Source organism: Cydia pomonella, unplaced genomic scaffold (genome assembly GCF_033807575.1).
Source record: "Cydia pomonella isolate Wapato2018A unplaced genomic scaffold, ilCydPomo1 PGA_scaffold_163, whole genome shotgun sequence".
In the NCBI taxonomy this organism is placed as follows: Eukaryota; Metazoa; Arthropoda; class Insecta; order Lepidoptera; family Tortricidae; genus Cydia; species Cydia pomonella.
In genome coordinates, this window is record NW_026907805.1 from 909 (window position 1) to 106282 (window position 105374).

General features: G+C 38.7%; 5 protein-coding genes across 8 annotated transcripts; 2 read left to right on the top strand and 3 right to left on the bottom strand.

Moving 5' to 3' along the window:
* Positions 1 to 1288: 1288 nt before the first annotated feature.
* LOC133533425 (zinc finger CCCH domain-containing protein 18-like) lies at positions 1289 to 66551 on the bottom strand. 3 transcript variants are annotated; one of them, XM_061872405.1, is made up of 8 exons: positions 66260 to 66551; positions 47899 to 47993; positions 13334 to 13522; positions 12614 to 12722; positions 10684 to 11140; positions 8513 to 8629; positions 6571 to 6642; positions 1289 to 1387 (listed from the first exon to the last, which is right to left on the bottom strand). In XM_061872405.1, the coding sequence occupies exons 2-5, from the start codon at positions 47963 to 47965 to the stop codon at positions 10687 to 10689; spliced, it is 819 nt and encodes a 272-aa protein (XP_061728389.1). In that variant the 5' UTR covers positions 47966 to 47993; positions 66260 to 66551; the 3' UTR covers positions 1289 to 1387; positions 6571 to 6642; positions 8513 to 8629; positions 10684 to 10686. The 3 variants fall into 3 exon arrangements, with proteins under 3 accessions (XP_061728389.1, XP_061728387.1, XP_061728388.1); XM_061872403.1 differs by lacking the exons at positions 47899 to 47993; positions 66260 to 66551 and adding an exon at positions 19524 to 19732; XM_061872404.1 differs by lacking the exons at positions 6571 to 6642; positions 47899 to 47993; positions 66260 to 66551 and adding an exon at positions 19524 to 19732.
* A 3029-nt stretch (positions 66552 to 69580) lies between these two features.
* LOC133533417 (uncharacterized) lies at positions 69581 to 75857 on the bottom strand. Of its 2 annotated transcripts, none has more exons than XM_061872394.1 (2): positions 75389 to 75787; positions 69581 to 74886 (listed from the first exon to the last, which is right to left on the bottom strand). In XM_061872394.1, the coding sequence occupies exon 2, from the start codon at positions 73936 to 73938 to the stop codon at positions 69796 to 69798; it is 4143 nt and encodes a 1380-aa protein (XP_061728378.1). In that variant the 5' UTR covers positions 73939 to 74886; positions 75389 to 75787; the 3' UTR covers positions 69581 to 69795. The 2 variants fall into 2 exon arrangements, with proteins under 2 accessions (XP_061728378.1, XP_061728379.1); XM_061872395.1 differs by having other exon boundaries at positions 72278 to 74886; positions 75389 to 75857.
* Positions 75858 to 82701: 6844 nt separating this feature from the next.
* Positions 82702 to 83919, bottom strand: LOC133533419 (uncharacterized protein K02A2.6-like). Its single transcript, XM_061872397.1, has one exon. The coding sequence runs from the start codon at positions 83917 to 83919 to the stop codon at positions 82702 to 82704; it is 1218 nt and encodes a 405-aa protein (XP_061728381.1).
* A 1143-nt stretch (positions 83920 to 85062) lies between these two features.
* On the top strand, positions 85063 to 93813 carry LOC133533420 (uncharacterized). Its single transcript, XM_061872398.1, is given in 4 exon segments — positions 85063 to 87360; positions 87488 to 87553; positions 89829 to 90075; positions 93544 to 93813. Coding segments are annotated over 4 exon segments (2697 nt in total). The 3' UTR covers positions 93630 to 93813.
* A 451-nt stretch (positions 93814 to 94264) lies between these two features.
* LOC133533422 (uncharacterized) lies at positions 94265 to 97061 on the top strand. Its single transcript, XM_061872399.1, has 2 exons — positions 94265 to 95809; positions 96912 to 97061. Exons 1-2 carry the CDS (start codon positions 94265 to 94267, stop codon positions 97059 to 97061), a joined length of 1695 nt encoding a protein of 564 aa, XP_061728383.1.
* Positions 97062 to 105374: the final 8313 nt, after the last annotated feature.

The window sequence follows — 105374 nt, forward strand, 5'->3', positions numbered from 1 at the left end:
TGAAAGCACCAATCATTTCTCTATCTATTCTATCACTTCAACGTATCAATCAATCGACATGAATTAGTAATGGGCTGGTAATGGGTAGTAATTTGTCCAAAAACTAAATATTTGATTTGCCTGTTGCGGTCAGCGACTAAATTCAGACGACCTTGAATGCTATCAGCAATCGATATTGTGTCACACATAATGGGGAAAAAAAGTGTTTTTATTTTATAACTCACTACCTAAATTATAAGATATTGTTCACTGCTTTTGTTTGAATAAAAGACCCAGTAAAATTATCCCTGGAACCCGGTCAAAAGAAACCTTAATATGTACATACGCTCACCTAACATAACAATTGAGTCTCATTCTCATCACCGATGTAGTTTAGTGTAGAAGTAACAGAATACGATTTACTTTTATTTGATGAAATACATAATTAGCAAGTAACAGACAGTCTGATAGAAAGCGGTCAACATATGCGTTAATACGCAACAACTTATGCGTTGCCAGTTTAAAATTCAGAAATGTATTCTGCAAATAGGCCTAAAGGGCTTCTTTGTCAGGACAGTAACATCGTATGGTAACATGAAAACTCATGACGACCTTTGAAAACTCAGAATATATACCTACGCTTTTTGAAGAACCACATAACATAGCGCAAAGGCCAGATGACTTGAGGTACAATAGATGGATACTTGGTTCAGAGTCTACAATGTGTAGCTTTTCAACGTCTAGCCTTGCTAAAGTTCTGGTTCTCATAGTATATCAGGACGTCCAGAATCTAAATTTCTTAGCGTGTAACAAAAAGCGCGTGGTCAGCGATTTGACGGTGGTACACACACAAGTAACACAACCTTCCGATTCACTCTGGTTTAAATTTTGTCGTCGCATTAAAGCATACGCTCAATACTACCTTGACTTGATTAAAACGACCTCATTAGCTCTTTATTTTGCTGGAACTCTCTCTCAACTGCAAAAAATAATAAGTCTCTAACTTATTTAGAAATACGTTACCTATATCTATGGATACAGGTAACATCTATCTGGACTAACTAACTGAAGTGGATCTATGGATCCACTCCAGTTTGAGCTTGTTCTGCGGCGGCGGGGCGACCTTGGCGGGATCGAACCGGTCGAGCTCCGAAGATCCGTACAGCACCACGTGTCTCCCGCGCAGGTACATGCGCATGGAGCCATCTGCCTCGTTGTACTGGCAGGTGTGAGCAGATCTCACCTGTATCCGTAGATCCACTCCAGCTTGAGCTTGTTCTGCGGTGGCGGGGCGACCTTGGCAGGGTCGAAACCGTCCAGGTCTGAGGGTCCGTACAGCACCACGGGTCTCCCGCGAAGGTACATGCGCATGGAGCCATCTTCCTCATTGTACTGGCAGGTGTGCGTGCTGGAATTATAATATTATGGTAAAAGGGAACTCTAAATTGGGACCCACGGGCCGGGACTCGGGGGGCTGACAATTCAGCATACGAAAAGGAAGTTACGCAACAGCCTGGCCGTGGCCATAAAGTAAAAAAAAAAAGATTACAAGTTACGTAGTCAACTTTATTGTGAAGGCATCAGACATGAGCTTCAAAGACTACATTCAAAACCTTGTCTTGGACATTAAAACCCATCATTTTAGCATTTATAAGGTAGCTTTGTGAGGAGGACTTGAAACCCGATTAGTATGTGAATGATATGAATATTTTTTGTCAGGTTTTTGCTCATACCTCCCGCCTACATATATGAACGGTTATATTTTTGATTTGCAACAGGGTCACAAAGTTCGCAAAAAACCTGTGCCTACACTAAATTGCAATTAGGTAACCGACCTCGGAAAATGTGTAAAGTGATAAGGTGAATTCAGGTAATTTCGTATGAGAAAAACACCCAAAATTCCATCATAATATGAGCCCCTTTTCAGAATTATCCGACGGTTTTCGACATTCGGAATCATCCGGATACACCATACGTAGTTTTATTAAGTAGTGATAATATGACGGTAGAAAACAAATTGAATAATAGACCGCTGACATGCGGGCCAGTACATAAAGTACCTACTAAAACAATGACTCATTTATATGTATTTACATGCAAATTAGCAGTTCATTATCATAATGAGAGTATTATCTTCAATAGAGCGCAAATTTGGTTTGCTTTTCATCAGGAATACCATTCTTCTCTTCTTATCAGTTTAGAAATATGCAATGACTCATGCCGTTTATATATACTAAATATTAAGGTAAGTAGCATAAACTGAGTACGGAAAAAAATGTCATTAGTACATCAAGGTAATGCCTGGCGCATTATAGTATTACATCATCCGTAAGTATGCTTGGCGACGGCATTATGCATGAGGCCAGCCGTTTTTAGTGTTTTTACCTGGATTTGATACCTACTAAATTACAGCAGATTAACCGAAGCACAGACAGAGATCGCCAGAAAAATACTCACCTGTCATTTGACATGTTAATATGTGCCATAAAAATCAGAGAAAAATAAAAAAACGCAGTGTTTTTTAAACTACCCTCAAATATTAAAGCGCTTATTTAAAATATCTGTTAACAACAATATTTGATATATTCACAGCAGTTAATGGCAGTTAGTAAAGAAAATAAATAAAAAAAACGTTAAAATAATGTTAGTAAAAACACATGAAGTTATTTGCTAAGAAATCATGCTGATTAGTGACAACTGCATACGTCCATGCCTTTTAAATCCAGTTTTAAACTTCGACAAAACACCAAAAAACCCAAGCAACTTACATCGGGGTGAACGACATCTCGCCTTAAAATGGAGTTAACAATGCACTGAGATCCCAAAAAAGTACCGCTCGCTACCGAGTCCTTACCAACTTAAAGCACCGAACTAAAATGAAAATAAAGTATCGTGTTACAAAGCTTTTATATGTAATAGCAGGCCATAATAGATCATTACAACGGAACTATTATCTATATCAGATAAGAGGAAACAATACGCAGGTAATAGTAATAAAATAACAGTCGAAAAATAACATTAAAACTAGGCAAATTACCTTTCATCCATGGCGCACACAAATTATTATTTTTTAATCCGAAAACGCGCGGATGACACGGCAAACTTTTTTATTGCAAAACGAGTTGCGGCCCAGATTGTGGTCAAACAGCCGGCGTCCGAGAAAAACGGCAACAGACTGACGTGTAATCGCGGAAAGGCGCTCCTCTTACATAAATAGCGTACAAATTAAACCCTACCTCATACATTGCCGCTTTTGTTGGATCTTTCATTGTATGCTCACAATTGAAGCATTAATGTATGTGCTACAAACGGAGTAATCACTTACAAATTGCTTTGGTTGCTGAGGTATTTGAGAATAGCCTGACTTCATGCACATCTTGTATTTATGTCGATATGACTTAATAAGCCGGCGTTTATTCGCGGCAACTTCGCGTTGAGATGACCGTGAACTGTAAAGTAGGTCGTGTATTCAAAAATAAGGTGGTCTTCACATTGCATGCCGATCCGCACGCCGCTCCGGTGTGCGAGCGGGACATCGCTATATATGTGTGTGTCGTAGTCTTGCTCACGCACCGAGGGAGCGTGCGGTCCGCATCGGTGTGATATACGCGTAATAACAATTTATTGCCTTTAGTTCTTGTTCAAACAATGAGATTTGTAATAAATTCGTGGAATCGGATATTACTTTTATGCTGGCTCGTCTGAGCGGTTAATTGGCCTGCTGGCGCGGAACGTTTAAAAAACCAGGGGGCCTAGCCCCGATGTTATGAAACGTCACGTGACCATTTGCTTCACCATCAGAAAATTCATTAATGTTTCGATTGAAGTTTTCTTCTGACAACTGCAGTTGAAATGAGACTTCTTTCTATTACAGGTTATAGGACTTATAGGTACCTATTAATTTTAATAAAACTTATGATTAAGTACTTATTGTTACAGTAAACTAATTAGAGTCCCTTTGGGCTAACTTTGCACCGATATAAATATAACAAATTACTCGTCTGGCTGAATGAGCCAGGAGCGCGAAGCCATTAATTTAAAAAAAAATCAAAGTGAGGGAGTGTGTGTTGGAAATCGATTAGTTCAATGAGAGGGAGAGAAATGTCATATGTATTTTATGCAATGGTATGGAATAACAGCCTGCACGCGCAAATGTTAAGGCTTCTACAGACGTCGCAACAAATCGCATGCGATTTTACCTAGACAATTGAATTCAATCAACCATCTAAATGCCGCAATGTATTGCAAATCGCTTGCGATTATCAGTGACGTTTGGTGAGGCCATTACTTCGAGCAGCAGAACCAGGCTGTAGGGTAATTTCCACTTGACTTCTCATTCAGTACGAAGTGAGTCAAGAGTAATTCCCTTGTTATTGTCGGCGTGATATCATTCTGCATTCACCTATTTGTTGAGGTCATATGACGTTGGCCACAATGTCTACTCGGTTTATACCTATTCAAGTCTAGTATTCATTCACAAAATTGTCACTGTGTAACGACACCGATGTTTGACAGCGGAAGGTCAAACGACAGATGCCGGAATTTTCATGGCATTTTTGACTTCTCATTTATCGACTTCCGATATACATATATCGATACAATATAGAACACATATTAAAGAAGATTAAAAGTAGAGGCGGTCTTATCGTTAAAGAGCGATCTCCTTCATATAACTTCTGAATAGATGAAAATGTGAAATAGAGATGTGCAATGAAAGCAGTAAAATGTTAATATAATTTCATAATCAGTTAAGTTCAGTGTCTTTTCAATTTCATGTTCAAAGTCTGTTTTAGTGCTAACAAGTGTTCTAGTAGGGAGGTTTTCTATAAAAGATATCTGTTTTTAAATTACTTCTTGGACAGTTCAATATTCATTTTCATGTCAAAACATAACGCTTTCCCTCGGCGTATATATATATATCGATATAAATTCGGTGAAGTCGATAAATGAGAAGTCACTATGAAAATTCAAAAATGCCACGAAAATGTCGGCCTCTGCTAATGAGACAGGAAGAAAGCGCACTTTACTTACCCTAAACGAGATTTATAAATTTTATAATGTATAATTATGTTATGTACCATCAGAAAAAAATAATACGACTATAAATTGAGACTCGCTTACGATTATTCTTGGCGATTGTCTAGTTTGTAGACTCCAATTTAAATAATAGAGTTAGACCACGCTAAGTTGGCAGCGATTTTGCTAGCCCAAAATGTGCAAGTGTTATTTAAAACGTCAAACTTCTATGAAATGATGACCGTTTAAATAACACTTGCACAGTGTGGGCTATCCAAATCGCTGCCAACTTAGCTTGGTCTAACTGTAGTAGTTTTAGTAAATGAGGCAGGTACATGACTGGAAACTTCCAGTTTTCTTCATGACTAGATTTAGTAATTATCACTATCAGTACGTTAAAGGACATACAACCAAAAAAGGAAAACTGGGACAGTATGAGATACTTGTCGCATATTACGTGACAAGCGTTTTAATAACGCGTTTCGCATTTGGCGTACGCGCGGGTACGTGAAATATGAAGAATTGTGCAATTTTAAACGGAATGTACTTTTCGAACGAGCGAGCGAAGCGTTCATACATTCAACTTGGAACACACGGTTGGCTAGGGGCGCGTCCCGGTATTTCGATGTTTTTAACTGAGCTATCAAAAGATTGTGACGCAATAACTTTAGTATTTTTTTTTTTCCACACATACAATTATCATTACAGGCTGAACCCAATGCGATAATGTAGCAACAAATTAAATATACAAACAAACAACTAAATTTTTAACCTACATACTAACTATTCAATATAACAAAGAGTTAATACAGCTACTTTTGTGAATTCACTCATCGTACATGAAAATTTGTTCTTATTTAAACTGGGTAAACGTATTTTTGATGGCAGTATATTTAATTCATTAAATTATGAGCAGGCTCGATCAAGGGGTTGTGAAGCTACAAGGCCAAAAAGCTATTTGTGAGAGGTCTTGCCATTCTGGTCATGTTGTTTGCGAGAAAGTATTATGGTCGAGTTGGTATCAAATGAAAGGGCTCGCGGTTTACACATTTATAATATTGTTTTTAAATATACCCTTTTGAAATAATTATCAAGATAAAAATGAAATAAACATAATATAGGTATTTGGAACTTGACAAGAAAGATTACGATTAGGTGACTTAAATCTAAGATCAGTTACGGGCTCTACACAGCTTGCAATAAATCGCACGCGGCGCGGCGTTTTGATCTATCTTTTAAGCGAACCGAGAGTTCTCAGTTCGGGCAAACTACTAGTTATATATATTTTTTGTTAAAATGCATGTCTGATACTAGCAGTGAAATAAACGCAAAAATATTTTCCGTTGCTAATTGGGATGGGATTATTTTTTGGGATAAAAACTATCCTATTTTCTTCCCCGGGGCTCCAACTATCTCAATTCCATATTTCATCTAAACCAAAGCCATCATGAATCCAAACACCAATATAAACCCAACACCTTAAAAGCTGTTACATGGTAAACGCTTGAAAACACCGCCACCAATAAACCCTTGCACATCCAACACCCAGTCCAAGTAGATCTGGTGCAAACTTACCCGTGTTTGAGAATCGGCCCGTTCTGCGGCGACTTAGAATACAAGTTTAACAAAGACTTTGTGGTTGTAAATCTAGAGGGAACGAACAGAACATTAGAACATGGACAACACTAAACAAAACAAAAAAAGATTAGCTACTCGTATAGCCAAACAAACTAAGTCTTTCTATAGCTACATACAGAATATACAGCGAGTATTTTTAACCTCATAATAAACGACGAATGACGACTTTTGTTTTTCCTTCAAAAATAATTTAGCACGCAACGTATCATAACTTTGTTTTCCTTCAAAACTCGCACTTACTGACGCACAAGTGAAGACTATAAACAAAATACATTGCTGCTTGAAGAAAAACAATGTTGCATTCTGTTAGTTCAAAAAATATTTTAAAATCGTTTCACATCACTGAAATATTTGTCTCATTCCTGTTTGCAGTTGTATTAAAAATACCGCTGTATACCCTTTAGTGCCTTCCTTAAATGCATTACATGCACTACTAATACTAGCTTTGATAAAGATTCAAGTCTCTGGATTGCTCACTTTTATTTATTTAATTCAGGCATCAAGAACCACATTACTTTTAAGACTCGATTCAAAGTGAGTCAACAATTTGAAGCTTAATTTTTCTTCAATTATAAGACTTAAGTTTTTACCAACTTCCATTTTATCTATGATACAATTTTCTGTTACATTGCACCGAGAAAAAATATCGATTAATCGTTCATCGACTAATTGGTAAAATCGATCAACGACCGATCGATTGGTGACTCCTAAACTCTTCTTGACTACTTTTAGCATAGCCAACGACTTCAAACAGTAAAGAAACACGCCACTCATCAGAGGCAGAATTTAAATCAACTAAATTTGTTCAACAATATTTAATATCAGAACTATGACACTACAAATCCGTTTTCAAATAATGAATAGAATTAGGAATTACTATGCGGAAATCCATATTAATTAAAACAAAAAGTAAGAAGTATTACTTTGCTAATTCACGAAAACATAACGTGCTAGTCAATCAGTGCTAGCCAGTTGTACTCACTTGCGTATTTTTACATGCTTTCGGTGGTGGGTTAATATATTTATTTTTGCGGTGGGAGGGTGGGAACATTACTTGCATGTAAAAATACGCAAGTAAGTATACCGGGTTAGCACTGATTTGCTAGCACGTTATCTGTTCGCGGATTAGCAAAGTAATATTTTTTGTTTTAACTACAAATCCGACCCAAAAGTTAATCATGATTTTTGTCAAGTTTACTTAGATGAACGGCGTGATTTCTACATTACTAACTAATTTACAAATGTATCAAATGAACTTGGAACTTGCTTTGCAAACTGTGTACGATTGACAAGTCATGCATGGATGCGACAAACCATAAAAAACATGTGGTATCTATATTTAAAACATCATCATAACATGACAGCAAAAAAAGTAATACTCATCATAATGGTGCATCAAATTTACACTTTTGTCCAGTTTACCATGTCCACACAGCTGCAAGTTTTGAGGCTCGCTATACCCAGCTACATCACACCTGCCTTTCCATCATACCAATCATCGAGATCAGTCGATCTTGGACCAATTATGGATATAACTAGAATATCTACTGTCGATTAACAACCAAAACTTATAGCCACAAGTAATTATACTCTGGCAAACCCACTTTGTCAGTAGATAAAGGCGTGAAATTTAAATTTTCTATGGGAGGACAACCCTCGCACCTAAATTTTTTTGGCGCCTTTTTCTACTTACGGAATTCGGCATGCCAAACTATATAACGTAGTTACTGCCAGAACACATACAAATATTTGTTAATAAATTTTGGTTGCTGATTGGGTTCGCAAGACCCACCTGATGGTACATACATGTATGTCCCTGTCACCATTGCCTCTCAGGGTTGCCATAGAGTTTAGGTTGCCGATTGGCGTCTAGACCCACCTGATGTTGGGAATGAGTCCCTGCGCGTTGAAGTCTCCGGTGGAGCTCCAGCGCTTGGTGAGATTGTTCCCTCCGGGGCTCTGGCTCTGATTGCTGGACGTGGAGTTGTTGCGTGATCTAGAGTGGAACATCTACGTTTATAGCGATAGCGTTTAGGTACGTATACAATGCGGTAAATGCGGGAGAAATCAACCCAATACTTTAATTTTGCACAAACGGAGGAAGCTAGAGTCCTAACCTAACCTTGCAAAGACTTGGACAGAATAAAATGGGGGCGTGTCATTATAAACGCCATAGAAATTTTACTTTAATGATGACATTGCCACATTTTGTCATTGCAAATGCCATGCAGTTAGTTTGGTTCTCTATCTCGGCTGTCTTTTTTATATAAAAAACGTTCATATTTGTCAATTGCAAATACATGCTACATATGTCGTATTCAAATAAAGAGAAGTACAAGAATCGTCGCAGATTCTTAGATTGGTAGAAGTATTAAGAAAGGTGAATTAGGCTGATTTCTCAAATATTATAAGAAAACGAGCATCAAAAAGAAATGTAGAATAGCGTAAAGCTTAGCTTAGATTGAACATAAATAGGTCTAAGAAAAAAATGATAACAAAAGTAAGTAACGTATAGAAGTAACACTAAACAGAAGACACAAATAAGAAAGATCAAAAGCGAAATAGAAACATTAATTCTTATAAGTTGTGTACAATCTGAAGGAACAAACCTTTACCGAACAAGATAGGAAACAGCATCAGGAGACCATACATTATGGACGCTGAAAATCAACTAACAATCGAGAAAAAGTAAACATTTAACACTTACCTAATACACTTCAAAAATATAGTGTCGTAGGATTTAATTTTTCCAAGTTGCAACAGAAACAAGTGAAATAATCACTATTAAGAATTGTGTCTTTGCAGTATATTAATTTGTTTCAATCTAAAATTTAAATTCACATTATATTTTTATAATATGTATGCTAGCTTTAAGGTATTTATCTATAGGCCACTATGTGCCTGAAAAAAAAGGATTTTTCATTTTATTAAATTATGAGTAAGCCCGTCTTAAGAATTCCTGGATATATAAAATAAATATGTTTAAATAATATTTTTATTTTTCAGCATCTGTCGAGAAACTAATTGTTTGTACCGCGAACTACGTTAATGTTTGTACCTACATATATAATATGTATACCTATGACTCAACCGGTCTTTGCGATGATGTTACGTACAGGCGAAAACAAAACTGACACAATGATTGTTGTTTTAGATAAGTTCCAAAACAATGCAATGACTGCACTGTATTTACGTGTGATAACCATCTGGGGCGAATTGAGTATTACCACATGAATAATTCTAAGATTTCACATTCTTCTCCGAAACTGTATGATATATTCATGGGAGAGTTTATATACCAAACGGTTTTCGGAGCACTCAACAACGGCGAAGCCCGTTACAACACATTGTGTGCCATATGATTATGTACTAAAGCGAACGGAACGAACTCAAGTCGCAAGGTAATGCGTCGTTTACAGCAGGCCTTACTGTAAATGTCATCATTAAAAAAAAAATAGAAAACAAATAGCCTTTTATAAATATATCTAAAGTAAATGAACTAAAAATAGGCCTAAAGTTTCCTACGTTACTAAGAAAACTATTACATAGAAATGAAAATTACGCAATTATAAATTACCGGTTTAGTTGTGTGCTACATGCAAGTAAGGTAAGAAAACATACAAAACTATGAAAAATATGACTGGAACCAAATTGATCAATTTCTAGAAAACAAATTTTGCCGAACTTTGTTCTTGAACACGGGCAAACTATGAGCAGGATATTACCCCTAAAACACTTATAAAATAGATTGAGAGTTCTACGAGCCTACAAGGGCCCGTGTCCGAGTTGTATAGACGTCGTCGGGGGGCGGAGGATCAAGCGTTTCTGATCCCCCCTCCATTGCGAGGGTGCCCTGGCGATAAGCCGGGGCTGCCGGAGGACGCCGTGGTGGAATGTCATCGATACCAGTGCGCCCTCACGAACGGGAAAGAGGGTGAAACGCCGGAATGGGTTTAGTGGGTAAGACCAAATTTTCAAAAAAAAGTAAGGCAAGCCCGTGATGCGAGGGCGCTAGTGTGGGGGTGTATACCATGAGCCATGTACACATACAGGCTAGCCTGCGACCTGTGCGGCGCGGGGGTGGCGCGCGGCGAGGGCGATGGCGCCGGCGACAGCGAGGACGAAGAGGCCGGCGAGTCCGACTGCAGCGAGCCTGTGGACTGGTGCTGGGGCCGCTAGTGTGGGGGTGTATAACATGAGACATGTACACATACAGGCTAGCCTGCGACCTGTGCGGCGCGGGGGTGGCGCGCGGCGAGGGCGATGGCGCCGGCGACAGCGACGACGAAGAGGCCGGCGAGTCCGACTGCAGCGAGCCTGTGGACTGGTGCTGGGGCCGCTAGTGTGGGGGTGTATAACATGAGACAAGTACACATACAGGCTAGCCTGCGACCTGTGCGGCGCGGGGGTGGCGCGCGGCGAGGGCGATGGCGCCGGCGACAGCGACGACGAAGAGGCCGGCGAGTCCGACTGCAGCGAGCCTGTGGACTGGTGCTGAGGGCCGCGTCTGAAAAATAAAAATCTACAGTTAATTGGGAAGGCTAATGTCAAAATATTTTATCACATATTTGTATTTATATAGAAATGCCAAATGCCTTGCATCTGAGGTCTCCAAATTCTTGACGTTAAAGCCACGACTGGGCAGCTCCTTTTCGTGCGCCAAATTCGGCCCGTAAGACGTAGTGTGGAGAACCCTGTCTTAGTCTTCCATAAAAAGGAACCATCTACGAAAATGCCATCTACAATTAGCTTTGACTGCCTTTCAATAACTAATTCAAGACGACACTCTTAAGAATTCCCTACATGACGTATTCTCATTTTGGAGCAATTTGGAACGAAACATTAAAGCACTTTAGCAGAGTTAGAATAAGACTATTTCCCATCAGACTAATGCAAAATAGCTTGTAGGAAGAAAATTTTAAAATGCAATTTTGCAGTCATTCCCTATTACGCCACACTGAAAATGCAGCTCAATCGATGTTCAGTGTCACTTATTTACTCTGAGAGATTTCCGAATATGCAATATTACTTACGTAACTAAGGAGAATCCTGGGTGGCCCGAAGTGTCCGAACGTCTTTACTGGACGTGATTTATTACTACTAACCATTAAGTCCATGATAGTCCATCAACCACTTCATTAACGTTGCCAAACTATAGCAGCACCCTCAATTGACCACTGGTAGACCTTAATGTCTTAGCCATAAGGTTTACGAATTGTCAGTTAACGAGTTAGTGTGGACGATATAATGAAGAAATCAGTGATTGATTTAACTTGCCGTGAAACAAATTAATGAACCGACTTGAAACTTACGGAGAAAGACATATTTGTATTCAAATGTAACTGCTATTAAGACTTTTTGATTATGGGAGTGTTGTAAAGTAGCTAATGGATAGGAACGTCGAGTAATGGATATTTTCGAGCACGATTTGTAAGAGCTGTTAATGATCGTAGATTTCGATTACTTTGAACAAGGTGGATATATGCAAGAAATGTTTGAAGTAACCAACCACCATATAGGTTTCTTTAAACAGGTTAGCGTTAAGAATGTGCTTACGTGCTTGTTAATTATGTGTTAATGTGTAAATTTGAGTTCGTGTAAGATAACTCTGAGGATACTTTGCAGCGACGTAGTGAGGAAGTGTGAATATAAACGACACATTTTCATTCAAATATTCATAACAGGCAATGTGTCATAATATTTTTTAATTGAAAAAACGGTCCATACGTCTAACGCTTATAGGTACGAGGTACGACACATACGACTTAAATTTGTACGACCATTTAGCAGTCTCTCTGTAGCTGGGTTGCCGTAGCCTTAGTTCTCTCGTTGGAGTGCCTGATGACGGATGCTTATGCTCACCTTTGTGGGAGTGAGGAGGCTGTGGAATCGTAGCTGGACGTCCATTTAGCAGTCTCTCTGTAGCTGGGTTGCCGTAGCCTTAGCTCTCTAGTTAGAGTGACTGATGACGGATGCTCACCTTTGTGGGAGTGAGGAGGCGGTAGAGCCATAGCTGGACGTTCGTTTGGCAGTCTCTCTATAGCTGGGTTGCCGTAACCTTAACTCTCTCGTAGGAGTACCTGATGACCCTGAAATTAAAAAAAAGTTGTTCATCACTTGATAAGGTTTTGTAAAAAGGTACAGTTTCTGAACGAGATGTACTATAAATTGCATGTGATATGCAATGAAAATAACTTAGGCACATTATACAGTTTCCCAAGCATAGTTCAGTTAGAGAAACTAATATGTAGGACATTGTCTAACGAACCAGACTATCGTATAAGACTGTTTCTTATTAAACGACGATACTGGCGCTCATCCATCCAACGTGTTGTATTTTTGGAAAGTACAAGCTAAAGAAGACAGGACTTACAATTTCTCAAAGGTGTTGACACGCTGGTATTATTTCTTGCGTTGAGTCTCCGTAAAGCATCAGCTGGGGTTAACGGAAGATAGCAGTACAGCATGCTGTCTTTACAACGACATAAGACTAATTCTTACCTGTGTACCTCCCATTTCTCTGTGGGATTGTTTTTCCTTCTAAAGCGTTTTGTGTCCGTAAATCAACCGCTAGTGTAGACCGAAGATATAGTAATTCCTCAGCCTCGGGCGCAGCGGACGTCCAAATCAGTTACACGAAGACATCAGCTCCTGGCCTTTTATCATTAATCTAGAAGATGTTTCTAAACCCGATTCTCACCTGTGTAACCCCCATTTCTCTGAGGAGTCGAAGATGCTGGCGCTCTTCCTTCTAAAGCGTTGAGCCTTCGTAGGGCATCAGCTAGGGTGGACCGAAGACATAGTAGTTCTTCAGCTTGCCGGGCGCAGCGGACTTCCAGCTCTGCCACGCGAGCTGCCAGCCCGGCGCCCTCGCCTTCTAGCATTTCATCTGAAATAGACAAAGAGCTCGCGTTAAAAATGGTAAAATCGAGCGTCTTGGTTCCTGAATATCATAAGACATAATGTTTTGAGTCCGTCTAAGCTAACTTGGCAAACAACAGACTGCGGAATAGCGAAAATAAGCGAAAAATCTCTATGAAAATATGACGTTTTAAGTAGCCGCACACTATTTAGCTGCCATACCGGTGCGAGTCAGATTAGACGGAATCTAGTTGACAAAATTAGCTGTATTTTTGCATTGATATTGACTTATTTTTTTAGAAGAACAGACGCAGGTAGTGATTACCGATATATACTTATCAGTTATTACTACCAACACCTATACCAACAGATGTTTCACGAGAATGTAATAATCTCAACTAAAATAATACAAGCCAGCAGTAGTAAGGCTTTAACGACAAAAGATGTGCCGAAAAGAAGTCCTTTATGGCTCAAAAACATTTAAAATCACAATAAAAATAAAAGACAATTAAAATCTATAACCCCAGTAAACCTGCCAAGTATTTAAAGACTGCATCCCAATTAAGCACGCGACCACCTTGCGAGCCCCATATAGGGATGCGATGTTTTGCTCAAAGGCCGACCGACCGGTTCCACGACCTTTTCCAGATCTGCATCGCCATCAGAAACGAGCATTCGCTTCAAAACCATTGTAAATGGTCTGCAGATCCGTAGCAAACATACGAATATCAAAAACTCCTCGGGATGATCGTTCTGCAAGTGATAGTACCCACACAATCAAAACGTAATGATTGCGAAATCGCTTTCAGGTCAACAGTGCTCAGTTGTTGACCAAGTGACTATTGTTGTCGGAACAATAGTGGAATTGGCGACATGTGCAAAACGGCGGTATAGTTATAGACAATGGCTACGTAACGAGGGCGGAATGCAACAAGGCCGGTGCAGTTGCTAAACTGAAACCTGTATAAAACGAGATGTCGATGTCATTGGGAAGAATTAGTCATAGACCTATACAAGTACCTACACAGACACACGCTATGCAGGATCTTTGAACTTTGAACAAAATTAGATACATAAGAATGCATATGTATTGACGATACAAGTGCAGAAAATAGGAAAATCGCAACGAGTGGTGATAATTTAAAATACGACCGAAGTTGCGAATTACCTATTCGCACGTGTATCGTACAACGTTTTACATTTTACACTATATAAGGCTCTTTAAAGTTTCTTAATATGCATGGAAAGTGCTCATTCCCGCACGCGTGCGGAAAGGAGCACCATATGGACTGTAAAATAAATTATCTCTAATAAAATATTGCTTCAATAAACATTTAAAAGATGTCATATTTGGACAAAATCGCTATTTTAGAACTTGTCAAAATTAACTTGATAACTACTAAGTAATCAATCTTGCCAGCAGAATGTCTTCGATAATGTCAACTTTGAACATTTAAGTAACATTAACGATATAAATGACATATCATGGAAACATCATCATTCAAGTTGTCAAGGCTAATTAACAAAAGAAACATAATTAACATTTTCTATCTGTCGGAAAGTGCAAGTGACTGCATTTTAACAGGGAAGTAGTTTACATCCGCGTCCGTCCGCGAAGGCTGCATTCTGTACAAAAAGTGCAACAATGTTGAGAATCAACACTATGTTGATAAATACTGAACTCAAATCACATTGCTATAAACCCTTGAAAATATTATAAATCGCGGGACACTTCTGGATGAGACTAGCCCAGGACCGGGATAAGTGGCGTACAAGAAGAGAGACCTATGCTCAGCAGTGGGCGACTGGAGGCTAAAAATGATGATGATGATGATGAAAATATTATAAGGAAAAAATTACCATGTTTTGTATTTTTTCTTTAGCCTGAGTTTTTATAGGACTATAAGGTGGCAATGAGGCTTAAGTTGAGGATTTCTTATAAAATGGACCGTTAAAGGTAGGGTCTGGATTCCGGATATATCAAATTAAAGATCCGGATCCAACGTCTTATAGGATCCGGATATTTCGAATCTCACGGATGCGTGAAATATGGTCATGGACCTATAGCACAAACAAGTTTCGAATGAAATTGATGAATGGTTTCGTACATTATGTCAACCAAAAATGTATGTAGGTCCATTTTATTTATTCAAATACAACTTTTTATTTCTTTATGGTTATAATGCCGGAATGGACTGAATGAGCTAGATACTTTTTCTAAGCAATTCCCTTACCTCAATCTAAGGACTATTATTTAAAGGTACATAAAGTAAGCTTTTTAATTAGTGTAATTTTATCAAACCGGTATATAAAAAATAAACATGTTTTTCAAATTTGTCGTCTAAGAATTAAATATAGCTTTTAAGGCGCGGTGTATAGTAAAATGCGCTATTTTTAAATCGATATTTACAGGCTTGTACAAGGATTTCATCGATTATTTTCTAGTATGTATAACTTCAGTCTTTGAACTAGCCGTATGCTTGTCAGAAACACGATGGCTCATCTTTTTCTCGATAAATTTTTGCTTTGAAAATATGCTTAAAACTGTATTTATTTCGATATTTTAGAAGTACTATGATGAATATCAATATGAAATTTACTTCATTCAATAGCTTTTAAGTAACTCTAACATTTTGCTTGTCAGTTTATCGATGCGTTAATTTTTTCATTCATAATTATGAATTCAACATTTTGTCTACTAAACGTTACCCTGCGCGGCAATACCGTCAGTACGCCAGTACGCCCGTGACCACTGTCAGCGTCGGACCTGTGCTAGTTTAGCGGACGTTACATAAACTGGATAATCACACTATAAATACACAAATATGTTATACACACAATGTTTTCATCACTCTTACGAAGAAAAAACTAATTTTTAAGCTAATTGATTCTTAAATACGGTGACATTTCAGACATCCATCCGTCATATTATCTTTTTTGACAAGTTTTACACACGCACCTGGCATACAGCCACGATTAACCAAATGATGAAATGGTGCCTTGCACCCGAGTTAAACACTCTACTTTTCATTTTTAATACGAGGAAGGTAAAATACATGTACATTTTAAAAAACACTGCTAAGTATAAAATTCAGTAGTACTTATTTCGTGAGGGGTACCTACTTTTAATTATCAATTTAGGTAAAATAATATTTTAAATGGCTATTACAGTAATAATCAAATTGAATACCTATTTTTAAACGTAAACAAATAAAATTAATCCGCTTGTTTAATTTATATAAGTCATTATATTGGAACAGCTTCATTTTTAACACATACAGGATGCAGGAGATATACTGGATTTAAATAGTGCTTAGTGAAAGGTACCATTTCACGTTTTTGTGGAAGTGCTCAAATGGCTGTAATAGTTTATGTTATAAGTGTTGAATTTGTTTGGTATTTCTGGTTTATTAACTTTCATATGGTATACACTTAAGACTTTATTTACAACATTTATCAACTATTTTATTTTGTAAGGTGAGCAGGAGTGATATTTACCCTTCAAATTCCATTCAAAATTTTGCAAGTACTCGGTTCGGAAGTTCGTATATATTTGTACCTCTCGCCAATATTAAATAATAAGCACTAAATACGCTATTCGATTAGAACAATTAAATTATTGTCTTCTTCTTCTTGGTCCCTCAATGCTGAGGATCGTGACATCATGTCCTTCTGTTGAAGTTGTCCTTGTTGTTGTTAAATTATTGTAATGTTTATGCATTTCGCCACATGCACCTAACTAATCAAACCTAGCAACAGTGACAGTTTTCCAGTTTCCTTATTAAAAATGACTACCACCACAAAACAAAGTTATGATCGGAGGTAATTGTTAATTAATTTTCTACGTAGGGCTTAAAATTCAAAGGATAAGTCATAAAAAGTGCCCGTGAGGAAACGGAATTTTTTTAACCACGTATTCCTGAGGTCATAAGTCATAAGAAGAATTTCATGTACAAGTTTAAGTCAATTCCGCAATACAAAAAAATGTTTTTTTTTTTTTTTTTACTTTTTGTATGTTTTTAAACATATTAAGATCATGTTCTTGGAAAATTTATGGATTAATATAAATTGGTACATTTTTTTTCGTAAAAATTAGTCTATTCAAATGGTACCTTGTGACTTTGATATCTGTCAAGAAGGTAGTCTAGACTAAGTCCCAAAGTGGCGATTGGCGACATAGCCATCAAAAAGGCGTTATGCACTAAAACACAACGAAAAATATTTTTTTAAATTGGTATTAACTCTGAAACTAGGCGAATTAAAAAAGTTTATATGACATTTTTGCCTCTAAATACGATCCGGAATATACTGTTAAAATCTTTCCGTTTCCTCGAGGGTACCGTGTATTTACAAAATAACCTCTTTAAAAATCAAGACAGAACTCGACCTAGGCGTTCGATCCCGGATGAACGGTCCTTAACAACCAAGCGTTAACAAGCGTGTGTATGTATGTTTTCCTTGTCTAACTTGCTAGCTACTTTTGGGCGCTAGAAGAGCGTAAATATACTTCAAAGCCTTTAATTTTGCCACTAAATATGGCAACACCTCACTAACCACCCTCTGTTGGCCGACAGCTTTCTGGCTATCGCATCGACCCGTGAGTGGTGGGCCACCACTTGAAGGGATAAATAACATAGTTGACGTTAAAATAATTTTGTTCATCGGAAAGTTTTGTATGTTAATTAACTTTACGGAACAGGTCTTAACTGTACTTCTTTCCAAAGGAAAATAATACTCATTGAGACAATTCTAACAACCTCAAACGCAATTTGGTTGCGATATTTTGACACAGAGTTCCTATGGCCACCTCCTCTCTCATGCATCAGATCAGCTCGATGGTACCATAATATTTCATTGTCACCCTACTTACATATGTATGCAGATTTTCAACTTCATCTGAAACCTCAGTGGGTCAAATATACTTGTAATATTTGATTACAGACAGAGTAGACAGACAACAGACTGATTCTTTATTAGACATTAATTAAAGTCAGTCAAATATACTCATTACTATATAACTTCGAAGTAGTAGTAGTAGTAGTATAAGTGCATTTTTGCCATTATAAACTTTAAATAATAAATAATAATAGCAGTTTTGTCGACTTTTGCATTTAAAATTTATAATCGTCTTCATTGTCGTCAATTCAAAAAATAATATAGAAATAGTCGTTACAGTTAGAGTCATGGTTCTTTTTAGAGAAGATAGCATAATTTATTTACTTTTTACTTATGCTTATGTTTTCAGTTATCTCAATACCAGCAAAAACATGCTACCTTTTTACGTTCACTTCCACAAATTACTTAGCTTTGCTAGTATTCTTCCTTTTTTCACTACTTGCCCGAAATTGACTTCTATTGCATTTTTAAGGTCAACTAAGTTTTGAATAGGTATCTATATATGATTTAAAGCAGACAGTTGTAACTTTTGTCTGAATTAGTAAGTAATATTATTTCGACACAAAACGATTTGGTATCATTTTACTAGGTTCTCAATTTGCCGCGGTATACTCTAGTATTATATATAATTATCAAATTTTTAATTTCATTAAGTTTAAATCATAATCAATATAAATTTCCGGAAAAGATCCCAGAACTAACAAACCAGAATACGGATGGCGTCAGAATAAGGACGTAGACTTGCTGCGAGCGCGGCGCGCGGGGCGCCCGCCTGCCTGCTTTACCACTTCGTCTGCTTCACCCCCTCAAAAACCTAAAATCTGTCTATAAGAGCGCCTTAACACCATCATCATATCAGTTTGTCAGTTTAATTTACTTTTTTTTTGCTAAAAATAGACCTACATAAGTCATCGCATCCGTATGAAACGTAACCTTTTTTTATACAGATCTGTATTATCCGAATTATCCCGATATCCGGATCCGTCAAATTGTAATATCCGAAATATCAGGATCTGATAAATTTGGGAATCTTGGAAACCCTAGTAACAGGATTATTTTTGGTAAGAAGACTACTGGTTACTGGGAATAGCCACTTTAGGCCATAAAGGAAGGGAAAATGTAGCGTAACTTACGCCAGGCGGCATATACGTCGTTCATGGTGTCTCCGGGAGAGTCGCTCGCCCTCGAGCTCCTGGACTCCCTGTCTCCATGGCTCTCCATCTTGGCTCACTTTTCTCATGTATGAACGTTACTCAAAGTAGACATAGTGCTAACACAGTTCTGTTAGTTGAATCAAGTTGAGTTGATAAATTCACTTCGATCGCGCACATCTAAATAAAACACTTCGTGGTTTAAAATTCTGAACGGCCACTTAATTAAGATTGCAGTGATGTTAAATCTTCACAAATAATTATCAGATAAGATAAAGCTATAATATAATAAGTTTATGGGTAAAATATAAATTTGGCTCCACGTTTCTATCATTTTAGGTATCATATCTTCGTTGGCGACGACCGATGTGTATCACGAGTCTTGGCTTTCGGCGCATGCTCGCCCATCTTCCTAAAGATGATACGACTCGGTGATATGTGCATATTATACGTTACAATGATACAAATGTGGTGTGAAATTGTAAGATGGTTGTGACGTCATAGAGTAACTTCCTAAGGACCTAAACAATAAAAATCGCAGTTTTCCTTAAAACATGTGCATCATACATTTTATATAAAACTACATTTTCTGAACTTTTCCACATTGATTCTTCTTAAAACATTGTCACCGTTGGTTATTGGAATGCATTCTCGCGTGATACTTTCCCGCATCGCAAGGTATTCCGGCTTACGGTACCTCCCATTTACATACAAACCTGATCTAACCCTAACTGGCTAACTGTACTTCACACGGCGACTGGATACCCACAAGACAGTCTCACTGTTTGCTCAAATTGTTAGTATCCGAATCAAATTAATTGTAGTACCTACAATCAGCTGCAAAGATATCTAACTCATTTTCCCCGAAAACAGGGAATACGAGTACACGAAGATACAAGGCTGACAATTCCTATTTCGGTCTAATTTTCTGTCTCATAAAAACGCGCAAAAGAAAATAATGCTCCGCGCAGCTCTACGTCACTTTGCAGGCCTAGACTGGCAATGTTGCATGAACCCCTTTGCCGGCCACAGCTTCCAAAATATAAATTTCTAGTACGAAGTAGGACCTACGGCATTTTTTCCGATTTTAATTGAGCTCGTAGCTTAGGTATCTTTGACTCAATTCTTTGACTGAGCAGAACTTTTGTAGTAAAAGTAGAGTAACATAGTGATCATGGTTCCATTTTTATCACTTGTCACTATACCCGTCACTTTCGCACTTACATACTTGTTAGAACGTGACAGGCATGGTGACAAATGATGAAGAGCCGACCATCTTAGCCCTACAGGATAGATTTGTTTTTGTATAAGGTACTTGCGCCTAAAATGACCCATCATCGTTTTGAACCCATTCACAATTATAAAATCAACAATTATGAAAGTAGGCAAGCTTAAAAATCGGCGCATCTTAGGCGCAAGTACCTATCTTACTTTGAAACCTACTTAAAACTTATAAAGCCAACTGACAAAAATAAAAGTCGTCTTTTCAATTTGACCCGGACATTTGTATTAACAATATTATTTTCGACAGTTTTGAGCAAAGAGGTAACCTCAATTACCAGATTAGTGCCTTACATAAACATATTAAAAGTGAATACATTTCATAATGCGCCAAACATCGATGTTTACCGACAATTACAGAGAGAGGTTAAGCGTTTCTTAAACGATACCGTTAAAGCTGTTATTACATCAGGATCTTGCGTGTTCCCAATGTTTAAGTTGATGATTAACTTATTTTCATCATAAAAGATTGGAACGCTGGGTAACGAAGACACACATTAACAAAATACCTACTTATTCTACAATTAAGTATGTTCTATTTATACCGTAAGATAATTTTGTTTTGATTATAAGAACGCATTTATCATGATTTCGGAATGTAAAATTTTCAGGAGACCATTCCTCAATGCGCTGTATAACAACAACAACAAAAAATCTTCTGATTAAATTTCTGACCTTTGACTCGAGTCAGCCAAGTGGCGACGTAAATATACAACGTGTCACTGTAATAAAGCAAAAACAAATACTTCAAAATTTTTCGTAATCGAGACAAGAACGAGTAAATTTATGAGGGGTTAATTAATTAAAATTCCTTGTATTTACTTTTCATGACAGCAGCAAAGTTTGGGGTATTGTATCATATGTGGATTTATATCTGCGATCTTGTAGAACTGCTAATTAGTGGCACTGCCAGTGAAAGGTGCCAAGTTTGGAGCACGGATTAGCACGAGCCAAATAATTAGTCTAACTAAATTACGCACACGTGAAATTGTTTCAGTTGCATTAACATAGTTGAAATTGCGAAAGCAAGTGAAAACTTGCCCGTTAGCATTTTTTAAATATTTAAAAGTTGATTAAGTAGTATTATAGGTACAGATTATTCTATGGTATATCATCTTATTACTGCTCAATCTTATCAACTGTCTCAGTTACGCGGCATATCTATAGTAGTATAGTATATTTCAAATCTTTCACATTATTATAGCTATAGCGTCGCGTCGAATGATAGTCCCTACACTGACATATATGTACAGTCATGTCTGAAAATATTGATACGAAAAATGTGCCAAAAATATGTATACACTACCTTAATATATGGGCATTAAAGTCGTCCTCAACGAAGTGCAAGTCTCTTTTGGTTGGGCTTAATGATTTTTTTTAGATAATACGTTTTTACCGCATTCATATTACTTAAATCTCACATTTCCAAATAAATTAATGTGCTAAAACAATGTCTACATACATTTTACGGGACAGCAGACCATCATTCGACGCGAGGGCTATACCTATTGTATAGCTTAGGTTATGTGACCTGTGCAAACTGCTTTAAAATAATTATTTTCTAGACTCCCGAGTATGACTTATGTACAATATGACTTTCAAAGCTTCGAAAACGAGAATCGTGATATTCTTGATCTTGACTCTCCGTTATAAAAGCGGTTTTCTAGACAAGCTAACGAGCTCTGTCTGAAGGCCTGAATCTACACGAGTTTTACTGGTAAAGTAAGGAACTTAAGCACGAAGAATTTGGTTCAATGACCCGGCATTTCCTATTGCTCTCGCACGCGCATATTGCTGTCTCGCCGACGATGCCGGCGATCAATGCCACCGTGCGAGCGGGACTGCAATAAAAATACGCTCGTGTGATACGAAATTTATTATGCTTCTTCTTCTTCTTTGTCTATCCCTGCTCCCGTTATCTGGGGTCGGGGCTCCTCACACTTCAGCGCCAGGCCTGTCGGTCCCGGATTGTCGGTTTTGGCAATTGGACTTTCTTAAGGTCTCTCTCGATGTTGGACCTCCAGGTTAATGGCGGCCGCTACCTCTCTCGTGTTCTGGTAAGTATAGATCGATTTTATCGATCATTACATGGTTATACCATCAAATTCTTCATGCTTAACATCATTAATTTTAAAAATGTGTATTACTATGGCTTATTATTTACATAGTTCATGTGGCAGTTATCTAACCAGAGTTCAGAGATAAAGGTTATCAGATGGCGCGGCACGCTAGTTTCGTTGCCAGTAATAACGTACGCGAGAGGAGCGAAACGTCGAACGGAACAGGGTTCCGTCAATGTAATCTATTATCTTAATGTAGATACCTAACTCGTTCTATCATATCCGGTAGTTAGATGTTATCTGATTATGTAGTTCCGTCGCAGACGCCACTTCGCATCGACTTTGCAATGAGATAAGTTTATGGAAAAAAGAAAACATTTTTGGTAGGTTTTATCGCAGACTGTACTTTTCTTTCCACAAGCAACTAATATTCATCGAGACAAATCTAACGACTCCAACCACAATTAGTTTGTGTATTGTTTTATCACAGAGATCCCATGGCCACCTGCTGTCTCCATTGTCAGATCAGCTCCATGTAATCATAATATTGAATTGACATCTGATTTACATATTCATCCGATTTGCAAAATTTCTGCTCAATCGGAAATCCTGAAGCGGGCCCAATTTAGCTTCCAACTTCCAAAATTTGACCCACACTAACTAACAGGGCAAGTTAAATAAAAGCTTGTAACAAATTGAGGGAATGTCATTATAAATGTCATAGAATTTTTACGCTAATGATGACATTGTCACACTTTGACCGACTCTAATCATTATTCTGTGTCATTATCATTAATGAAGAGCATGACGAGAAAAAAAACCCAGGGCAAAGTCCCGTCAAAAAGGTATTCTTGGTAACCTAGCCACTACGCCACAACTAGATTAAAGGTCCGATTGTACTGCCGTACGAACCGATAACTTGTGCCGATTTGTCACAAGTAGTGCAGCTAAAACATTTGACATCTCGACATTTCAAAATATTTTTTTTTATCAATAAGTTAAGAATTAATGAAAAACTGAATACACAGAATTTATCGAAATCTAACAAAGACACCATGTATTGGACAGGGGTCGTCAAATCATGGCTCGCGACATTTACAAAAACTTTAACACGGAGGTTGGCGGCAGACTTTTTTTTTGTAATTAACTAGTTACAAATAGTTACAATACAATACAAATACTCTTTCTTGCACATCTCAATACAGAAACAATACAAATAATACAATAAAAGTTATCTCTTTTTTTGAGAAGGGAACAGTTACATTACAACCCAAAAACAATAGCCAATCAAAAGGAGGAGGAACCCTAAAATCTCATGTTTATCATATACACATTCCCACGAGCGAGAAAGTCAGGTCGTGAGAAAACGCTTAGAAAAAGACAATTACTGTAATCGGTTACACGCCATTCTGAACCTCAACGCTACGTAATAAGACTAACGAGAGGGTGACATTAAGGTGTCGGCTATATGCCATAGATTACAAGTACTTACGTAAAATGAGATGTTACAGTTCGAATGTCGCGTGTGAGAATTGCGTAAGCGCAAATTCGATGGTTTTATGTAATGTTTGTCATATTACCACTTTTACAAGGTTTAAATAATCCTGTGTTGGTTTAAATTATTGTACGTTAAACTTAATAAAATATGTAGAATGCCTGAATGGGGTAAGCGTATAAAAAAGCGGCCAAGTACGAGTCGGACTCGCGCATGAAGGGTTCCGTACCATTTAAGACGTATTAAAAAAAATCTACTTACTAGATCTCGTTCAACATTTTACCACTTTGGACACACATTTTACCACTTTGGAAGTGTCTCTCGCGCAAACTATTCAGTTTAGAAAAAAATGATATTAGAAACCTCAATATCATTTTTGAAGACCTATCCGTAGATACCCCACACGTATGGGTTTGATGAAAAAAGATTTTTTGAGTTTCAGTTCTAAGTATGGGGAACCCCCGAAATTTATTGCTTTTTTTCTATTTTTGTGTAAAAATCCTAATGCGGTTCATAGAATACATCTACTTACCAAGTTTGAACAGTATAGCCCTTATAGTTTCGGAAAAAGTGGCGGTGACATAATCGGACAGACAGACGGACATGACGAATCTATAAGGGTTCCGTTTTTTGCCATTTGGCTACGGAACCCTAAAAAGGGTTAAATTAATGTTTAAACAATAAGATATGTACTTGAAATGTCTGTGATATCAAAGGTTCAAATTTCATCGAAACAGGTAGATAGAATATACATTTTAATGGATAGCTCATGATTTATGAGATCTCATTGATGTCATAATGGAAACCTGTATACTCAGTATAGTATTGTCGCTGCGGCAATTAGTGTAACTAAGGATACTTTGCATGGGGTCTTTCGACCCCTTATCGCAGTGAACGTGTTAATTGGTTACAACTGTAATGGGCAAAAAACGTTGATCTAATAACTGTTCCAAAAGTTTTGTCTTAAATTGTAATTAAAATGACGAAAAATAGAAAAAAATGTCCGTTTGCAGTCGCACAGTAGGCTCTCTGAACCTGCTAACTGTACCGCAAGATAACATCAGAGAGCGTCTCACGAAACATGTTGTTTGCAGAACCTCGTTCGTGGGAGAAGTGAGAAATTGTTGGAAAATCAACCTGTTTGACCAATGTTAGGTTTTATGTCATTGCAAACGGTCGTCGGTCGGCTAAAGTCGGACCAAGCCGTAATGTCATCTTTCAAATAAGTGGTTTCTTGTTCTCTACCTACCCTTAATTTGACAGAAATTATGAAATGTCGTCAGTGCAAACGTCCTCGGTGCTCAATATAGAGTTGCCACCCATGCTATAATATATATACATACATGCTGCTGTGTATCATACTATATTTTCGTCAATTGTACTATATTTTATTCATAAACAATATAGTACGAAAAATACTACATTTCATCACTAAAAAGGGGGTATACAATATCCATGTCCACGATATCCATCGTACGCTTCTTGGATTTTTGAACGCCGCAATTCGCCTCAAATCGGTGTTCAAATTTTTTCAATTAGTAAATACTTTTTTTTACAATAATACTATTTTTCTGTACAAAAAAAGGTGGCAACCCTAGCCTAATAGTACCTAGCAATAATTCTGGTTACGAAAAAATTCCAAAAATAGGGTCACAGGTTATGGCCAGTATTTTAGACGTTGCCAAATTAAGGGTTAAACTTGTAAGTTACAATAATAAAAATAAATGTTTATTTTACTTTCACAATAATCATCTTAAAGTTAGTGATTGCAACCTCCTTTTAAGCTTTAATATACCCGGTGCCAGGAGGAGGATGCCAAATATTACTTAAGTACAGCCAGGAATAAGGAGAATATACTCGGTATCAACGGACATAAACGCACAGGCAAAGCACACAGTCAGTATACACTATTGAGACGTTTTCAAAGGAGCTCGACCAATTTTATGATGCGTTGCCATTTTACGGTTATTTCAAGTCAAAATCTATACATAATGCAAACATTAATAGTCAATTGAAACATGACACATTTGAAAGTATTTTCGATGTTAACTGTCAATACTGTCTATTTTGGTAGATACATACAGTAGAGATTTAACACAAGCGAAATTGACATTTAGGCGGGCCAGGGCAGATTCGTATTGAGACAGTTTCGTTTTTGGGCCCGAATCTGAGTAAGCCCGACTCTGTAGAGGCCAGATTCGCCATAGGTATCTTTCTGAACAAAACAATATCGACATACGACTTATGATATAGAAGTCACTTTCTTTTTAAAACAATTTCTGAGTAGGTCAGATTCGTATATGGTCCCGTGACATGACAGTAATACGTCTGATTGGTAATAAGTTGGGATCGGATTTATGCAGTTTCTTATCTCATCCGATTAGCAACGATTCGATTAAAATATTAAGCAGATTCTTTTAATGATGAATTCTGGAAATAACGCTTTCTTATTAGGACAGATTTTATGTATATTTAATTTCGAAAAGGCCAGGTACAATCAGCAGATATCTGAGATACTGGCCACTTTAAGATTAAATATGATAAAGTAATTAATAGATAGTTCTTAATGACAATGTCACAATGGTTATGTGATTTTCTGACCTACTCAGAATCCGGCATTATGAGAATCTGAAGAGCTAGGAATTTGAGATCTTAATAACCTGACATCTTAGGAACTTGGATAACTAATAAAATGCTCTATACATTATCGAACTTACTCAGAATCAGAATTAAATAGAAACTGGCAACATTAGAGTCATACTTACTCAGATTTTGGCCTAAAACTCAACTGGTTTAATACGAACCCGTCTTGCCCCGCCTAAAGGGAAATTGACAGTAACTCTATCCAGTTACCTGTATCGTGTTTCTCAAAAGGCAGCGGCGATATCTCATGTCAGATCGAGGATGTGACGTCACAGCGCCATTTTAATGTTATACGTCAGATTCATTGTGATCCTGCGCGCGCGCAGCCCGTTGACGAATAAATTATGGGGAATGGTTACGATTATAAGACACTAATCCGTCAATGTTCAAGACAGTAGGATTTTAAATTATTATGAAGAACTGTCGGATTTTTTATGATAATTTGTATGTAGATAACTCGATCGGAAATAGTTAATTGTAGGGGCAAAAAAAATTATGTGATATCAAATTATACATTTTTAGCTTTACCACACTTTCTCATTTCACCAGTTTAGGCGTGAAAGTAAAATAATTATTTATTTTCACGTGTTTTTCTTATCAATTATGCCATTTTTTTACAACATAATAATTTAGTAACCAAGTGTTGTGAGTATTCTAATATACATATGTGAATAAAATAAATAAAGCCGGTTTTAAACTTTAATTTAAACCTGAGCTGGCCTTATGATTAATCTTGTACAAGATATACAACTAATTTACAACAAGTTTATTATCATAGTAAACAGATCTGTACCCCTAGTGTAAATTTGATCGACATCATAACGTGACGAACGCGTTTGCGTTAAGTCTCATTTTGTATAGGATTTTGAGTTTTCAAAACGTCCCGCTTGGCGCGCTCTTTCTAAATCCAATACAAAATGAGACTAAACGCAAACGCGTATGTCACGTTTCGAATTCGAATTTATTTACACTAGGGGTACAGATAACATAAGTAATATATTTGTTTACAGTGCGTGACGTCAAGTTGACTTGCTACGTCGCTGCCTATCTATTTATAATTTATGTTTTAATTTTGAACAACGTATGAGACTCTTCTAAGTAGTGAAGTACCTATATCAACTGTTATAATTTTATGCATTGTATCGTTGATTTTTTCATTGTGATTGACATCTGTATATCAAATTTAATAAATGGCATATAAAAGTACACATGTGTTAAAAATTATAGTAGGTTTTGTACTGTATCTACTCACCTAATAATAAATACTACAAACTATATACAAGTTACTCTACTTTAAATCTGTAACCAAGTAAGTTACTCTATTTCATATTTAAGTACTTATTAAAAATATAAATGTAGAAGAGTCGGTCCTGAGAAATATAATCTGAACCTGACCTCAAGCGAGATAACTGTTCGTTTGAAATATATTCGATAACCAGCTCTTTAAAATAAATTACACCAACGAGTAATATCTACATAATTTTACAATAAATGTTAATCATTATTATCCGCTATCAGCATTCTGATAGATCTCATCTAATCCTACCAGTTTTATGACGAATACTTATTTTAATTTATACGCATATTTTACAACTTATTCATAAAACTATGTTTTTATCAACAACCGCTTGGCCCAGTCTTAAATAATGCTTCTAACTGAGTGAGTGAACAAAGAAAATACTTATTCGACAATCGTAATGCCACAAAAGTCGTATACATTGCGTAATTTTTTGCTTTTTTACTATAATTAGTGGGAAAATAACTTTGAAAAATTTTGGTATTTCTAAATTAATAAACCACCTTTCAGTCAGTGGTGTTTGCTGCTCAACAGAAGTAACTAAGCGGACGAGTTGTCCAAATTAATCTGCACACGCTTTACTTATTCAGATCATTTTGAATGCCTTTACACCTTTGTAATTCTGTTCTGCTGCTTACTGTGCTAACATTCATAGCAAATCCTTGACAAGTTTAACAAAAGCATGTTTTTAAAAACCTTCGCCATTTCTAAGTTTTGAGTGGCTTTGAGACTAGTAAAACTCATTAACCTTGGCAAAACTGCCAAAACGTGAGACCATGGAGGTAATCTCGCCATCACACGAATTGGTCTACCATGTTACATACTGATACATTGTCAACCTTATTGCGAACATATAAGGTCCAACCATGTACAGTTGTTACTATTACTACGTAAACAACTCTACCTCTATTTGTGCCGATTTTAGGCAAACGGTAATTTGTAACGTCGGTCGACGGTAAGGATTTAATTCCGTTACAAAGGAATCACAAATCGCCCTATTAAGGTTCCTTTTAAGGGTTCCGTAGCCAAAATGGCCAAAACGGAACCCCTATATCCATCCGTGTGTCCGGTGTGTCTGTCGGTATGTCACAGCCATTTTACTCGGAAACTATAAGATATTTTTTGATGGAATTTTATATAAATATCGCGAAGATAAGCCTTTTTGCTTGTATAGCTTTTTATAATAACCCTCTATTATGCGTGGTCCAACGTCCAACACGCATATTGGCCGGTTTTTAGGGTTCCGTACCCAAAGAGTCAAACGGGACCCTATTACTGAGACTCCGCTGTCCGTCCGTCCGTCTGTCACCAGGCTGCATCTCATGAACCGTGATAGTTAGCCAGTTGAAATTTCTACAGATTATGTATTTCTGTTGCCGCTATAACAACAAATACTAAAAACAGAATAAAATAAATATTTCTTTCCAATCTCTAAGTTAAGCAACGTCGGGCGGGGTCAGTACTTGGATGGGTGACCGTTTTTATAGATAATGGTACGGAACCCTTCCTGTGCGAGTCCGACTCGCACTTGGCCGGTTTTTTTCTGTAAATCTTACATTTGTTAGGTACTTGGTCAAGTGTGATGGTTGGTTTTCGATGAATGTCAGTCTTAATTTTTGTTCATTACTCATTACCTACTGTCATTAGTCGAGTAATTAAAGTACGTAATTGCCTGTCGCTAACTGCGCGAGGACAGCTACCGTTTCGCCTGTCATTTTATCCGAGTCTTAAGAAGGAAGGTCATTTCATTTGTTGAAATTAATTTTGCAGAAACAAGAACAGATCTGAGTTCGCTGAAATCCTACATTTCATCCAATATGTGACATTATCATTGGGCTGGACATATTTCTACGCAGAGTGATGGCAAGTGGACCAAACAGTTGACAGATTGGTGGCCGCTTTCTGATGAAAGAAGTGCCTGGCGTCCTTTGGCTTGTTGGGTGGATGACATTCGAAAAATCGCGGGACACTTCTGGATGAGACTAGTCCAGGCGGTCCTGGGATAAGTGGCGTACACGAAGACAAACCTATGCTCAGCAGTGGGCGACTGGAGGCTAAAATGATGATGATGATGTGAAATTACTTTTTATCTTGGATTTTTAATGACGCCTCCACACTATGCATTTATGAATGTGATGAGTGTCATTTTATAAGTGGATTTAAAATATTACCCGACCGTAGATCAGAAATAGGTAAATATCCATAGAAAGTCATAATTATTAATGCATATCAATACCGCGTAATTAATTGAAGCGCAATATGACACTGCATTGCGTGTTGCTCTGAAATATTGCAGAAACTATACTTAATGTTGCTATTACACGATTACTTACATCTCCTGTCCACTATATTACAATAAGTAAGTAAGTAAGTAAGTAAATATTCTTTATTGCACCAACAATTATACATTTTACATACATCTAAAACTACAAATGAATTCGAAATAAGAGGTAGTTTTTGCCATTAGAAAAACTACTGGACTCCACTTTTTATTCCATTATTGTATTTAAAGCTTACGGTACATTCATTTACGCAGATTTGTATGTAAATGAAGATGTTAATAAGATAATAACAATTCGTCAGTGTTCGATTTATACTCCATTTTTAGGGTTCCGTAGTCAACTAGGAACAGTAGGAACCCTTATAGTTTCGCCATGTCCGTCTGTCTGTCTGTCTGTCTGTCTGTCCGAGGCTTTGCTCCGTGGTCGTTAGTGCTAGAAAGCTGAAATTCGGCATGAACATATAAATCAACAAAGTCGACAAAGTCGTACAAAAAAAATCTAAAAAAATAATTTTTTGGAGGGTACCTCCCCTACACGTAAAGTGGGGGTGATTTTATTTTTTGCTTCAACCCTTCAGTGTGGGGTATCGTTGGAAAGGTCTTTCAAAACTAATAGGGGTCTTCAACAAACATTTTTTGATAAGTGAATATATTCGGAGATAATCGCTCCGAAAGTAAAAAAAAATCTGTCCCCCCCCCCTCTAACTTTTGAACCATAGGTCCAAAAATTATGAAAAAAATCGTGGAAGTAGAGCTTAAGAAAGACATTAAATGAAAACTATAGCGGACATGATCAGTTTAGCTGTTTTTGAGTTATCGCAAAAAGTTCCCCCTTCATAGTAAAAAGACTTACTTTACCTAATTAGGTGCTGATTATGCAAATTTGCCTATTTGTTTAACTCGCGTGAAAGTTACCGTTTCATCCCTAGGTTAACAATTTACTATACTTTAAGCTCTAGTTTAGCTTATTGTGACGGAAGAGTAACTACGGAACCCTACACTGAGCGTGGCCCGACATGCTCTTGGCCGGTTTTTTTTCTTATTGGTTAGTTTCCAAATAAGTATCCACTTTTCTATACATCAAGTATGGTGACGTGAGTACGTAAGTTGGGGCACGTACTGTACATATGATTATAGTGTAAGTAACTATATTCGAACCCAATCGATTCAGTTCCAAAGCTAATAAAGATATTGAGTAACCCTTTCACTTAGCACCCCTATTTATGTTGATGTCCGACGCGCCTACAAATTAGATTAGCACCGTCCTAATACATGCACTATGACATCACTGTACCAGTACGAAGAATAGCATCTAATGAAGAAGATTTTACACCATTGCGTTAAAAACAATCACTGCAAAATCAAAACATTGCAAAAATGGACGCAACATAACCTATAAATATAGCTTATTTCACTTTAACCTCACTTTTACACTGATCTGTTCTTATTACGATCGCAGCCACTCGTGTTTTTACTACAGATAAATATAATAAGGATTTTATTATAATTAATATTTTTAGACCCAGACAGCCGGTAGTCTGAGCTGCACTAACTAAATTATCAATTGGGGCCACACAGCTGATTATACACGATACCGACAAGGTTCTATTTAAAAAGGAGACGTAGAAATGAACTTTAATATTGATAAGGGAGAGTAGAAAGTGGAGAAATGGTTGTAAGTTAGAACCGTGTCGAAGTCAGGAGCGAAGGCTACTACGCATGCGTGAGGCGACACAATAGGTTCAAAATAGGAAGACAGAAAGCAAAAGATACTTTATTCCAGTAATAATAAAGTTTATAGTCGAGGAAGATGTGTATAACGCTTGCGTTGTGAGTCGTAGTAAATATTTCCAAATTATTTCAAGATTTACAAACAGTAACCAAGGAAATACGGACACTTGAGTACATATAATGTGTGTTTGATGACGGGTTAGAAGAAACTAAACATTCCACGCATATTTTATGTTGTATAAACGATGTATAATGACATCTGGTGTTGGGTAAAACCCACTGGTTTTCCCCATAAAAGTGGTGAATTATTAACTTTCACGGTAAAAGACCAAATTCATTTGTTACGTATTATTTACAATTTAACGTTGATATTTTAACAACCATTGACATCGCACATCTTTCGCCAGGTCATAAAACATACTTTACTATAACTTTCTCTGATAAGTAATGAATTTTGAGCAGGAAAATCAATGCTGACACTGTCATCCGTCATAAGCTCCAGTGCCAGAGTTTCGTACTTTGAACAAAATCGGACGGAAAAAATCCGCACTTTGATTCTAAGGGGTCCAGTGGATTATTCCCTTTCCAATAAAGAAAATAACTAGGTATGTTACCGCAATGTAATTTAAAAATACTCTCATATATGTATCGTCTACCAAAAAGAAGCCGTTGACAAAGTCGATAAAATTTGTCTCCTAATTTTACGCGTTGAACGTATACGTTCTCGATTCTCCACGCTAAATATTTTTAACTAATAACCACACCTGTGTGTGTATTGACTATCGATGTCCAGTTCGTCCAGGTAAACAGCGATGATGTCATGTTGACATCACTCTGGTATCGGTGACCTTCGTGCCATCTCGCCGATACTTATCTGATAATGTTTGCTCACTTTATTTACTGATAGTCAATGTCAGTTGCATAACTGTTGCGAATGATACTGTTTCTGTTTCGTAGATAAAAACATTTGGCAATCGACTCTTGACTGATGTAGCATCCATGTAACTCAATCCCCAACAGCTTGCCATATTTTCAGAGAGTTGAGCAATTCATGAAGAAAAGGAAAGCTTAATTAGCCTGAGAATATTTATTCAATTCAATTCTTTATTACAGATAACAAATGATCCATATTACAATAAAATTATGAAAATAACGTAAATTAAAAATGATTAAAATAATAAAATTAAATTTAAATCCTATACAAATAAAAAGGTACATTTCAGAGATCGATTATTATGATCGATCGATCGATTTATGACACCTCGTAACTGATGCCAGATGATATGACAATAATCTAACGAAACAATACCAAACCATTAGGCTTGAGAGCATATACACTCGATCAAACCTCCAACAAGCTTCTGTAGCCAATTTCTACTGCCAAAAGTGCGAAAGTTTGCCTAAATATATTAAGAAGATGTAAACCGCATGTAATAGACACAAGAGCCATGATAACACACTACAACAGATACATAAATAATAAGTTTTATATATTCTCATCAGGAAAAGTACTAAAATGAATATTATATTACAGCGTATTAATGTTTATGTTGCAGGATATTGCTCATTGTATTTGCAAATGCAGTCATATTTTTTCAAACCTATACGAATGCATGTTTACGTGAATAAGTGCATATGGAAGCGTTTTAATGGCTAGCCAATGCATCCTCATTGCAAATTGCAATAAACCTTATGACATATAGCTTGTACATTATGTATAGCAACACTCTTAAGTGATCATCGGTGGATCTTATGTCTTTGCGATAGAGTTCACCAATTGTCAATTAACTGTGTGGATGATAGTATATTCATTTGTTCCTTACGACATCTCTAATTGCCTGTTGTACAGTCAGCATCAAAAGTAACGGATCAAATAACGCTTCATAAGTATCTACCATTCTGTAACAGCTTAACAAAAAGTGATGTCTTATATATAGATCAACAAAGACTGTAAAAGATATACTTTTGAACGTGAATTTTAGAAATTTATGTATATTTGGAAAAGTTATCTGGGATGTCAGATACTTTTGGCGCGTTGTTTCATCAGCTACTATTGATGCTGACTGTATTACGGAGACAATTCGCTTCGTGGTTTCTCATTGAGCGCTAGTTGTATCTCTTTCCTCAATATGTCAAATAACAGTAGTATTATGGCCATATTATATTACAGCACAGCCCTACCAATTAACTCCGTCGGTTGGTGAGGTAGGTTCCTAGTGTTTTCTAGTATGACTGAATGACAGACTGAATTTTGTTTACAGTGCACATATAATGCAAATCCACATTAGCTTCGCATTTCAGCGGTAGACCATTACCCAATAGGTATAGTCATCATCAGATGTATCGGATCGGAATAGGTACAGTCATCATCATTCGTAGGTTTATTAGTGGTAATAAGGTAATCGTTACTCCGGGAAGGCCTATCGATGTAGTCTGGGAATACTCAAAGAGTTAAATAGTTGAATAATACTTTGTTATATGTTTTTGACGACTGTAATGTTTTTCGACGTTACATCAGTAACGACGTTACGAGAACAATTGTTTATTCGAATCTAGAAAATTCAACCATTCTGTCCGAATAGTCCTTTGTCTCAGATCTCATTGTAGTATGTTGGCATCGTGTGTGACAAGTGTGTACACAAGTGAGCCCGAGCAGCGTGTCAGATGTGTAGTGTTTAGTTGTATCCGGCTCGTGGGATCATTACGTACCGATGTTTTTAATGGCAAGAAAAACTTTACTAGAACTTTACTGTTTTTATGTTAAAATTTGCTAGTGTAACAATTACATACCTAGTTATTCACACGATTTTGACAAATGGCTTAGTTTGTCTGCCAACGTTCGGTAGCCCGGGCAAATGTAATGTAATGAAAGACTACACTTTATAGTCTATTCAATTCAATTCAATTGAATTGATTAGGGCTTAATCAATGCCTGGATCTCTAAAAATTAAGCCTTCAGCCCCATTTAGACGATTCAAGAACTTGCATGCGATTTTCGGTACATGCGGTATTTGGTCGATCAACTAAATTCATTATATACTCTGTATAGTTAGCTATGTATGGATGGAATATTGCATGCAAGTTCTTGAACCGTCTGAATGCGGCTTAAAAGTTTCTTTGTGGACGAAGTTGCGAGTGGAGGGTAGTTAATTCAACAAATGATTGATGTCGCACGAGCACAGTAACTCGAGCTACTTCATGACACACGGACCACAATAGTCTATACTTAACTAGACAACGCTGAATGATTTAAAACATAGCAAATATAATAACACCGATAACGCGCCAAGGCCTTTAACATATTCCTTAGTTAATGATAAGATAAGATAAGTTTATCTGCGACAATGAACTTTATTGCGTTATGTAGGCAACTAGGACGTGTTTCATTGTTTATATTTTGATTTAGTTTAGCGTGCCTTATAAAACCCTGTAAGTATGTAGGTACATATTACTTATGGCTGGTTTAACCACGAATTTCTTTAGGGTCGCTGTATGTACATTGTATAAAACTACTTTCGAAATTGATATGATTACATTATACAATATAAAAAAGTGACATAATCATTCGTCCATTGACATGTTTTATTAGGTAGGTACAAAATGTCCTCAATAGCCGGATGACAGTCATGTATTTTTTTTCTTACTTACATTTTTTTAAAGATCCATTAGAACTATTAGAAGGGATAGTTTTTAATTGGGCCTATCCCATTGTTTTTTTTTGTCATTACAAAAGAGACTTTGCAATATAAAATTAAGACACGACTGGAAAAAGCAAGTTTCTCCGCTTACACAGGTTACATTTCACAATGTCTAATCCATCATCAAGGTCGCAATTAAATGTTTTTCAATTACCAACTTGTGTTTCAACACAAGAGCCAGTAGCACTAGTTAGCGAAAACATCGATACGCCTATGTTATTGCCAATTATTGCGAAAATATCCAAGATGTAACGTGTTGAGCAGACGTTCAAGCGTGCTTGACAAGCATGTGGGCTTGACAATCGTGATTGATCGTTTATAACTTAGCTTGAAGCGATTTTCGACACAAAAAAAAAAGATTAAGAGTAACACGAAACTAGCGCCGCCATATAATCGAAGTTACGCTCTCATTTTAAAACGACTTTCTGAAGTAACATGACAGTTGACATGAATATTCAAGTATGTTACATATATACAGATATACGTTAGCTACTTGAATATAACTAGCAAGCTAGAAATATAGCTAGCAATTCCTAGCAATAAATCTAGTACCAGACATAGGTGTAGTACTAAGGTTTCTTGCTAGAAATTGTAATATAAATACTTAAATTAGAGCGAGGTAGAACTTTAACTTTACTTTTACATACAAAACTTCTACTCGCTGTATTTTCTTAATGCCATTCGATCGATACACACAAAGCCAAACCGACTGAAGCCAAAATATTAACAAAGGCTTTTCAACACCGAAGTTCGCAAATTGCGGGCATCTTTCTGTCACTGAAATTTACGCCTTATTGGAGTAAAGGAGAAAGATATTTATGAACGAATCCTATTCATAATGTTTCCGTACAGTTTTGCAACTTGCCGTACATGTGCTTGTCAAGCATGCTTGATAGTCTGCACACCACTTAAGTAAAGAGAAGTATTTCACCTTGAACCTTTGCAGTTTATCTTACTCGCCACGCCCGCTTATGCTATGGGTCGGTAGTTTCGTAGGTGGACTCATATGGCACTAAATTTCAAATAACCTTTAAAAAACCGTCGACTACTCAATTTAAAATGTCATTATTTTAGAGAGAAAACGCGCGAGTTCTCGATTTCCCGTGGAAACTAGTCAAAATAGTTAGGGTTATTTTTAAAGTATCGCGTCCCGTATTTTTACCTGTCCCGGTTTTGTCTCGTATATCAATACCGCCGTAGAATACTACATAAATGGTCTCAATTTTCCCTATGAAACCAGTTTGTACAACGTGATAATTATAGCAGTGAAGCTTTGCAAAGTGAATATAGTACTAACCCAATTTTCAACTACCCCATTGTTCCATATCAGATACGAATAATTATGGCAACCATACCTATCTTACATCTATCTTAATTATTAAATTGATTTTGAGTTGCGTCACATCAGTTTGACAGTGTATACCCCTCATATGTATATCCCGAATGTATTTTGATCGAACCACATACCAAAAACCGCAGATTTTAAGCAGCATTTATCTATGTCCTACTCGTAGCATCTTAAGTACAGTCAAATAATTTAATTTCCGTTCCATTTCGTACCTTGTCACTGTGACAATCAATATGAAAGTCGCTAGGGACCTCATACTATTGGACATTGACACTACTGTGACAAAGGTGTCGCGAACGTATTGCGAACCGGCTAATATTTGCCAACGTCAGGGAGTAGATGGCGCTAGTAGTCACGTTTAAGTTAAACAACCGCTTCTAGGTTATTGGGACTTTTTGGCTGAAGTTGAGAGGGTAGATGAGAACGACAGGAGGAAAAAGGAGGTTGTGTGCGAACAAGTCTACGGCGGAGTGATATTTGCTTTTTAGATCAAGTCAAGGACGTTCTTATTGTGTTATTAGAATAATGATGTGTCTCTTGTAGATTGTGACCAACGCTATCAGTACTCAGAGTGAACAGTGATCCAGTGAGGCTAATATGAACTTAAGGTAATAAAGTCGGACACCAGCACAACTCATATCGTCATCTCACTAACGTCCAGGCCTCGTATAGGTATGTAGTATGTTTACATATCGCTTTCCAGTATCCGTAAAAGCATTAGCTCATTCGATAGGTTAATAAGTATGGTGAGCTTGACGACAAAAGGTACGAAATGGTTGTTACTTGTTACTGACATTAATACCTCGACCGTACCTGAGATAAAAGTACCTAATACCTATAAATACGTGATCTTATGAACGGTGTTATATGATCCCCGTGTGGCCTTGCCGTGCATTGTACTTATACAATATAGTTCACTATACGTATTATTACGTATTAGGTATGTCAATAGCGAGAATGGTGAATCGTGCGCGGTCCATCACGATGAAATGCGTGCTGTTTGGCGAATTGATTTCTTCAGATCACTTAGTCATGCAATCACGACTTTTTCTAATGCAGACAAAGTGCAGAGCATGTCTATATTTAACAAGTTTTTAAAGAATGGACAAATGATGATTAAATACAGACAAACCCGCGTTAAGAAGATTCTGAAGTAATCAGTCCTAGGGGTACGCCGTATGCCACTGCAAACACTTAGAATTGGGTTGGATAATATATTACCGCTCCTAGGGTAGATAAGGCTAAACATCTGGGTTTCCTTTTTGGTTTAAAGTGGAATCCATCCTTCCCAAGAAGGATTCAATTGAATAAAAAAAAATCGGACAAGTGCGACTCGGAATTGCCCACCGAGGGTTCCGAATGAGAACGAGGTTTTTACAAATTTATCGTTTTGAGATAGATTTTTTCCTGTACTTGTAGCGTAAGACGATATTTGCCAATTTTTTTTAGTTTTAGGTCAACAGGAAGCAACCTATAAATTGTGATTCCCTTGAGAGTGTCGAAATATACGTTTTTTGCGGCATAAGCGGCCGTGACTTTTTTTCACAGTTTCAAGGGACTCAATCTATATATATGGTTTTAATTTCAATTCGATACTTTCACGTGTTCCCGAGATAAAAGGTCTTGACAGACAGACAGACGGACGGACAACAAAGTGATCCTATAAGAGTTTCGCTTTTCCCTTTTGAGGTACGGAACCCCAAAAATCATTGCGTGCAGTCATGAAACCGGAGATAAGCCTACGACTATATCGTTGCCAGTGGACCGGCACATGACAGCAATACCGCCATTGCCGGCCGATTACGGGGATTAAGCAATTATGACAGTTGCGTGTCTACAGTGTTTAAACACGGTTTTAACGATTTACATTCCGTACGAGTAGTAGCCTAATTTGTAGTCTTATAACTTATGAAAATAATCAATTAATCATACTTGCAATTAAGTATATGTATTTAGTGCCAAAATACGAATACGGTACGAATGCCAATTATGCTACTTATACTAGTAACATACGAGTATGTATACTTATACTACTAATAATAATAATGCTTAATTCTATCGCGTAATAACTGAAAATTAAAATCATTAATTTTCAATTTACGTGTATTACAATATTTACAATGCACTTAACATGAATGTCAAAAACTACCAATGGTTCTATTCTACCATATCTAACTTGCACAACGGAGCCGAGAAGATACCGGCGCAAGAAACGGCGGGTCTTCTTTTTCAATATAGTAATGATTAACAATAATTACATTACTTGCTATTGGGTTAATGGCTTTATGCATATGCACAGTAAGTACTATTATATATAGGTAGACTACCTACTTATAAAGGACGTAATTATTGTAAAACATCCCTATCCAGATTAGTGAGTAAAAAAAACATAAGCAGCTGGGGTCATCCGTCGGCGCGGCGCGGGCGCACCTGCCTTCCGGCCGCGCTTCCTGCGCGTTGTGTGACGTCACGCTCCGCTGCCCGCTCACTGACGCATGCGAGGGCTGCCGGTGCTATGCATATAGCAGCAGGTTTCGATGGGGAATAAAATAAAGGTAAACAGAGTAAGCCCTATCGAATTTTAATTCTGGGGCTTGCTTTAGACTGTAACGTGCAATATCTGCCCTGACGAAAAGGCTGAGCTCTGCAGCGTATGCAGTAAGAAGAGTCAGGCAATTCGCTGACGTGGAGACAGCTCGCCTAGTTTACTACGGTTACATTCACAGTACTATGTCTTATGGCATAGTGGCCTGGGGCAAAGCAGCAGACATAGAGACTATCTTCGTGCTTTAGAAGAGAGCAATCAGGTCCATTTATAACATGGCGTCTCGTGACTCACTGAGAGAACGCTTCAAGGAAATAGATTTTCTAACAGTAGCTTCACAATACATACTAGATGTGATAATATATACGCATAAGACTATAAATAAAGTCCTCTAAAAAACAACTGTCTGATATCCATTTATAGGTAAAATACGAAACATAAGTTAGTAGTTTCCAAGGTTCGTTCACAGAAAAAAAAATGTTGTGTAAAAAAATAGTTCTAAATAATTGTCATCATAAATAATGACATCTAACTGATGTCATTGATATCAGAATGACATCGAACTGAGTGTCTTTCAGTTATTGTGCGTCTGTAGTCTGTCTAGCCAACGTAAGTACCAATCGTTTACGCTCCGTAGCGAACGAAACGCTACTGTCTCTGTCGCACTCATATGGAAGAATGATAGAGAGAGATGACAATGCTACGCTACGGAGCGTAAACGATTGGCACATTGGCTAGACACCCATGTATTGGCGCGGGCGAGACGCCCGATAGCGAAATAACAAGATTCAAATATAATTCTGATGTCAGTGTACATTCGAATTGGCCTGTAAGTCTCTAAAACCGATCGACAGTCCACAACATGATCACGTGGGCGCCATGTTGGCACGGCAGGGTCGCATGTAATTGTCATTGCACATGTAATTGCTTCCATTGTTAGCCAACGGCAGCCGTAACTTTATGTACAGTCAAGAGCAAAAATATGTATCGAATAAATCGTCTCATAAATATGGTACTACGCTCTTATTACACTGGAATACGATGCTATTGGACATATTTTTGAGTAAGATGTGTACACCCATATTTTTACACTTGGCTGTACTAGGTACACAAAATGGCCTACACACTAAAAGTAGTATTTATTCTCTTGAGTACGTAAAATTGTGTTCAGTTATTATAACATTACCTGTTTATTTCTACTGCCGCTTATTATTATACTTCGTATCCAAATCCAAGACAACAAATATAATTTACTAGCAGCAGTACACGTTATCGTGCAGTCCAAGTCACACATTTTAGAGATTATAGTATTTAAAAAACAAGTTCGCGCTGTCCCTCTCACTCGCTACGCTGCGTTCCTGCTTCGACATCGCTCCTCCAGTACTCATTACATGTTTTTGTGTTAGTCCGAGTCACACGTATTGTCGCCAAAATAGTGTTCCTCTAAATATGTGTACCTAATTGTGTTTCGATTAATGTTTATTGTGCGCTGAATAAGAAGTATAGAATCAAAACATTATTTGAACTGCCGACCGCCGTACCCTCGAACGAAAATTGATGTTTATTCAGCTCGGCAAGTCTAGTCTCGTTTGCCATACTTACATGGCAGTTAAACTTTCAATTTGAAATTGTAGGTATATTCGTTTAGCGTAATAAACTTATTACCTAAGAAATCAAGTAAGTAATTTTTACGTTCATAGGAAATCACTTACTACAACTACCTTCTTTTTTGAATAAATAAATTACGGAAAAAATAAGTATGGGGCTACAAATAGATTACAATTTGAACTTTAAATAATTGTAATACGTACTATTATAGTATTATTTACTAATATAATATTATTTAGATTTCATTTTATGATTGCATAAAATGCAATGTTCACTCACAATTTTTTTTTACGAGATGCTTTCGCGTACAGATTTAAATATACAAACCATATCTGAATAAAGTTAATATATACTAGGTAATCGTTTCACGAAAGCGGCTTTTACCATGTCCGATCTACCCTACCATACAATAAAACAGATAACAATGGTAATCCTTGCAGATTGGTAATAAGTGCCTATGAATGATAACAAAACGCGTCTTTATGCAAATGTACATACACAGTACCAACAAGTTTAATGAGCGTCTTATGAGGATACCTATAGGTATAAATATACAGGAGTAATGTCAATCAATACACAATCTATAAGACATTGGAAGACTATTTAGTCTGACTGACAGTTTAAAGTGTTTAATGCCATTAATCGACGTATACAAACGGGACGTGCTATGCGTGCTCCGATACCGTGCGGCCCATGCCCCATATGAGGGCCATAGTGAATCTATCGTATGGATCATGACGGATTAGGTAGTAGGCTTTAATCGGACATCTCGGTATCGTCGAGTCTTGGGTCCAATCGATGTGGTCGCCTACTAAATTTGATCATCAGTTAGTTACCCGCTTTGTTATTATTAGACAGCTTTGATTAACATAATATAATATATATATATATACTTGATTTGTGTAATATTGTGGACTCCGTCTAATAATAATTCTCCTTTCCGTGAGTACTTAGAAGCTTAGGTTTACTGTGCAACAAGATATTCATCAAACAGAAAATCGGTATTAACTGTGTTGATTAAAGTTTTAATGTAATTTTATAATGCACATTAATTAATAGTTCAAAATTAAAACACATATTAAATAAATATTTTCTTATAAATGAGATGTCGACATGGTACTATATTTGCCCCACTTTAATAGTGAAGAGGCTATCAATACTCCACAATCATTGTGTCGAGGGCTCCGCTTTCACAGCGTCGAGGTTATATTTGCCCCACTTTAATAGTGAAGAGGCTATCATTACTCCACAACCATTGTGTCGAGGGCTCCGCTTTCACAGCGTCGAAGCTATATTTGCCCCACTTTAATAGTGATGAGGCTATCATTACTCCACAACCATTGTGTCGAGGGCTCCGCTTTAACAGCGTCGAAGCTATATTTGCCCCACTTTAATAGTGAAGAGGCTATCATTTCTCCACAATCATTGTGTCGAGGGCTCCGCTTTAACAGCGTCGAAGCTATATTTGCCCCACTTTAATAGTGATGAGGCTATCATTTCTCCACAATCATTGTGTCGAGGGCTCCGCTTTAACAGCGTTGAAGCTATATTTGCCCCACTTTAATAGTGATGAGGCTATCATTACTCCACAACCATTGTGTCGAGTGCTCCGCTTTAACAGCGTTGAAGCTATATTTGCCCCACTTTAATAGTGATGAGGCTATCATTACTCCACAACCATTGTGTCGAGTGCTCCGCTTTAACAGCGTTGAAGCTATATTTGCCCCACTTTAATAGTGATGAGGCTATCATTACTCCACAACCATTGTGTCGAGGGCTCCGCTTTAACAGCGTCGAAGCTATATTTGCCCCACTTTAATAGTGATGAGGCTATCATTACTCCACAATCACTGTGTCGAGGGCTCCGCTTTAACAGCGTTGAAGCTATATTTGCCCCACTTTAATAGTGATGAGGCTATCATTACTCCACAACCATTGTGTCGAGTGCTCCGCTTTCACAGCGTCGAAGCTATATTTGCCCCACTTTAATAGTGAAGAGGCTATCATTACTCCACAGTCATTGTGTCGAGGGCTCCGCTTTCACAGCGTTGAAGCCATATTTGCCCCACTTTAATAGTGAAGAGGCTATCATTACTCCACAATATTGTGTCGAGGGCTCCGCTTTCACAGCGTCGAGGCTATATGTACCCCACTTTAATAGTGAGGAGGCTATCATTACTCCACAATCATTGTGTCGAGGGCTCTGCTGTCGTAGTGTTTAGGCTAAGTTTGCCCCACGTCATAGTGAGGATGCTATCATTACTCCACAATAATTGTGTCAAGGGGTCCGCTGTCGCAGCTGTCGCAGTGACGAAGATATATGCCGCACTTTAAGTTATATGTACTATACAATTCCACAATAATCGTATCGAGGCCTCCATTTCCGCAGCGTCGAGGCTATATGTGCTTCATTTTAAGTGTCGAGGTTATAATGCTTCGGTCATTTGGTTCTTCGGTTGCTTTGCTCCTTTTGGTCGCTTCGCTCTTCGGTCGCTTCGCACTTCGGTCGCTACGCTCTTCGGTCACTTCGCTCTTCGGTCTACAGTCGGTCATTATACATATCTCAAAATGATATCGTCAAAGATATATAACGTTGCTCTACTATAACAGTGTTGATGCCAATGTAATGATTGAAGACTTTAATAGTATTGGAAGTAGCTTTACGCATGTAAATATAAGGGACTAAAGAGCAAAAATATTTAAGGTTGAGCTAAAGTTTACAGGACTTGTAAAAATAATGAAATATAAAGGAGGTTCTTGTTACGCTGAGGTAATTTAATAGGTGTTAATGCGGCCTAAAATACCTTAAACAAAATGTACGCAATGTCATTGCCCTTACAGACAAAGAAATGCTGTATGTAAACAACATATAGGAAAAAATATATCTGTAAACCCTTTAACCCAAATTTATGATTCGTACTCATATCACGCTGTTATATACTCCTAATAACTTCAAACGTCAGCTTTGATATGCTGTCAAGAATATACCATATCAACGAGCCTAATGTAATAAATCCGGTACAATTTACTTACGGATTCTCAGCTCCAAACTTCAGGGGAACATCGCCGCATCAAACAAGAGGTGAACCGCCGTTGATGCACTATCCCGCGACGCGAAATAAGTGCTGTAAATTGTGAAACCATGCAACTAGAGTTATGCTGCCACGTGTTGCAGTCGCTTGCGCTAAGTAGCTAGATTAATAATCGCAATAAAGGGTTGAAATCCTTTAACAATAACATTATTATTGTCTGAAATGTAAATGCTCGGGTTGTCATATTGTCTTGCTGTAAAAGAAAGCTTAAATAGTTTTAATTTTTCGTCGCAATGCACACTGTACAGTTTTATTGTAGGTAATGTTAAAAAATGTTACTCCTTAAAATGAAGTACAAGTTACAAGTCATGCCAGATATTTTGTTCACAAATATATCATAACTCAACACATAATCTACCTAAGTTCCTTGCCACTTGTTAGCGTAGTAGCCATCATCGTTCAGATACGCATAAGCAGATTAGATTAAATTAAATTAAATTAAATTATCATTTATTTCAGATCTTTACAATCCATAGATTTTGTTAGTTTATCTAAGCTACGTACCTAATAACTAGTGTTAGTATTTACTAATTACAACTAAACTAAACTAAAAAGTAACAAAACAACGTACAGGTCGCCCAGTCACAACTACCAGAAAAAAGATTAGCTATTTAGTTATAAATAATATCATATTACTATTTCTTGATCTGTGGTAATAACTAAAATTAGTCCATCTATATTTTCAAAGTGATAAGTTTCAAATACTTAATACCTACAGGATACTCTACTAGTAATTGTCCAGACTTAGTTTTAAAGTACTTACGTATAGCCTTGATATTTATGGTAGCTTTACAATGAAGAAAATTCTCCTTTATCTACCTCACTCAAAGGCTATTTACCGAGGAAAGTATTGATTGCTGTATTCAAAATTAACTTTAAAGTGTCGTAACATAAAATTAGATTATATTTTAGGGTCAGTAACGCGCATGTAATATACCTCTGCAGTTGCGGGCATTCATAGGCTACGGTGATTGTTTACCATCAGGCAGGCCGTATGCTTGTTTCTCCGTTGTAATTACATCCAGAGAATGGTTGGTAAATTCTAAATTATACAAAATGGTTTGTTTATATGGTTACAGACAGAAAATGCCCATCTAAAACTTATTTAGAGCCAACTAAAGCTTGAAAATACATTTACACTTAATGGCGTCCTGGCTTGTAAATGACATAAAAATAGTTGTACCTTGTGAATATTAAGATATATACAACTTTATCAATATACTACAGTGAAATCAAAGAAAGTTTTATACTTTTTTAATATTAACGAAATGAAATACCAAGAGCAATTTCACTCCTTAATTTTATTATGCTATACATACATTTTACATTTATACTATGTGGATACATAAATAATTATTTAAATTGGATATAAATTAATAACTTCTAGGTGGTACGTTGTTCTCTTTAGTCAAAATCAATAATATCAGTATGTTCGTAACATACTGATTTGATATCGATATTTTATTTTATTTTCGCATTCAGGATTTGAATTTAAATACAAAGCTCTGAACATCTGCTAGTAAATTATATTTGTTGTCTTGGATTTGGATACGAAGTATAATTAATAATCAAACGAACTTACCTGTGAAGTTTGATTACAATTATGCGAGTATCCAAATCCAAGACAACAAAGACCCGCCCCCCATCCCCAAAAATGAAAATAAAATAGTCTCTGTTAATAACACAAAAATAACTCTGAAATAATGAGTACTGGAGGAGCGATGTCGAAGCAGGAACGCAGCGTAGCGAGTGAGAGGGACAGCGCGAACTTGTTTTTTAAATACTATAATCTCTAAAATGTGTGACTTGGACTGCACGATAACGTGTACTGCTGCTAGTAAATTATATTTGTTGTCTTGGATTTGGATACTCGCATAATTGTAATCAAACTTCACAGGTAAGTTCGTTTGATTATTAATTATATTAGATATAGGTACTTATTTGTCTCTTGTGTATCAGAAAAACAGGTCATAAAATAGTCACAAACATAGTTTTATCGCTCCGTATCCGCACGGTTCTCGTACACGTCATAAATTCGATTGATTGCGGATGTTTGTCGTAAATTTATGACTTAAACTTGATAACATTCCAATCGTTTCCTAAAAATATCACTTGTATGAAATATTTTAAATGCTGAATGACAAATAGTTCTTAAGTGTAAATACGTAGAGTTAGACCAAGATAAGTTGGCAGCGATTTTGATAGCCCAGAAGGTGCAAGTGTCAAGTAAACGTCATAATTTCATAGAAGTTTGACGTTTAAAATAACCCGTGCACCATCTGAGTTATCAAAATCGTTGCAAACTTATCCTGGGTTGACTCTATTTAATTTTATTGTTCAGTTTCATCGCAAAGTAAGTAGCGGCAGGAGCGGTGACAATTCTGCCGCACGACACATTAAAAACAAATCATGTTTACTGTAAGTATGCATAGCAATAAGACATATCCTTCATACGATAGTCAGTAGTCACAAGTTACAATGCCATTTGGACCAGAGATATTGAACTTCATACCACAGAATACTTTAATCATATCTTGTTTATAATTACCAAACATGGTAGCATTTAGTGGCAAGCGGTTATGTGTTAAAACAATAATACATTTTTAAATTCATGAACGCCAATTTGCTCATAACGATGAGAACCATGTGAACAGAAACAATTGCAGCTATTGTTTTTCGTTCTAGCGCTAATGGCTAAAGCTGGCATTTTAGTCTAATTACTGTTAGCTAAAATTATAAATGTGTCGGCAGCCATTGTTCAAAATCCTTGACTAGATTAGGTCGACAGGCTAATGAATAGTCGATGAGTATTTTTTCTCAAAGTCAGTCCTATTTAAAAGTAACAAGTAAGTACGCTAAGCACATAATATTTCTACCTAAATGAAGCAGATATATGTCAGCAAGAGGTTTAAGGACAACAAGTTACACAGCGAGTTAGAAGCAGCGAATTAGGGTTACATAATATAAGATGCAGACAGTTATCAGCTGCAGACATAGTGTACATACAAACTTCTATACTTGAGGTGTCAACTATATCTGCAGGCTGGTAGCGTAAAAAATAACACGACAGGGTCAACAGTGTTAGCCAACCTCTGCCAAATGTTGGCATTGCTACAAATAAGTAAAACCTCTCTACACGAGCTGAGTTCCGTTTGTACACTATGCACACTTTCGTGTTGCTCGGCCCTCCCGCTGGAAGCTCGACAATGCAGACCTTCTTAAGATGCATGGTGGTATAAAGCTGAAGATTCGACTGTCAGGGCGAGAAGGATACTTACTGGCATGGTCGTCGTGCAGCAGGTTGTGGTAGCGGTGCGGTTTCTCTGGGGCCTCGAGCCTCATCATCACGGCGTCAGCAGCGCATCGCGGCAATCTGTGGGCCAATAGAAAATTGTGTCAGTTAACATTTGATAGCACATCTTAGGACATTTTCTTTACTTTATGAGTGGAACTTAGGTCACTCGATATTTTTGACCAAAATTCCACGGCCAGGCGTTCGGCTCTCCTGCTTTCTTTGGCCTTTGGTGCTTTCTTTCCAAAAGTAAGGCTACCTTTCCCCTGAGGCAGATGAGAGAAGTGTGGCAATCAACCACAATCTTCTTCTCTTCTAAGCTCCGCTGGATTACAACCAGTGCTATTGGTTGATTCCCTTCCCACAAGTCTCCTCTCATCTCCGCCTCAGTTACCCAAAGGGCTCGCGAGCCATAAGTTGGAGACCACTGCCTACCTATAGTTCAACCATCGTATGGGTACTGGGGTCATAGCCAAAATGACAATAATTTTACGCCAAACGTTATAGGAATAGTACAAAATGTATCGGGAGGACAGCGAAGGTAAATATTCATATTCCTTTATTAATAAAATTACAAATTTTACAAGTCAAAAGGGTAATACAACATACAATTAGGTCAATAACAATAATAAACCTGCAAAGGGAATTAAACAATTCCTATCAGTTCCTGCCGGGGCTGGGAATGAATCATTCCCATCTGTTCCCGCCGGGGATGGGAATGAATCATTCCCATCTGTGCCCGCCCCCCGGTCAGGGTGAGGTCACAAATGGCAATCACACCACAGCAAACAATAAAGCACGTCATTGTTTCCAAACAATATTTAAGTTGCGATTGGCGTTTTTTATAATGATTGTCACTTTGCTAGTCATTCGATCATTCAGTTCTTAACACAATCAAGCAGTATGTAAATTACTTTAGCTACCAGAATTCAAACCGCTTTCTCTGTAAGCTGCATGCAATTAATCTAGAATGCAACCTAATGCATGTCGCAAGTCTGACACATTCCGTCGAGGTTAAATGCACTCTGACACGAAAATGGGTCATTTTGTATCGGAATTTCTATACAGCCTCGAGACACGCTATAGTATGGTAATCGTTTTAATGGCGTTATAAATCTAACAAGCCGTTGATAGTCATTTATCTCTATCCATCATTTTGACGTTTCTGTTTGTTAGAAAGGGACAAAATTTAGAGTAAGACCAAGCTAACTCTAAAGCGCAATAATTTGACAATCACTTAAAAAAATACCTATGGGCCCTATGGCAATATTTCTTAGCTGTCACAAAGACATGTCTATGACGGGTAGGTACTGAAGTGAAATGAGACCTCTTAATATTTGCAGCATTTTAAGAAACTATTATATAGACCAAGGTTTTAATTTCACAGAAAACTGAGGTACCTATAAGCCGGCTAATCATAGGAACTTTTTTCTGTGGTGTTGTCACATACTGTATTTCAAAAACTACTTTTTATCGATCGCTGCAGAATTAGCTTAGTCCAACTCTAACATAGGTTTGCTAAGTTTTATGAATAAGTGGATTAGTGTCAGACGCATATCTTGCATGCACGACGTGTCTGTAATTCTTTATGCCTGTAAATCACAGCTTTTTCTTGTACACACAGCAACACTCTCAACTGTCCATGGATGGACCTTATGCCTTTTGTAATAAGGTCCACCGTAGCGGTACGCATCGATGTGCATGTTTCTTACACACTGTTAACTGACCATTGGTGGACCTTATTACAAAAGGCATAAGGTCCATCCATGGACAGTTGAGAGTGTTGCTGTGTGTACAAGAAAAAGTTGTGATTTACTGAAATTCACAAGCACACATACATAACAGTTGACACAATAACTCTTTCTTCCACCGATACGACGGATAAACAATAAAACAAAGTGAGCGAGTGTCATATTTTCATAGAAATTGACATGAATAAAGGCATTGTCACACGTTGGCATTACAAATGCCATATATAGCTTGATCCGACTCTAAAATAGTATGAATAAAATTGAAGAGTTCAATTGCAAATGTCATACGGTAGCCATCTCATAGGTGATAGGACTCGCAATGTCACAGGCAGCCAAAAACAAAGTGGAAGTGCCTCACTCTCCAAAAAAGAGAATTTTAGCCGAGGTAACTTCAATCACATTTGCCCACATTCATTAAATTACCAGTCACTTTTATCGTATTTCGTGATAAAAGCCTCAATAAAACCAAGTTTATTGCTTAACATTTTGCGCGGCGGTAACGATTATAACCGCACTTGCCAATTGAAGATTTAATAAGATTTACCGAAACCGCTATCTCCGTAAGTACCGCCGACGAACGTGTTAAGCAATATGGTTATTGATCGAGCTTTAGCGAAGGTCTCCAATTCAGCTCGGGCAAAAATGCTTTCGTATCTCCGGATGTTCTCCTCTACGGGTCGCAATTCACAACCGATTCTCGTGAAATTTTGTGAGCAGGTTCGATGATTAAATAGATTTTTTGTCGGATCAGTTTTTGGATTTTTGTTCAAAATGGCGGATTTATTTAGTTTCAAGCTATGCCCGCGAGGTCTACAGCTCACAGACTACAGAGCCACTAGTAAGTAATACGGGCATTTCGTGTCCCGTATCTGAAACATTCACATTAGGAGACCATTGACAAGGTGACAGGGAATGAATTAAATCGTATTAGGGTATTACGCAAATGTGATAGTGGTACGACTATTGGATAACATTTCTAAGAATAAATTCAAATGGAAAAGTAGGAGTAGAGGTAGTGATAGAGGAGTGTCCCACTTCTGGGCATGGCCACTAACTATTTATTGAAATAGGCTGTACAGATTTTTAAAGGGTCGGCAACGCGCATGTAACACCTCTGGAGTTGCAGGCGTCCATAGACTACGGTGACTGCTTACCATCAGGCGGGCCGTATGCTTGCTTGCCACCGTCGTGGTATAAAAAAGGCTTCAGAAATATTTTTTTAACTTGTAATTGCATATAAAGCTAAGTTAAGTTTCTAAGCGAATGAGGTGTTCAAAATATTCTAAGCAGTTTTATGACTTGTCCCGGTTGGCTATGCTGACTGTACCTACTTATATACATCTAACACAATATCAATGACGAGAATCAGGCCAAAGTAATTCAACCTGTCAACCTGCCAACTTAACAGCTTACGTACTACTGTTTCTGTTTAGCCTGATGGTTGACTGGTAGAGAATGCCTTTAGGCATTAAGTTCGCCATTTATACTTTATTTGTTATATTGTGCAATAAAGTTTAAATAAATAATAAAATAAAATAAACCTGCTGTGTGCTATCGGTATCAATTCGCCTATTGTCTTATACAGGTCACTCTGTTATTACACTTGTTTATATTAACATCAAGTTATTTATTTATTTCTTATTATTAGGAAATCCAACAGCTGTAGTTATTGATATTGGTTTTACACATATGCTACAAACAGCCAAAGTAACTATTCTTAACTTAAGTAGTTTAAAAAGAAATAAATAAAAACAGCACAATGAAGTCTAAACTCAGTACGGCTTCGATTAAACTAATTTGATTGAAGTATGACAGAATTTCCCAAGTAGCTCAAAAAAATTTACCCGAATATGGGCAATCAGGGGAAATAATTCGTGTAATTTAGAAAATTGGTATACTTATACCTTGTGGTCTCCAGATAAACATACTAAAAGTCCTTGAGGGTGGGGGGGTTGTGCTGAGGGTGTAGGGGTACCATAAAATTCTCTACAAATTTGGTTATGTTTATTTTTACTCAACGATCAATACTTTACTAAACATGGTAATCCTAATCAACCTCTCCATCTCCATCTCAAGCCAAATACGAGTACACGTCCCACTGCGGGGCATTTTCAGTAAATAACAGCAACTCGCGCGTGCATAAGTGCTTTTACTCGTCGACTTTCATGTTTGAATTAAGAAATCTTAATTAACTGTAATTGCAAAAACATTGGTACAAAAGACACCAACGAGCTTTTGGCTTAACAGCCTTGCACCTCGTTTCAGCGAGGATTGTTTTTTTTCTCTTTATAGAGTATTTAAACAAAGCGAATGTCGCCCCATAAAAACAGACTTAATTAACAAAGTTAAAAGAATTTAACCCAAATATAGTTTAAGCATATAATAGAATAGAATAGAAATCATGTATTCAGACAACACATCAAATCAAATAACACATATAGCAAATACAGGACAAAGATAAACAAAACAGTGGAAGCAGAGATGTGAAGCCGAAATGGTCTCCACTCAGTAATGCAGCTGGCACGACTAGCGTGGTCAACGGCGCTGGTTGTATGTGGAGCCAGCGGGGTGTGCGGGACAGCACAGTGTGCGACATGTTGTGGATGACGTAAATCAATATATATATACATTAAATTAAATATATATAAATACATACATATATTCATACATAACTGGTGAGTAACTAAAGTACAAAATAGGTTATAAATAACAATGACGGGATCCGGAAAAAGAGGACGGAAGGTTTTTTTTTTATATATACATAGCTTCAGGCTGCAAAACTTTGTTGGTCCATTAGGTACGCTATCAGTCTTGATTTAAAGGAACCAATAGTACTGCTCACATCACAAATTCATACATCATATCACACATTTCTGTCCTTCTCGAGTGTTAAAGCCATAAGTATACCTTATTTGTTTATCTCGTGTGACTCGTACCTGGGGGCCTACCGCGAAAACCGAAATTCAGGAATTGCGGGGATCTTTCTCTTTTACTCTCACTAAGACGAAATTAAAGTGACAGCGAAAAATGCCCGCAATTGACTAACTTCGATTTTCTCGGTTAGGTATAGCCCTGTACTTGTACATTCACGGAATTTGTAAATTTTGAACCTTAATGCCATTACGAGTCGAAAAGTGACAAACATTCAAATTCCGCGTCTTTATTACCTCTAAACTTTACTTAACACCTTCGCCGCAGCAATTAGTGTAACTCATAATTAACCATACTTTGTATGGGGTCTTTCAACTTCCTTCAGCTGTGAACATGTTAAGGCACCCAATAACCACCGTGGCCTAACACGGCCATTAATAAAAAACCTCTTTATTATGATTGTATAAAATAATATTTTACGCCGTATCGGTTCACGATAATTATAGGTGACCTGACCGCACCTTTCATGCACGTATCGGGTCACACCACATGTAGGTTTATTTGCTCCGATTAGAGCAATCGGACCATAATCGGGAAGCTTACAACAGACAACCGACGCATTTAACCCACATTACAGTAAATTGTAATAAAATCCGCGAAAACAATGTGCTATAACTGTAACTGTACCCACGATGTACAATGGCCGCCGAGCGATGCCGAAATGAATTTGATTAGAATGATTATAAATAAATAAAATGTTATGTTATGAGAGTACAAAATGGGACGACCTCTTGTTTATTATTTCTTACGGGGATTGAAATAATGTTACCGTATAACGTTATGCGATACAGATCGGAGATATAGATCGTGCCATTCACGAAGACGCCTGCCTTGACTCGTATTGTCGTCTTATTAAAGGTTAGATTTGACAAATCTGCGCCTCATTTGGATGACACATATCTTGGAGTGTGGCTATTTTAAGTTTTTTGTCGAGTATCTAATTGAATATGAGTTTAATCGCTTCTAAATCTTTGTGGTTAAATATGCTTAATTCCATATAGACGCAAGTCTAGAAATAATATTGTCTTTGACTACAGTTACCGCTATAGTTACTAATGAGAGGAGACGTGGGGGAATCTTTGGTTTCTTCTCCGCTCCGCTGGACTAAAACCAATGCTATTGGTTGATTCCCGCACGTTTCTCATCTTCGCGCATCTCCTCAGTAGAAAGGCAGCCTAAGGTATTCGAACTGGCATTTATCAGTGTGGATGGTACAAAGGAAGGTTCTGTTTAAGTTGGGCTGACGGCGCATACGATGCGGCGATACGTTGGTTGCGTCACACGTAGGCGTGTATAAGATACTTGGGTGACGGTTTGGTAGGGTTGACACCACATTCAATTTATTTACATGGGTCAGGCTCAAATGACAATAGCAAGCTAAAGGTGTGGCATGAAATGGCGGCCCTTACGCCTGAAATAGTACAGTAGTCACATTTTGAATTGTCAGGTTTGTAGTCTTGATTGAAAACTGAGACAGCCCGCGTAACCAACATGCCAGTCGTTAACGCTCCGTAGCGAACGTAACGCAACTGTCACTGTCGCATTAATATGGAAGAGTGATAGAGATGACATCGCTACGCTACGGAGCGTTAACGATTGTCATGTTGGCTACGCGGGCTGGATAGCGATTGATCATAATATTGCACGCATTATTTTTGTATAGGAGGCAAACGAGCGGACGAATCGCCTGATGGTAAGCAATTACCGTCGCCCATGGACACCTGCAACACCTTTGAGATGGGACTACAATTTTCTTGGAGGCCGTATCGGTCCGGAAATCCCGCGGGCCACAGTTCGTTCCACAGATGAACATGAAGATTAACTATTGCGTGTAACATAAACGTTCCTATAAGTGTTCATTTAAGGAAGTTTAGCTCGAAACACCAAAAACAATATCGGAACATTAAGACCCCCATCTTTTTGTTTCAGTTTTTCTGCTATCTCACGACTACGACTTAGTAGTGCCAAAAAATAAAAAGAACGTATTACTTACTATTTTTAATGTAACACTGAGTGACAACCCTAGCGTCATAGTACCGGTGTAGGCCGCATGTAGGAGCAGTGCATTGAGCCACCGGGAATTTAAAAAAACAACAACAATGATGGCGCCTAGTTTTTAGACCATACAAACAATGATAATTACATCATTGTCATTATACTATTCATAGTGTGTCTTAAGATAATGATATAAGAGCTATTTTCGGATGTTTTGTTAAGTTTAGGATTCCGGGTGGCCTTGTCTTCGTAGTTTTTGGGTTTTAAAGCTCATCTGTCAGTCATCTTAGTTTGTTTTTAGGATCTATATTGCGTCATTTTGAAACACGTCTTAGCTATTTTTTTTTTTTGACATCCTGGTTTTATTAATCCATAGACTTTATCTTTACATGTTAGGACCGGGACAAGTGGCATACTAGAAGATAGGCCTATGCTCAGCAGTGGGCGGTAAAAGGCTGATATGATGATGATGATGACCACTTTGTATACATATTTATGCTACAACTAACATAGTATAGGTATAGTGATTTATCATAAAGTTTTTCAGTCGACGTGTTAACGCTAAATTACACGTTTCGTTTCGGATGCTTATAGAGTCAGACCAAAATAAGTTGGCAGCGGTTTTGACCGCCCAAACAGTGCACGTGTTATCTTAAACGTCATACTTCTATAAAATGATGACGTTTAGTTAACACTTGCACAAGCTGGGCTATCAAAATTGTTGCCAACTTAACTTGGTCTAACTCTTATTCTTATACGTATTTCTTATACGTATGCGTAGGTTTATTCTGATACAGCAATGGGTATCGATATCGATCTATTATGTCAATCGAAGCATCGATCGACATTTTGACATCCACTATCACTCTTATATTAACCGGTACTTATTAGAGTTACAATACATTTAGCTACGTTTACAAACATAAACTTCTATTATATTAATAGGCACATCAAATAAGCGCTAATTGATTTGTGCGTCACCTCAGCAAGGTCATGTGTTGATATACTTGATATCTAGGTCAGATTGACGTTATGTATAAAGTACATTATGTATGTGTGTCATGTCAAACATCGCTATACATTAGGTAGGTACTACGTACTACGGCCAACGCGTCTGTCTTATGCTTAACTTTTGAAACGCCTATCTATATTTTTAAACGATTTTATAATAAAGTCATTATTGTGGTTTGGATTAAAATACGTAGTTAAGGATTATACATAATAATTCATTTGATAATTATTAGCCCATGAAAAAATATGGCTCAAGACTATAGTTTCGGCAAGGTTTAGGAAATCTTATTTTCATAGTTTACTTTATTTTTATGAAGAGATTTAGTAAGTCGACCAGATAGAAAAATTAATCACACACGTTTTAAGCGACTCTGTAGTACTTTCTAATTTTCGATATCTAATCCCTACTTAAATCTAAAAAGTTAAATGCTTAATATTGGAAAATATAAAAAAATACTAGGGCATAGGTGCATGATTAAGTACGGTCAAGGAATTTGATTTCTATGCTAATTCGTACCTGGTCATAGTAAAAAAGCGGCAAAGTTTAATGCGAGTCGGACTCGCCCATGAAGGGTTCCGTATCATTTATGACGTATTAAAAAAAACTACTTACTAGATCTCGTTCAAACCAGTTTTCGTTGGAAGTTTGCTTGGTAATGTACATCATATATTTTTTTTAGTTTTATCATTCTCTTATTTTAGAAGTTACAGGGGGGGGGGGGGGGGGCACTCATTTTACCACTTTAGAAGTGTCTCTCGCGCAAACTATTCAGTTTAGAAAAAAATGATGTTAGAAACCTCAATATCATTTTTGAAGACCTATCCAAATACATCATCTGTGGAACTTGGCTACGGAACCCTAAAAATATACCTAGTAATCAATATGAAAGCCGCTAGTTAGGCATTTCATATTACTATCACTGTGACAACGAAGCACACATATCAAGTTTCTTGACCGCACCTATGATATCGTACATAAGCTATCATTATTGGCCATACGTTATAAATGTATAAGTTAAATATAACCTATACTTTACTTTAAAGTGTTTACGAGCCAGATCAACAAGTAGGTCAGATTTCTAAACATGTCATAATAATATCATACGTCAAGCTTTAATCGATGAAGCTGATCACAATAACACGTCGGTCACCTGTCGAACGACAATGAGCGAATGAACGGATGAATGGGTGAATGAGAGCTAGGCGGTTATCCAGGGCGTTATTTCAACGGGAAAAGGTTCAGGTCAGTACTCGTTTTTATTTTTAAAATTATTGCATGACCATGGATACAAGTCAACTCGTATTCATTAACATGAATTCCATAATACTACATAATAAAAAAGAGATAAACTAGCACAAAAATTATAAAAAATATTAATTAAAGGGTTCCCAGGTGAGCGGAAGCGAATTATCTTATTTGAGTGTAAAAATCATCGTACCGGCGAAAAAAATATCGTACGCCTATCAAAAAGGCATATCCAATATAAGTATATTCAAAGAAAACGCATTTTCATCTAAATAGCAAAATGGCGCAAAAATTAGTTTTAAATTTGGGCATTTTTGTGTTGATTCGAAACGGTTTAGAGGAAATTTTGACATTTTTACGTCATTGCCGGTGTTAATCCAAAATGTAGCTACAATTGTAGCTTATTTTTGAATGAAAAAGTAATTTTTTTACTTCTGATACAAGTTAGGGTTCCGTAGTAGTTTTACTATGGCATAGTCCAAAGGTTGAAATTATCGTGCTTTTGCGAACTCATTCATTGAAACGTACATCGTACAGAAGCCCAAATGATCGTACGTATACGTAATTATCGTACGCCTGGCAACACTAAACCTGCCTGCGCTTGAGCAATTCTACAAACAGTTATCGATGATAGAATAAAAGATGTAGCTTATAAAGAAAATTCGCACTTCTAATTTGACACCTGGGGGCGGGCCTACCGCTAAAATCGGAATTCGCAAATTGCGGGATCTTTCTCTTTTACTCTCAGTAAGACTTAATTAGAGTGACAGATAAAAATGCCCGAAATTGGGGAACTTCGATTTTCGCGGTTACAGCCCTGGTGTAGATAGCGCTGTACGGCTCCATACGTTATATGGTAGGTACTCGTAGGTATTTGTCAAAAAATTACGTTTGACAATCCAGTAACTACAAAAAAAATACATGACGCCGTACAGCATCATCTACGTCAGCTGTCAAAGATACGATCTGACAAACCGTCGATAATTGTTTGTCCCTATCCGTCATTTTGACATTTCTGATTGTTAGAAAGAGACAAAATCTGAAAGAGGTTTGTAAGTGTTTACTAAGTTTTATGAAAAAGGGGGTTTTCCTAGCATCAATAGTTATTTGCTACAGATAATCACCGCCTTCGCCCGGTTTCTAACCGAGATGCGAGGGAAACATGGTGGTTGCGGCTACACCATCAGCGGTATGGTGGTTATTTAAATGGCGGATAGTAAATATCGGTTATGAGAATTTCTAATAGTTTTTGAAAGTCTTAGACAAGTTTAGAAAACCTTCATAGTCGTCACAGATGGGCTTACTTATATTACTATTAAATTAAAATTTTAAGAAAATCCCTGCGCTAATCATAAGCTTTTAAATGCCTTACATCATTTTGGTAAAGAGCTGACACTCTCCAAACTGCTGGATGGATTTTTATCAAACATAGCTAACAGCCACCGCAAGGAAACTCGTTTTCACGTAAAAAAAGTGGCGGTGACATAATCGGACAGCTAGACGGACATGACGAATCTATAAGGGTTCCGTTTTTTGCCATTTGGCTACGGAACCCTAAAAACCGCATCGAAATCGATCCATCCGTTTGAGAGCTACGATGCCACAGACACACACAAACACGTAGAACACCGCTATTTTTGCGTTGTAATTTAAAAATGCCGTGGTCGTCCAGTAAATGTCGGAATTTACACGCTGATGTCCGGACTTTTGTCAGGATATTCCATTTTTCATCTGGTAACCTTGGGCATGTCCAATTCTCCCTTAAGATGTTATGATGTTATGCGTTTTTATTTTATTTTTATTTGTATTTTCTTTGTCAATCAATTATTTTTTTATGAAATACTTTTATGGAATGTTTATTAAATTATGGAATAGTTCGAATTGTAATTATATTTTAATAGCCATTATATACCATAAGATTAAAATTAGTTTCATGTAGTCTATAAGGTTTTGCTGCGCCCTATCAGGGTCCACGTACTGTACACCTAGCATTAAGTTGTATGTGTTTTGTACTTGGTTGCAAATAAATAAATTGAAATTGAAATTGAAATTGAATAGCAATACCTAATGTGCTAGCTTTCATACGGAGATAAGTAAAAACGAGGGTTCCGTACTTTTTAGTATTTGTTGTTATAGCGGCAACAGAAATACGTCATCTGTGAAAATTTCAACTGTCTAGCTATCACGGTCCCTGATATACTCTGCCTGGTGCCAGACGGACAGACGGACGGACAGCGGAGTCTTAGTAATAGTCTGGTTTTACCTTTTGTGTACGGAACCCTAAAAAAAACCGGCCTAGTGCGAGTCGGACTCGCACAGGAAGGGTTCCGTACCATTATCTATAAAAACGGTCACCCATCCAAGTACTGACCCCGCCCGATGTTGCTTAACTTCGGTGATTGGATGAGAACTTCGAGATTGGAAAGAAATATTTATTTTATTCTGTTTTTAGTATTTGTTGTTATAGAAATACATAATCTGTAGAAATTTCAACTGGCTAACTATCACGGTTCATGAGATACAGCCTGGTGACAGACGGAATGGACGGACGGACAGCGGAGTCTCAGTAATAGGGTCCCGTTTGACCCTTTGGGCTCGGAACTCTAAAAATGACGTTTAGTGCCATCTACAACTATGAGGTTTTTCGCGTTAATTGGGGTTAGCGTTATTTTCTATTTAACACGTTGAACGCCATGGGGGGCACCGGCGACCTCACGAAGTCAACTGCAACAAGCCATGGGGGGCACCGGTGACCTCGTGTTAAACCTGTTTTTAAGACGCTGTCCTGCGCCGCGTGTAGCAGTTATAAGCAATGCGTTGTATGCAAGGGACCGGCATGGCGCTCGTTAGTAAAACGGTGGCTTGGGACGTGGGTGCAGTTAGTGACATAGTAGATTTGTTGAAAAAATGAAAAAAACAAGGCATTTTTTTCAAATCACAGCTTTAATTCTATAATTTATATAATTAAGTATTTGCAATAATTATATAATTAATAGAAATTAATTTCAATTATCTGGAGATACACGACAATTATCAAAAAATAAGAAAAAATAAATTTCCCAATGCAGACACACACCTGATACATGCATTCCACAAAAAAACATCATAAAAACCCAAAATTAACAAAAATAAACAAAAACAGCGTATCTTCTTGAACCAGTAGCAGGAATTGCCAAACCAAGCTATTGTCACACAATGCCAAAGCAGTTAAATTTTATATTATAAGCATATTTTAGCGGGTGCGAATGTGACAGTATAATGACCGGCACAGTGACCGGCGTGGCCGGCGGGGGGACCGGCGTGGCGTCATGGTAACGGTTTTTGAAATATGAACTTCACAGCGCCACGGGGGTCATCTGTGACCGCGAGTTTTTTTTTTTAATAACTTTTTAACTAAACCTCCAATAACAAAATAAAATATATATCTATATACATATCAAAGTAATAATTGAATTTACATCAAGTTTTTTTTAAAGAAAAAATGAATATTTTGGTCTGGCGTTTAACGTGTTAATTATCTGATAATACACAATACGCAAAGATAAGTAAGATTAGGATTACAAATCTATTTAAACCAATCCCACACGCCCTAAACTCATCTGGATTATAAATTAGCATATATTATTTCCTAATCGCTGGTCTCGTGGCCTCACACGGCACGATTGTATGCTGATGTGACAGATGGCGAAAGTACCCCGCGGGAATCGAACCGGCACTTCTGTACTTGCCACAAGTAGGAGAAACTATGAGAGAATTCATTACAATTTCCCTTGGCTGTGTGAGCGAGAACAGCGTTTGACTGGCGGCTACAAAGGGTGAATATGTGAACATGAGATAATTTACATTTTTGTCACGTCGAGTGCAATTATCGCTTGTAGTTTCCCCATAGTCTTATTGCACCTCGTCTCTCCAGCGGTACCTAGGGCGTCCAGACGGTCTTCGGTCATTTGGAACTCCAAAATACGCCTCTCTAGACTGACCCATCCGGACTACGTGGAGCATCGGAGTCTGGTGGCTTTCGTTTCTCCAATGATGTTCGGCTCGGACACCAGATCTTCAATCTCCTGGTTCCTGCGGAGTCTCCAGGTTCCATCCTCTCCACTTGTGGGTCCTAGGACTTCCCGATAGATCTTCCTCTCAGCTACTATGCGCGCGCTCTTCCTTTTGTGTTAGTACCCAAACTTCGCACCCATACATAAGGATTGGCCTTATGACCGTTTTGTATATCCGGAGCTTCGTGATCCTGGTCATTAGCTTGGCCACTAACACTGTGCGGGACAGCCGCACATCGTTGAGCGTTCTGGATCCGGATTTGTATTTCGCCCTCTCTCTGGTTGGTATCCGTCACTACGTGTACGCGTGGGTCCTTAGCGAACTCGGCGCCGTCGACTGGACAGAAACTGCTTTGGACAGAGAAGCATGGCGGTCTTTGGTGTCGGAGACCAAGATCCACATCGGGTCGCTGCGCCACGGCAGCAAGTAAGTACCCATAGAACGTCATATTTTCATAGAAATTTAAAGTTTGTGCTGATACTCCACACATTGTCATCGCCAAATCTGTGGGGTTAGCTTGGTCCGGCTAAGATACAATGCTGTATCTTGATATAATTTTATTACGACTTAGGCGAAAAAGGACAAAACAATTACGATCAACGGAGCATAATAGAAAGAAAAATTCAATGTTAGTACATTCGAGGATTACAGTCGACGTCAAGATATGTTTACACTTTAACATCTTATGCCCTTGTAAATAAGGTAAACATATCTTTAACGTCGACTGTATTTAAATTGCATTCACGGAAAAATGCTAGTAATACAGTCAGATCTGATTACGCGTCAAAAGTTCCTCAAAATTCTGAAATAGCTGAGTAAAAAGAGATATGGCTCTATACCTAGAAAAATTAGACTGTAACAGAGAGCCTACCGCAAACACCGAAGTTTGCAAATTGCGGGGATCTTTCTCTATCACTATAGTAACGCCTTCAACCTTCATTAGAGTTTGGTTGGAGTAAAAGAGAAAGATGCCCGCAATTTGCGAATTTCGATGTACACTTTTGGCACGTTGTTTCAACCGCTACTATTGATGCTGACTGTACAATAACCCGTTCTTTTCGCTTATCCGGATGAAACCATGCCTCTCGTAATCTATCTACGATGTACAAATAAACCATCAGTCACACTTTCGCGCAATAAATCATTTACATAATTAATGGAATCATAATGAAAGCAATCGAAAGTAGTTGACATAGCACAATACAAATGTAATAATTTACATAACCGTGCAATTGGATCGAATCGGGCTGCTTCTCGGATTTCAAACCGAGATCAGTGGGGCAGAGCACGTGTTAATATCTGAGTATATTTGATTGAAATTGAAATTATTTATTTTGCCAGAGACATGGTTACATAAGGTCTTATAAGGTTTTACATAAGGTAATAAAGTACACACATCTCGCCAACATGAAGGGCATGCAAAGGAATTTCTTAGGCTATTTATTTATACAACAATTCATGATGGTCTGTATATTTATTGATACGAACGGGTCTGCCGCGATATAATTTCATTATTATTGCCTTAAATCCGTACATATATTTCCGTTGACATTTTGCTGGGACGTCCGTCTTTCCGTGACCACAGACTGGTGCAACCCTTACGTCGGATTCAAGGTAAAAATAATTAAATGATATCGCGTTAGACCCGTATATTCTTAAATATTTGAGCCAATCAGGGCTCGAATCCCGAGTCGTTAGAAACACGATGAAATCGGTATGTTATGAAATCACAGCTACGGTCAAAGAATTTGATTACTGCGCCACTTCATAAATTCTTGTCATAGTAACGATAATATGTTATCTTTGGCGTCTTTCATGGTATTTCATTGTTTGTCTACTAAGGTATATGCTCTTTTTAAATTACATAATTATTATAAATGACGAACATACAAATACAATACAAATACAAATACAAATTGTTTATTTAACAAATATAAGTTTAAACAGTGTTACATGTTATACTGACCTCCACACTAGGCATAGCCTGTCTCGTAGAGGAAATAATAAGATTGACATATTGTAAGCATTAGCGGCTAGTAGCAACAGTAAGTACTTATTCTAAAGGTAATACATATATAATTAATTTAAGTAGCAATTAAAAACAGATAAGACTTATGACCTAGGTAAGTAACATGCTAAGAAAAATGAAGTTGTATTATAGCACAAGCGTGTGTGTGTGTGTGTGTGCGTGTGTGTGTTAGTGTGTGTGTGTGTGTGTATTTAGGTCTCGTTAGGATGTCGTATTTAATAGATTTTCGGTGTCTACATAAGATAGGCTTATCATGTTTTTCAGTAGAAGCTTCCTTGTCTTGTAAACGGAGTGCTCTTTAAACTCGTATAGCCCTACTAGACGATTGTAAATACATATTTTACTTTACAATAAAAACGCATCAATAAATTGCAACCGAATTAGGCACAACTTGTATCTTGGCTCGCAATCCGATCACCTTGCCTGATACGAGTGTTTTGATAACAAACTATTCACGTCCTAGGAAGTACTGTAGTGACGCAATTCTTATCGCTTATCTTAGGACTTGTAGTTATCATCGTGTGAACAGGGCCTGGGTTTAGCTTAAGCTTTACGGAAATAAATAAGTAAGTATTCTCATTTTATATGTATGATATTATCCCAAAATACTGCTGTTGTTCAGAAGAAAACACATCATTATCAGACATAATAATCCTTTTATTCATGCAGCTATGCAGGTTTGTCATTGTTATTTCATAATGACAAATAACTACAATAAGCAGTTCTACGAACAAGTGTACGTTGTCAACACAATGACAAGCGGTGACCGGTCACCAACCCCACTGCACTGTGCACTTCTCACGATTTACATGTTCACACAATGCTTTGCTGAATTGCATTCTTCATGAGAGAACTGCAGTCAGCCGGCATATTATGCTTATTAGAGGAACGTTTTCTTGATGTCGATGTCGTTCCATTGAATCGTCGCTTCCACGTTTCTTGTTGCGTTGAGTGCTGTTTCTTTATTTTGTTTGACATAGGTACAGTCACCATCAGATATCGGAGCAGCTAAGGCGCTCACAAATATCTGAACACGCCTCTATTGTCAAGGCGTTAGAGTCCGTGTTCAGATATTTATATCAGATAGTATATTTGGCGCGAAGTGGCGCAGAGTGGGGCAGAGTGGCGCTCTCTTGTGTCAGGGGCCAAGATCCTGTTTGAGTCACTGAGCCAGTTAAGTAAGTATTTTTGAGCACCTCGGGCGCTCCGATATACCTGATGGCGACAGTACCTATTGTATTATTATTATTTCAATTACAAATGAAGTGACTCCATTTTGAAGCTCTTTTCAGGTGGAAAAAGGTTTCCTCACGATGTTCTCATTTACTGAAAAACGACAGCAAAATACTTATCAAATGATACGGGAAATTCATTGGTACGAGTCAGAGTTGGAACCCATGACCTCCGGTTTGGAAGTCTCACGGGTTACCACTCAAAACTACTAACGTTACGCCCGTCAAAAAAATCTATGAGGGTAGTAAGGTACAAGGGGACCCAATAAAATAGGAAAATAATTTTCTCAAAAATTTTAGATTTGAGAAGACTTGCAACGGTACGATCATACTTAATAATTTATTATTATTATTTTTTTTTATACTACGTCGGTGGCAAACAAGCATACGGCCCGCCTGATGGTAAGCAGTTTCCGTAGCCTATGTACGCCTGTAACTCCAGAGGAGTTACATGCGCGTTGCCGACCCTATAACCAACCACCCCCCCACCCCCTCGTTGATTATGTACCTATAGGTAAATATTTAAGTGTATATAAGCAGGATGTAGGATCCTATATAGCTAGTCGTGTACTACGGCAGGTGGTTGACCCCAAACAGGTACGGTGGCAGGTTTTACTCCCGGTACAGCAGCGTAGTACGAGTATTCCTAGTGGATAGAAAGGCAAGAAAACTATAGGATTTCAGTTGGGCGTTGGGGTTGGATGGGGTTGTCCAAGTACTTAACAGATGGCGCCAGCATAAATTTTCCTGGCAATCCCTAAAAATGTGTCCAAATTCTTGCTTTTTTTGGAATTTAAAGCCTGGGTGCTAGTACACTTTAAACCAAATCTTATATAACAAAACTTGAGACAGGAAGAACTTATGCTAGCGCCATCTATGCAAACTTTTGACAGGGGCCAACTCCAGACTTTTGACCCAACGGTCAAGAGTATCAATGGAAAAGTCTCACGTCTCATAAAATAGACATGATAGAATACATATGGGTACAAAAACAGTGGAACCTCTTCTCATATCGCTCGCAAAGTGAAGGGCAGTAGTTAGATCATTAATTAAGTACTCAGTAATCAAGATGCATAGATACGAATGGATACAAGTATTTTGCTCATGTTACCATCTACTTTACGATATGAAAGTTTTAGAGTTATCGCTCTGGGAATTTATATATTTATATAATTTTAAATTACCTGTGCCCCATTAACAAACAAATGCGGCTTTACATTAGAGAAGGGTCCTTATGCTTCATGTGTTTGGGAAAGGTTTCCTTATGCATGTGAAACGAAAGGACCTTCTCTGATGTTCTTTACACATTTGTCCTCACTCCTATCAAATTTAAAGCGCAAATGCCCGGCCATAGTGTAAGTAAACGTGCCTTTAGAGTCCGGTGAATGTTTTGGTTTACATAAATTGCTTTGCTATCCATCTGTGATCCATAGTATATCAGTAGGTGAACACGTGAAATAGATAATTAATACGGCTTGGACTATTTATACATAGTACATGCTTTATAAACATTCTGTTATTAGTTCCCTTATCAGACTGTACGCCTGTTATCAAATACTTCGTACGTAATCAATATTTTACGTAGTCATAAGGCCAGTTTAGAAACTTTTTTATAGAAATAGTTATTACGAAGGTAGTATGTTCTAGACTACCTTATAAATACCTAAATACTAAAATGCCTCAAGGATTTTTTTGTACTTTATACCCATAAAAAATGTTGAGCTTACGAAGTTCTTAATAAATCTATATGGAAGGTTGACTGGTAGGAGTAAACTCCCCTTTTACTACTCGTATTTAATCAATTTTGCTTTGTATCAAAACAACTGTATAGGTAGTGGATGGTGTGCGGCAACTTATATCAAACCTCATCTTCTAAAATATAATATAAGTAGGTATTACATTTTAATCTTTGAGATTTAGCAACTGTAAACTTGTAAAGAAGCAGAATAGCATGTCACAACAATCATAAGTCGAAGCATTTCCCACGCCTACCCCAAAGGCGTTACGTCCAACCGACAAATTCAAAAGAAACGGTCAAACTCATAAATTCTCTGAGACAAATTATCGGTCATGGCCATCAAACAGCGAACTATACTCACCCAGAATCCCAATAAAACTCGTGTCGATCGAGTCTCCGCCCCGATCGGGTTCCGTTACAACTTTACTGAGCGATTTCCTAGTAAATCCACTACAAAACTAATCAATCCAGCACTAAACTTGTAAAACACTAATTCCCACTTCTACACAAACACTATCACAGATTCGCGAGAACAATCCCGTGTTGCTGTAAAACGTAAATAAATATATTTACGTAAAGTTTGGTGACGGCTGCGACAACGCAGTAACGAGCTCTCAACTCGACGTTAGAAGCGAAACTAGCGCCGCGCTGCGCCGCGGCCGCGCACGAAGCGGCGGAACAGGTATTGTCACAGAATCCGGTGTTGCAAGGTTTAAGAATGGAAATTCCCTGGAATGTCAATAGGTATAGTTTTTTTTTTGTATTAGAAAAAAAGTTAAACAATATTTTTATTGAAAAACGCTTTCTAAAAATCAGTACCTATTACTTATGAAAGCAAAAGAATAAAAAGGAACGTATATGATTTATAATTGTGACATATTTGCCGTGAGTGGCGTGACTTATCTTTCAAAAAAGAAACGTCAAAATCGCTTACCTTCTTTCCAATGCTAAAAAAACGGACTGTCGTGCATAATCTGTTCCATTTTGTGATATGCTTCTGATGATTAGCTTGGTAAGTTAATTTGTAATCACTCGTGTAAACCTAAGTGCCATATTTAGAGTCACAATTTGTAGAAAATACTTGCCTTTCTAGATCTCTCTCTCTCTCTCTCTCTCTCACTGATTTTAGTAATCACTCGCTTAAATTGCTTGCATCTAGTTCCTAACATTGTACCAGCGTTAATTTTGCCACAACTCGAGAATTAAATAGGTAGGGAGAACAAAAAATATATTTTTATTAAAGTACTTTTTTTTAACCTTGCTCCTAAGTACTAAGAAGCTCAGAATTACTAAACCTAAAATCGCTGTAAACTAATATTAATAATTTACATTTGTAGTAGTGTGAGTCCTCTAAATATTGAACAAAAATAATTAGATTTGTTTCCTAGTTGAACAGAAAGTTCTGTTTAATTTGACATGTGTCAAGGAACTTAGAATGGCTGGTAACACCGCCGCTAAATCGCCATTCGAGAAGTGGCTCACGCGCATCTAGAATTCCGCAGTGAAGCATTGAACAGCCTCCATAGCTATAATATAGCTATCAGTAGTATGTTTTATGTATGTAATAATAATAAAATATTTTATTTCTAGCTAGTACAGTGTCAAAACACAATTGTAACTATTGTAAGTATGTAATATGCATTACAATAATTGGTTGCATATCATAATTATGCTTTACAATGAAATCTATACATCTAGTCTAACGTTATACAGTTAACACATTCACTGCCAGACAAAAAACGGCGCACTACCCCAGAAACCGGTGGTCTATAGCTGCGTACAAAACAACCCGCCCAGCGGGTTGTCCGGCATCTGAACAAAGTTCACGAGCGCCCACCAGGTGGGTTCCCGGCAGTGAATGTGTTAAACTTATCAGAAATATTATAATGAACTAAAACTTAGTGGAATAGTTACTTGTTTTACAATGGAGCAAAATTGTTCCTTAACCCTTCGTGATAATAGGAACGGGAGTGAAACGAACTTTGCCACAGAGTGAGACATAAAGATTTGCAACATACCAACGCAACGCGAGGAAAATACTAAATGAAAACCATTACAAATTAAATTACATAAAATCCAATTTTCTTAAATTGAATGTCTGGCTTCCATGTAAGCTTTGTTCCTGGTTCGATATGGATAGTAAAAGCTTTTACAATCATAAAATTTGTACCAAGGAATATAAAAAGCTTACCGTCTCTACCATAAATAAAATAATCATCCCGCGAAAGATATCTAGTTACATTTCAAATCACGAACAGGTTCAAGAACCCAAAAACGCGAAAACATAAAATTTAACGTTCCATGTCAAAAACATTGTTTATGCCTTATCCACATACAAATAGGAATTAATTTAACTTTGATGGAATGCAATAAATAAACCGGCAAGCAATTCAAGCAAATAAGCACGGAATGAGCGTGGGTTCAAATGATTTTGCCAATTTGATCTGCCAAATTAGTATTATCATTGACAATTAATCAAGGACATTTTGGAAATGTCAGTATTCTCTATAACGGTATGATTAGGGGTCCATTGTATGGATGGATTCTTTTATTACTTCCGTCAACATTAACATCATTATATTTATTTTGGAAGGAAAACGAAGGTTGGAAGCGCAGAAAGAAGATCAAACCCACACAACTCAGAGCAAGCGTGTTCGGAAAACTAGAAAGGCTGGAACACGATCGAGCTATGGAAAAACCTACGTGGAGCAAAACGTCCGGACAGCTGGACGTTTTGCTAAGTCTAAGATATCGTATCATGAATTCCTAAGTGTTCGAAAATATCTGTTCGTCTTCAGAGTAATCTACTAGTATGAAGTGGAACCGAATAGGGTAAAGTTGTGTCGAAGACCAATATCCTGTTTGGGCCACTGAGATAAGTGAATAGTAATTAAGTAAGTTAAAAAAGCCTATCATGAGTTTATGGTAGGGTGGAGAATGCTGACGATTCTGAGAAGAATGAGTCCAATTTTTTTTATACTACGTTGGTTACATGCGCGTTGCTGACCCCAACACTCCGCAACCTTGTTGAGCTCTGGCAACCTTACTCACTGGCAGGAACACAACACTATGAGTAGGGTCTAGTGTTATTTGGCTGCGGTTTTATGTAAGGTTTATCTAGATCTGGAATGACATTCGCTGTGCTGTGCCCTACCACACAAAGTGAGATGACATCCACAATGCCCATACCTATCTTTTGGACGTAGTTTAAGGATGTACTTTTGTCCACATTTATAAGAATACGGGTTTCAGTATTTTTTTAGAAAACGTCTGCCATTTTTCATCTTTTTCTACACTTGTAGCGACAGGTAGTTTCAAAGGACTCCCACTCACTTTATAATCGCAACGAATCTGCCGGAACCCAGACAAATCTGAAAAAGATGATCATTCATCTCCGTCCAGCATTAAGTTTTAAGTATTAAAGGAAGATTAATCGTGTGATTATTTCTGTTTTGGTTGCTGTGCATAACAATCAAGGCGAACTAGAATGACTTCACATCTGTGATGATTATTGATATGGAGATGACGCCTTGCACGGACGTAGCTCATCTTTATCCGATTATAGGTATCTTAGACAAATCGTTGCTTGTATATTAAAGTCCCAAATTGATAGCAACCTAGTTAAAGAAGAGGAAATTTCGATAGCTAAAGTGGAAAATAATCAATAAACCAGGCAGTCGACTAGTTTCGATGGATTTATTTTGCGAACTGACGTACAAAAATATAAACAGTCAAAATAACATTAGAATTTAAATATGGAATTAAAAAAGAACTTAAGACTAGACATAGATAATAGTGTAAACGTATCAAAACCTATTTACATATACACCCTTAACATCCCACCCCCTTGTGTGCGAAAGCACACAAAACTAGCCAGACTAGATATAAACTGAGACTTTATGCCTCTAATCTGACCAATTTTTTAGAAGGTCGACGAAGAATTCCACCTGATGTGGCTACGTCCACCACCCTGACCACTCCGTCTCTGCCAGGGAATGTAGCAACGACGCGGCCGCGTGGCCAGGTTCCTCGGGGTAGGTTCTGGTCTACAATGATGACTAAGTCGCCAAGAGTCAAGTCGTGCTCTCTGTTCTCCGCTATCTGGCGAGGTTGCATGGTTGGCAGAATTTCTTTTACCCATCGGTTCCAAAAGTGGTCGGCCAATCTCAACGCCTTCCTCCAGTCAGCACGTCTTAAAAGGTCTCGGTCGTCAAGGGTTGCAGGCAGAACCTGGTTAGAAGATGAGCCAATTAGAAAGTGGAAGGGCGTTAGGGTTTCCTGGTCTTCAGGGCCAATAGGGACATGGGTCAGAGGTCGAGAATTTACAATTGCCTCAGCTTCTAGAAGGAGAGTTACTAGGACTTCGGGATTAGGTTCTCTTTCTCGTAATGTGGCATTCAGCGCGACTTTGACGGTGCGAATCAGTCTCTCCCAGCATCCGCCGAAAAAAGGAGCAGCGGCAGGGATAAAGCTCCACTTTATTCCTCTATTGGCAGCAAAATCGTAGACCTCGTTCTGATAAAATTCGCGTAGAATTCGGTCTGCACCAACAAAACATGTACCGTTGTCAGAATATACAGTATTGGGAGCGCCTCTTCTAGCAATAAACCGTCGCAGGCTCATTATTGCGGAGTCAGCAGAAAGGGAATGTACAAGCTCCAGGTGAACGGCTCTGGATGTCATGCAGGTGTACAGGGCCACATAACGTTTCTCTTGTCTTCGGCCGATCTTGGTATTTATCGGGCCGAAATAATCCAAGCCAGTGTACGTGAATGGGCGGCGGTGGTGGGCAAGCCGCTGAGGAGGAAGGTTACCGGTCATCGGATTCATTGGCTTTGCTCTTTTGATGCGACAGGACAAACATTTGCTGGTGACGCTTCGAACAGTACTGCGCAGATGAAGAAGCCAATATTTTTGTCGAACCTCATTGACCACCATTTCATTGTTTGCATGTCCAGCCTTGCGATGGTAGAAATTGACCAATAAGCGCACTACTGGGTGTCGTCCATCTAGAATGATTGGAAACTTGATCTCGGAACCGACGTCTTGTACGGCAACGATTCTGCCAGCTAGGTGCAACAAGTTGTCTGGCCCCATTCTGGGAGAAAGCTTCGCCAGGCGACTACTCTTTGGTATCAATTCTCCACGTTCTATTATTGGGATTTCGTCACTAAATGATTCAGACTGTACTTTCTTCAGGACGTGCCTTTCTGCGGCTTCCATAAGTTCCGCTGTCAGGGGGATTAGAGTGGTGGACGTAGGTCTATTCGTACGTTGACGAAGCCTAACATCGGTGCTAGGAGCAACGCGACCTACGCGATCTAAAGCCGAGCGAAATTTAGACGCAGCTTGCAAAACGCGAGCAGTAGCACGAAGTAATCGTAGCCAGTCACTAAAACGACTGAAATCCGCGGTAATTGTCAGATGACCAACCACAAGTCCAGAAGTCTGCTTCCGCTCTTCCTGGACTATAGGCTGACCAGCTGGTTCAACAGGCCAATTCTCCGGTGGATCGAGAAGGAACGAGGGACCTGTAAACCATCGGTGGTTAGGATTAAGATGAAGCGGCTTAATCCTAGTGGCATCGTCCGCAACGTTCAAATCAGTTGGGACCCATTTCCAATCTTGCACGCGCGTATTTTCTGTAATTTCTCCTACGCGATGGGCCACAAAGGGTTTGTACGTTCGTGCGTCACTTCTGAGCCAACCGAGGACAGTTCTTGAATCTGTCCACAGGAAAGTTCGTAAAGGTTTTTTCTTATGAAACTCTTTAATAGTGACAGCAAGGCGAGAAGCTATCAAAGCGCCCTGCAATTCTAGACGAGGAATTGAAATGGGCTTCAAAGGTGAGACTCTCGTCTTACTGGTGATGAGTGCGAGCTTGACTGTACCATCTGCATACAATAAGCGCCAATAAGCGACGGTGGCAAAGGCCAACTCGCTTGCGTCCGCGAAAATGTGTAGCTCCCTGTGTAGAGGTTCTCCATTGAGCTTGGCGTACCATCGTGGAATCCTAATTGTAGATACGTCAGACAGTTCCTTAAACCACTCGTTCCACTTTAAAATCTGTGATGGTGGAAATGGTGTGTCCCAGTCAATATTGGATCTCCACGCCTCCTGAAGCAGTATACGCCCTTTGACCACTATTGGGCCCAACAAACCTAGTGGGTCGTATACTTTCATGAGGTGGAACAACACTTTGCGTTTATTAAAACTGCCCTGTAGTATGAGACCTTCTAAACCAGTCCTAAATCCGACAGTGTCCGAAATAGGATCCCATGAAACACCTAAGGCTCTGACGCTACTTGATTCACTGCCAAGTGACATCTCACTAGGCTGGACGGCGCGCAGTTCAGTCGGTACAAGACGCAATGCTCCCTGATCGTTAGAATTCCAGCCACACATTTCGAAACATGCGTTACGATGAATAGTCACAACATCGGATGCCATCTGTGCAGCTTCGTCAACATCGTCCAGACTATCCAAGAAGTCGTCCATATAGGAACTATGGATACTTGCGTTGGCTGCCGCTGGATACGAATCTTGGTGTGACATAGCGTTTTTATGTTTAATGTACAACGCAGTGAAAGGGCTGGACGATGCTCCAAAAATGACAGCTGTCATCCGATATTCTTTTAGAGGCATTGTTTCCCTTGACTGAACGTCGCGCCATAAAAAACGTAGTGCGTCACGATCTTGTTCACGGATTTTTATTTGAGGAAACATTTCCTTAATATCAGCTGTTATAGCAACAGCGCCCTCTCTGAACCGAAATAAAATACCTAATAAATTTTCTAAAAGATCAGGTCCTTGAAGCAGCAACGAGTTTAATGAAACACCCTGATTAGTCGCGGCTGCGTCGTGGACAACACGAAGTTTACGTTTTTGTGGATGGTACACGCCAAAATGAGGCAAATACCACCTTATTCTTGCGTTAATGTCACTTTTATTAGGTTCAGATTCGGTTTTTAATTTATTTTTATTGTTATTCACACTTGACAGCTCAATGTCAAAATTTGTTTCTGTTTTATTCGGACTGACTGTACTAGGTTGTAAGTTATCAGATAAGGTGTGAATTTTATTTGAATAATCGCCTAAATTGGTATCGTGTTTGAGATCAATGCTGGTGTTGACGCTTTTAGTGATAAGATGATTATAATAAGTGCCGGAATCGCACTCCTCAGCATAATTTTTAGCAATCATGTTATCAATAAACTTTTTATACGCGTCAGCGAAGGCGGGCTCACGAATCATTCTCCTTTCGAGGCTTAGAAATCTTGATAAAGCTTGCGGGCAGCTATCGGGAACACACTGTATGTTGTCACGCCACGGAAGACCTACTTCATATCTACCGGTCGGTAAGCGTGTGGTGGTAGCATCAAGAATCTCGACGGCACGGGAGTCTAGCTTGCTAAATAGAGTCTCGCGCTTAGAGATACCGAGCGAGTCGAGTTTGTATTGCTCCTTTATCAGTGACTCCAGGCGTTCATTTTCAGAAGGTTCAGTGCGGTCTAACTGACAATGGTTGACGAACTCGACTGGCTTGGTTTTGCTACTCGTTGGTCCATACAAAGTCCACCCAAGCAAAGTGCGACAAGCGGCGGGCTCGTTACGTCTGCCTTCACAAACCTCGCGACATATTGACAGATGCCAATGCTCAGCACCAATAAGTACGGTTGGTGTAGCGTCAGCATATGTCAAGTATTCGGCTAGGTCTTTTAAGTGAGCATAAGATTCAATAGTCTCTCTAGATAGAGTTTGTTCGTTCAAGCCTAACGATTGTACAGCCTTAGCATGATTTACCAAATGGATATCAGATTCATATTTACCTCTTATGTAAAAGTCAACGTATCTTACCTTTGTAGTTTTTTGTAAACCCATGATACCATTGACAGTTATGAACTCTTCAGGTCCTATTAAACCTAAGCGAGCAGCCACTTTACAATCGATCATAGTCGCAGTGCTGCCATCATCGAGAAACGCGAAGGTTTCATAGCTGCCATTTGGCCCTGACAGTGTCACTGGTAAAACTTTCAACATTGTAATATTTGAACATATTTCATTAGATGTTTTATGTTGATTACACGATATACCTATATTTGACACAGTCACATTATTGTCCGACACCTGGATATCACTTTCAGCCGCAGGAACGCAAATGACGTTATTAATCCGTGTATCGGGTGTAGGCGGTGATCTAAACGTATCCTGCCTGCCGTGCAAAAGAGGGTTGTGTCGAAAAGTACAACCATCGACCCCGCAAGGGTTGCTTTTGCATAATTTGCATAGGTGTGAGTTGTCTTTTAGACATTTATAACAAACTTTGTGTTCACGCAACCATCGCCACCTATCGTCAACAGATAACGACGTAAATTGAGTACAGTTTTTAATATTGTGGGATTTTTTACAATAAACACACTATGTTACCAGTTGTTTTATTTTTGTCATGAGTGACGGCATGTATATTTTCACGTTTAAATGGTTTATTCATTGGAAAATGTACTCGTGATTGTTGCGGTATAGACATAGAAAGCCCTACTTCTGGCGATAAAGCGAATTTAATATAGCGTTCGTGTTCGCGTGTTAGAAAGTCAGATAAAAGTTCTAACTTTGACTTGAGATGGTTTGACGTTTCTGACAAATCTGACGCATAATCAGACCATCTCATTTTCATTAAAGGGTTAAATTTTCCTAGAATATTATGAAACAGCTCTGGCGATTGTAAATATTCTCGTAGGCCGAGTAATTTCATAGTAGACAAAGAATTGCGTACCTTATTAGCGAAAATACCTATCTCCTTTAGGTCAGGCCCGAGCCGAGGCAGCGTTTTTAAAATCTGTACTTCGCCGAAGACAATCATTTCGGGACAAGCAAATGTACGTTCGAGTGCTGCCATGATATCTTCGGAAGCTGCCGCGGTGTTGAGTAAAGAGGCGACGGCCTCCCGGGCGGGCCCGCGGAGTGCGTTATATAGACGCGCCGTATTTTCTGCGGGGGAATAAGAAGTTTTAGTACTATCAAATAAGTATTTAAATTGAAGCCATTGTGACGAGTTGCCATAGAAAGTTGGAAGCTCAATTTTAGCTTTTCTTGGCACGTCTCGTGCGGCGAGCGCTTTAGCTGCGGCAGCCGTATCGGCAATAGCTTGTAAAAGCGTGGCAGAGCCGGTTATTGGCTCGGTTTGGTCTTGACGGCGGCGGCACTCTTCATTTTCATGATCATTATTAATAAAATCAATCACTGCATTATCGTGGCCGTTTTGACGTTTGACGTCTTCACGCAATAAAGGTGAATTAATACGGTTATTTACTACATTACACTCTACAGTAGGTTCTGGACGTAAATTTATAGGGGGATCGGCAGTCTTGGTGGTAACTACCGCTATATGAGGCGGAATAGTTACACCCACTTCGGCCCGTGTGTCTACGGGTTGCCTTTCCTGATTTACGTCACGAACCCAAGATGCTGTACGAGAATATGCATTACTAACCGTGTGATTGGATCGCTCCTCGGCTTCTAAGGCGGCTATTTTCGCTTCAAGTTCAAGCTGTTCTACCTGTTTAAACTGCTCAAGGAGTTTCCGTTGGTTGTCGAGCTCGCGTTGAAAGAGCTCCTGTTCCCTTTCTATGCTTTTGCGGGCCAAGTGGGCCTCCGCGGTCAATCGTCGTGCCCTAATCGTGGCCGATGATCGCGTAGAGCTCGAAGCGCGAGACCTGCAACTGAGGGGAACATTAACTTGTTCGGCGCTGGTGCCGGTTGGGAGGCACTCGCGAGACGTCCCGGGGATTTGCGGGTCGGAAGCCGCGGGTGGTACGGTGGCGTCGGCCGCACTGTGGTCCAACTTTTTGGACTGGCCGAGCCTACCCGTGGCAGGGGTACCCGTTTCCGAGCGCGTCATTTTAGCGCTTTTAGCCGACTGCTTGGTTTTAGATCGCAAGATCATGAGTGAGGAAGAAGGACCAAATAAAGAAGAGGAAATTTCGATAGCTAAAGTGGAAAATAATCAATAAACCAGGCAGTCGACTAGTTTCGATGGATTTATTTTGCGAACTGACGTACAAAAATATAAACAGTCAAAATAACATTAGAATTTAAATATGGAATTAAAAAAGAACTTAAGACTAGACATAGATAATAGTGTAAACGTATCAAAACCTATTTACATATACACCCTTAACACTAGTATTACCTTTTGGTCGTTTTGGGAATATACTTTAATGATTATAACGCTAATGAGTGTCAATAATAAATAATAAATATTATAAGACATTATTACACAATTTGACTAAGTCCCACAGTAAGCTCAATAAGGCTTGTGTTGAGGGTACTTAGACAACGATATATAAACCTCAATGACCTCATAAACCTCAATTTGCCTGACATTGGCTTTTTTTATTATTGGCGCAATAACTAATGCACAAACTTACGAAACATAAAATATTTATTTTTATATTTATATCATAAGAATTAAAATTAAGAATGTCCCACATCTGGGGGGTTATCAAAATACCTGGCAACACACAACTTCCTTCATCTGTCAAAATAATGGCCGCTACCGTTACCGCTAAGTTCAAAATATGTTTTTTGCCGTTATTTTTTCAACAAGTAGCAGGTAAAACTGGTCGACAGGTGAATCTACCTGCGCGTGGCACAAAAAAATCAAAACACAATAAAGCACACTGTTCTTTAAAAGTTAGAGGAATAACTGCGTATTATTTTGTACTTCTATTAGCTGCAGATTAATCAAAATCCGGAATGTGCGTGAAATAATTATTAATTGTGTCGAAATTATTTTCCTTGTCTTATTTCTGACCACTTTGTCACGCTTGTATTGGAGTCTTCTATTGAATAAATAAAAACAGTCCGAGGGCTACATGTCTTATATGTCTTTATATAGATTATGTTTTACTTGAGAAAAATTTAAAACTAAAAATCATCCCAAACAAAAAGCTACACTCCGTCACATGTTTTAACAACGACAAGACAAAGAATATTGGTATGTTTTGATCCAATTACTCCTTGATATGATATATATAGTTTTTCCTTTTTGCAGAGTTGTGGCGCCATATGGAACTTTAACAGCTGCTTCGCCATCTGTCTATAAGGGACTTATTGAAAAACCTATTAAGAGGTGTGCCACTAAAGTAATCAACGCGGCAGGCAGATGGTTGAATCGTCGTAAATAAGTGACGGCAAACAAACGTTAAAGGGCATCTTGTCAAGATACTTAGTTCACAACACAAGAAGTCAAACTCAAGTGCCTAAACCTATCCGACTATTTTTAAGCTTATCTACCTGTCCCCAAGTCCTTAACGTACTTACTTATGTTTTCACTAATTTTCAGTCAAAGGTTGACTGGTAGAGAATGCCTCATGGCATTAAGTCCGCCTTTTGTACTATAAGGTTTTTTTTGTGCATATAATATATATATATATATATATATATATATTTAAATAATTTTAGTCAGCCGTGCCATTTTATTCGGCTGGCATTTTTTTTTGTTTTTACTGCAGTTAGACTGGCCCGGTGGTCAGATGACTTAACCTAAGAGAGTTTTCACATTGTCAGATCCGATATCGGATGTCCGATATGACTACAAAGGAGCAAAAAGTAAAAAAACCTAGACCGCTGAGTGAGTTGATTTTTAATTGTGGTAGTAAAACACTTTAATGCACAAAATACATTTTTACATAAGTACATTAAAAGAGAGAATACAATACATAATAATAGGTTGTCTGGAAGAGATCGCTCTTTAGCGATAAGACCGCCTGTTGTCTGCCTCTATCACGAATCAATTGTTTTTCTTTAAGCTGTATCATTTACTGAGGTGTGCCAATAAAGAGTATTCTATCTATCTACATGTGTGCAAAGGCGAACTTATCCCTTTAAGGGATCTCTTCCTGCTAACCTTTACGCAACTGAGAGAGATAAATAGAAGCTGGTAGTCGAACAAAGATTTGTACATGATGGCAAGATTTAAAAGAAGTAGCTAACCCAAGAAACGTAACTACGATGCATTAAACTGTTGTGCATCGGCATATCTATATAAATATACAAATAATTTATTATTGGTTTAGGGGAATCCGACAATCAAATTGACAGTCGGTTTCGCAAAACGACACAACTAAGGGCCTTCCGCGAACACGGAAAAATGCTGCCTCTCTATCGTTCTTGCTTATTCGAGCGATAGAGAGACAGACAAAGAAATTTCGAATTTCGTTGCCACAGTTCAATTGTCACAAATTGCCTGACTGGTCATTATTATGTGATGACGGGATAATAAATCTGTACCCCTAGTGTAAATAAATTCGATTTTGAAACGTGACGTACGCGTTTGCGTTTAGTCTCATTTTGTATGGGTTTTTGAACAGCGCGCCAAGCGGGACGTTTTGGAAAGTCAAAAATCTCATACAAAATGACACTTAACGCAAACGCGTACGTCACGTTTCGCTGTCGAAAATATTTACACTAGGGGTACTGGTGTTAATTGAAGTGTCATTTTAGTATGGCAATAAAGACACAGCATATTAGTAATAAATTAAGAAGAAAATATCACTGTGACAATAATCTTCAGTTTTTGCTAAACCCTGTCTCAATCGATGCAAATGTGGTTATGATGACATAATGAGAGTTCCACAGGTATTTCAACATGTGTAAGTTAATATTGTAAATGACTTGACGGTGATTATCATTAAGAACTATTTAAGCGACATCTGACCTACATAGCCAAAACTAAACTGAACCGCATCCTGCCAAACCCCATGGTCACAACCACAACCTTGACCAGCTGCCACAACCATTTGCGGTCACACAAAGATAACGCTCTTGAAATTTTACCTTTATTGCTATAACTTTATAGTCCTCGTATGGAAGTTTGAACGGTAAAAGTAAGTTGGTTCCGCAGCGGTCATTCATGGTATAAAAGAGGTCTTCCTGCGTTTTGTTTCGCAAGTCAAGGTTCTATTTTTGAATGGAAACACAACGTAACTCAAAATTCAATTACCGTTATAATAAAAAAAAAATAAAAAAAAAAAAAAAAATAATAATTTATTTCAGGTATATCAGGCACCCATAAGACTACACTTACTAGATATACTTTGGAAATCAGGTTACGATATAGGAAAATTAGGAAGCCAAAGATCGTACAGATTTAAGAAAATGTTGAAAAGCGGAAACAGTAGATAAAGATGCAGCTTAGAAGAGAGAGAGAAAGAGGGACTAACCTATTCAGGTGGATCTAGGTGCCTATTGTCTAGGGTTGGTCTCATACTTCTTGCGCTGAGATTTTCTTAGTTAGTAACAATTCTCTACCCCCTTTAAAATTCCCAATTGGAAAAATCATGAAATCTATTCGCTACGCCACACCAGTTTGAGAAAGACTACCATACATCTCGTGTAGTCTTGTGTGGTTTTTTCATTCATGTAGTCTTGTGTGGAAGGTATAATAAGCTTTAGAAATAAGTTTACGCTTTACATGATTCTTAAATTTATTAATTGATAATTTAGTAATATTCACATAAAACAGACAAAAAAAAATAAAAATTATGTAAGTAGTGTATATGGTTTGGAATTTTATTATAATAAAATCTTACACACTTAATGATTTCTTAATTTTATGGACTCAAGTGAAGGGCACTGCGAGCTTATGTTTATTTCTAGTATTAATATTATAAATATCACAATTTTTCCTAGAATTGGCAATATTTTTATGTAGGTACATACAGAACATTCTCATAAATCTCTAAGTGACTCTCTATAATTCATTTTATATATTGCTCGAATAGCCCTCTTCTGTACTCTCACCACCCCACAGTAAAATACTATATGACATAATGCTATGGAAGTAACTAAAATATACTAATCACATTCTAAATAAAGTCACATTCAGGGTGATTTTGCTTCCTATGTCCGTTTACTCTCTGAGGGGTGGACATGAAGGTCTTACTGAACAACGTTTTCATGGAGCCAGTCTCAAATCGCGAATAATATAAAAATTTTCGACAAAACATATGCAACATCAAATTTTTTGCATTTTCGGGGTTGGCCATAGGTAGGGCTGCCATCTCGAATTTCGCCAAACCCGGACAAAGATTAAAAAAAAACCCAGACATTTGGCGTAAATCGCATTTTTCCCCGGACGAGTCCGAAAATAATATTTTTAAAAAACAAGACCTTTAATTTTACATGTAGATTTAATGTGCTTCCTTACATGAAAAGTGTCCGGGTTTTCCCCGGACACTTCTTGAAACCCACCCCCCCGGACGGCCCTCGGACGACCTCCAAACTAGGACAAATCCGGGAAAACCCGGACGGATGGCAGCCCTAGCCATTAGCGCTATAGTAGAAGTTGTTTAGTACCTATTTCACCTCTCAGACTACGGTCAGATATAATAAAATAACCCTCTAGGTATATAGTACACTGTTTTGAATGCAGAGTTATGCCAACGTGACCTTGGAACGTTTCGGCTGCGCAGGAGTGGAATGCGCGTGCTATGCTGGTCACGATGTACACACGTCAGTTTCACTCTCAACATGGCGGCAACAATGTGCAATGCATTCAGAAAGGCAGGGCACTTCTAATTCGGCAAAGGCCGTCACGTCACGACTAAAGCTAAACACTAAATCCCTGCTAATGTTATAAATTCAATAGATAGTAATTCTGTCTGTTTGATACCTTTTCGCCCTTATTCGATTATAATGGAATTTGGGATAGACATAGTAGGTAGTTCAAAGGAATAACAATAGGATAGTTTTATCACGAAAATCTGATGGTTTGAAAACTTTCTTTGATTCCAATCTAATGAAATAAGAGATATAGTGAGTGCATACTCACCATGAATTTAATTTATTGAATTGATGACACATTGGTACAAATTAAATTAGGAACTTATTTTGAAATATTACTGTAAAGATTCTTGGAAGCGCTGGTGGCCTAGTGATAAGAGCGTCCGACTTGCAATCCGGAGGTTGCGGGTTCAAACCCCGGCTCGTACCAATGAGTTTTTCGGAACTTATGTACGAAATATCACTTGATATTTACCAGTCGCTTTTCGGTGAAGGAAAACATCGTGAGGAAACCGGACTAATCCCAACAAGGCCTAGTTTAATCCTCTGGGTTGGAAGGTCAGATGGCAGTCGCTTTCGTAAAAACTAATGCCTACGCAACATCTTGGGATTAGTTGTCAAGCGGTCCCCAGGCTCCCATGAGCCGTGGCAAAATGCGGGGACAACGCGAGGAAGAAAGAATAAAAAAAAGCGGCCAAGTGCGAGTCGGACTCGCCCATGAAAGGTTCCGTACCATTTATGACGTATTAAAAAAAACTACTTACTAGATCTCGTTCAAACTAATTTTCGGTGGAAGTTTGCATGGCAATGTATATCATATATTTTTTTTTATTTTTCATTCTGTTATTTTAGAAGTTACAGGGGGGGACACACATTTTTTCACTTTGGAAGTGTCTCTCGCGCAAACTATTCAGTTTAGAAAAAAATGATATTAGAAACCTAAATATCATTTTTGAAGACCTATCCCTAGATACTCCACACGTATGGGTTTGATGAAAAAAAATTTTTTTTTTAAATTTTATGACGTATTAAAATAAAACTACTTACTAGATCTCGTTCAAACCAATTTTCGGTGGATGTTTGTATGGTAATGTATCGTATCGTATTTTTTTTTAGGTTTATCATTCTCTTATTTTAGAAATAGAAGGGGAACACACGTATGGGTTTGATGAAAAAAGATTTTTTGAGTTTCAGTTCTAAGTATGGGGAACCCCCAAATTTTATTGTTTTTTTTTCTATTTTTGTGTAAACATCTTAAGGCGGTTCATAGAATACATCTACTTACCAAGTTTGAACAGTATAGCTCGTATAGTTTCGGAAAAAAGTGGCTGTGACATAATCGGACAGACAGACGGACATGACGAATCTATAAGGGTTCCGTTTTTTGCCATTTGGCTACGGAACCCTAAAAAGACTGTAAAGATTCTTGCATAGAAGTTTGTCTGTGATGAGAGAGAATCTGACTGTACTTTTGCAATTAGAATGTATTAAATGAAACACAATGGCGTTCATGCAAGACTGTTTTATTATAGATAGTGACGGTGGGTACCTATACTTATTTTTATACCTACCTACATACATCACATTTCTCCTCTCAGAAAAATATACGAAGCAGAGCAGGTAACAATTTGCTAAACTAAATGGGGCCTATGAATATACGCCATAAGGTACATTTTAAAATTATTGATTTATGACATCATCAAGTGCTTGTTACTATCCAGTTAGATAATAGTTATATCCAGTTACACATCAGTCGGTACCTTAAACGTTAAGTAATACATGATTTACTAAACCCTTATCTATAAGTATAAAAAGTAATATATATGTCTGTTCCTCCAGACAGCTGTGAGGTAGAATAAATTAATGCTTACGATTTTTACAATTAGGTACTTAAGTACTAACTTATATCTACAATAAACAGAGCTTTATAAGTTGATAGAATTTGGGAAGGACATTGTGGTAAACCCTTAGTCGTATTTTGTAGCCATATGTGTAGGTATATATTTACTGGTTTATGAAGTATAAATACTGATCATATTTACATAAACTATGTCTGTATATTACGAGTAGGTATTAGTAATTACATGTATTTATACATAGGTACGTATTCTTATTAATTTATTTTGTGTTACTATTAATGTTGGGTTTACATACGGACAGAGATAAAAGGCTGTTTTTTTTTTTAAATTACTTATATAATGGTGTTACTGTGCGTTTACCTTGCCTACTGGTGCCTACCTAAATTTTATAATTGATTTTAGCGCGCGGGCGCAGCGCCCTCGCCTGCTCCGTGCTCGCGACCGGCTCGCGGGCTGGCGTGCCCGGTGGGGGCAGTAGGGCCCTATTCGACTCATCCCTTTCCAATGATGCTTCTGCATCTTTAAATTCTGGGGACTCTGGTCTGGAGTGAATTTCATATTGCTGGCTCGGTGAAAGCAGGGAAGTCTCGGGATGAAGAGATAAATTGTCACTGGGTAATGAGTAACGTACCATTTTTCTTTTGATAAGCTGGTCTATGTGTCTGCTCCCGTCTTTTTCGCCAGCCTTCACATTGTATGTGACAGCGCCAGTGCGCTCTGTTACTAAGCCCTCTGTCCACTTCGGGCCATTCTTAGAATAATTTCTAACCAATACCTGATCCCCTTGATGTAGCTCGCGCGTGGTTCCGCCGGCGTGGCGCAGCTGTGCGCTCTGTGCCGCCTGCACGCGGGCGGCGGGCGCGGCGCTGCCGGCGCGCAGCAGGTCCAGGCGCGTGCGCAGTCGCCGCCCCAGCATCGCCACGGCGGGCTCGCGCGCCGTGCTGCTGTGCGGGCTATTGCGATACTGCAGTAAAAATTTTAAAAGGGCGGTCTCCATGTTCTCACCTTCGGTTGTGGCCTTTTTGAGTACCTTTTTAACAGTTTTGACTGCGTTTTCTGCGGCTCCGTTGCTTGACGGGTGGTATGGAGCTGTGACAATGTGGAATACGCCATTTTTTTGTAAGAAGGCCTCAAAGTCGTGGGACGTAAATGGTGGGCCGCCATCAGTGACCAGTTGAATGGGTAACCCATACCTTGCGAAGACCTCCCGCAACTTGATCGTCACGTGCGCGGCTGTCGTGCCGCTCGTCATTGAGAATACTTCGAGCCACTTCGAATGAGCATCAATCAGGAGAAAATATGTTCGACCATTATGATGTAAGAAATCGGCATGAAGTCTCACCCAGGGTTCGGCGGGCCAGGCATATGGCACCGGGGCGGCGCGCGGCGGCGCGTCCAACTGGGCGCGGCAGGCGTCGCAGGAGCGCGCGCGCCGCTCCAGATCGGCGTCCAGTCCCGGCCACCACACGTAGCATCGTGCAATCTGTTTCATGCGCACCATACCTACATGACCGGCGTGTACCTCCTCCATCACCTGTGCCCGCAGACTGGCAGCGCCAGCGCCCAGTACGTCAAGCGCGCCTAAAAACCGCCGCATTCGCTACATCTAGCAAAAATAGCGCCACTAAAAAATCAAGCGCAACAGCTGCTGGCGGATCACGCACACTAGACGTCACGAAGACACCCGAGGTAAGCCGACCGGCAACCAAGGCACCTACCGAGTCTACAGACGAGCCGTCACCGCCAGCGACCCCAAGTATGAATCCGGACCCAAGTATGAATCCGGCCCCAAGTGTGAATCCGGAACCCAATGCCTCCAACTTGCAGTTGCAACTTGCAGCTAATTTCACCGACAATGACTATCGCACCGTGTCATATAAAAGAGGCCGTATGCAACCAAAAATAACACGAGTTGCTATCACCGGAACAGGCCCAGCAGATACCGACTTACTTACTATAGAGCGCGGAAAAAAAATTCACGCCTGCTTTTTTAAAAGCGACACAACACCGGAGGCCGTTAGGTCTTATATCGCTAAAAAGACCGGATATACGAATTGCTCGGTCGAAAAATTACGCCTAAAGCACGAGCACTATGCGTCGTTTGCAATAACTGTCCCGTGCAGTAAGTATGAAGAAATGATGTCTCCAAACATATGGCCATCAGGAACGGAGGTGAGCGAGTGGTTTCGAGGCGGCGCCGGGCGCGCCGGGCGCGCTCTCCCCCGACCTCGACTCCCCCCGCTTCGCTCCCCCGACCGCGTCACTGCCGCCCCCAGCGCAGGAAAGTCATCCCCACCGCCGTGCACCTCGACAAAAAACCTTATCAGTGTGTCACCAAAACATTAGGGGCCTGAGTGGTAAAACCACACAACTAGAAGCGCTCCTTAGCGACGAGCTGTCATGTGATGTGTTAGTGATTACAGAGCATTTTTTACGATACTATGAAATCCAATCTGTTACCCTAACAAATTTTGACCTTCTATCCTATTACTGCAGACCGAATGTAGAACGCGGTGGTAGCTGCATATACGTCAAGTCCGATAAAAAAGCTGTAAACAAACCCGATTATCGCGATTTATCCCGGGAACAGATATTCGACGTATGTGCTGTATACCTTGTAGACGAAAATATCTTAATAATAGGAATTTACCATTCAAATCTGACCAGCCATACCGAGTACCTAAAACTATTCGAAGAGTTACTAACAAAAATTAACAATGACGAACTTACAGCGATAATAATGGGAGATATTAATATCGACCTTCTTGAGAATACTCCGTCAAAGAGGCAGTTGATGGATATATTAACGACACAGGGGTTTCGGCAGTATATCGACGATGCAACCAGACAGGACGGCTCAAGCTCAACTTTGCTAGACCATGTGTACACAAACATCCGCGACGATCGAGTTACCGCCGCCTGCGTTGACACCCATCTGAGCGATCACGCAGCGCAGCGACTGATCGCGCCGTGCCCCCCGCGCCACCCACCGCCTCAAGTGATAACAAAACGGGTTTTTAGCCACAAAAACAGAACGGCCTTCGTCTTAGCACTGGAGTCCATAGACTGGCAAGCAGTTGTGGCTAAACACAGCGGCGAATGTAAACAATTTGCAGCCACAGTAATTAATGTCCTCACTAACTTACTAAATATCCACCTTCCACTAAAACCTTTAATAATACGTCCTAAATACAACCCCTGGATTGATAGCGAAATCCAAGATCTAAAAGCACTGGCTTTAGAGTTTACTAGCCTATCAAAAAAATACCCGGATAATATTCCCTTACATGACGCCTCGAGTAAGTTACAGGAATGCTACCACTATAAATTAAAAACTAAGCGCAGTGACTATTTTAATTCAATCATTGATAATAACCCCAATAAAAGCAGGGCGATGTGGAAGGCCATCAACACCGAGCTAGCTCGGGCCCCCCGCGAGCGTGTCGACTACACCGAGCTGCTCGTGGATAACGCCGGCCGCCGATTTGAGTCCAAACAGCTCGCGGTGGACGCGCTCAACCACGAGTTCGTGACGGCGGCCACTGCGTGCGGTGCGCCCTCTGCCGACCACGGCCGATGCATTTCCGCCTTGTCGGAGGGGTACGCTGACGCCGATTGCTCGCTGAGGCTGAGGGCTTTCACACCGCACGAAGTCGCTAATTTATTTAAATATTCTGTTGCGCCTAAAAACAGCACTGACGCTTATGGCTTATCCACTAACCTGCTAAAGCAAGCCAGCCCTACAATTAGCTACGTGTTATCCCACTTATTCAACAACTGTATGCGATCAGGAGTGTATCCGGAAACCTTAAAAAAAGTTAAAATATGCCCTCTTTATAAGGGTAAAGGCAAAAAATCAATTATTAAATCCTATCGCCCCATATCATTGGTTCCAGGCCCGAGCAAGTGTTTTGAGGCGGGGTTAAATAAGCGTTTACTTGGTTTCTGGGCACCGCGGAACATACTGTCCGAGAGCCAATACGCCTATCGACAAGGCCGGTCCACCACAGACCTGGTGCGCGAGGTGGTGCGCGGTGTACTGAGCGCCCGCGAGGCAGAGCGGTATGTAGCCGTAATTTGCTGCGACCTATCGCGCGCCTTCGACACGGCGGACCACGCACTCGTCGCCGACAAACTTGCGCACTACGGCATTCGGGGACCGGCCAATAAGCTAATATTGTCATTTATGACAGACAGAGCTCAGGTCGTCGTTGGCGCCGGAGGTAGTGTTGTGTCTGCGGAATTACGAAACCTCATGGGCGTTCCCCAGGGCTCGTGCCTTTCCAACACTTTGTTTAGCGTTCTTTTAAACGACTTGCCAAAGGCGATAAAAGGAGCGGAGATATTTATGTACGCTGACGACGTCACGGCAGTCATAACCGCATCCGCTGAACATGAGTTGGAGGGAGCGATAAATGACATCATGGAACAACTACACCAATGGTTCCAGTCCAACGGCCTGGCCATGAACAAAGAAAAAACATGCTTCATGACGTTCAAGTTAAACGGTCACCCCAGCCCAACCCTGAGGGTGTGTGCGGGCGGTGCCCCTATACAGCAAGTTTCCGGCACACGCCTCCTGGGTTTCCAGCTCGACAGCGCATTAACGTGGGAGTCCCATATCGATGATCTGTGTGGCAGGTTGGGGCGGGCATGCTATGCGCTACGGCGCCTAGCGAGCACCGCCGGGCTGTGCGCGGTGCGCCAGTGTTATTACGCAACTATGCACTCACTCCTCACCTATGGCGTGGAGTTATGGGCCCGCGCTTCAGACTGGAGTCGCGTATTTGTTATGCAGAAGCGTGCCGTCCGTATTATGACCGGTAAACCATCAGATGCCCCAGCAAGAGACCTCTTCCGGGATCTCAACATATTGCCCCTTCCTTGCCTTTACCTTTACCAAGTGGCGGTGTTTACACACGAAAATCTGAACAAGTTCAAACTCAAGGGAACGAATGATAACTACCATCTCCGTAGCAATGCGCATAAAAACAGACTGATCGCTGATCCGCACAGACTCGCTAAGTCCCAGCGATCTGTATACTGCGCTGGACCATCTGTTTACAACCGCTTACCCGATAGTATCAGAAACACAGCTACCACCGCGGTCTTTAAGTGTAAATTAAAAATGTGGCTCATGAGCGAAGTGTTCTACGATTACGCAGAATACTTTAACCTACCTATTATAATTTAAAGTAAATAATATTATTGTTTCTGATTATATAAATAATATTGTTGTTACTATTATAATTTGAACTTTTATACATTGATTTTATAATGAATAATTAATTAATTCAACACTGTGTTTTTATAATCGTAATCAAGAAATGACTTGTAACTTTTTGTTATTAATAAATATTTGTATTTGTATTTGTATGTATTTGTACTGGTGGGGATCACTACTCGATACCCCCACACTATGCAATCATGATCGATGTGCAGCGTGTCCTTGCGGTGGAAATAAGGTTTTTCATTTTCTATTTCCGTGTCTGAAGGCCACCCGCTCATGATGTACCCGTACACTTTGCATAGTGTTATGTCTTTTTTTGTTTCCCTCGCCACGTCTCTGTGGCTAAGAGGGAAAGTTTCTTCCACAAAGTGTAGATATGCCGCGTCGTCCTCATCGTTTTTCCTCGACCCTGCAGGGAGCGGTAAGCGGGAAAGACCGTCCGCATTACCGTTTTTATCCGTCGATACGAACTCTATATCGAAGTCGTATGCTGCCAGTCGCACTGCATACCTCTGTAAGCGGCTCGCGGCCGTTTGAGGTATGCCATGCTTCGGGCCAAAAATGTATGTGAGCGCTTTGTGATCGCTTCGAAGGGTAAACTTACGGCCGAATAGATATTGATGGTGCTTGTTCACTCCGTACACGATGGCCAGCGCCTCCTTATCTATCTGGCTGTAGCGCCGCTCGGTCTCGCTAAGCGTGCGCGACGCGCAGCACACGAGGCGCTCGGTGCCGTCAGGATACCGTTGAGCCAGCACAGCACCAAGTCCATAGGCACTGCTGTCCACGCAGAGAACCAGTGGCAGCGAAGGCTCGTAATGTGCCAGCGCTGGACTGTTCAGCAACTCACCTTTTACCTGTTTGAAAGCCTGATCACACAAATGTGTCCACTGCCACCGGTTACCCTTGGCAAGTAGAGCATACAGTGGGTGTAAAATAGCACTGGTATTGGGTATAAATCGTGCATAATAGTTAATAAGACCCAAAGCGGCTCTAAGCTGTGACACATTTTGTGGCACAGGTAAATTTTCAATTGCGGCAATTTTACCTTTGTCCGTATGCAGGCCATTTTTATTTATCCTATAACCGAGGTAACAGACCTCGTCTTTAAAGAACTCACATTTTTCGAATTTAATACGCAACCCTGCCTCCCTCAGTCGAGTTAAAACCGCTTTCAAATTTTTCATATGATGATCTTTATTTCTACCAGTAACACAAATGTCATCGATAAATGCCACTACGCCCTCCAACCCGCTAAGCGTTTCTTCAATAAGTTTTTGAAATATTTCAGGCAAGCACTTTATTCCGAATGGAGCCCGTCGGTACAAAAAGGTACCTACGTGTGTAGTTATAGCGGTTAGAGGCTGTGAGTCATCATCGAGAACAAGTTGTAAATATGCGTTCTTTAAATCTAATTTAGTGAACTTTTCCCCTCCGCTTAAAGCCGCAAACAATTGTTCTATGCGGGGCAAGGGATAGTGAAATTCTTTTAAACATTTATTTACAGTGACCTTGTAGTCGCCGCATATGCGAATCGAACCGTCGCGCTTGATTACGGGAACTATGGGCGTCCCGTATTCGGAGGTTTCCACTTTATAAATTACATTTTCGGATTGCAACCTTTCAAGCTCACGTTCGACTGGCATACGCAGCGCTAAAGGCAACGGTCGGGCTTTACAGAATATCGGGGCACTATCTTTCAAATGCAAGTGTATTTTTGTTTTAAAAGTACCTAATCTATCTTCAAAGACCTCTGGAAACTCATTTTTTAATTGAAGCACCAAGGGATCATTGTTGTCTGATATATTGTTTATCTTTATAGAAGCGAGATTTAATTTGCGCAACCAAGATCGGCCTAACAAGGGCGGGCCGCCGTTATCAATAACAAACAACGGTAAATCAGCTGACTCCCTCCCGCTCGTAACACGCACTCTGATGTACCCCAATGGGATTATTGGTACTCCCGTATATGAATGGAATCTATCGTCATCTTTTTGTAAGTTTAAATGTGAAAAATGTTTATCGTAAAATTGTTTTGATACCGCCGATATTCTACTGCCCGTGTCAATTTCAAATGAAATATTACGATTGTTAACTCTAAGTTCACAATGAAAAGGTCCATCTTTTATCTTACTTTTTACTGATAGAATCTTGTACATACCATCACTCGTATCGTCGTCCGAACTATCACCATTAATGTAGTTCTGATACTTAGACCTGCCGGCACTATCACCTTTTTTACACATTGTAGACAAGTGTCCTTTGTCCTTGCACAGGTTGCAAGTATACGACTTGTAGCGACACTTGTTAGGCCCGTGTCCCTCCCGGCCACAGCGCCAGCAAGCGGGCCGCCGCTTGGTCGCCGCGGGCGCCTGGCCCACGCGGTGCAGGCCGGCCGCGCCCTGCCCGAGTCCTGCCGTCGGCGCCCCGCCGCCGCCGCCGCCGCCGATGGCCGCTGTCTCAGCGTGCCGCTCGGCCGCTTCCAATGCGAGCGCCAACTCCACCGCCTTTTTGTAGTCCAATGTGGGTTCCGCGAACAAGCGCGACCTCATATCTTCACTCCTGAGGCCCGAAACAAATTGGTCGCGTAGATTTTCCTCCAGGCTTGAACCGAAGTTGCAATGTGTCGCGAGATGTTTTAAATTTTGAAGGAAAACCCCGACCGATTCGCCTTCCGCTTGCCGCCGCTGTCGAAAAATATGCCTCTCGGCTATTTCTGATCTTTTTGGGTCCAAATGGTTTTTTACAAGATCCACTAGGATTTTGAAGTCTTTCTTTTCTGGATGATCAGGTGCACACAGATCACACATCAATTCGTAGGTCGCTGAGCCGACGTGTGTTACCAACGTGGCCACGCGCAACTCGTCTTTTATTTCATTCAGTAAAATGAACTGATCCACGAGCCGTACGTACGCGTCCCAATTCCCTCGACCGTGTAGATCGAATTCGTGTAGCTTTCCGAAAGGCATGGTCACTAATTTCGACTAAAATTCACCAATTCGTCGCCAGTTAGAATGTATTAAATGAAACACAATGGCGTTCATGCAAGACTGTTTTATTATAGATAGTGACGGTGGGTACCTATACTTATTTTTATACCTACCTACATACATCACAGCAATGAGAACGGAAATGGATGTTTAAATTAAGAACGAGAGTTAATGGAAAGGTCCTCGTGTTTTATGAGTAAGCTAGAAAGCATCGTTACACAATGTTTTTCATTATAAAATATAAAATATTTTGTGTAGTACTTAACTTAGGTACAGTCAGCCGCAGTAGCTAAGCGAGCGTTTCGTCCAAAAATACTAACACTCTTGACCTTTTTACAATAAAGTTGTGTTTACCTACTTCATGACTGGATATATTCTGGTTAAGAAATGCTGACTGAAAGTATGTTCTATACCGAATACAATGTTAATAGTAATAACTAAGTATATTACTAAATAATTGATCTACAGTAAACAGTTTCGAGACCAAGGAAACAAATATCTACACTTTATCTACTTTCTCTTTCTTGTATTTATTAATTTGCGATATTGTTTGTACTAAAATAGGCATTTTATTAGCTACATAGCGTTACGTGACTCGGAATTATCTTATTGTCCGCGGTTAATGTTTTCTTATTCAAGGAATGAGCTATTCGCTTTAATAGCCTCTTCTTATTGGACTGTAAACATACTTTACTCAAATAGTCAGTCATTCGTGTAAATATTCACTAAAAAATATGTAAGATACGTAAAATAAATTAAATGAAAATTTTCCATATGTACAATAAAATTAAACTAAAATCTACAAGTTATAAATACAAAACTTAAAATTAAAAAGTGCGTTAACTAAAAAGATTGACATGAAAAACCTATGCTGGTGCCATCAGCGGGTGCCATCTGCAAAACACTTACACTGGCCTACCCCATTGTCGTATATATATGACCCAAAACAGATCATATTATACTAGGAGCTATTTGATGTATACATTCGGCCATCGCAGTTATAAAGTGGACTTGAGTTCTACTTTACACTGGTAAGTTTGCAATCTGCTTCGCTGCAAGGCCGCAGGTGACAGTTGCAGCCGGGCAGTCGACAATGCGCCATTACATATGCATTTATGTGCAGCAGACGTAATGCAGCTTGCCATTAGCATGTGGAGTTTCACTATTTGGACTATAGGGACCGTGCGCGTTGGAGGGTCTGCCATCTTGTGGTCTGAAACGGAACCATAAACAGGCACATTTACACGTCAAGTGTTTTCTTGTGCATAGTAGGTTCTGCCATCTTGTGGGCTACATCGGAACAAAAAACATCACATTTACGCCTCGCGCCAAAAATCTGACGGCTCCTGTGCTGCCTCCTACAGTTCATGCACGCTCCCTATTTGGAGGACATTTCCTAATCTAACAGCGGAGTGGTGTGGTTACACGCTGAGATGTACTCAGAAAATACATTATGGTTTACTATACACGCAGGACTATTTGTTAAAATTAAAGAATCATAGTGGTCGATTAAAATTTGACGATTCTGGACATTTTACAAAGAAAAAACCTTTAAAAGGAGAATGGAAACGTGGCAAACGGCCCGAATATAAACATATTCATAGCGTCATACTTGCAATAGCAGTTGACATTAAAACTTAGCTTGGTCGAACTCTAACTGCGATTTTTACACCGGGTTTTAGCGGTTATTTATTGCGAACTGCGAAGGCACTTTGACTTAGACGCTGACCACGCAAACCTTGGCAATAAGAATGCATACATATCCCTACCTATAGGCTCCATAATCGACGTGACACTTGGCATGAAAACGTAGCGTGGTCCGACTGTTGTGACGTAGTGATATTTTGCTGGATTGTACTCGTACTTGCAAAGGTTCCCCGAAGTTCAACAGGCTCAATAATAGAGTAGCCCGCGGCAACACCGCCGGTGAACATTTGAAAGCCGCGAAGGCCGATTATCTGTTCCGGACGCTGTTATCAATGTTCACGCCGCTTGTACACATTCTCTGCCGCGGGCCAGATGACCAGGGCTGCCTCTGCTGTTCCACCTCCAAGTAGTATAGGTTAAGTATCGAGTCCTCTGCTTTAAGACTGGACTTTTTCAGACCCTTATAAGTCCAAATTCGGGTTTTTTTAACTTGTTAGAGACTCGGGTCTATTGTAGAGGCTTGAGTTATTTTCAGAAAAGTCTCATAATTTTATTAAAAAATGCATTGTCGTCATATAAAATTCATGAATTGGTGTACCTAATACACCAGACAATAATGTTTATTTTGGTTGCTACAAGTCTTTAGATAAAACCAATAAAATACATAAGCCCGCCATAACCGCGAATAAGCGCGATAAGACCGCCTGTTGTATGCCTCTAAATTTAATCAATTGTTTATTTTTCTTGTATATTTTTACTGAGGTGTGCCAATAAAGAGTATTCTATCTATCTAGCTACAATTCTTGACGGAGGCTTGAGTCCTTTTGAGTTGCGCTTAAAAAACGCAGTAAAGGACTCAACTCGGAAACTTAAATAACTCGGAAGTTTTTTTAGCGCAGTCTCGTCGAATGTGTCAATTAAGTTTTTCAAATTTAGACTTAGAAAAACTCGAATTCCTACCAGCACTACCTCCAAGTTATCGTTATCGCCAAAAAAAATATTGAACAAGTGAGAGTGGAGCGCAAGCGAAGCGTCTCCTTACAGCTTGCGTAAATATATCCTTCGCGTATCTGTCCGGCTCTTCTCCGGGTAGGTCGCATTTATACAATTTTGTGACAACGTTCAATATTTTTTCGGCGATTCCGTTTTTGAAAAAAAAAAAGGTAGTATAAACTTTCCAGAGACAGACTCGCCAGGATTGCAATTCACAGAGGATCAAGTTATTAGAACTTGAACACTTATAATAATTGCCGACTGTAGCCTCTTAACGCTCCCAATATATTAGACTCGTCAAAACGAATCATACGAGCCAACGAAGAGGCTAATATAATTCATCTTACGGCTCTTCCATAAGATCATCCCAATGGTACCTACCAAACCTTCATATTGTCATCTATTCATTATATATTATACTTGCAAACTTTAATATCGATACGTTAAGCGTGAAAACTGAAGACGTTACAGACAGACAGACAGATCAGATATACTGAGTTACATTGATATTTATAATATTAGTAAAGATTAATAGGTACAGTCAACCAATTTGATTCCTAGGCCACTATAGAACCATGTCATAATGACTTCTACGACAGTGCTTATTGAGTGATGCATGTCATGTATAGAGTAGTTATATAAAGTGACAAGGTTCTATAGTGGCCTAGGATTCAAATTGGTTGACTGTACCTAGACTAGGTGGGGATGTCCATTAAATGTCTATTTACTTCTATTACTAATACCTAGAATGGATTAATATTTTTACAAATGACACTTAATTTCATTTTACTTATTTCTTGCTTTACGTTAAAAGGTACGGTGGTGATTGATTAATAGGTATATGTACATTACTGGTTCGATTTAATGGCGCCAAAGTTACCACAAAGCCGTTTCAGTTCATCGATTCAATGTCAAGAGAATAGTAACGTTAAAAAATACGAAGGAAGGAAAAGTTTTTAGCATAAGTAATAATGGACAAGTTTCATCTGCATTATGTATTCCTTTTTCTGATTAATTTTTGCTATGGTTTTGAGCAATTTTATGAAAAAAATGCCATAAAAGAGCTGCACAAATGCGTAACCATGATGATACGACGAATTGAACTTGGAAATATAACCGATGTTACTTTGATCAACGTGGATGCACAGCTGGCTGAGGCGCTGCACTCCTTGCCGCGCCAGGCGAGGTTCGTCTCCAGGACGGTCTATTGGCCGAACAACACGCTGTACAACGACGTTTACGTCATCCGTTGCGAGGATTACTTCGCCTTTGCTCAGGGACTGGACTTAGTCAAAAGAGACCCTTTTTGGAATCCGCGAGCGAAATTTATAATAACGATCGAGTACATGAAAGACTATCTTCAAGATATATCGGATTACCTGTTACTGAATCACATTTACAACGTCGCTCTTGTTGCTTTCTCCCAGGATCAAAATTTATTGGTTTATTCGTTTGAGAATCGATACGACGAATGTAACCGACCCGTAATAAAGTTGTTAAAACCGCGGTCCCGTTGTTCTGAAATTCACAATACCAACATCGGCAAAATATTTACACATGAGAAGAAAACTGTACTCCGAGGCTGCCGTGTTCAATTTGTGTCGCACGACTATTGGCCTTTCATATCGCTGTGCGGAAAGGACGCTATTGAGAATTATTTATTACAATTAATTCGTGACTATGGCATCACAGTCGAACTGATAGATTATGGAAACGTTGAAAACTTTGGTGAACGTCTGGACAACTTTACGTTCACGGGCATGTTACATGAGATAGAAACATACCACGTGGAAGGAGCTCTAGGTGGTTACTCACTAACTCATAATCAAATGTCAAACTTGGATTTCATAGAACCTTACATGGTTAATCATTACGAAATAGTAATTGCTAGAGCAAAACTGCTTCCCAAGTGGCCTGGAGTCCTCAAACAATTCGGAATAGGAGCTTTATGGGCTATTTTTGTCATTTTCTGCGTTAGTTGTGTCACGGTTACGCTCATGGGAATATTCAAAAGGCATGTGAGAGATACGAGTCGAGATATCCTCATAGTTTGGGGTTATTTTATGAGTAACATTAGTCAAACGCAGAAAGCTAAATCAGGACTACCCTATAGAATAGTGCTGCTTAATATACTTATGTACGTGTTTATGATATCATATGTTATTCAAGCGTCCTTGCTGAGCGCCACGACGCATCCCATCCGAGGATATCAGCCCAACGACGCCGAAGAAGTTGTCTCAAAGTACCAAGTGGTTGTCAGTCCCGCGTTTCATGCTGACTTATTAAGGAATCCAGTTATTAATTTAAAAAATGTTAACACAACCTGCAACCGTACTGTAAACTGCATAATGCAGGTTATGGTGAACTCTGATCAGCGCTTGTACACTCTAGCATCCGATATTTACCACAAGAGTTACACTGGGAAGTTTGCTGATGAGAACGGTGAGTCGAAGATCCACACAATAAGAGATCCAATTGGAACGCTTCTGCAAACTATGTACCTTCGGCGAGGGTCGTCTCTGGCGGCACCCTTCAATAAACTGCTCGGAAGAGTCCGGTCTGCAGGCTTAATCGACTGGTTCACCAGTAGACTTCATTATTCCGAACGACTTAAACACAAATTCCACGCGCGTAGAAAACGAAAGCCTCAATCTATGAAAGGATTGAAAGGTGTGTTCATGATTTTGATTTATGGATACTGTATATCAGGAATTTCGTTCATAGTCGAACATTTACGTTATATTATTGTGGGTTATCGATAGCCTCTAGACATCATAGATAGATTTAGACCAGGCTTACTCTGCAGCGATTGATAAAACGCAGTTTTTGAAATTCAATATACAACACCACAGAAAAAGTATTAAATAGTCTTGATGCTTGTGAATTATTCTACTGTATTAGTATAGTAGTAGTAAAAACTATAGTTTACAAACTGAGGGCCTTACTCTTATTACCACCAAGCTTGTCACTGGTTTCAGCTTCAGCTGGGTTAAAAAAAAAATCTGAATTTAAACTATAAATTCAGATTTTTTTAATATTTTACTACTTATATACCAAATTTTTGACATATTTTTGGTAGTTGCCAGCCCTGGAAGTCGCCCATTATCTGCTAAACAATAAATACACGCGTGAAAGTGCAATAATAGAAAGGTTCACATCCAATTACAATCATCTATTGGTTCACCAGTAAAGAGATGATGTCGGATGGTCAAACAAAAATGGAAGCTTTCAAATGTCATAACCATAACATTTAAGTACTTATACTTGTCTATAAATGTAAAATACAATGGTAAGTAAGTAGGTATATAAATATCAATAAATGTTAATGTATTTGGTGAGACGTTGCGTGAGGGTTTGCACTATCGCATGAAATTTGTAGCATTTTTTGTTGGACCAAGTTTATATATGAAAATTCTGTATAAAGGTTTTTTCTGATTGTCGGAGTAGACGAGATTTGAAATATGTAGTTTTCTGATACCTCATATCTCGGACGTAATCGCGAACTAAAGGGTAAAATAGATATCATTAGTTACATGTCCGAAAAGCTGCGGAAAAAAATTCAAACAATGTTAAAAGTTATGTTATGCATCTAGCGTCGTCTAATGATGGTCCCTTAAGAACTGACATTCTTCAAGGATTATTTGATCGGGCTCAATTTATAAAATTATATTCGAGCCTACAAGACTGTAATTAGGCCAATTTTGGTGTGAACCTTGGACTTTGACTCAGAAAGAAGAGAGCAAGCTCTTAGTGGCAGAGAAGAAAATCTGGCGGAAGATTCTGGGGCATATCAGAAATGAAGATGGAACTTGGAGGCGTAGGAAGAATAGGGAGCTAGCGGAGCTGGTTGCGGTGCTCAAAGCCACACGACTCCGCTGACTCGATCATCTGGAGAGGATAGAACAGGATCATGATGTGAGAAGAGCGTATGTGAGGCACCCGGGTGGAAAATGTCCGTCTGGGCGTCCCAGATACCGCTGGAGTGATGAAGCCCTAAAAGACCTGTCCGCCCTCGGAATACCTAGCTGGCGTGAAGTGAAAGGCCAAATCCTGTTTGGGTCACCGAGCCAGTGAAATAGTAGTATTAAGAAATATTCTTTTATTACTTAAATGTGACGTTTCTCAATAAATTAATATGCTAAACTTACAAAAAATGTCTTCAAACATTTTACGTGTAGGTACGTGTAAAAATGAACTGTCATAGGGACCATCATTCGACGCGAGAAGTATAATTATACTTCGTATCCAAATCCAAGACAACAAATATAATTTACTAGCAGCAGTACACGTTATCGTGCAGTCCAAGTCACACATTTTAGAGATTATAGTATTTAAAAAACAAGTTCGCGCTGTCCCTCTCACTCGCTACGCTGCGTTCCTGCTTCGACATCGCTTCTCCAGTACTCATTACATGTTTTTGTGTTAGTCCGAGTCACACGTATTTTCGCCAAAATAGTGTTCCTCTAAATATGTGTACCTAATTGTGTTTCGATTAATGTTTATTGTGCGCTGAATAAGAAGTATAGAATCAAAACATTATTTGAACTGCCGACCGCCGTACCCTCGAACGAAAAATTGATGTTTATTCAGCTCGGCAAGTCTAGTCTCGTTTGCCATACTTACATGGCAGTTAAACTTTCAATTTGAAATTGTAGGTATATTCGTTTAGCGTAATAAACTTATTACCTAAGAAATCAAGTAAGTAATTTTTACGTTCATACGAAATCACTTACTACAACTACCTTCTTTTTTGAATAAATAAATTACGGAAAAAATTAGTATGGGGCTACAAATAGATTACAATTTGAACTTTAAATAATTGTAATACGTACTATTATAGTATTATTTACTAATATAATATTATTTAGATTTCATTTTATGATTGCATAAAATGCAATGTTCACTCACAATTTTTTTTTACGAGATGCTTTCGCGTACAGATTTAAATATACAAACCATATTTGAATAAAGTTAATATATACTAGGTAATCGTTTCACGAAAGCGGCTTTTACCATGTCCGATCTACCCTACCATACAATAAAACAGATAACAATGGTAATCCTTGCCGATTGGTAATAAGTGCCTATGAATGATAACAAAACGCGTCTTTATGCAAATGTACATACACAGTACCAACAAGTTTAATGAGCGTCTTATGAGGATACCTATAGGTATAAATATACAGGAGTAATGTCAATCAATCACAATCTATAAGACATTGGAAGACTAATTTAGTCTGACTGACAGTTTAAAGTGTTTAATGCCATTAATCGACGTATACAAACGGGACGTGCTATGCGTGCTCCGATACCGTGCGCCCCATGCCCCATGTGAGGGCCATAGTGAATCTATCGTATGGATCATGACGGATTAGGTAGTAGGCTTTAATCGGACATCGCGGTATCGTCGAGTCTTGGGTCCAATCGATGTGGTCGCCTCCTAAATTTGATCATCAGTTAGTTACCCGCTTTGTTATTATTAGACAGCTTTGATTAACATAATATAATATAATTTTAAAATGAAATATATTATGGAAAGATATACTTGATTTGTGTAATATTGTGAACTCCGTCTAATAATAATTCTCCTTTCCGTGAGTACTTAGAAGCTTAGGTTTACTGTGCAACGAGATATTCATCAAACAGAAAATCGGTATTAACTGTGTTGATTAAAGTTTTAATGTAATTTTATAATGCACATTAATTAATAGTTCAAAATTAAAACACATATTAAATAAATATTTTCTTATAAATGAGATGTCGACATGGTACTATATTTGCCCCACTTTAATAGTGAAGAGGCTATCATTACTCCACAATCATTGTGTCGAGGGCTCCGCTTTCACAGCGTCGAGGTTATATTTGCCCCACTTTAATAGTGAAGAGGCTATCAATACTCCACAACCATTGTGTCGAGGGCTCCGCTTTCACAGCGTCGAAGCTATATTTGCCCCACTTTAATAGTGATGAGGCTATCATTACTCCACAATCATTGTGTCGAGGGCTCCGCTTTAACAGCGTTGAAGCTATATTTGCCCCACTTTAATAGTGATGAGGCTATCATTACTCCACAATCATTGTGTCGAGGGCTCCGCTTTAACAGCGTCGAAGCTATATTTGCCCCACTTTAATAGTGAAGAGGCTATCATTTCTCCACAATCATTGTGTCGAGGGCTCCGCTTTAACAGCGTCGAAGCTATATTTGCCCCACTTTAATAGTGAAGAGGCTATCATTACTCCACAACCATTGTGTCGAGGGCTCCGCTTTAACAGCGTCGAAGCTATATTTGCCCCACTTTAATAGTGAAGAGGCTATCATTTCTCCACAATCATTGTGTCGAGGGCTCCGCTTTAACAGCGTCGAAGCTATATTTGCCCCACTTTAATAGTGAAGAGGCTATCATTACTCCACAACCATTGTGTCGAGGGCTCCGCTTTAACAGCGTCGAAGCTATATTTGCCCCACTTTAATAGTGAAGAGGCTATCATTACTCCACAACCATTGTGTCGAGGGCTCCGCTTTAACAGCGTCGAAGCTATATTTGCCCCACTTTAATAGTGATGAGGCTATCATTACTCCACAACCATTGTGTCGAGGGCTCCGCTTTAACAGCGTCGAAGCTATATTTGCCCCACTTTAATAGTGATGAGGCTATCATTACTCCACAATCACTGTGTCGAGGGCTCCGCTTTAACAGCGTTGAAGCTATATTTGCCCCACTTTAATAGTGATGAGGCTATCATTACTCCACAACCATTGTGTCGAGTGCTCCGCTTTCACAGCGTCGAAGCTATATTTGCCCCACTTTAATAGTGAAGTGGCTATCATTACTCCACAGTCATTGTGTCGAGGGCTCCGCTTTCACAGCGTCGAAGCTATATTTGCCCCACTTTAATAGTGAAGAGGCTATCATTACTCCACAATATTGTGTCGAGGGCTCCGCTTTCACAGCGTCGAGGCTATATGTACCCCACTTTAATAGTGAGGAGGCTATCATTACTCCACAATCATTGTGTCGAGGGCTCTGCTCTCGTAGTGTTGAGGCTAAGTTTGCCCCACGTCATAGTGAGGATGCTATCATTACTCCACAATAATTGTGTCAAGGGGTCCGCTGTCGCAGCTGTCGCAGTGACGAAGATATATGCCGCACTTTAAGTTATATGTACTATACAATTCCACAATAGTCGTATCGAGGCTTCCATTTCCGCAGCGTCGAGGCTATATGTGCTTCATTTTAAGTGTCGAGGTTATAATGCTTCGGTCATTTGGTTCTTCGGTTGCTTTGCTCCTTTTGGTCGCTTCGCTCTTCGGTCGCTTCGCACTTCGGTCGCTACGCTCTTCGGTCACTTCGCTCTTCGGTCTACAGTCGGTCATTATACATATCTCAAAATGATATCGTCAAAGATATATAACGTTGCTCTACTATAACAGTGTTGATGCCAATGTAATGATTGAAGACTTTAATAGTATTGGAAGTAGCTTTACGCATGTAAATATAAGGGACTAAAGAGCAAAAATATTTAAGGTTGAGCTAAAGTTTACAGGACTTGTAAAAATAATGAAATATAAAGGAGGTTCTTGTTACGCTGAGGTAATTTAATAGGTGTTAATAATAATAATAATAATATAATATTTATTTCAGGCAATGTACCCATATCACAAATTACAAATTACAAATTTACAATATCACATTAAAATACAATAACCTAAAATGTAAAAAAAAAAAAAAAAAAGGTATATAAGAATAAAATAGAAACGTTCTTACAATGTATATAACTGGTCACTTATTTTCTATTTCGTTCGCGATGCATTGTCACCCAGTATTTAAAAAATCGGCAGTCCAGACGTTCAGACAGAGTGCGGAGAATCTCATTGTCTGATGTGCCCAGGCGATCCCTAAACGATGCTATGCGCGATCTCATCACCGCATAGAAATCCGGGATTCTAGCATCCGCGAACATGTTCGATGCACTGCAATATCGGGGTAGTTTCATAAGTATACGGAACGCGTTGTTATATTGCACCCTTATCGTGTTTATTGCTCGTCTTGTGCAGTTGACCCAAAGCTGGCATGTGTAGAAACATTGACAAAATGCTCTGAACAGTGTCAGCTTCACTGGGTCACTACACCGTGCAAATCTTCGCGCAAGCATGTTACATCGAACTGCAGTAGCCCGGCGCTCACGCTCCACATCGGCATCATCTTTGAGACTCTCCGTCACCACGTGCCCCAGGTATCGAAATTGTACTACTCTTTCGATTACAGTGCCATCTAAGAATACTGGGGGAACCCTATCCGGACCCTTTCCTGCCCTAAAAACAAGGAATTGGGTCTTTTTAACATTATATTGGAGTCCATGTTCTAAAGCATATCTTTCACAAATGCTCAGCAGCCTCCTCAGTCCTCTAATTGAGGGACTGAGAAGCACCATGTCGTCTGCATAGCTTATATTGTTTACGCAAGTCGAGCCAATATGGCAGCCAACCTTGGTGCCTCTCAGTTCCTCAATCAGGTCGTTTACATACAGACTGAAGAGATCCGGTGAGGTTACCCCTCCTTGACGAACTCCGCATTCTAGCCTGTATTCGCTAGAAGTCGAGTCGCCCCATCTTACTGAGTTCAACTGATTCTCATACCAGTATCTCAACAGATTCACGATTTGCTTTGGTACGTCTGACTTATCGAGTTTCTCCCATAGTAAATTATAATTTTAATATAAGTTAATGCGGCCTAAAATACCTTAAACAAAATGTACGCAATGTCATTGCCCTTACAGACAAAGAAATGCTGTATGTAAACAACATATAGGAAAAAATATATCTGTAAACCCTTTAACCCAAATTTATGAATCGTACTCATATCACGCTGTTATATACTCCTAATAACTTCAAACGTCAGCTTTGATATGCTGTCAAGAATATACCATATCAACGAGCCTAATGTAATAAATCCGGTACAATTTACTTACGGATTCTCAGCTCCAAACTTCAGGGGAACATCGCCGCATCAAACAAGAGGTGAACCGCCGTTGATGCACTATCCCGCGACGCGAAATAAGTGCTGTAAATTGTGCAACCATGCAACTAGAGTTATGCTGCCACGTGTTGCAGTCGCTTGCGCTAAGTAGCTAGATTAATAATCGCAATAAAGGGTTGAAATCCTTTAACAATAACATTATTATTGTCTGAAATGTAAATGCTCGGGTTGTCATATTGTCTTGCTGTAAAAGAAAGCTTAAATAGTTTTCATTTTTCGTCGCAATGCACACTGTACAGTTTTATTGTAGGTAACGTTAAAAAATGTTACTCCTTAAAATGAAGTACAAGTTACAAGTCATGCCAGATATTTTGTTCACAAATATATCATAACTCAACACATAATCTACCTAAGTTCCTTGCCACTTGTTAGCGTAGTAGCCATCATCGTTCAGATACGCATAAGCAGATGAGATTAGCTATTTAGTTATAAATAATATCATATTACTATTTCTTGATCTGTGGTAATAACTAAAATTAGTCCATCTATATTTTCAAAGTGATAAGTTTCAAATACTTAATACCTACAGGATACTCTACTAGTAATTGTCCAGACTTAGTTTTAAAGTACTTACATATAGCCTTGATATTTATGGTAGCTTTACAATGAAGAAAATTCTCCTTTATCTACCTCACTCAAAGGCTATTCACCGAGGAAAGTATTGATTGCTGTATTCAAAATTAACTTTAAAGTGTCGTAACATAAAATTTGATTATATTTTAGGGTCAGTAACGCGCATGTAATATACCTCTGCAGTAGCGGGCATTCATAGGCTACGGTGATTGTTTACCATCAGGCAGGCCGTATGCTTGTTTGTCTCCGTTGTAATTACATCCAGAGAATGGTTGGTAAATTCTAAATTATACAAAATGGTTTGTTTATATGGTTACAGACAGAAAATGCCCATCTAAAACTTATTTAGAGCCAACTAAAGCTTGAAAACACATTTACACTTAATGGCGTCCTGGCTTGTAAATGACATAAAAATAGTTGTACCTTGTGAATATTAAGATATATACAACTTTATCAATATACTACAGTGAAATCAAAGAAAGTTTTATACTTTTTTAATATTAACGAAATGAAATACCAAGAGCAATTTCACTCCTTAATTTTATTATGCTATACATACATTTTACATTTATACTATGTGGATACATAAATAATTATTTAAATTGGATATAAATTAATAACTTCTAGGTGGTACGTTGTTCTCTTTAGTCAAAATCAATAAATCAGTATGTTCGTAACATACTGATTTGATATCGATATTTTATTTTATTTTCGCATTCAGGATTTGAATTTAAATACAAAGCTCTGAACATCTGCTAGTAAATTATATTTGTTGTCTTGGATTTGGATACGAAGTATAATTAATAATCAAACGAACTTACCTGTGAAGTTTGATTACAATTATGCGAGTATCCAAATCCAAGACAACAAAGACCCGCCCCCCATCCCCAAAAATGAAAATAAAATAGTCTCTGTTAATAACACAAAAATAACTCTGAAATAATGAGTACTGGAGAAGCGATGTCGAAGCAGGAACGCAGCGTAGCGAGTGAGAGGGACAGCGCGAACTTGTTTTTTAAATACTATAATCTCTAAAATGTGTGACTTGGACTGCACGATAACGTGTACTGCTGCTAGTAAATTATATTTGTTGTCTTGGATTTGGATACTCGCATAATTGTAATCAAACTTCACAGGTAAGTTCGTTTGATTATTAATTATTATACGCCTTTGTATTTTTTTTAAGAACCTTCCCATACCATACAAACTGTTACGTTCTCATTTTAAAACTATGTGTTGGATTGTAATGAAACTTACACATAAAATGACATGAGGTAATTAGTTTATATAGCTCCAGCTTGTAAAAGAAATGAAACAGAGCATAAACAAGTATGAAAAACTTAAATTCACTGTATTTTTTTAACTACGTTATCTGAAGCTACATAAACTAAATTACAGGCATAGATATCTTATCCTATTGTAAGTACAAAGTTTCAGAGCAATCTAGCTAGTCATTATAAAATGAGAGCGTACTTAACTGCGTTTGTATGGAGAACCTAGCTTGCTGGGAACTCTTAAAAACCAGCCAAGGATTGTTCCTAGAATACCTAGAATGAACAGTTGACGTTTGCAACATGGTGTTTGGCGCCGCAGCTTGGTCACAATACATACAAAAACGGTTGGAGACCATAACTGGCGAGCCATATGGCCTGGACGCGACCCTGCCCGTGATGGTGCGGTGACTCATAGCAAAACTTACGTTTTATATCCAGTATAATGACTTCCTATAAATAAACAAGAGGTATCTTATGGCCTGTCCTCTGTTACGAATTGTTCCTAGACTAGAATGAGTTGACATTCGCAACTCGGTGTTATGAAACTTACGAGTGCGATCGCAGTTTGGTAACCTTTTTAAGAATTTTTTAAAAATTTGAAGACTTTAAGATTTTTTTCTTCATTTATTTTAATTAAAATAGATTTCCAGTAAAATCATATCATTGCTCATATATCTTGTAGATTGTTGTATATTTATTCTGATCAAAAGTGTGTTCAAAACTTAGTTTTACTGTATTTAGCGGGAGGAGGAACCTTAAACCACGTCGATGGAAAGTTATCGTACAGCCCGTCTGGTAGGGGGGCGGTTACCGCAGCCTATGAATCTTTGCAACTTCAGGATTGTCAAATGCGCGCTTCCAACTCCTTAAAATAATCTGCAACAACCAAGAGTAAGGCAATGGGTTCATTAGTTTCATTACACACTCAAAGCGTGGCAAAGACGTGCTTATGTAAAGTCAAACGAGCGTTAGGTACAGTCAGCATCAATAGTGGCGGATGAAACAACGCGTCAAAAGTATCTGATATTCCGGATAACTTTTCCAAATATAGATGAATCACTAAAATTCTAATTCAAAAGTATATCTTTTATAGTCTTAATTGTTCTACATTTAGAACCATCAAATTTTGCTATGAAGCTGTTACAGAATGGTAGATACTTTTGACACCTTGTTTGATCCGCTACTTTTGATGCTGACTGTACATAGAGTCAATATACTTTCTGCTTGTAAGATGTTTTATTGTGTACGCAGTGATAATAGGAGTAGTTCAATGGCGGATTATTGTAGAGGCATAAGTTGGTACGCTT

Bases quoted from the DNA above. Each gene is read 5' to 3' on its own strand.
- LOC133533425 (XM_061872404.1), bottom strand. From the start codon at position 19,611: ATGGAGAGCCATGGAGACAGGGAGTCCAGGAGCTCGAGGGCGAGCGAC. The intron at 13,523-19,523 runs GTAAGTTACGCT...TGTCTATTTCAG, and splicing joins CGACGTATATGCCGCCTGGC to ATGAAATGCTAGAAGGCGAG. The intron at 12,723-13,333 runs GTGAGAATCGGG...TTTTAATTTCAG, and splicing joins GAGAAATGGGGGTTACACAG to GGTCATCAGGTACTCCTACG.
- LOC133533417 (XM_061872394.1), bottom strand. From the start codon at position 73,938: ATGTTGAAAGTTTTACCAGTGACACTGTCAGGGCCAAATGGCAGCTAT.
- LOC133533422 (XM_061872399.1), top strand. From the start codon at position 94,265: ATGATGATACGACGAATTGAACTTGGAAATATAACCGATGTTACTTTG. The intron at 95,810-96,911 runs GCGCGTAGAAAA...ACTTTGACTCAG, and splicing joins GACTTAAACACAAATTCCAC to AAAGAAGAGAGCAAGCTCTT.
- LOC133533419 (XM_061872397.1), bottom strand. From the start codon at position 83,919: ATGCGGCGGTTTTTAGGCGCGCTTGACGTACTGGGCGCTGGCGCTGCC.